The sequence below is a fragment of the Diospyros lotus genome, chromosome 7, assembly GCF_014633365.1.
Source record: "Diospyros lotus cultivar Yz01 chromosome 7, ASM1463336v1, whole genome shotgun sequence".
NCBI classification, from domain to species: domain Eukaryota; kingdom Viridiplantae; phylum Streptophyta; class Magnoliopsida; order Ericales; family Ebenaceae; genus Diospyros; species Diospyros lotus.
In genome coordinates this window covers 25,606,180-25,750,358 of record NC_068344.1, presented here as the reverse complement: position 1 = coordinate 25,750,358, position 144,179 = coordinate 25,606,180, and the positions used below count along the sequence as shown (strand labels likewise).

General features: G+C 33.2%; 3 protein-coding genes across 4 annotated transcripts; 2 read left to right on the top strand and 1 right to left on the bottom strand.

Annotated features, from left to right (window-relative positions):
* Nucleotides 1–14,844: 14,844 nt before the first annotated feature.
* LOC127805635 (cytochrome P450 716A75-like) lies at nt 14,845–18,226 on the bottom strand. The gene is made up of 3 exons (XM_052342385.1): nt 17,257–18,226; nt 15,397–15,584; nt 14,845–15,150 (listed from the first exon to the last, which is right to left on the bottom strand). Exons 1-3 carry the CDS (start codon nt 18,224–18,226, stop codon nt 14,845–14,847), a joined length of 1,464 nt encoding a protein of 487 aa, XP_052198345.1.
* Nucleotides 18,227–33,401: 15,175 nt separating this feature from the next.
* On the top strand, nt 33,402–34,316 carry LOC127805634 (uncharacterized). Its single transcript, XM_052342384.1, has one exon. It carries the CDS (start codon nt 33,402–33,404, stop codon nt 34,314–34,316), a length of 915 nt encoding a protein of 304 aa, XP_052198344.1.
* A 44,039-nt stretch (nt 34,317–78,355) lies between these two features.
* Nucleotides 78,356–132,994, top strand: LOC127806067 (E3 ubiquitin protein ligase DRIP1-like). 2 transcript variants are annotated; one of them, XM_052343060.1, is made up of 8 exons: nt 78,356–78,810; nt 78,930–79,027; nt 79,879–80,254; nt 88,414–88,544; nt 89,227–89,326; nt 132,400–132,513; nt 132,611–132,658; nt 132,921–132,994. In XM_052343060.1, exons 4-8 carry the CDS (start codon nt 88,478–88,480, stop codon nt 132,955–132,957), a joined length of 366 nt encoding a protein of 121 aa, XP_052199020.1. In that variant the 5' UTR covers nt 78,356–78,810; nt 78,930–79,027; nt 79,879–80,254; nt 88,414–88,477; the 3' UTR covers nt 132,958–132,994. The 2 variants fall into 2 exon arrangements, with proteins under 2 accessions (XP_052199020.1, XP_052199019.1); XM_052343059.1 differs by lacking the exons at nt 132,400–132,513; nt 132,611–132,658; nt 132,921–132,994 and adding exons at nt 90,296–90,409; nt 90,509–90,556; nt 90,659–91,008.
* The last annotated feature ends 11,185 nt before the right edge of the window (nt 132,995–144,179 follow it).

Below are 144,179 nucleotides of genomic sequence, written 5' to 3'. Positions count from 1 at the left end.
TTCTTGATTTGTGTGAAAGGTTATCTTTCAAATTAAAGGCATGTTTGGCAAGTTATCAAATTGATATTGAAAATCAAATTAAAATTAAAATTGAAATGTAAACTCGCGGCCTTGAAAAATCTACAAAGGTGTTTTTTTATTTAAGGCATTGTTTGGTTGCTTTTTCAATTTGATAAATATTTATTGTTATTAGTTAACAATAAAATAAAATAAATATTATTATTAGTTAATAATAAATACTTTATTGTGGCATTTGTTTTAAGGTTATTAGTTAACCATAAGTGGATGTGTCCATAACATACATTTTGTTTTGTATAAAATTGTTTAAAGAATTTGTTTGTCAAATTCTTATTTTGTCATTTTTTCTTTAATTCGTTTTTAAAAAAATGACACGAGTATGAACCCCAACAATCATCCGAACTACTGTCCAAAGAACCCAAGTTATGGAAATGAAAAAGTAGCTAGATGACTATCGGATGATGGAATGACAAAATATATGAGAGCATATCATCACTGTGTGTGACATGATGCAAGAATTTATATTTGCCGGTTGTAGGGGGTTATGGTTTGAAGAAGCATAGTATCCACTACAAAAAATCAACGTTTTAGTAACAAAAAATTTCGTCGCTAAAAAATTTAGCGACGGATTTAGTAACGGGTACCTTTCCGTCACTAAAAAGGGCGTCGCTGAAATTTAACGATGGGGTTAGCGACGAAAGTATTTTAGCGATGGGGGCTGTACCCATTGCTAATCAGCGACGGAATTAGCGACGGGGTTGACCCCATCGCTAAATTTTAAACTTTTTTTTTTTTTTTTTTAATTTTTTAGCTACAGGGTTGACCTCGTCACTAAATTTTAATTAATTAATTAATTTTTTTTATTTTTTAGCGACGGGATTGACCCCGTCGCTAAATTCAACCCCAAAATTCAAAATTCAATGCGCACCGAGCCCTAGCCACCCCTCATGTGAGCCACGTGGCCGCTCCTCTACTCGCCACGTGGCAGTGCTGGGATAATACTCTCAACAATTATCTTATGCTCTCAACCAGATTCGAACCCCCAACCTCTCGTGACCAAGTTTCATGTACGACCCAGCCGATTTAGAAGTCTCCATCACTAAAAAATAAAAAAAAATTAAATAAAAAATTAAAATTTTCTAAAAAATAAAATAAATTTAAATAAAAAAATTAAAATTTAGCGACGGGATCACTCCCGTCGCTAAAATCTAAAAAATAAATAAATAAAAAATTAAAATTTAGTGACGGGATCACTCCCGTGGCTAAAAAGTAAAAAAAAATTAAATAAAAAATTAAAATTTAGCGACGGGTCACCCTGTCGCTAAAATATTAAATAAAATTAAATAAAAAAATTAAAATTTATCGACGGGGCTCGTCACTAAAAAATAAAAAAATTAAATAAAAAAATTTAATTCCGGTCGCTAAAATATAAAAAAAATAAATAAAAAATTAAAATTTAGTGACGAGTATTCCGTCGCTAATTCCGTCTCCAAATTAAAAAAATATTTAAAAAAATTAGCGATGGAATAATTCCGTCTCTAAATTCTATCGTTAAATACGATTTTTCTTGTAGTGATCAATCTTTGCTTAACACGTTGTTACCACATGACAAGGAATTAATAGCTAGTATTTGGGAATATAGTCATCTAAGTTTTTGTAGAACATTATGTTTCTTTTTAACTACATATAGAAGAAGAAAAATTGTAATGGCTTTATATCCAAGTAGCTTACCAATTGATATTGTTAGTGATATTGCTCAAATGACTCCTAGAGTCATTTTCGATAATGTCATTCATGCAATTTCTCGTATGACTGCTAGAATTATTAAGTAATGTGTTACTCAATCCATGTATCTAGTTTATTTTGCTTTTGTAGCAAATTTCTAAACTAGGTGTTTATTATTTTTATTTTATGAAATGAATTATGTTAATTATTTAATCTTTATGATTAAATGTGCATGTCTTAATGTTAATTGTTTAATCTTTGTGATTAAGTATGCGTGCTCAACTATTAGTTATTTAATCTTAGTTATTTAATCTTTGTGATTAAATATGTTTTAATAATTCCTTATTAAGCAGAATTTAATATTCTCAAAATTTATTTTTGGGGTAAAGAAAAATAAAATTTTCAATAGTTGGACAATTGGAATATGGGTGATGATTGGGAACATAGTGAACTTTCGACCCTGTATCCAGTTGAATATTTATTGTTAATTTTATTTAATAAATGTGTGTAAGGCATGGTATTAATAAAATGAATCTTGTGTAAATTATCCTTGACAATGGCTTCTTCAAAGAATATAATTGTTGATTTGATAAGAGACAAAAAATTGAAAGGGAATAATGTCCCAAAGAAAGGCAAAGGTGCTTGTTCTGAAAAATCTGAGAGTCACCATAACAAGGGTAAAGGACCGGCTCACAATTCCTCCAAAAAGAAGAACATGGTGAATGTAAAGTGCTATAATTATGGCAAAAAGGGACACTTTGCACGTGACTGCGATGAACCAAATAAGGTACATGCCCTAAATGTATTTTTAAATGATATATATGTTTTTGAGTTTAGTACTCTTAACTGAATCTAATCATTCGTGGACTGTTGATTCAGGAGCCACGGACCATGTAGCAAGAGACGGAAGTTCCTTTGTGGAATATTGTTGAATACCACGTGGAACTAAGTAGATCTATGTGTGAAACAATACAAGAGTTGAAGTTAAAGACATTGGCACCTGCAAGTTGTGTATGCGTGGTGGTCAAACCTTATTTTTATATGATGTATTGTTTGCACCAGAAATTCGACAGAATCATGTTTTTGTACCTATTCTTCTTAATTATGGTTTTTCTATGTATTTCCATGACACGATGTTTGAACTATTTTTAAATTCAATGTATTATGGTTGTGGTAATTTGCAAAATGGTTTAATTGTACTTGATGTAGATTATGCTTCATGGAGCAAATTACAAAGTACCAATTTTTCCCTCATTACTTCTTTTAGAAATTCGCATGAATAAGAGAATATATGGCATGCAAGATTAGGCCATATAGGACAACATAGATTGGATAGATTGGCAAAAGAAGGCTTATTGGGACAAGTTGTACAAGTAAATCTACTAACTTGTGAAAGTTGTCTGGTAGGAAAAATGGCAGGAAAACCATTTGGCAAAGCGATTAGAACTGAATATCCATTGCATTTAATTCACTCCGACATATGTGGTTCAATGAATGTTAGGGCCAGACATAGAGGTGTTTATTTCATCACTTTCATTGATGACTAGACTCGTTTTGGCTTTGTCTATTTGATTTCTCACAAGTCAGAAGCTTTAGAGTGCTTCAAAAGATATTTGAGCTTAGTAGAAAATCAATTAGACTGAAAAGTTAAAGCATTAATAATTGATAGGGGTCGTGAGTATTTGTCTGAACAATTTAAATTGTTATGTGATGAAAAAGGAATTGAGAGACAATTGACCATTCCATATACTCCACAACAAAATGGTGTTGCGAAAATAAGAAATAGAACTCTTCTAGAAATGGTTAGGTTAATGATGGTTGGGGCAAAGTTGTCAATCACATATTGGGGTGATACATTATTAACAGTTGCCTATCTACTCAATTTAGTACCCTCCAAATCTATACCTTCTACCCCATATGTGTTATGGACTAGAAGGAAACCTGATCTAAGTCATTTGAGACCTTGGGGATGTGCAGCCTATGTTCATGATCCTTCTCACAAACATGGAAAGTTGGTTCCAAGAGGCAAAAAGAGTATATTTGTAAGATAGTCGGCATACTCAAAGGGATATGTTTTTATTGGTGATCAGGCAATCTGGGAGTGTTACCGAGTTTGAATCTCGAGATTCTTTTTTCTTAGAAAATGAGTTTCCTAGTAGGGGAGAGATAAATTAGAATTTGTTTCTTTATGAAATTGAGGATCATGATGATTCCATTGTTCAAAATCATCTAGTATATTTACTTGAAAATGTACCTAGGGAATTTGATCCAAGTGGGAGCAAGACGAGAGTTCCTAAATCTGTTTCACATGAACATCAAATTAGAAAAAGTAGTCGTGGACACATACCTCAACGTCGTTTCAATGTTGAAGGTGAAGCTTTTCTAATTGCCCCACAAGATAAGGAAGAACCTAATTCTATCGAAGAGGCTCTTTTTGGACCTGCTAAAAAAAAATGGCAAAAGGCAATGGAAGAAGAAATTGACTAAATGAAATCAAACCAAGTTTGGACATTGGTTGATCTTCCAAAGGATCGCAAGGCTATTGGAAATAAATGGGTTCTAAAAATCAAGCGTAAAGCTGATGGATCCATTGAGAGATATAAGACACGTCTAGTAGTCAAGGGATATACTCAATAGGAAGGAGTTGATTATGAAGAAACTTTTTCTCCTGTTGTAAGGTTTACCTTTGTACGCCTTATCCTAGCAATGGTGGCCAATTTAGATTTGGAATTACATTAAATGGATGTAAAAATAGCATTTCTAAATGGTGAACTGGATGAGGAAATTTATATGAAACAACCCAAAGGTTTCATAAAAGAGGGTCAAGAGCACAAAGTGTGTAGGCTCATGAGATCCATTTATGGATTGAAACAATCTTCCAGACAATGGTACTTAAGGTTTCATCAATCGATTATCTCATGTGATTTTCAAATGATTCATGAGGACCACTATGTGTATGTCAAAAGATCTAACGATAAGTTTGTAATCTTATCTCTTTATGTTGATGACATACTTTTGGCTGTGAATGATAAGAAGTATCTTTTAAGTATCAAAGAATGGTTATCCTCCAATTTCGAGATGAATGACTTAGGCGAAACAACATATATTCTTGGTGTTAAGATCAAGAGAGATCGTTCAAAGAAATTGTTAGCTCTTTCTTAGGAGCCATATATTTAAAAAATTCTTGAACGATTTCATATGCAAAATTGCAAACCTGTAGGTACTCCAATTGCTAAAGGCGAAGGCTTAACTAGAAAGATGTGTCCTAAAACTCTACAAGAAAATGAACAGATGGCTAGAGTTCCTTATTCTAATGCAGTGGGTAGTCTTATGTATGCTATGATGTGTACAAGATCAAATATTTGCTATGCAATTAGCATGGTAAGTAGATATCAGTCAAACCCAGGTCAACCCCATTGGAAAGTCGTAAAAAGGATAACGAGGTACCTGAATGGTACAATGGATTATTTCCTCTATTATCAAGGAAAAGATCTACACCTTGAAGGATATACTGATGCTAATTAGGGAGGAGATTTAGATGAAAGAAAATCTACCTCTGGATATGCTTTTCTACTTGGAAATGGAGCTATCTCTTGGAGTAGCAAGAAACAAACTTGTGTAGCTTTGTCTACAATGGAAGCTGAGTTTGTGGCATTATTAGTTGCAGTATAAGAAGCTGTTTGGTTGAAGAGATTTCTAAACCACTTGGGAATTGTGAATGATTTGTCGAATTCTGTTATTATGAATTGCGACAATTAAGTTGCAATAGCATTCACTAGGGATCCCAAATATCATTCGAAAACCAAACATATTGACACAAGATATAATTTTGTAAGAGATATTATTGCACAGAATGAGGTGCGCTTAGAGTATATCTTTATACACAAAATAATAGCAGATCCGTTCACAAAACCCATTCCAAGAGATTTATTCCAGAGTTATGTTAAATCTTTGGGAATGCGTAGATGTTAATTTTTTTTTTTTTTTTGTGAACATTGATATATAATATTTTTCCCAATTTATGTCAATTCATGATTCATTTTTATTAATGCCAATTGTGTTTAATACGCAAATTTATAATGCCTACACATATACACAATGCTTCTTGCATAATGCTAAGTGCAATGCTTCGTGCATATTGCTGGGTGCAATAATTAAAGGTATGTTGGACAGATTGTTGGTTTTCTCACATAAACAACCACATCTATGACTAAGTGGTGCATAGGTGAAAGACAAGTTTTAAGCATACCACAAAGGAAAGCTAATGAGAGCTCAAATTTAAAACAAAATCACCTTGATGAGTTATCAAGATGAGACTATAAAGGATAGTTAAAAGGTGAAGATTCGCTTCTCACCTTAACTGTCTGAGAATGCCAGGTGGGAGTTCTGCTTAATAGATATATGAAAAGTAGAGTTGTGAACTCAAGTTAGATACTGAGTGTATCTGAACTATCACATGTACGGTGTTTATATAAAATGAGACATATGCTCCACAGGAAAAGGAGAATAATACTGTAGCACGTGTTTCATATCATGTGTGTAAAGTTCGACCAAAACAGGGTAACAAAAGATATGGATCTCTTCTTTTAGTTGTGTGAGACCCTCGAAGTCACAAGGATCTCGTAAAATACCCTTTGACTTTTAACTATTTCTTGAAGTTATGATTTAGTGCAGCTATCTTGGAATGCTACCAAAGACCATGTATGATCTGGTCGGATGGAGCATATCTAGAAAAGCAATTGAATTATGATGGAAAGATTTTAGAAAGAAGGAAAGATCTATTCGGGTGTCACATTTGAGTGTATTCATAGGTCGACCAATTATAATCATCCGTTGAATTATAAATGTGAATACATAATTTATTGAAAAAGTGATAAATCAAATTGAGATCTAAATATGAATAAATATGACTTGATAGTTCTAGGGTATAACATACAGACTCTACTTGAATAACGGAGCTACTATATATACTTAACAGTTGTATAACAACGAGCTCTCGAAAAAAGAGTATGTTGGTTGCACGGTTCATTTGTTTATATGGAACTCACAGAGAAGTGAGAGTATATATATGGATATGTGAACCCATTATGTGCGAGTAGGAGATGAAGTAAATTCGGGTAGTACCTGGATAGATCCGCCCATCATGGGTTCTAGATCTAGCACCAAATCCAGATTCGGATCCAAATCCGAATCTAGACAATGGTTGCAGAAAGAAAAAAAATTGTAGAAAGAAAAAAAATTGCTACGGCCGTTGAATACCACTCCCTCCATTCATGGAGAAAGTGGGCAGATGGTTCATTTGTGTTTTATCTATTAGAATGGTAAAAGAAAAAATACACAAGGATCGAAAAAGATCTGTAAACAAAAAACCCTATGTGAACAAGGCTCTTAGACTGTAGATAAAAACAAGATTCACTGTGATCTCGTTTACACCAGTGATTCAACCGTTGATCCTATCTCCACTATGCAACTAGGTAAGTCTAGTTATATTTAATTATTTATTTGTTTCATTATATCCAACATGTTTAGAACACCAGACACTGCAATACTTCATACCATCTAATCGACCCAATCGACATTCAAGACTTCAAGTGTTAGAGCTAGGACACTTCAAACAAGCATGCCACCAATATCGACATCTATACCATCTACATCATCGAACCTGCTGTTCCCATCATCCGATTGACCATTTGCACTAACATGAACATCACCACCCTCTTTTGTTGTGCATGCTACCTACCTCAATTGGATTTATGGCATCCTTGTCTTCATCATTGGCTTCATCAAATTCATCCTATTTAAGGGGTCACCTGCCACATTAGGTACTCCTTTTTGTTGTACCATTCTCTTAACCACATAGTAAGTTTTATTAAGGCTACCGCTTGGTCTGTTAGATTCCTCGTGATATGTATAAGGTGAAGTCAACCTAACCCTATTTATTGGAGACAACGGATTGGATGACTTGGGTATACTTAGGTTGTCATTCTATCCCAGACATTGATTGGCCCAACATTATTACAGCCACTAGTGATGATGTGAGTAGGAGGTCATGTATTAGGTTGATCATTAGTCCACTGGATGCTAGTAGGAGCCTATACATTGTCAAGATTGACTTCCAACATTTGTCTAAGTGTTAAGAGTTAGTTGTTTAGGCTTTAGTGTTAAGCATACTTTTTAGACAAAATATAAGTGTACTTTATTTTTAGACAAAAATATATTTTTTTATATATTATTTTAAGTTTCTAAACATTCTTATTGATTGATGATAAATATATATTTAATCAATTAATATGATCATTAAAAAATTAAAAATATAATATAATAAATTCACCTTGGGCAAGGGCTTGAAATTAAAAATGAATTTTACAAAGTTGATTCCAGCCAAGGCATTATTATAGGGAAATGTTTACCCACAAACAAATTTGACAATCAACTCTTACAACAAACTAATATAACATACACAAATTTATAATAATTCTACCTAAATATATAATAGTCATATAAAAAATTAACAATAAATTTGTTCATATAAATATACTAATTATTACATACTATTATTAATTTTGAGTAAAATTATTATGAATTTATAAGTGTCATGCCAATTTATAAGAATTATTTGTCAAACTTATTTGTTTTATATTATTTTATGCCATTCTTTTCTTCCTCTTCTTCACTATTAGCAGGGCAGCGACATCAGCATAATAATGGAATGGCATTCTCAGCTGCTGGCATGGATCTTTGATGCTGTAGAGAAGGAGAAAATCGACGCAAATCCTCCAAGATAAACTACTATCAAGAGAAAATGAAGATCCAAATTGGCTTTTTTCTCAGCTTGAAAGAGGTTAAAGTTTCTATACGAGATTTTCTTACTTATCTACATTAATTCCATACTTGTTTTTTGCTTTCCTCATTTTAGGTTTCAAAATTGTTTGAGCTTAATGGGGTTGATTTTCTAGTTCTTGAGTTCGAGGCTTGGTTTATTAGAACTGGTGAAAAACAGGTACCTTCCACATTTTAACAATTTCAGATTAACTAATGATGTGTTAATCTGCCCTATCTAAATATGTTCTAGCCTAGTCATTGCGAGGGCAGTCTCCTCGGAGAAGTCCCCAAGAAGATTCTCGAGAGACTTACCCACCTTTGTACAGGTATCCATGCTTGGAATGCTTCCTCGAACAGGCCTAATCAAAAGCAAGACCAAAATAAAATAAAAATCAAAAAAGGAAAATGGGGAAGGACAGGGGCAGTTCCTACCCCTATAAATAGGGGCGGTGGCCTTGCCAGTGGGACCCTTTGGCCGCATGAGGAGGCGCAAACCCCTCGCGCAGATGCCCTTATCGTGCACGCCCCCGCACGACTTGGCCTGCCTCGTGTAGGAGTCCTCCGGGTGCCCTGTGAGCATGCTCGTGAGTCACACACCAATGTTGTTGAGTCTTTGACATCTAATAGCTCGATCAATAGAAAGAATACGAACCAAGAAGATTAAAATACAGAAAAGAAAAGAAACACAAACGCACTCAAGAACACATGATTTACGTGTTCATATTCCTTAATGGAATCCTACATCACAGCAGGGGTTGTCCTCTAGTCAATCCACTACAACAACCGACTTAATTACATAATACAAATACAAGAAAATTCTTTGTTCTCTCTAAAAACTCATCGAGTACAAGCTCATTCTCTAAGCACCCAACACTCAGAGCTCTCTTCCTCTCTCAATCCCAGTGTTTTACACTTAGAGAACAAGGATACACGATAGCTTTCTTAGACTTTCTTTCGTCGGCTCTATTCTTATTTATAGAAGTGATCCCATAACATCAAGGAGAAAAGTTAGTTACAGTTAGGTTAGTTGTTAGGAGATAGTAGTTGGAGTTTTAGTCTCCAATGGCTAATACCGATTTTATCCACTTAATAGACTAAATTTTTAAGTCACTAAATTGACAGGTGCCTTTTGTGCTCCACAGCCTTCCACACTTACAGCCGCATAGATGACTCTTCTGCGCAACCACCCTTTAGGGGCCCTTTTGCAGCCATGCGCCCATGTGGCCACTCTACCACACACTTTCCCGCAGCTACATGCCCACATGACCACTCTCTTGCACACTATTGCATACTGTCACACACTCGCACCTGGAAGACTCTTCCACACACCCACAAATCAACCATCCACACCCATGAGGCCACCTGTTGCACACCTATTGCATGCTTGTTGCACGTCCGTTGTACACCCTTCAGTCGATGCACCTGCATGACTCCTCATGCCAAGCTACATGCCTTGTCATGCTAAGTGTCGTGCCACGTGCTCTTCCTTCACAAGCACTAGCGTATGACCCTGTCGGGCATCCATGCAAGCATCCGATCAAGTCTTTAGTGACCTCCCAAGTTACCCGAAGATCCCCAAGATTTCACATCTCGTCGCCTCATAGTGATAAGGCTAGCCTTCAAAGGCTCTCCTTCCTTCTGGGGACCTTTCATGAGGATGAGAAAGTTTCTCACTTAGGTCCCTCTATGCATGCCTAACCTCGGGACAACCAAATGCACCAGGAGAGTCATGCACTCCATGCATCTGTGTGTCACGTGCTAATCACATGTCCCAGTTACAGCCAACCACTATTAATACCAATCGACCCATCGACTCCAAGAAAGTCATTCCGACCACAGAGCTTTTCTCTCTACCCTTCTGAACAAGTCACTCAAAGAGTCCACCTATATATCTCACTCATATTGCTCACCCGTTCACCTTATCTCACTACCATTGCGAACCTTGTTCGCGTGACACATTTGAGCATATTGCTTTCAACCACACATTTATTTCTTTATGACCCATACTAACTTAGGCAATGGAGGGATCGTGCGAGAGAAATCCCTGCGTGACTTCTGACTGTCTTCTATCTTGTAAACCACCTTGAAGACTCATCCGTGAACTCTATAGAAACCTTCTAGAAACCCATCCAAGGCACCCTGCCTCTATAGTGTTCTCTCCCTTTGCTCCATTGGATAGTAGGTCAAGCCCTCGACTGCAAATCTCCTCCTACGACTCCTTGCTCTTCCTTCTTACCTGGCCTTACCGACTATTTGTCGAGGTCTCCTACATACAAATTCAATTGTTGTAGTTTGGCAATAACACTATAGAAAAACCTTTAATTTTATCTTGGGTGAGGTATTGGGTTGCTTGGGCATTTGGCTAGTAGTGCCAAGATTTGTTTGTTAGTTGAATCGTTTAGTTACAATGGTAGATTCAGCTTCATTTTTATAAGGGATTTGAGAAGTTTTATTTGGATGTTTGAATAAAGCATGTTACAAAATTGGATCAAATACAAACCAATCAACCATACACGAACATAGAATTTAACGTGAAAAACTAAATCGAAAAAAATCACGGGTAGAAATAACAAAATATCACTAACCAAATATTGATAATACAAAAGTGATATTAGCACGCACACTCTGTGTCTTATTTCATGTAACCTGGGCACTTATTTATAGACCTAAAATCATCTATGGATGAATACAGGAAATCATATCCTATTCAGTAGATGATGTATAGAGATATTCCTCTAGATAAGATAAATCTCACATATATAAAATCAAATTTGATAATATCATAATCACAGTCAAATTCGAAATCATAGTCATCGTCAAATTAGGAAACCCACAGATAAACAAGGATTTTGATTCATAATTATCACAAAACACCAAACATGTTGGCTTTCAATACATATTTGTTTCAAACGTTCTAAGTTGGGTGAAGAGTTTTGTTAATGTAAATTCCAAATTCTCTTGATTGCATAGAAGAGGTGGTCTTTGTGGCCATTATTTTACGTCGGTTGGTACGTATTAGAAGTTTAAAAGAATTGCAAGTTGGAATATAATGTGTGTTAGTTTTGGTTACACACACTTATATTGTATAATAGATGATACATTTTGTAAGTTAGAATTAGATATGTTAAACGGGTTGAGTAGGCCCATGACTATAGAGGAAAAAATGAGTTGTGAACTCTTGAATTCTACAAGAAGACAACCATTATATTTGTAATGTAAAAGTTTTGTTTACTAGTATTTTAAATGTAAGGGTACTCATTCATTCCTAATACCAGCATGGGACTTGGCAATGCTAAAACGCCATCTCATGTTATACTTTAGCAAATATTTAACTTCAACTACTGCAATTGCAACCTAAGATGAGTTATGGAACTCATGCACATGTCCATTAATCTTTGCTCTCTCTCTCTCTCTCTCTCTCTCTCTCTCTCTCTCTCTCTCTCTCTCATACACACACAAATGGTGGTATATGCTGAAAAGCTCAAGACTCTTCACTGCTTTTATTTTTTTGTTAAAAGCATGTTTTCTATGCTACCAAACTTGACACTATTCTCAATGTAGTTGCAAGTGTATGGACTCATTGATATATGTTAGTCATTTCATACATGTCAAACCTAAATTTGAATCAATTTAAAAAGTGAAGCCTTACTTTTTAGAGATTTTATTGTTAGAATTTGAATTTGTAAATATTACAATTGCAACTTTATTTATTTAAGGACCATCGGACTGGTGAGTTTCATTGAGGCTTGATTCAGTCCATCCTTAGCAAGGCTAGTTATATAAAATAAATAAATAAAAAGTGCTTGAATATATTTTTTTACTAGATTTAAAAAAATTTTACTTGCATTTGTTGAATTAGAGGGCCATTTTTTTTATAGTTCAATTATTTTTCTACTTGATTATCAATTCCTTATTTGAACTTTTATATCTAAGTGAAATGACATGATTTGATATCTAGCTGAGGTGTCATTATTTCAATCTTCATATTCTTTGCATTGTCTATTAATGCCACGCTCTTCATCGATGAGTTGCGTGATCAACCATGAACCTTAAACAAACACTTGAGATTTGTGAAACCTAAAGATTCATCAAACTTATTATTAAAGGAAAATAAGCAATGTTTACAAATACCAAAACTAGAACAATATTCCACTAGAAATCCATAATATTCATATTATGAAAATAACCAAAACTAATCATTCTAATTGAGGCCACTTAAATTCTTTGGCATGAGTCCACATCTAATCTAATCATTCCTACTCACCTAAAAATGTTTGGGGGAGAAAGGGTGAACATAAAGTCTACTACAGGCTATTTCGCATGATAGATCATCAAAATAAAGAATTTCAATTCAAAGATTCACTAGTTTTTGGTAGACAAAATATCATCAATACTGTTATATCACATGATGCAAACAACAATTTTTCAGATATATAAATTGTCAATAAATGAAGGGAATCACAACAATATTCCATAATCAATTCAAAACTCATTAAATATCACAAGAATATATTCAAACCTTGGATTCATTCAATGTATAAGGGGATCAAATAATTGCCCTGAGATCTATCTAAAATACCTAATGGAGCTTTATTGAAATATATCACCATCTTCTCATGCTGATAAACTAAACTGACACTATATAGGTAGTCGAATTTTAATTACTAGAGTAACCTTTGAACTTGCCCAATGATTCATAATAGTTTAAAATAATATGTTAATATTTTCAAAATAGTTTGCTAAATCAATGGTCTCAAATTATTTTCAAATTAACAGTTAAAATCCATAATAGATTTAGTAATGTGTTAACAGAATTATATTTCACAAAAATGACAGATGGTATCCAAATAGTAGATATCAACTCTTTTTAAATATTTCAAATTTGATTAAAATAGGAAAGCGAAAAAGAGAAAATACCTTGGCCGGTTCAACCACGGTTCATTAAAAAATCGATTGATTTTTTATCTTGAACCGGACCAGTTCTTGATTCAACTAGTTAGATGGAGCGATTCAATCCCAGTTTTCAGAAAACCAATAGATTTTATCCATGTTGAGGTTAGTTTAGTACTTCATTCAACAAGTACATATATATTTATTTGAAGTGTGTAAGCACTCATTGTTATTTAATTTATTATAGATTTATTGTGGGCATTTTTTGTCACCTTTATGAAGTAATTAGTATTGCCTGTCACATTTGACAGAGTGTTTTTTATCATTATATTAAGAAACATTTATCAAGTGATTAGTATCGCATAGAAATTTGGGGTCATTTTTTGTCATTGTTAAAGCAAATATTACGCCGGGGCCTGTTGCCTGTTCTTTTTCTGTTTTATTTATTTTTTACTTTCTTTTACAATTTCCTTTACATGTAAAATAAACTAACTTGTGCGAATAATAGAATTCCCTTGCAATATTTGTATTTGAGAGTGCAACAATATTTTTTAGTCATTTTTTACCTTTTTAGGACCTTAGAGCTATTCGTATTTCCCCATGATGAATTTTTGTGTCACTGCCACAGTATATCCCAAGACCAAGACCAGCATAAACTCAAACCTAGGGCTATAATCGAACTGAATCGAGTTTTGGAAAGCTCAAGCTTGTCTCAATTATAAACGAGCATGTTCATTTATAATTGAGCTGAGTATCTTGTGGCTCACATTAAGTTCACGAGCCTTATCGAGTTTTAATTTTATTTAATAAAGTAAATAATAAATTAAACTAATGATAAATTTATTTAAGAATTTTAATATTTAGTATATAATTATATAAATTCATGAAGTATTATAACTTTTTTATACATATTTTTCAATAAAATTACTTAAAATATATGATTTTGTAATTATTCTAAATAAATATATAAAAAATTTAAAGTATATATTAAATTATTCATGAATTTTTATACGAGCTAACTCACGAACTTATAATCGAGCAACTCACGAGCCTTATCAAGCCGAGCTTTGCCTAGCTCAGGCTTGGCTCATTTATTGAATGAGCTTTGAAAAAGAGCTAAAACGAGCTTTCATCAAGTCGAGTCCCGAATAACTTACGAGCAGCTTAGCTCATTTACAGCCCTACCCAAACCCAATGACAGAGATAGCCTACGAAGATATCAGAACAAGGCATCGATCCACTGCCATGATTAGGCTTTATAACATGACTTTAGGTTTTACTAACATGTATAATTAAAGAGTTTAATCAAACATGACTACTTTAGCAATAATGATTGTCTGTGGTAGTACTCGCAAGCATTGATATAAATGTAAATGTGGAGCGCAACCGTTACTTCAAGCTTTTATAGGGAAAGAGTTGAATTGGAAGACCCTTCTCTGGGATAGGCATAGGATTGACAACAATCTTTTCATCTGGAATCAGTTTCTCCCATTTGAACCTCTTCACAAGATTGTGCATGAATACAAGTATTTCCAATCGAGCATATTCCTTTCCAGGACACATTCTAGGCCCTCCACCGAATGGCACGAATGTGTAAGGAGCAGGTCCAGAGCCCTCAAATCTGGAAGGATCAAATTTGTTTGGTTGGGAAAAATATTCAGGATTTTTATGGGTCGAATATGCACTCCAATAGACCTGCATAAACAGATGATGAAAAGAAGAAAGTTTAACCAATAATGGAACAAATCAAAGTGCCAATTACACTCTTAATTTCTACTATTGTCATGTACCCAAAACCGAAAGAGAAGTAAAAGTTGAGGTGAATGATGAAGAATCAAGAATGGGATGTTTTAAGAAACTAACTATAACTTGTGACCTTCAAAATAATTAATGAAGTGTGGCTAAATGGTCAATTCTTAATTAATATGTAAATTGACCAACCTTCCAACCCTTTGGAATGGAGAAGCCCTGGTACGTGAAATCAGCCAAGACGTCCCTGAAAGCTCCTTGCACCGGCGGTGCAAACCTTAACACTTCACACGCCACGTTCCATGAATACTTCATCTTTTGAATGTCATCCCAGTTCAATACTTCGCCTGCCCTTTTGGATTTCGCAATCTCCATTTGCTCTGCACACACACACACACCCATATAAAAGCATTTACCCTTAATTAATGATAGATTAATCTTATTTTTAGTGATAAAATAAATTCATCGGTTACTCAATTACCAAAAAAAAAAAAAGACATGGATCCACGTATTATGTGGCATTGTTTAAGATTTAAACATTTTGTCACCATTGAAGTACGCACCATGATGACTTTTGTTGAAAACCATCCTTCTTCTATTGTTAAAAAATGAAAAAAAAAAAAAAGGAAAAATAATATTTCTTCTATTTATCTGTTTTTACCTTGGCTGGAAATGTTGAGATAGGAAAGAGATGGTATGGCAATACATCATGCATGGTTAGGTATCAAATTCAGGCCGAATACATATTTTTGTTCTATGTATTTTCATGTTTTTTCGTTATTTAAATTATATATTTTTTAATCAATTGCACACCTTAGTTAGAGCATACAACAAACACGCACTAAAATGCTCAAATTATTCCTCACACATGTGCAAACAACCACCATCTCTGCTATAGCTTATTCTTTCAGTGGCTGGTGACGAAACAAGGGAGGTGTCTTCTGACAAGTATAAAGGATGGAGCAAAAGGCACAATCGATAGCTATGGTAGAAGGTGTAGAGATCAATCGTCAATATAGGAAGGCGGAAGGTGAAGAGGCAAAGGCGTTGGTAGTGGTAGAAGGTGAAGAGGTAGGCGGCAACAGTAGTAGAAGGTGAAAAGATGAAGGTATCGGCGATGGAAAAAGATGAAGAGATGAAGGTGTTGTGCGAAAATGCAAAGGCGTTAGCAATAGCGAAAGGTATAGAGGCTGTCAATCAGGGAAGACGAACCATCGATGCCTTAAATTTTCCTTTTCGCCTTCCACCTTCCTCGACCAACGATGGTCTCTGCACCTTTCGCTATAGTTATTGACCTACACCTTCTTCTCCATCCTTTGAACTTGTCGCTAGCCACCTCCCTTACCTTGTCGCCGAGTGCTTCTTATCCTACCATATTGCCCACTCAACCTCTTTGCCAATCGTCATCTCCACCACACCTTTTCTTCCATCCTTTCTATGGCTACTTCCCATGCCTCATCGTCAGCCACTGAAGGAAGAAGTTGTGGTGGAGATGATAATTATTTACATGCGTGTGAGGGGTAATTTAGGCTTTTCAACGTGCATTTGTTGCATGCTCTAATTAAGGTGTGCAATTGATTTGAAAATATATAATTCAATGATATAATTGAAACAACGAAAATTTCATATAATCACACAAAAAAATGTGAAAATACAAGAGATAAAAATATATATTTGGCCATGAGATTCATGTTAATTAATTAATTCTATTAAATAAACAAACTTAAGATTTGGGGCTAGGAAGCTCTCTTTGATTTTTCAACATGCTCTCCATGTATCTTTTTGTCAAGATTTCAATTTTCTAAAACTGTTCTCCATGCATTTTGGTTAAATAATAATAATAATAATAATAATAATAATAATAATAATAATAATAATAATAATAATAAAGTACGGCAACAGTCAAAATATATTTCCATAAATAAATATTTATTCTAATCAAATCGCAATAGAAAAAACTCACCAATATTTATTAATAATATTGATAGTAATTTGTTTTATTTATTTTTTGAATTTTTTTTTTTCTTATTAGATTAGAGCCGGAAAAGTTACCGTCGCGAACTGCTTGGTAGACGTCTGGCAAGTCGGCGAGGTAGAAGACAATGAAAGCGCAGGCAGAGCTTGCAGTGTCATGGCCGCCGACCAACAACCCCAGTATCTTATCCGCAATATCCATCTCCGCCATAAACTTCCCATCCTCGTCGGCGGCGAGCAGCATGTGTGACAGAATATCCTGCGTCGGCGACGCCTTCCCCTCCGCCAACTCCGTCTTCCTCTTCTTAATGATGCCCAGAAGCATCTGGTTCCTGATGAAGTCGGAAGCCTTGATCGCCCGCCGGAACGGCGTCCCCGGCAAGTCCACCGGGATCGACAACAAGCCCTCCGCCAATAGATTGAAACGCTCCAAGAACGTCTCGATGTCACCGGGATCTTCCATGCTCAGAAAAATCCGGCAGGCCAGCCAGAATGTGAAGCGCTTGGCGAGCGGGAAAACGACGACCTGGTCCGTCTTCTCCCAGTAGGCGGCGAAGTGGCGCTGCGCAATGGAGTCCATTACGCCGACGTAGCGCTGCAAGGCCTCCGGCTTGAAGAAACACGGGAGCATCTTTCGCATCTTGGCGGCCTCCACTTTGGACGAGGTCTGGTTCGAAGAGGGGAAGATTTTGTTGACCGAAGTCGGCCACCATGACTGGACGAGCTTGTTCTCGTTGGAGAAGAGGAACTTGTGAGCCAGGGCGCCGCAGAAGACGACGGTGGGCTCGCGCATGAGATTGGTCTTGAAGATGGAGGAAGAGTAGTTGGCGACGCGGTCGAAGATGAACTTTTCCGGGTGGCCGTTCCAGCCGGCGGCTAGGTACTGGAAGCTCTCGCCAATGACCGGGAGACCGGTTTTTCCAGGTGGCAGGTGGTTTCTGGGCGTCCTGGTGCTCTTGGTGGCGTTGTAAAGGGAGAGAGAAACGACGAGAAGAAGAAAGGAGAAAAGCACGTAGAGATACAACAATGGTAGCTGTTGAATATCCATTTTCGTTTTGGTTGCGGGCCTGCGGCAAAATTACTAGAAGTTGGAGTCACACTCTGCAAAGTCGATCTGGGTGAGATTTATGCACACACGCACGCACACACTAATCTGTAGTTTCAATGTATGTGTGCGTGTATGTATATATATATATATATATTCTATTCTACATCCCATTCTTATAAACATTGGTTGAACTAATATACAGTGCGTTAGAGTTAAATGTATAATAAAAAACATATATAAATGTTGAATTTTGTGTTAATTGTGAAGTATTTTTGGATGATTATTTTTTGTACGGTGAATAATAATCTCACTAATACTAAATATTACATAAAATGTCAAAATTCTATATTGAGATAACCCTTCTAAAACATTAGGTGCCTCTCGTTGTCTGTGAGGTGGCTTTAATTAATTGGGTGGCTCATGATGGCGTGGAAGTGGAAAATTAATTGAAACAAGTCATATGTCAACTAAATGACCAAAGCACAGGCATAATTAGGCATTGACACAAAAGTAATTATCTTGGATAAGCTTGGAATATTTACTATATATTACCATTGTCACATTAAATATATATATATATATATTGAGACTTCATGGAGTGTGTGTTTTGTATATATATGCTTAAAATATTAGCAAAAACTAACATGGTCATAAGCATACGTACGTAGTGCATACAGATACGCAGTTTCAAAATATGACGGGACGCATTACGCATTGTGGCAACACCCGACCATTCCCAAGGAGATAGGCTCACGCAGGCTGCCTCATTAATTACTTTCATACGCACAGTTACTAGGAAGTTGTTGGCACGCAGACAACACAAATTGGGATAACAAATCAGATTTACATTTAATAGCATTTAGATTTCCAAATAATTTTAAAGTTAGATTTTAAATTAGAATATTTTCAGCCTTTGTTTTGTGTTTTTATTTTCATTTTTTGTGTTTAATATAAAATTGATGTTCGTAATTGAGTGTAATATGTGCTTATTAAATTTAAAAGTAATAATTGTGAGTTCACTAAAATAGGCTAAATTATTAAAAAATTATCAAACTTTTAGATTTTTTTTTTAATTTTTACTAGAATATCAATATAACATCTCGGTAATTCAAGGACGAATAATAATTATTAACTTTATTTAAAGTGATTATTAAATATTTGTGACTTGAAGAAATTTAAAGAGATGAAGGTAAACTTAAAGTCAAGTGGTTGTGCATAGTGATGTGTGTATGTTGTCATGACAATGTATAAAAATGAGAAGCAAACAAACAGATAAAGGATAAGCAAATACAAGATTTACATGGTTCGATCACAATCTATAATTTACGTCCATGAGGAGAGACAAATAATTTTACTATGAAAAAAATGAAACAATACAATTTCTTGATTTCTCTCAAATCCAGAAATCCTGATTACACCCTTAATTCTTTTTCACCTCATCTCTAATTACATGAATGAGAATATATATATATATGGCGATTTGGGCCGCTCCATTCTACCACAACTCTCATAAAAAATTCATATTTGAATTTTGTCTCAAATTATTAGCTAGGGTCGGGTCAAATAACGGGTTTCATCCTGAAAATCAAGACATATTTCAATATATGTGCAAAGATATATATAGTATATAACATATAATAAATATATATTAATTAATACGGAATAAGTGGATAGAGAATATAATATATGTGAATGTAGTGGAAAGAGAAGAGAATTGACAGGGAGGCGGTGGAGTCGGCAGTCTTAGAGTGCATATAAAGTTGTAAGTGTGAATATAACATGAATTAATCTACTCTGCAACGAGGAATTGACAAAGAGAGTTATTAAAGGAAAAAAAAAATTAAAATACCCACGTTTACTTTATAAATTTATAAAGTGAGTCATTGTCAACTGTTCTCTCCTTTCTCTTTCCATGATCGCCAATATAACTATTACCTTGTTGTCATTGCCTCATCAATTGTCACTGCATTTTGAAAGATATAGCTATGATCAGCAAGGCGGGGTGATGAAGTGAATGCAACAGTGGAGGAGCCACATTTTGGCCAGTTGAGGCATTGGTCTTAGTTGATTTTTTTTATTTATTTTTATTTTATATATATATTATTATAGATAATTATAATTTTTATAATTTGGCCCAAATAATTCTTTCTTGGCTCCATCATTGGAAAGCAGCGACGATTACATCGGCGATCATGAAAAGAGAGGAAAAAACAGTAGACAATGATCCATTTTGTAAATTTACAAAATGAGCAAAAGTATTTTAATCTTTTTATCCTCTCATGACTCTCTATCAACCTCTAGCACGATCCATATAACATAAGGAGAAAATTGGAAGCAGCAACGGGGACGGATGGCGGCGGACTTGAGCCTCCATTTTATTTTATTTTTAGATGAAACTTCTTGCAAGGTCTTGCTTTCTTCTTCAGTGTGCGTGGAACGCACTGTAACGCCCCCTCCTTCTCTCTCTCTTACTCCCTCTCTCGTTTAATTGCAGAAGGCACGCTGGCCGTGCGATGCAGTGGGCTGGGCGACCCACTTCTCCTTCTTCCTTCCAATTTTCTTCTCCATTCCTCCTCTTATGTCCAGCCAACTAGTAATGGTACCCAAGGTACCCAAGTAATGGTATATATAATAATAATAATAATAATAATAATAATAATAGCAATAGAAGAGTTGTAAAGGAGAGGGCAGCAGCGTGAGGCAGCCGCGTGAGCTGTTCCGCGCGTTCGTTTCTTCTTTTTTGTAGGTACTAGGTAAGACTTTCGCTCCATCACCTTTCTTCCTCTTTTCATTTGGTCGGGAGACTCATTTTATTTATATAATTGTTTTTCATCCATTGTCACACGTACACTTAACTCATTGGAACACCACAAATATATATATATATAATGACGTAATATTATAGTCACGTTAAATATTAAATATTGAGACTTCATGGTCTGTGTTTATTGTGTATATATGCTTAAAATGTTAGCAAAAACTAACATAGGAAAGTGCTACTATTCTTAAACGTCATCATGAAGCATACGTAATACATACAAATTAATACGCAGTTTCAAAATATGACGGGACGCATAACGCAATGTGGCAACACCCGACCATTCCCAAGGAGATAGGCTCACGCAAGCAGCAAGCTACTCATTAATTACATTCATACGCACAGTTACTAGGAAGTTGTTGGCATGCAAACAACACAAGTTGTTAGCAAGCTGCCTCATTAATTACATTGAGTTTAATTTGTTTTAATTTTATAATAAGTAAATGTCTCTAAATTTCTTATAATTTGGGTCATTTACACAAAGATTCTTTGTGATTTAATAATTCCTTTAAAGTCTCTTAATTGTGATTTATTGTTTTTGCTCGATTATTATTTCTATTACTAATGATGGTAAATAAGCTCTAACAAATATAATTAATTAACTAGCTAATAGCATAAATTATATGAAGTATAATTGTAGAAAATTAAATAATCTAAAATTAAAGAAAAAATAATTACCTAATTTGAATGCTCATTATTTAGCTCATCAAATATTGTGAAAAAATTTATTTTATCATATATTTCAAAACTTTTTTATTACAAATTAATTTCAAGATTCTCTAACCTATTATTGATCGATATAAAGTAAAGAGAATTTCTACTTATAGTAGAAACTGTGTATTGTATGAGGTGTGCAATCTAGCTTTTAAATATTTATTTAAATAAATAAAATAAGAACAAATTAAATAATTTTCATATATATAATTAGAATAATTATGTCTTTAGTAAAATGAGAAATTATGTATTTATGCTAAATAAATGCTAATTATTGGGTATAACTAAAGTTAATTAAAAGTCCTAACTTTATGTAGTATATATATCAGATAAAAAATAAAAAAAATTGAATGTTAAGTAATCATGTCATTAGAAAAAAAATTATAAAATAAACTTTAAAACAACAACCATTGGATTTATTTTTTGTAATGTAAAATCACTGTTTTTAAATTAAAGATACATGTATATTCTCTTATGGTTCAATGTTAATTAATTAACTAACTAAATACAAATTAAATACAATTTCTTGAATATATTTCCTTTATATCCTCTCACAAATTGATCAATTAAGTAACCACATTTCCTTTTTCATCTTCAAATTTGAGATTATGTAAAAGATAAGGTTACTGAAGTTCAATTTTCAATTTTAAGTTTTAAATTTATTTTTAGTTTTTTGTTTTGATAGTTTATTTTTAAAAAATTGAAAAAGCGTTATGTTTATCATTCTGGAAAACTATTTTTCAAAACAAAATACTAGAAAACACGTTTAATTTAAAATTTAAAAAAAAATTATTTTATAATATTTTATTTAATAAATTTAATTATTTAATAAATTAAAACAGTTTAATACTAGTATATTATTAAGTAATATATACATTTTGAAGTTGGTAAATCTTACAATATTTTTTTCTTATTACAAAAATAAAATACAAACAAAAAATAAATTAACTTTAGCAAAAACAAATAAGAAATATAGAAATAAGAATTTGAAATAAACTCAATAAGAATGAGAAAATGTGAAAGATAAACAATAAACAAAAACTCGACAATAACCTATTTTATAACAAGAAGCATAAAAAATATTGGCATGATATTATTAAAAAAAAAAAACCACTAAAGCCAACTCCTAACTAGATCCACATTTCATTCCCTATTATATTATAAACAATTCACTATATATTTTTAACTTATCTCGAAAATTGTGCGTGCTTCAACCAAGCCTCATATTCTCTATTCTATTTCACTCACTATTTTATTTATTTATTTTAATAAATTTTAATTCTATTTATTTTATCTTATCTATAATTTTACACATACACAAAATTAATAATCAAATAAATAAATTAATAACTAGATACACAAAATAATCAGATACATGCATAATCAAAATAATTAAATACGCACATACACAAAATCAATAATTGAATATATAAATCAATAACTAAATACACAGTATCAATCATCCAATACATTGATAAATAAAAAGAATCAAAATCCCACAAACCCGCTTTTAAAAATTTGGTCTCCACTTTGTGGAGATTCCAATCCAAAATTCAAAGGAAACCCACGAAGCAATCATCGATTACGAAGCAACCCACATCACCACTATTGCTACTCGTGCTCGTCGCCATCGCCGCTGCCACTATTGCTTTTCCTCACCACCACTGCTCGTCGCCGCTACTATTGCTCTTCGCCACCGTCGCTGGTTCTTTTCCGACCGATTCAACTTGCCTTGAGTCTGGCCACCACTGGATCTGGTGGTCGTTGATGGCCGTTGAGGGGGGGAGAGATGGCCTCCACCGAATCGACTACGCTGTTGATAACCATTGTGTTCAACTATGCAAGATGGAGAAAAATAAAAAAAGAAAAGAAGGAAGAAGAGAAGCTCTCATAGAAGCTGGCTCATTTTCTGCATTTTGGATTTCCTTTACAAAATTTTTTCTTGTGTTTCGAAAATGCGTTTTTAAAGACAGCAAAGTAAACACATTTTGAGTGTTTTAGAAAACTAAAAACTGAAAATAGTTTGAAAATAACAAACAGAACGCAACCTTAAGATTTGGATAATAGAAATTGAAATCGAGCCAAAAGAAGAGTTTTAGTTACTAATTAAAGATCTACACCTTGAAATTATGTAGGAAGAAATCAAACCTCAACCTATTAATTACCAATAATCTTTTCACAAATAATAAAATGAATGTCAACCAAAATATGTTTAGTGCGAGCATGATAATTACTATATAAAAAAAAGGATTTTTTTTAAAAATAATTATAATTAATTCAACTTTAATTGTTAAATTAATTCCTTCTCCCTTGGTTGCTCTAGTAGATCTCTTAACCCATTTTTATTTGGTTAATCAAGTTCATACCATTGATTATTAGAGAGACTCACCCTTAATCCATTTACAAATGTCACCATTTATTATAAAATCATAATGAAGGGTGATAATCAACGTTTCAATGCGTCTAAACATGTTTAGATCAAAATTTGATGATATTATTAGTTTAATCTCTTTTTGAGTCATTTTTAGCAAAAAAAAATTAAAATAATACTAGTTTTTACATTATTTAAAAAATACTACTAGTTTCAAACTATTTAAGAGCATGCTACAAACTTGCCATGTCATGTGGGGAAGGACAATTAGGTGAGAAAAGCTCGCTACTCCCAATAGTGATTTTTCTTGCCCAATTGACCCAGTGTAGTAAGACACTAAGATTGAGCTTTTGTAACTCGTTACTCAAAATAGTGAGTTGAGTCTCACTACACTAAGTAGTGAGTTTTCACTAATCTTACTACAAAGAGTAACAAGATCACTTACACCAAAAAGACGGTGTCACTAGCTTGTTTAAAGTTGCAAGATTGAAGGTTGAATTCAATCTCAGTCTTGCATCTCTATGTCTTCCTAAGTAACGATTTACAACTTTAGTTTGGTTAAACTTGCTGGTGACTATACCCCCCCCCCCCCCCCCCCCCCCCCCCCTCCTCTGCCAGTGACTCTCACTATATCCACAACTAGATCGATGGGACAACCTTCTTACAATGATGACTAGAATGAAAAGGACAAGACAATAACTAGATGAACTGCAATTGCAATGTCACACTAGCTTCGTCATTGTTGTCGACCGACAACCACCATGGGCTCGGTATCAGCATCCTTTCAGGCGTGAGTCATTCCCTATTATCGGCACTGAAGTTAGCAGGTATCTTCGTGCCTATTTGCTTTACTAAAATTAGATTTAGGGTTTATAATTTGGGAAATTGAACTAGGGTTTGCAATTGGGTTTTTTGATTTAGGGATTGCAATTGGGGTTATTCGATATAGGTTTTGCAATTTGTGTATTGGTTTTAGGGCTGGGGTTAATTAAAGGATAGTTACTGCATTTTTGGGTTTCTTGATTTGGGATTGTTTGGTTTGGGGATTTGATTTATGGTTGTTTGATTATTTTGTAAATATGACATATAAATATAACATATTTATCATTATAAATATGACGTTTATAATTTTGTAAACTTTTATACGAGGTACCCATATACCATTGGTTGCAAGTATTTACTTTACATATGGTTTGGATAAGTATGGACTATTAATGATGTGCCCTAATATTAGATTTAAATGATATTTATTGGGCATAAAACATTTGATGTATCTTTGTATATAATTAATAGCAATTTTATCTTCATTTATTACTCTCTAATTCTAGTATGGATGAGTTTTTAGATTTCCTATAAAAGATCTTATTATTAAATTGTTAAGAATATGTTGACGAAATTCTTTGGTAACAAGATTTCTTAAATGTTCTTAATCCTTTAGATTTTTTAAATAAAGACTTTGATTAATCAATTATGGATTATCTTGTAAGTTTACTACTTTGATTAGTATATATTACTAATGATAAAGAGTGGTGAGTTATATACCACAAAACATGTGATGCTTATAATAAACTCATGAGTGGTTGTAAGTTACAACACACTAAACATGACGTTGATAACATATCACATGACAAAGTGGATAATGATTTTGTTAACAAGTTGCGATTGTGTAACTCAATCCTCTTATTTGAAATAATATATTTGTCTTATGTATTGGTGTATTTATAAGATTTATTAATGAACAGACTTATCCAATTACAAGGTGCGAAATGTTCATCGTGCGGTCTTGTAATCCTGGTACATGGAAACAAGTGCTTGTCGATAGGATCTATTGCCTTCATTATAATGAAGTAAACATCCTATGCGATTTTTTTATTAGTGTGATAAGAGAAGTCCTTAGCTAAGGCATGAATGATTGGAAAAGAGTTTTTTGATGTGCCGCCATCTAATCGCATTAATTAAGGTTAATCACATAATTACTAAGTTTGTGAGTTTATCACTCCATGACTTTGACACAGTCATGATATTATGATGGAAGGATTATATTACATAGTAATAATCAACTAAAATAGATTCACAATGAATATATTTCACTGCCACTTAGATTATCCTAATATGTTACTAAACGTCACTCAGGATTGTCAAAATGTCTTAAGAAGATGGAAATATTCTTAAGATAGGTTAAAGTGTAAGCTTGCAATCGAATCGAGCCGAGTTAATATTTGTTGAGCTCAAGCTCGGCTCACAAGCCAATTTCTGGGCTCGAGCTCGATTAATGTGAACTGAGCTCGAGCTCAGCTCGTCAAAATGTTGAGGAGCTGAGTTTGGGCTCGAAATTGATAGGAGCTTGAGCACCATGGCAAGCTCGAGCTCAAGATCGAGTTCACTAAAATCTGTTATTTTACTTAGACCTAATTTGCTATTTTGCTTTATTATATATATACATATATTATATTATGTTAAATGATTAAATTAATATATATAATAATTTTAAACATATTCAAATTAATTATATTATTATAATAATTTAAATCTTGATAACATTATGTTAAATAATATATTTATAAAATTATAAATAAATGTATTAATGTATTTGTAAACGATTTTGTTCACGAGCTATTTATGGACTTTTAATCAAGTATATTTATAAGTCCTCTGATCGAGTCTATTAATATTCACGAGCTTCTAATCAAACATGTTCCTGAACTTTATTGAATTTAAGTTTGGCTCGTTTACAAATCAAGTTTCAGAGTTAGGCTCAAGTTCATCTTATTTACCTTAATGAATGAACTTGAATGAGCTTTTATCAAGCCGAACATCGAGCAACTCATGAATATGGCTCGACTCATTTGTGATCCTATCGAAGTGTTTGATATCGGCATCAAAGGTGTTTGATGTTGTCTGATTGCTACTTGATAGTAAACTTAGAAAATCACACGCCAAAAATCAAAGCATCCAAAATCGAATATATGTCACTTGTAATGTTCTCGACGTCATTAATAGTTAATGGTAGGTCTTGTAAAGTCATTAAGAGTTAATAATGGGATCCATTAAAAGTTAATAGATCATATGCAATAAAAGAAGGATCATGCAACATGTAGGACCAAACTATTGACTCCATTCTTGAACTAGTTCACCATTTTTCTAAAATTTTGAAAACTATTGACTGCTTGATGAATATTATCAATAATTTTTAGTTCGACAAATCAAGTACAAAAGCTTTGGGAATTAGTGGATGGTCGACTAAAACCTGGCCACTTGTCACCATCTGAAGAAGCATGTTGTGAGAGTTGTTAGCTTTTAGTTGTTTCTCTTATTATACTGATGAGAAGAGATTAGAATGAAGGTTTGAGAAGATTAAGTTGATTTTTCATGGACTCTCAGCCATACTCTTGAGCTGCTACCTCTTCTTGCTACTTCTAGACTCTTGCTGGTTGTTTTTGCCCAATTATTGTTGAGCTTATTCACAAGACCGAAAAGAGAACAAAATGAGTGTTGGAACCTTGTTGTCTTCAATCTAGCACAAAGAAGGCTTCAAGGGATTTTGGAAGGCTTGCTTAGTGTGGATCAACTAGGCCCCCCATAGCTTGAGGAGGACGAGGTCTTCACGTAGAAATTATTTCTACACTTTCTCTGTATCTTCTAATCAAGTATGCATTGAACTATTCAATTTATTACTTGTGATGTAATAATACATTGCTTAAACATCCAAGCATCCTATGGTTTATGTTGAATTTCGCTGCGCTTTCATGAGATGAAAATTTTAAAAATACACACACATCCATATGAGTTCCCTAACAAGGGCAACCAACCCATTATAGTTCAATGTTACTGGAATGGGGAGTGGGCCATTTCTAAGGATAATTTCATGTACGATGGAGATAGTGTAAAGTTTAACATGGATCAGGGGGCTACATATGATGATGTCCTAGCTTTACTTTATGGTACAACAACAATTAACATTGATCAATACATCCAATTAGAGGCTAGGTTGATATGGTTAACATCTCTTGGGTTTTAGGATTAATGACACAACCCTAAGCAAGGCCATTCAATTGTCTTAGAAATTGAGGGTTAAACTTTATTAATATTCTAGACATGCAAACTTATCTCAGTGGATAGCTAGAAAGGGGTTTGGAATTTAAGAGCAAGTAGGAACTTATCTATTATGTGAAACACTGGTCAATTCATGATCATTATGCATATGTCATCATCCATTCAAGTACTAAATTATGTTCAAAGTGTAAATTGTTCAACAATTGCTCTTAGAGGTTACGAGCAAAATTTGTAGAGAAGAAAGACACGTGGGTGATCAACAATGTTGGAGGCCCTCACAATTGTTATAATGTTGCACTTAACGAAGATTATGAATAGTTAGATGCAACGTTCATAGCACATATAGTTAAGGGGTTCGGCCGAGAGACAATTGAAAATAAATGAAATTTTTTAAATAAATTTCACAAAATTCAAGCAAGCAAATTTTGTGGACAAATGCCCTCAACAATATTTTTCTCTTCCAAATAAAACTTTTAAGTCTAGGTTTATTTTAAACATAAATTTGAAATTTTGAATTGAATTTATAATTTAAACAATTTCATACCAAATACAATAATTGTACGTAAAATTCATTTATAAGTAAATTCCAAGTTTCAAATTCATTCATTCCAAACATAATTTCATTTGAAAAGGTAGTGCTCAATAGCAGGGAACATAGGCTCCGTGTTGTTAATAAAATCTATAAAAGGGCTAACATGTGTTGAAAAATTATGAACTGGGCATAAATGATTGGACTAAGGAGGGCCTAAAATAATTGGAAGAATGAACGTTGGCCTTATGGCCCAAAATATTTAAAAGAATACATACCAGGCTTAAATATTATAGTGCGTGAAGAGGATGATTATTAGGAAAGAAGTTAAATAGGGCTTGGGAATCAACCAAATAGTCTGACTGTGAGGGTGAAGCGTTGCACAAAAGTTTAAAGTCAAGGGCTGGAAGCAAATGAAAACTCTGGCATGCAACTGACTTTAAAAGCTAATCTTGGGGGGTTTAAGCGAAAGGGGAATTACGTAGGCATATGCCTACAGGATTCAAATTATATGAAGATATATTAATTTTGATAAAGATTTTAATTTATTTATATGTGCATAACACTCAAATATATATATATATATATATATAACTAGAGTGGACACAATGTTTGAGACCTACATCCGACAAATTAACAATCTCATCAGTAATCACAATCATAACATCTACAACTAAAAATGTCATTGGTGTAGAAACGACATCCAGTATAAACTCTTTGAGAATCCTAGGTTGATATAAGCTCTAAAATTATCCTAAGACTCAACCCAGGGTAACTTTTCATTACAGAATACGGAGCTTAAAGTTTCCTGTCATTCAAAGTCTAGTCAACACATAATCAATAACATCACAACCCCCATAAAAAAAAAAATAAGTTCTTTCAAAAAAAAATTATTGAACAAATTTACTCTTTTTGTAGTGATTAAGCTGGGTTAAATAAATTTATCTTTACGCTAAAGTCAATCACAACCAACACCAGAAGTTTCCACAAATGAAAGTAAACATTCTCATAACTATGACAAGGTAACATGAACTAATTTGCAAATTCAAAGTTCAAACCAAAAACATACCCAAACCAAAACACTAGGGATCACATTCTTGAGCATGAAAGCAAAATTTTTTCTTCACATAGAGGTACTTCCTGGATCAATCGATGAATCTGGTGCATCAACATCCCTACATGAAAATATATAGTCACATTGGTTACTATCTCATCCTTTTAAGAATGACAAAAATGGCAATGTAAACCATGTTCTAAGATGGTGCCATTAGGCATTTAGTTTTTTCCCAAAAAATGGATGTCAATTCTTCTGAAAGACAAGAAAGACAAGGGTCAAAGGTGGCATAAGCCCTTTTAAAAAACTTGATCTAACCATTTCTCCGTCTCGATTAGGCACTACTACTTAGAAATGTAAATTCAATGCTGTGTGCACACATATATATAAATATAAATATAAATGAGCTTACTTGGGATACATAGAGTGTTCAGTCAACTCAGTGTTACCATGTGCTTTCCTACAAGGAGATGGACAGAAATCTTCTTTTAAGCAAAGAGATCATAAGGTCTAAGAAACAAAAAAACAGTGTAGAACAAAAATTTCATGGTTTCCTTACTCTTCTTTGTGGGCAGCAAGTCCAGGCGAGAGAGATTGTGCTTTTTCCTTTGGCCCATTTCTAGAAGCCTGGCCTAAAATAGTTGCAATCAACCCTTGATAATTCTTATCGGGTCTGTAAAAGTTATGAAAGATAATTTCAACAAAGAATGTAATCCGCCATCATGGTTTCATTATTTTTTCTTTTTTAATTTTTCTGTTGAATCAATTTCATTCAAAGATAGCCATATAGATTAAAGAAGCTTTTCCCTCACAACTAAAACCAAAATCAATACAAACACAATGAAAAAGAACAAAAATAAGGAGAAGAAAAAGCCAACCACTAATAAGATATCATTCATTAACCTTCTATTAGAAGGTACTCAGAGAAGACTGAATATGGAGTATGGTGTGTTGAAAAGAAAGCACAAAGACAAGATGAGAATTAGGGAGGAAAACCATAATTAGAATCTGTGAGTAGGGATTTTAAGAACTTGTTATATAAGTTAGGGATGACAGATATTGGGTATTATAAGTCACCTTTATACATTGACAAATAAAAAAGACGGAGTGGTTGAATCATCTAGGTAGAAAAAGAACAACATGGAGAGCACGAGCAAGACACGTTAGAGATTCAAATACTTTCAAATTCTATAATACATGGGAGAATTTTGATGTCAGAATAATAGAATTAAGTTAATAGATAGCCTTGTAACAAGAAAATAGTAGCAACAACAAACTAGAATATAAGGTGTAGTTAAAAGAGAACTAAGAGAAAGTTTGAAGAGAAGGGAACTTATGTGAACCAAAAAGTTAGGAATCAATATCTAGTTGAAGGAGATGAAAAAAGCCTATGCAATGTTGCTTACAAAGTTATCTTAAAAATTCTTGCTAATAGGGTAAAGGTTCTTTTAGATTCATACTAATATCAGACAATATGGCAGCTGGATACCCTATTTTGGTTAGATACGCTAATTAGGTAGAGGTTTGTTATGCTTAAATATCATATTTTGCTATCATTTTTTTAAGTTCATATATGGTAGCTGGAATCATTATCAAGTTTCAATGAAAAACACACACACACACACACACACACACACACACACATTGTACAATAAATGTATAATATTTTGGAAGTTACCTTAGATATTCATCACTCGATAAAGCGCTCAAGTCTTCCTGACAAATCGGACATTCTTTCATTCCTTCTTGGACTTTCAGGTAGATGCACTCCTTGCAGACTACAAAGTGGAAAGGAATAATCAAACAAATCTAAAACACTACTATTCGTAGATAATGCAAATGTGAATGTAGGAAATCAACAAGATTAAAGGCTATATGAATATAACTATTGGTTTTGGGCATCTGATTAAGCAAATAGCATAGCATGAGAGTCTATATCATAAAGCACGACCTTCATGTTAGAAAGTAATATAGAAATCAAGATTTAAAAATCATCGTCATCGGAGAGATAGAAAATGATGAATATAGTTATGATAAGTTGATTCCTATTTTACTCCTTTGGACTAATGGACTAAATAAACATATACAAATTAAAAAAGGATAGACTTGCTAGCAACCAATATATTGAGTATATATCAAATAAACAAATAAAACATGGTTAAATATATAGATGAGTATCAACATAAAACTAGAGTGGGTGGGAGCTTACAACTATGGAGACATTGGTTGATGGTTGTTGCCTCCTTACAGGTGTTTTTACAAAGAGGGAACGCCATATATTGAAGGTTAAAACGAACTTTTCTATCAATTGATGACTCACTTTTTTTGTAACGACCCTAAAGTGGGTCTAGGAGTTTTATTACTTAATGTCAGTTTGATAGCATTTTAAATGTGGGTCTAAGTATTTTAATATTTATGATAAACTGCTTTGATGGCATAGAAATAGTTTTGGATTTTAAAATTTGATTTTATGGTTCATGTGATTGCGAAAATAAGTGTATGGGTTTAATTCTTAAAAATTGAGAAATAATATAATGGGTCACAATTAATTAGTTAACGAGTTCATGGGTTTATCAAGTGGGCTATATAATTGTTGGATCGGGCTTGAGCCCAATGATAAAGGAATTTAAATTTTTATGTGAATAAAGAAAAGAAGAATGAAAATGAGAATAAGTGTCAAATGTTATAAATGCCCTAGAAAGTTGTTTGTTATCAGAAAAAGTAAGCTTAAATGAGTTTTTTGAAGGTTGGCGTACAGAACTGGTGCCGCAGCCCCATTTTCTTCTGCGCACTGTGGTTGTTTCCATTTTTGTGCCGATTTGCATATCTCCCTTTGTTTCCCCCCACTGTTCCATTGCCTTCATCTTTTTCTCCATCCATTCTTCTTCGCCATCTTCTTCTTCTTTTCTCCCACTATCTATTCCTGACTGGAGCTTCAGCGGAGGAGTCTCATCAGCAAGTCATCAGGCAAGTTCCCTTCGTTCACTCTCTCTTCATTCCTGAAAGTTCTTCTTGCACTCCCACTTTATATTTTTCAGTGCAAGCTCCCTTGTTTATTTATTGTCTTGTATAAGTTCCCCTGTTAGTCTCTTCACCTTAGTCATTATCATATATATATGAACATCTATAATATATGTATATATATACGCTTGTTGCTGTGTATGGTTCTCTTTCTATTGGTGTTCATTGAGTCTTCATATTTGGGTATCTGTTGGAGTCTCATTATGGTCTCGAAATGGGGTTTGTTTTTGTTGAAAATATGACTTAGAAGCTGCTTTGAAGAAGTCAACATATCTGTTTTGATGATGTGGTTTGAAGAAATCAAATTACATGATAAGATTAGGTTTTTGATTTAGTCTTCAGCATTTTTAGGAACTTTTCTGTTATGCACGTGCAGCAGATTTGGCTGATTTTTTTATGTTTTTTTTGCTATAAAACAGTAACGATGTTGATCAAATTTTAATATAATAAAATTATTCCTTCTCCAATCTGTTCTCTGTTGCACATATGCTTTTTTTTTTATTCTTTCTCCATAAAAATACCAACAAAATGGTATCAGAGCGTATTTCTTGAGGGACCTGTGAGTTGAAAAAAAAAAATCACGAACACTCAAATTCAAGCCAACAATCTGCAAAGATGGAAGCAGAATCAAGTCACGGAATGCCGGCAGCACCGATATTTGATGGCGACAACTATCAGGTATGGGTTATTAAAATGAAAGTTCATCTCCAGGCACAAGATCTTTGGGAAGCAGTTGAGGAAAATTACGAAGTTGCTGATTTGCCAGCCAATCCAACAATGAATCAAATAAAGATTCACAAGGAGAGGAAGACAAGAAAGGCTAAAGCCATGGCCCACTTGTATGCTGTAGTGTCTCCTAATATTTTCACAAAAATCATGAACCTGTCTTCAGCAAAAGCCATTTGGGATCATCTCAAGGAAGAATATCAAGGCAATGAACGAGCAAAGAATATGCAAGTGTTAAACTTGATCAGGGAGTTTGAAATGCAAAGAATGAAGGAGTCAGAAACTGTGAAGGAGTACACTGACATGTTGCTTAGCCTTGCTAACAAAGTGAGATTGTTAGGTAAAGATTTTCTTGATCAAAGAATAATTGAAAAAATACTTGTTACACTTCCAGAGAGGTATGAAGCCACCATCTCTTCTCTAGAAAACGCTAAAGATTTGTCAAGCATTTCCTTGGCAGAGTTAGTTAATGCTTTACAGGCTCAAGAACAAAGAAGGCTTATAAGGGAAGGAGGAGTCGTCGAAGGAGCTTTACAGGCACAAGTAAGGCCCATCGGTGGAAAAAAAGTTAAGGATCACAACAAGAAGCTCACAAATGCTGAAAACAACAATAGTGGAAATTATCCACCTTGCTCATACTGCAAAAAAACAAATCATCCACAAAACAGGTGTTGGTGGAGGCTCGATGTAAAGTGTAACAAATGTGGTCAATTAGGTCACATCACAATTGTGTGCAGATCACAACAACAAGAAGGAGAAGCTAGAGCTGTTACTAGCCAACCGGAGGAGGAGGAGTTATTTTAACTCCCTCAAAATCATATTCATGCTTATGCCCCCTCAAAACCATATTCATGCCTATGCCAAAATTAAATTTAGTTGCAGCATCAAAGTCAAGGAGGAGTGTTGAAAATATGACTTAGAAGCTGCTTTGAAGAAGTCAACATATCTGTTTTGATGATGTGGTTTGAAGAAATCAAATTACATGATAAGATTAGGTTTTTGATTTAGTCTTCAGCATTTTTAGGAACTTTTCTGTTATGCACGTGCAGCAGATTTGGCTGATTTTTTTATGTTTTTTTTGCTATAAAACAGTAACGATGTTGATCAAATTTTAATATAATAAAATTATTCCTTCTCCAATCTGTTCTCTGTTGCACATATGCTTTTTTTTTTATTCTTTCTCCATAAAAATACCAACAGTTTTCACCCCAAGCTTTCTTCATGAATGGCATTTTATATAGCTAGTTGAGGATGAGAACCTCTGCTCGTTCTGTATAAAAAAAAAAAAAAAAGCAGTGTTAAATATATATATATATATGCGTGTATCATATCCGAATAAGCTCATTGTTCCAAATGCCTCTTATATACATATGTGTTGTGTCTGAATATAAAATGCTAAGTCACCATTCAAATGATTTCAGTGAGGTATTTGGACGTCTCGCACAAACAGCGAAAGCTCAACTAAAAATATATACTATTCGCCCATATATGAGACCTACTTATAAATACACATATACATACATGCGTAACGAGCTATTACCCCTCACTGATTTGAAAAGCTTATCCGAGCCATGCCCTGCTAGCCAATCCACCATATTCATGCTTAAACAGTCGTTCGAATGCCTCTGTTCTGTTCGGCAAAACCACCTATATATATATATCTATACACACGTATAGTTGCATTATGTTCTAGCGAGCTCTTCCCTCAAGCCTTGGCTGCGAGCTCGTTCCGAGCTCTTTCTGCTTGTCCTTTTCGTAAGCTCATTTCTAAAGCTCTTGACCACGAGCTCATGCCGCGCACCTGACCTCAAGCTCATGGCGTGAGCTCGCCCCGCAAGCTCTTGCTCAACTCCTTGACCGCGAGCTAGTTCAACGAACTCTTATTCACCTCATGACCTCGATCTCGTTCCGAGCTCTTCCCATAAGCCTTTGCTTGCGAGCTCTCTGCTCACACCCCATCCATTTACATTCCTTTAATGTTTGCATTTTCTTTAATTTATATTTTACCTTTCATTTACTTTAATACATAAATGTAAATAAAAAAGTACTCCCTATTTGGATTCAATAAAAATATCAAAAAAATCAAAATCTATAACAATAAAAAATAGAATTTTGGTTTTAGTACAAATTCAAGAATTTGCAATTTTACCACCCTCAAAATACATAGCTTCAATTTCTTGAAAAATTCATTAAAAATCATTCTTACAACAATGAATGTTAATTATCAAAATACCGAGAGTTAGTTTTTCAAAATGAAGGCATTTTCAAAAATATGTTCTAATTGGTCCTTTGCCTTAGAAAAATTTTAGGTTCATGTTTGACCAGGAATTTCGCGTGGTGTGGCCATTCTGATTGCATGGGGACTAATCATGAATTTGAGCTATGAGCATGAATGCAAGTAAATGCATACTATCACTGGTTAAACGAAATCACAATAATCATATGATGGGAAAAATAGTTATTAAAGTTATAATACTCCTCAGTTGGTGAATCGAGATTTAATACTAAATAGCATCTCTTAAAAATTATTCATGTGTTATAAATTACACCAAGCATTTATGTGTTATAAATTGCATCTTGAATGTGGTAAGTGTTATGAAGTAAGATATGTTGAATTTATCTGATGGTGGGAAAAATACCCAGTAAGTGATGTTGAAAGTATGAATATCGCGGAGATAAAAATTTAAATACATGTGGTTGGCAAATGCATATATGATGCATACATATACATGTTACATATATATATGTTTTGCGCACCTATTATTTTGAGCAGAGGGAGAAAATGTACCCTAGAGCACCTGACGCGGGATGAGGTGGCCATAGCCCGGCAGGTTGGCTCCGTATTTATTGTGAGGTTTATGGAACTTATGCACTTTTGCATGCATCGATTTATAGCTTGAGAGCCGGGAAAAAAGATATTGATAATGAAATGATGCACTATTGCATGTATTGATTGATCATGGCTTGCGAGCCTATGACAATTGATAATGACATTGAAATTTTATACATATTTGCATAGTGATACATGGTGACATGATATATTAAGTTGAACTAATAAGTTCATGAATTATGAATCTTGTATATAATTGTGGGGTCCTTGATTACTCTTCTTGGTGTCATCATGCTTTTGGATCCTATATATTATTCTTTATTCTCGAACTTGCTGAGTCTTATGGCTCACTTGATCTTCTTTGCCATTCCAGGTAAAGGTAGGACTATTATTGGGGGCGAGTCCAGTAGGACTACAGCCAGGGATAGTGGTGTACGGAGACGCATCCTAACTTCAAAGATCCTAGTTAGTGATTTGGTGAGGTTTATAGTGATGATGATTTGTTATGTTTATTGGCATTTGAGTCTCTCACATTTCTCAATTATTTACCCATTATCTTTGATTATTTGTTCACACCCTACTTTGTCTCCCACAGATCTCAATTATTTCACCCATCATCTTTAATTATTTTGTCACATTTCTTAATTATTTTCTACTAAATCTCACTCATAATCTTTAATTATTTCTCCACACCCTACTTTGTCTCCCACATTTCTCAATTATTTCACCCATTATCTTTAATTATTTTATCACATTTCTTAATTATTTTCCACTAAATCTCACACATAATCTTTAATTATTTCTCCACACCCTACTTTGTCTCCCACATTTCTCAATTATTTCACCCACTATCTTTAATTATTTTGTCACCTTAATTATTTTTTACTAAATCTTCTTTTAAATAGATTATTCTTTTATTTAGTTCATTAATTTTAAGCCCACTTACTTGGCCTTTTCTTTTTTTTCTTTTTTTTAACTTAGCCCACTAGCTCTAAGCCCATTCACTTAGCATTGTCCATTAACTCTAAATCCATTTACTTAACCTTTCTTCGTTCAACTTAGCCCACTAACTCTAAGCCCACTAGTTTTCTCAATTATAATCTCTAATTGATGTCAAAAATAACACCAAAAATTAATTATTATTATTATTATTATTCTCAAAATACTAAGATATTACAATCACTATCGACCGACTTTGTTATTTTGTGGCATATTGCATGAGATTACAGTGCATGGGACTAGGCTTACATTCATTGGGGGTTATGTTTTGTATGTATAGGGAAGTGTGCACATTGGCATAACCCGGTTAGCCTGTTGAGTGCCGACTTGGGTATGATAGGCGAGCATGTGTATTTAGAGCATTTTGCCAGTATGGGTTCCTACGTGGGCGTAGTATGGCCTGATGCTTGGCTTATGGGGGCTTTGCCATCACGTTAATGCTGCAAGAGCCATTGCATTTATCATCTGTTGCATTATATGATTACCGTTTGATTTGATATGTGGTTGTGGATTGTGGTATGGAGTTGACCTTTGATATCTATGAGTGTGAGCTGGGCTCCAGATAATTATGATTCGGGAACTCCGGTATGTGAGTGTGATGGAAGCCTTGGGCTCATGTGGATCATGTTGTGGGAGCCTCAGGCTCATGGGTTTATTGCCAACCAGTTCATGGTTGTGACAGGTTTGTATGTTGGGACTTGGGTGCCAGGATGTACAATTCTTATGTGGGCCCTAAGGACTATTATGTGCATTGTTATATTTATGTAGATTACTGAATTCTCTATTTCACAGTATAGTATGGCATGTTCATATGCTATATTGCACTTTGTGCGGGTGTATTCTGGGTGAGGGATGTATTCCTAGCTTTGTTATTGTTATTGCGAGGTGTACTCGGTTGTGGTTTATTTCTGGATTAATTTTGTCTAGCGAGGCCTATGTTGAGTATAATTATTTCTGGTTTTGGTCCGTCTTACTTGTTGTTAGTGGGATGCACTTTAGTGTGGGAGATCTATGCCTAGCCTTACCTATATTCTTTTGTTATGCTTGCTGAGCCTTGTGGCTCATCTTGTTTTACTATCATTCCAGGTGTGGAAGCCGTTGTTATGGCTAGGTCGTTAGGCATGTTAGTCGTAGATAGCTGTGTGTACAGGGCAATCCCAATTAAAAGATTCGTGAAGTGCGAGTTGTGATCAGGGCCTCAAAAGACGCAATTTATCAGATTTGATTCGTTGTTATGTGGTTATGTATGATTAAGCCCTGAGTGATTGTTCCATGTTCATTTTGCTTCCGCTGTGGTATTACTTTGGGGCAAAACCCAGCCGATGTACTTGGGAGGTTAGCTGAATTGTAATTAAAATTTAGGAAATTTTTGGATCGTCACAGATTTTATTTATTGGGATGAATTTCAATATATATATATATATTGTTTTTTCTTGCAATATAAAGCTAAGCTTGGACTAACAATTTGCTAATGTGTTGATACAAGACAGATATCAAAATTTCCAACTAGAAGAGAATGGAGAAGAAAGTTTTGAGTTGTAACATCATTGATTGGGCTAATTTGATACAAATAGCATAAAAAGTTTATTGGTTGTGGTTGATATTTAACATTGAAGTGTGTTTTGATTAACCTATTTTCTCATTCCTTAGTTTTGATTCTTGATTTACTATTTATTTTGTATGGACTTGATTGTTTACAGAATAGGTTAAAACACAATGACTTGTACTTCAAACCTTGTAATGTAGAATATGGAATTTTTGTTTCCAAGATTAGTAGATTTTACTTAAATCATAATATGACAATCTTTATCTTAAATTCGTGAACTTTTTTGACAATTCATACATCATGTAGTGTGTTTCATCTGATTCTTGAGTTACTTTCTAGAAATTTTCAATTCTTTGTTGATATCTTCATATATAATCAAACAGGGCAATTTTAATTGGTATTTTATGGCTACATTCAACTAAATTTGGGAAATCTAATTATTCATAGTGCTTTATAAGGAAAATATATAAATTTAGGTTTAGGGTAATGCTAAGGCAATGGTTAAGCTGCAATAAGTGTACCTTGTTTTCAAACAAGACAGATTTATTGTATCTTGTTTGCAAATTTCCAAACAATTCTTTTGATTGATGAAATGCTTTAAAATATGGTACCATCAACCAATAGAATTGTTTAGAGGTTGAAATAAGGTTAGCATTACCCATGACTTACAATAACTTTTTTCGCTCCAAGTTATTAGAGCTTTAGTCATGCATGATGAACTGATTGTGTTCGATTGTTTTGTTAGAATGTTTTTTCTAGTCTTAACTAGCATTGATGTGACTAAATTTGATGATGCTACATTCTTTCCTTTTTATTCCAAAACATAAACAAAATAAGCTAGTGCAAGAGCGAATGATTCCTTAATTCATGATTAGTTTTTGATGGCATAGTTTTTGTTTTCCGTCTTGATTGCTCCTATTTAGGACTAGAAACTAGTACAGAATATTCCCTTCCTGACATCAAGATTTTCAAACTTAATGGTACAGTCTCTTTGACAAAGTGTAAATAACTTTTGTTTTCTCGTTTCATGTTTGTTTCGTTTTATTTCCCTAAATTGGGATCTTCAAACTTAATGGAACAGTTTGAACTCATTTATAATTGTCTAAAGGGAATTTTTTATGGACATTAGAAGTGGTTAACATGTCCACGAAGAGTTCATATTATTGTTGGCGCGCAAAGATATTTTCAAATATTTAAACTCATTAATTTTGGAAACCTTCAATGGAAAACCGTCAAGATAGTTATATATATTGTTAAAGAACCTTTAGTGGTCTCCATAACTGCCAAAAAAGTTGTCCTATATGACAATTTTAATAGTTGCTAAGCATCTACATTCATTGGTACATGTTTTAGTGATCTACTTTAATTGTCAAAAATTTCAACTTGCAAAAATAAGCTTCCTTGGATGCTTTACACGTATTCACTTTGGTAACTCGCAATAAATACAAACTCGTATTTTCCTTGCATAATACTTACAAGTAGCTTTAAAAATTTAAAAACCCCTAAAGTAGGTAGATGAAGAGCTTTTCTCACTAGTCTTTATTTGGTATTATTTATTGACAATTAAATCTATTCATCACCCAAACAATGTTTACATGATAGATTTATATGTTGAACATTCTATCAAAATGTTGTGGCATCATATGTAATTCAGAATTTCATACTGTAAAGATGCAATGAGCCTTATCCTTCTCTGCTTTAATTATATTCTTTTTACTTCTTACCATCACACCATTTCATTGATGCTTTTCTTTTTTGTGCAAATAATACATATTGAATGCTTAAATATATTCTTCCAACTTTCTAGTTGTTTCTTGGTTGTGAGTTTGTCTAATGAAATTCCATTACCTCTTGTAGGCTTGAGTAAAACAAGTGAGTTAGCAATGAATAAAAAAGTTCGATTTGACCTTCGGTTCATAGCGTGCCCTCTTTGTAAGAACACTTGTAAGGAGGCAACAACCATCAACCAATGTCTCCACAGTTGTAAGCTCCCCACCACTCCAATTTTATGTTGATACTCATATATATGTGCAAACATGTCTAATTTGTTTATTTGATATCTACTCAATTTATTGGTTGCTAGCAAGGTCATTCTTTTTTTTTTTTATTTGTATATGTTGTTTCAGTCTATTAATCTGAAGGATTATAATAGGAATCAATATATCATGACTATCCCTCATCCACTCTCTCTTTGACAACAATGTTTCTTCTATCTTGTTGATTTCTATCTTACATTCTAACATCAACTGATGATCCTTGTTGATATTATGTGATTCAAAATGTTTTTTATCAGATTTCTAGCATGCTGTTACATGTTGCTGAGATGTATTTTATTATTCTTGTTTCATTTAAATATAAATGTCTCATTATATGCTGTTATATATATATATGTTGTTAATATATATCAGCTGCATGTTATTTGGGCTGTTGTGTTATATGGGCCGAGCCCATATTATTTTCGTGTTGCCTCGTGTGCTGCTGGCCGAGCCCATTCCTGTTTAGCCCATGATTGGCGTTGCTATAAAAGAGCAGCTCGATGCCCTAATTTCCAGAACTCTCTGATATTTGTCTTGTGCTCTCTCTCTGAAAACCCTAAGTCGGCGATTCTTGAAGCGAGACACTATTCGTGAATCCTTCGTTTTGATCTATGTTTCATTCGATTCTTTGGTTGCTTCCATGGTAAGATCTGACGGTAAGAACGGCTATTGCTTAAATCTCTATTTTTTTTTTTAAACGCTTGAGGCATGAGAGGTTGTAAACTGATACAATAGATCTTTGCCTTGATCGTGAGATCGGTATAGAACAGATCTATCTTGATCTTGTTATTTTCGTTTCTGTTTTTCAGTTATATTGCAATACTGTTTCTATTTTACTGTTCATGGTCTTGTAATCGTTTGTAAACTTGAGATCTAGTGGATTGACTAGAGGCGGAGCCTCTGCCATGAGTAGGATCTATTGATCAGAACACGTATATCGCTGTGTCTTGCATTTATACTTTTCTGTTTAAAGTTTTGGTTTACTGTGTATCGCGCTTAATCTGTGTTTGGCCGAGAAATCAGGTTATACAAAACCTACAAGTGGTATCAGAGCCACGAGGTTCTAAGATCCCGGTCAGACTGTCTCAGATCCGAAAGGTAAAATCTCAGATCTGGTAAGAACTTCAAAAACTTAGGGTTTTTTTCAAAATCTTTGTTCTGCATGCTTTAATTCAAGCTGTACTTTCTTGATCTTGAATAAGTAATCTATCATTTACTTTATTCTGTAACATTCTTTACCTTATATTCTTGTCTGAATTTGAAAATTCAAACTCTGGAAAAATTAAATTTCAAATTCTTATATTCAAAACTTAAATAAGATTTATATCCTATCTGTTCCTCATACCTGTTAGTTCCTCTTTCTACTTTATTCCTATCCATAAAATGGCTCCATCTAAGTATGAATTAGATAAGTTTGATGGTAGTGGTGATTTTTCGTTATGGAAAAAGAAAATGACTACAGTATTGGTTCAAAACCAGTGCTCTGAAGCACTGGATGAACCTTCTGCAGCTGAGAATGATAGAATAGAATCTCCACCTACTCCTGAAATGCGGAAAATGGATAGGTTAGCTTACAGTCTAATAATCCTAAATCTTTCCGATAAAGTCCTTAGACAAGTAAATAAGGAGAAGACTGCTTTAAAGGTGTGGAATAAGTTAGAATCTCTATATATGACTAAGTCTTTAACAAGTAAGATTTTGTTAAAAGGAAAACTGTTTGGTTTTAAAATGAATACTTCTAAAACTCTAGAAGAAAACCTAGATGACTTTAATGTCATTGTAATAGGTCTAGAAAACATAGATGAGTGTATCTCAGAAGAAAATCAAGCTGTAATTCTTCTAAATGCCTTGCCTGAATCATATAGAGATTTAAGGACTGCAATGCAGTATGGTAGAACTTCTTTATCCTTAGAGGATGTAGTGTCTGCCTTAAGATCTAGGGATCTTGAAGATGAGAAGAAAGACAAGAAAATAAATAGTGCAGAAGACTTAAATGTAAAGGGTAATTGGGAACAGAAATCTAAGAGCAAAGGCAAAGGGAATTCAAGGGGTAGGAGTAAAACAAGGTCAAATTCTAAATCAAGAGGAACAAGTAGAGGATCCTCAAAAACAAGAACCTGTTGGTATTGTAAGAAAGAGGGTCATATAAGAAAGAACTGCTATAAGAGAAAGAAAGATCTAGAAAATGAAAACCCAAGTAATCAGGATGCAGCAAATATTTCTGATGGATATGATAGTGCAGAAGGCCTAATTATAACAGAACATACCATAGATAATGAGTGGATTTTAGATTCAGGTTGCACTTTTCACATGACACCTAGGAAAGACTGGTTGCTCAACTTCCAGCATATAGAAGGTGGCAAAGTCCTAATGGGTAATAATCAATCCTGCAATGTAACCGGTTTAGGGTCAGTTAGGTTTAAAATGTGGGATGGAACATATAGGACTTTAGACAATGTGAGGTATGTGCCAAACCTTAGAAGAAATCTTATTGCTCTAAGTATGTTAGATTCTAATGGGGGGTCTTATAAGTCTGAAAATGGGGTCCTTAAGGTGTTTAAAGGATCCATGGTAGTTCTTAAGGGAATCTGCAAGCAAGGACTGTATGTCCTTCAAGGAGAGTCAATCTCTGGGTGTGCTGCAGTTTCATCTTCTGAAATAGATGACACTGTGTTGTGGCATAGGAGGCTAGGTCATATAGGAATGAAAGGTCTTCTAGAATTAAGTAAGCAAGGAATCTTAGATTCTAGGAAGATTGGAAACCTAGACTTATGTGAGACATGTGCCTTGGGCAAGTCTCACAGGTTGCAGTTTGCTTCTGCAACTCATAAGTCCAAAGATGTTCTAGAGTATGTTCATTCCGATCTTTAGGGATCTCCCCAAGTCCCTAGCTCCCTTTCAAGTGCCCAATATTTTCTTTCTTTTATAGATGACTATTCTAGGAAGGTTTGGGTCTATTTCCTTAAGTATAAGAGTGAAGCTTTTGCTAAATTTAAGGAATGGAAGACTTATGTAGAATTACAATCAGGCAAGAAAATAAAGACCCTTAGAACAGATAATGGCCTGGAATTCTGTAATCAAGAATTCTCTAATTACTGCACACAAGTAGGCATTGCAAGGCATAGAACATGCAGTGAAACACCTCAGCAAAATGGAGTTGTTGAACGCATGAATAGAACCATCCTAAACAAAGTTAGATGTTTTTTAAAGGACTCAAACTTGCCCAAGAAATTTTGGGCTGAAGCAGTTTCAACTGCTTGTTATCTCATAAACAGATCTCCTTCCTCCGCCATAGAATTTAGAACTCCTGAGCAGCTATGGAGTGGGAAAATCCCATCTCTTAACCATCTTAAACCTTTTGGATGTACAGCTTATGTCTATAAGAAAGAAGGGAAGTTAGACCCTAGAGCCAAGAAGGCTGTATTCTTGGGATACCCTCAAGGGGTAAAAGGATACAAATTATGGCTGATTGATGAAAAGAAAACTGTTATCAGCCAGGATGTAGTATTCAAAGAATCAGAATACTATACCCCAAATAAGGTGGAAAATGCTAAGGAAGATCAAGCTGATAAATTTCAACTTGAGGTGGAAAGAGATAAAATTAATGAGAATATAGTAGAGACTAACCACGATAGTCATCAAGAGTCTAGCTCACAAGATTTTACTGAAGCTGAAATAGAGAGTGAGGATAATGAAAACTCAGCAGAAACCATTCCAGAATTGGATGATTATGTCTTATCTAGGGATAGGATAAGAAGGGAAATTAAACCTCCTTCTAGGTATGCTCATGCTGATGTGATTGCCTATGCTCTTAACATTGGAGACTCAATAGAGCATGAAGAGCCTCTTAGTTATCAAGAAGCTTGTTCCAGTAAGTATAAAACTAACTGGTTAAAGGCAATGAAGGAAGAGATGGAATCTCTTCAAAAGAATAAAACCTGGATTCTTGTAAATAAACCTAAAGACCAAAAAGTTATAGGTTGTAAATCGATATTTAAAAGAAAACCAGGTATCCCAGGTGTAGAACCACCCAGATTTAAGGCTAGGGTAATTGCCAAGGGTTTCTCTCAAAGAGAAGGCATTGACTACCATGAAGTATTCTCACCTGTAGTGAAGCATACTTCTATAAGATTAGTTTTAGCCTTAGTAGCCTTAAATAATCTAGAGCTTGAGCAATTAGATGTTAAGACTGCTTTCCTTCATGGAAACCTAGAAGAGAAAATATATATGGACCAGCCTATAGGTTTCATAGAAAAAAGAAGGGAGAATAAGGTCTGCTTGTTACAAAAATCCTTATATGGTTTAAAGCAATCTCCTAGACAGTGGTATAGGAGATTTGATGAGTTTATGCTCAAAGAAAATTACACTAGGTGTAACTTTGACCACTGTGTCTATTATAAACAGCTTAAAGAAAAACTGTTTATATATCTCCTTATATATGTTGATGATATGCTTATTGTATGTAAAGAGAAGGGAGAAATAGATAGGTTGACTCAAGCATTAAAATCAGAATTTGAAATGAAAACTCTAGGAGTAGCCAGGCGTATCTTAGGGATAGATATCACTAGGGATAGAAAAAGGGGTATATTGGCCTTGTCCCAATCAGGCTATTTAAGGAAAGTAATAAGCCTCTTTGATATGGAAGGCTGCAAACCTATTTCAAACCCCATACCTCCTCATTTTAAGCTCCAAGCTGTAAAAGGAAACTTACCTAAAGAAGAAGCTGACTACATGAAGAAGGTTCCCTACTCTAATGCAGTGGGAAGCCTCATGTATGCCATGATAAGTACCAGGCCTGATATAGTCGATGGGGTTAGCCTAGTAAGTAGATTCATGTGCAATCCATCTAAGGAACATTGGTCAGCTGTTAAATGGGTCCTTAGGTATTTAAAGGGGTCGGTGAATAAGGGTTTAGTGTTTAAATCAAATGATGAAAATTCCAGCAGCATTAAGGGTTACTGTGATTCTGATTTTGCAGCTGATTTGGATAAGAGAAGATCCTTATCAGGATATGTTTTCACTTTGGGTGGAAATGTGATAAGTTGGAAAGCAAATCTCCAACACATAGTGGCATTATCAACCACTGAGGCCGAATATGTAGCATTAACAGAAGCTATGAAAGAAGCCATCTGGTTGCAGGGAATAGTTAGAGAATTAGGTTTAGGTAACCAAATTCCTAAAATTTATTGTGATTCCCAAAGTGCAATACATCTCTCAAAGAACAGTGCCTTCCATGAAAGAACCAAGCACATAGATGTGCGTCTTCATTTTGTTAGAGATATTATAGCTAAAGGTCAGGTAAAAATAGAAAAAATTTCTACCTTGATAAATCCTGCAGATATCCTAACTAAATCAGTTCCTGTAGTGAAGTTTGAGAAGGCTTTGGACTTGCTCAATATTCTTCCAACGTAGCTGTGGAAGATATGCAGGGGTCTCTAGTCATCATCCACTATTTTTTAATCCATTCTTGAATCAAGGTGGAATTTGTTGATATTATGTGATTCAAAATGTTTTTTATCAGATTTCTAGCATGCTGTTACATGTTGCTGAGATGTATTTTATTATTCTTGTTTCATTTAAATATAAATGTCTCATTATATGCTGTTATATATATATATATGTTGTTAATATATATCAGCTGCATGTTATTTGGGCTGTTGTGTTATATGGGCCGAGCCCATATTATTTCCGTGTTGCCTCGTGTGTTGCTGGCCGAGCCCATTCCTGTTTAGCCCATGATTGGCGTTGCTATAAAAGAGCAGCTCGATGACTTATTTCTAGAACTCTCTAATATTTGTCTTGTGCTCTCTCTCTAAAAACCCTAAGTCGGTGATTCTTGAAGCGAGACACTATTCGTGAATCCTTCGTTCTGATCTACGTTTCATTCGATTCTTTGGTTGCTTCCATGGTAAGATCTGACGGTAAGAACGGCTATTGCTTAAATCTCTATTTGTTTTTTAAACGCCTGAGGCGTGAGAGGTTGTAAACTGATAGAACAGATCTTTGCCTTGATCGTGAGATCGGTATAGAACAGATCTATCTTGATCTTGTTATTTTCGTTTCTGTTTTTCAGTTGTATTGCAATACTGTTTCTATTTTACTGTTCATGGTCTTGTAATCGTTTGTAAACTTGAGATCTAGTGGATTGACTAGAGGCGGAGCCTCTGCCGTGAGTAGGATCTATTGATCCGAACACGTATATCGCTGTGTCTTGCATTTATACTTTTCTGTTTAAAGTTTTGGTTTACTGTGTATCGCGCTTAATCTGTGTTTGGCCGAGAAATCAGGTTATACAAAACCTACAATGCTCATGCTATTTGCTTAATTGGATGCGTAGAACCGACAATTATATTCTTGTTGATTTCCTATATTAACATTCGCACTATCAGCGAAGAAGTAGAACTGTTATGTATTAGATTTGTTCGAATATTCGTTTATACTTTGTAGTCTGCAAGGAGTAAAAAATGCCCAGTTTGTGAGGTGGACTTGAGCTCTTTGTCACCTGATGAATATCTAAGGTAACTTCCATCATCTATTGTATAATGTGTGTATGTGTGTGTGTTTTTGTTGAAACTTTTCAATGATTCCAGCTACCATATATGAGCTTAGAAAAAATTGATATTAAAGTAGGATAATTAAACATAACAAACCTTTACCCAATTAACGTATCCAACCAGAACAGGGTCTCCAGTTGCCATATCGTCTGATATTGGTATGAGTTTAAAATATCCTTATGAGCAAGAATTTTTAAGATAACTTTGTTAGCAACATTGCATAGGCTTTTTTCATCTCTTTCAACTAGCTATTGATTCCAAACTTTTTTGTTCACATAAGGTCCTTTCTCTTCAAGCTTTCTCTTGGTTTTCTTTGAACTACAACTTGTACTTCTAGTCAGTTGATGCTACTATTCTCTTGTTATAAGGCTATCTATTAACTTAATTCTATTATTCTGACATCAAATTTCTCCTATGTATTGCAGAATTTAAAAGTACTTGAACCTTTAACCTCTCTTGCTCATGCTCTCCACATTGTTATTTTTCAGCATGATTTAACCACTCCGTCCTTTCTATTTATCAATCTATAAAAGCGACTTATAATACCCAATATCTGTCATCCCTAACTTCTATAACAACTTCTTCACACCCTTGCTAGTAGATTCTAAATATGATTTTCCTCCTTAATTCTCATCTTGTCTCTGTCCTTCCTTTCAACACACCATAATCCGTATTCAATCATCTCTAAGAAATACCTTGTTATAGAACGTTAATGAATTTTGTCTTATTAGTAGTTGATTTTTTCTTCTCCTTATTTTTGTTATTTTTCACTATGTTTGTTTTGATTTCAGTTGGCTGGGAAAAGTTTCTATAATCTGTTTGGTCGTCGTTAAAAAAAATTGATTCAACCGAAAAATGAAAAAAATAATAATAATCAAACTCTGATGGTGGACTACATTCTCCGTTAAAATCATCTTTTATAACTTTTACAGACCCGATGAGAATTATCGAGGGTTGATTGATTGCAACTATTTTAGGCCAAGCTTCTAAAACTGGAGAAAAGAAAAAAGCACAATCTCTCTCTCCTGGACATGCTGCTCACACAGAAGAGTAACGAAAGTATGAAAATTTTATTCTACACTGATTTTTTTCTTGTTTAAACCTTATGATCTCTTTGCTTAGAAGAAGATTTATGTCCATCTCCTTGTAGGAAAGCACATGGGAACCCTGAGTTGGCTGAACACTCTAATCACCCCAAGTAAGCTCATTTATATTTATATGTGTGTATACAACATTGAATTAAATTTCTAAGTATTAGTGCTTAGTTGAGACGGAGAAATGGCTAGATCAAGTCTTGTTAAGAGGGCGTTGTCTTTCTTATCTGTCACAAGAATCAACATCCATATTTTTGGGAAAAAATAAATGCCTAATGGTGTCATATCAGAACATGGTTCACGTTTGCGTTTGTGTCATTCTTAAAGAGACTAGATAGTAACTAATGTAACTGCTTGCATGCAGGGATGTTGATGCACCTGCATCATCAATTGATCAATGAAGTACCTCTATCTGGAGAAGTTCAATTTTTGCTTTCATGGTCAAGAATGCGATCCCTTGCGTTTGGGTTTGGGGTTTGGTTTGTAATTTGAACTTGCAAATTAGTTCATGTTACCTTGTCATAGTTATGAGAATGTTTACTTGCACTGTGGAAACTTCTAGTGTTGGTTGTGATTGACTTTCGTATGAAGCTAAATTTATTTAATTCCAACCGGCTTAATCACTACAAAAAGGGTAAATTTGTTTAATAATTTTTCTTTTTGAAATGACTTATTTATTTTTTATGGGGGTTGTGATGTTGTTGACTAGACTCAAATGATAGGATCTTGAAGCTCTGTATTGTGTAATAATGGTTAAACTTTGTTGAAAATGTAGGAGCGTGCACTCAAGTGGGAGTTGAATTGGATGTTTCAATTTTTTTTTTTGATTTGATAAAAATCTTATACAAAAACTATTTTAAGCCTTTTTATAATTTTTTTAAAGTAAAAGAGATATGTGTAGATAGAAAGAAAACGTTTGTACATGACACAAACCAAGGCATACGCTAGTGTATAAAATCACAAAAGTAAAAACACACTCAAGATCCTCACACGACTGGATCTAAACAACATTGTAGAAAAACAACGAAAGTACATGGAATAGAAAATAATGAACAGCTTCATATGAAGTTATCTCCACGGCCAAAGGTGCTCTAATGCACATCTTCTTGATCAACAAGAGAAGACCAAGAACAAATAACTAACCTAAAGGCAGCCACGGAAGAGCCACCAAACTAAAAATGTGTATAGAGTGAAAAACTAGAATTGGAGAAATATTCAAGTGTCACCTTAGTTACTGAAAGTAGTCAAAATATGAAAATCAAAAGTAAGAGAAATAAAAAAGGCAAGCACACAAATTTTAAAGTAGTTCGGCTCAACTCAACCTACTCTACCACCTTAGTTACTCACCAAGGAGTTTTAAAAATTCACTACTTAGTTCCATTTAAAGAAGTCGTCATTATCATCTATTACAGTAGTTTTTGCAAGGCTCAGTTATAACCTTTTCAAATCTAGAAAGGGCTAACATGTTTGTTTTTCAAATGGGCTCAGCAATAACTTTTTTTCCAAGCCTTTTACTAAGACAAAATACTAACCCATTGAATAGTTTGAGAAAAGAATATGGAGCAAAAGCTCACAAAACAAACAGTCCTTAAAAAAATATGAAAGAGATTAAGAGGGATTTAAGAATACAAATAGAGAGTACAAATAATAAACAATAAAAGCTCCCCACTTTCTCTAGGTATATATGAAAAACTTGAAGACAAAAGAACAACATACATTAAGGCTTTCAGCCCAACTTTTTTCTTTTTCTTTCTCCTTTTCTTTTTATTCTCCTCTATATGACCTTTTCATCAGACCAAACCCCTCTTCTATTTCGTGCATCCCTAGATAACTAACTAAATTTTAACCTAAACATTAAACATACACATTGTACATAACAACAAAATTGAAAATTAAAATAACAAACCAAATGGATTCTTCTTCACTTTCATTTACAGTGGACATTTATAAATTGAGTTTCAAAATTAGGCTCAAGTTCAGCTCATTTACCTTAATGAACGAACTCGAATGAGTTTTTATTAAGCCGAACATCAAGCAACTTGTGAATGTCTCAGCTCATTTGTGACCCTATCGAAGTATTCGATCAGCATCAAAGGTGTTTGATGTTATCTTATTACTACTTGGTAGTGAACTTAGAAAGCCACATACCAAAAAGCGAAGCATCTAAATTCGAATATATGTCACTTGTAATGTTCTTGACATCATTAATGGTTAATGGAAGGTCTTGTAAAGTCATTAAGAGTTAATGATTGGATCCATTAAGACTTAATGACTGCTCACAGATTCTAAAAATGGTTTTCCTCCCTAATTCTCATCTTGTCGTAATTTGTGCTTTCTTTTCAACACACCATACTCCATATTTAGTCTTCTCTAAGGAGTGCCTCCTAATAAAAGGTTAATGAATGATATCTTATTAGTGGTTGGCTTTTTCTTCTCCTTATTAAGCAATATGTCAATAGATGAGGCTAATCTATCGACAAATAGATTCAATTTCAACAATGAATTGACATATGAGAAGAATTTGTCAAAATTCAAAACCTATATCAATGATTGGTCAATAGATGAGAGGAATCTATCGATCGACAGAATAAAAATTTCCAAACAATCGACAGATACAACCAAATCAATCGACAAATAGCAATGAAAATACCAAAAACGAAGCAAAAAAGTGTGCAAGAAACCCAAACTCTTGCATACAACTTAACTTTAACAACAAACTCAACATTCCTTAAAAAACATAGAGTGAACCAAAACTACATTCAGATATTTAAGATGATTTTTCAGTATTTCAAGAAAATATATACGAGATACAAACAAACGAGTTAAAACCCTTTTTTATCAAAGAGATCGTAAATTCAAGGATCAAAAGTCAAAAAATGGACAATCAAGTGATACTACATCAAGGGAAGAATCAAGCTCTACAATTGTAAAGGAAAGGAGAAATATAATAGCTATCACAAGAATCAAAGAATAAGAGGATCTTTCTATACAAAAGAAGAAGAATAAGAACTTGCCTTGCTTGATAGAACCAAAGAAGAACTTGCTAAAAAATCTAGAATGCCACCACTTGAAGCTCCAAGCCAAGAAGGAAATGGAAGAAGTAGAAATGGAGAAGAAGAAGAAGAAGAAGAGAAATTGGGAGTCAAGAAGAAAAAGAGGAAGAAAAGAGAAAAAGTAAAGTATGGGGGTGGAATGGCTTGCACACCAAAACCACCTGCTTCCTCTCTCACTTTTTCATTTATTTGTCCTTTTATTATAGCCCACAAATACAAATAAACACACACACACACACCAACAACCCACTTCTCTCAATTAGGCCCTCACATTTTGACTTTTCCACATCCATTCCCTTGACTTTTCAACCATCATGCACTTTCAATTTTTCAACTATATCACAACACATCTCATTTGACTTGGACTTTTCAACTTGAAATGACTGACTTTTTCTTAGTCTTCACATTATGACCAATCCAATTCAACTCATTTGACTTTCTTCACTTAACTCATTTACTTTTCAATCCTCATTTAAATCCTTGCTTTAACAATTCCTTACATAATAATTAACTTTTATACTTATTTCATTTCTCATCGACTTTCCAACAACTTAAATTTCCATTGCCTTGACTTGCCAACTATCATATAAATTCACTTGCCTTTGACTATTTCCTACACATAAATTTCATTTATTTTAGGCTTCTCAAATAACACATTAAATATTTCTAACATATAGCTCAAGCAATACCAAAATATATCACATAATAATAATGATAAAATAATTTAGACCTGATAGCGGGTCGTTATAGAATATATCAAGATTGAGAATTCAAGGACTTATGTTTATCTCCTAAACATCAAGTATTCAATTTGAACATTCACATGTATTTGAAACACATTTTTTAACACTTCCAAATACATTTTTTTTTACTCGAGTAATGCTATTTTGATACTCGAGTAATTAATGTTTTAATTTAAGCTTAATTACTCTATGTATTACTCGATTAACACATGTTTGAACACTTAAGATATCATTTTAAGCCATTCAAACGTGTTTTAAGTATACTCTAAGCATCACAAGTCATTTGATTTCACTTGTATACTATGGACACTTAGGTTAATTCTTGAAAACCTAGAGTAACACATTAATGTTAATCTTATTGAAACTTATGTCCTATTGAAGTATAATTCTATTGAAGCTTATGTATTCCAAGTATTTGATAAATAACAGAGAAACTTTATTAAAGTTTTGCATTTTGATTCTCTTTATCAAAACATGTTCAAAATAAAACTCAACAAACTTTAATCTTGATGAAACGTCGTCGTCTTGGGTTCATCCTTGGGAAACTTTTAACACTTATATCAACGATTTGTCCAATTTATATACGAAGAAAAACAACATAAAAGGCTAAATGGACCTAGGATGCTCAAAGAGTTCATATCACGTCTTTTTTACATCAATGACATTTTTAGTTGTAGATGTTATGATTGTGATTAAAATGAAGTGATTGCTTATAGAATGTAGGTGCAGATACTGTGTCCACTCTCATTATATATATTAGAGTGCTATGCACATATAAATAAATTAAAATCTCGATCAAATTATATATTTTTATATTATTTGAATCCTCTTGTTATGCCTACCTCATTCTCCTTTGGCTTAAACCTTACAAAATTAGCTTTTAAAATCAGTTGCATGCTAGAATTTTCACTTGTTTCAAGCACTTGACTTTTCTTGTAGGGTAAGAATAGGTTATCGATGTTTAGTGGTTAGAATGCTTATTTTAAGATTGTTAGGTGAACGAATGTATCAATGTATCCTGATATTAAGAGACAATGGGGATTAAATTATCATGACGTGATACAAGTGGAGGAATTATATTAGTAGCCTATACTAGAATATTATATTTATTATTATTAAATTAAAAGTATTAGAAGCATTTGTATGTATTCTTATTAGGAGTATATATTATATTAAATTGTTGTAAAGAAAAAAAAGAAGGAGAAGTCTAATTTGAAAGTGGGTGGCCGAGCCTAGCTTTGCTTGGGAATAGATATAAATATAAATATATATTCTATATGAACTCCAAAAGAAAAGTGTAAGTGAAGCCTGTGAGTGTAAAGTGTATATATATATATAATGTGTCATGGTGGGCTATCTCCGTTCTTTTTCCTCCTCGCGCACATGCTGTCCACTTGGTATATAAAGGAATATAAGAGGTAAGGTATTGATATTTAACATAAATATGCATGGGATAAGTGAACTCCCTGGGCGTCCGATTTCTTTTCTTCTTTCTTCTTTCTTCTTCTTCCTCCACATTTCTATCTCTTCCATGTGTGGGAGCTTCCCACTTAGTATATGTATAATATTAAAACATAGCAGGAAATTCTGTCTGTTTGAGACACAGAGCATATTCGAGAGAGAGAAGATTATAAAATGTCTCATTGACTATTTTATTCATAGATCTCAGCTTTCTGTATTTAAAATTAAAAATAATATTTAATTACAAGAGTGCTATTGATTTATTGGTTTAACAATACAGCAATACTAACTAATCAACAATACTAACTGATCAATACAACAAACTAACTAATAATAGTAACATAAAAAAAACAACAATATAACATAAACAAAATACAAAAAATACAATATCAAACTTTCTTACTCCCCTCAAGATGGACCATGAGGATTGAAAACGACCATCTTGAACAGTAAAGAAAATAATTGAGTCACTGGGAGAGTCTTGGTAAATATATCAGCCAATTGTTGATGTGTTTGGATGGGAAAAAGTTTGATATGACTAGCAACAACTTTATCTCGAATAAAATGACAATCAAGCTTGATGTGCTTGGTCCGTTCATGAAATACCGAATTGTTAGCAATATGGTTATCACAAAAAAGCAAAGCGAGAGATGAAGGAGAAACCTGAAAGTCCACCAAAATCTAAGCTAAGTTCACTAGCAGTAGAAACTAAAACAAAATATTTAGCTTCAACTAAAGAATGGGACACTGTAGTTTGTTTCTTAGACTTCCGTGAGATCAAAGAATCACCAAGAAAAACACAATAGCCAGTAACTGATCGACGAGTGTCCAAGCATGAACCCCAATCAACATTCGAGAAAGCCCGAAACTGTAAAGAAGAGGAAGTTGGAAAAGATAATCCATGACCCAGAGTAGCTTTGAGGTATTGCAACAGATGATGGACAACATCAAGATGGGGCTTTCTAAGGTGAGACACAAATTGACTAAGTTTGTGAACTGCAAATGTAATATTAGGCCGAGAAATAGTTAGGTAAAACAATTGGCCGATGAGACGTCTATAAAGAGAAGAATCCTCAAGTGAATCACCCTCATGCAAACTAAACTTGAGATTAGGAACCATAGGTAGAGATATAGGTTTGCTATCAAGAAAACCCCTGTCTTCCAAGAGTTGCAAAGTGTAAGCACCCCCGCCCGGATATCCCCAACCACCTGGACTACCCGAACGGGAGCGCCTACGGGAGGAAAAAAGTAATAAACACAAGACAAAGACCTCCCCGGCATGCATAAGAAAAAAATAAGAACAGCTGATGCAAAACTCAAGACATGCATGCACTACGGGTACCCCGCTAACACAGCGGTCACAAGATAAATAAATAAACTCAAACTCCTGTGCCGGCATACACGAGACTCGAGGAAAGACCTGGCACAGTACGAAATGACAGAGTAAACCTTACTCAGACATCAGAGTTAACAGGGATTGACAGGATTGCCTGTACACCACACCGACTTTGCCGCTAAAGCTGACTCCCTTGCCATGGCCCACGCCGCCACTACCTGGAATGATGGATAGCAAGGTGAGTCGAGAGACTCAGCAAGCATAAGGAAGAAAAGGCTGAAGGCTACACAAAACCAAAAATCTCAACCCAGAATAAACCCCCAGGTACACACAAGTCATGAGACGCTACAACACAACAACACAATAGTATAACATAATAAAAGCACATACCGGTCCTTGGGGCCCACATAAGACACTTGGCACCCAAGTCCCATACCAACCTGTCGCTGCCCTGGACGGTAACAAATACCTCCAGCATCCTGTGCGCGCCATCCCGGGTCAGTACTCCCCCCACCCGTATCCCTGTCGATACTCCCGACAGTCGAGCCATAGGCTCCCTCGGATCGGTACTCCCGTCCGAGAACTAAATACTACCAATAGCCATGCAATGCACATAAAATACAATGGCGTAGTGAGCATCAACGTGATACAAGGCGCCCATACATCCAGGCATCAGGCCATGCTCCGCCCACATAGTAAACCACACGCCGTGCATATGCTCGCGCTGGATGCAACCTAACCAAACTAGAATGTCCATGTCCAAGCATACTCAATAAATGGATATCCCAATATGCATCCCGTACCCATGTGCATATCAAATCATGAACAGTAATACAATGTATCTAATCATGCAGTAAATCACATATCGGCAAAGCTTGTCAGCAGTGCGTGGCACCGGTCAACGGCCAGTGACTAGGAGTGTCCACCCGACGGTCCACATCAGGGCCGAACAATAGTCTACCCCAACGTCACCAACAATCGACCCCTGCCCTACTGCTTGATAACTCTAACCGAACCATAAATAAATCCGAGAAAAACTGTAAATAAACCCGATAAAATCATAAATAAACCCGCCCGTCTAGGAACCTAATTCCCAGGCTAGTTCGGGATCATTCCCAAAGGGAGTGGGGGCGGTACAAACCCCCCATAAGCTCACAACTAACAAAACTCCAGAAGTCTCGGATTTAATTAAATTAAAACAAATGAATAAGAATAACAAATAAGGTTAGGAACCGAATTAGAGTAAGGGAGATGATAAAACACATGAAATCACGGGGTCTTTCATGGGAATTAAAGATCAGGAAGAGAAGGTTAAGAGCTTTCCTGAAACCAGCGGATTCTGACCTCACTCGAGCTCCCGATGCAAATTAAATCATTTCCTAACAAATAACACAACCGGGACTCAATTTAATTAATTTTAATCGCATAAAATTTATGATTTAAACACATAATGCTTCTACTAATTTTTACCCATGTACCTGATCACTCCCTATGCCGACAAAATCCCAAAATCCTATTGTTTTTCATATTTTTCCTTTTCTTTTATTTTTCTTCTCCTTTTCTTCTTCTTCTTTTTCTTCTTCTTCTTCCACGCACTGCTCCTGCGCGCCTTCTTCTTCTTCTTCTTCTTCTTCTTCTTCTTCTTCTTCTTCTTCTCTCTTCTTCTTCTTCTTCTTCTTCTTTCTTTCTTCCCCATGCCGCCTCCCCTGCTTCAGCTGCGGCCATGGCCGCCGCACCAGCTCGCCACCACCAACCGTCGCTGCCTCCAACTTTGCTTCCCACGGCCGCGCGCCACCATTGCTGCTGCCTCGCTTCGCCGCTGCTGCTTGCATTGCCCTTGGCTGCAGTTTCTTCAAGCCGCAGCTGCTCCTCGTCGCTGCCATAGCCGAGCAAAGCTCGACCAGCCTCCCATGGCCGCCACCTCCTTCTCTCTCCCTCGTTCGATCTCTCTCTCTCTCATTCTCTCGGTCTCTTTTTCTCTTAATCTCTCACAAGCTCTCTCTCTCTCACTCTCTGTTTCTCTTCTTCACTCGGCTAGAAGCTTCAAGAAGCTTCAATGAGAGACAAAAACCTTAATTTCCTTTTGATGCACAGCACACGCGCACCACCTCTCAATTTAAAAAAATTAACTAATTTAATTAAATTAAATTAATTTCATTTAATTTATTATTATTATGGTTATATAATTATCCTTATTATTTTTGGGATATTACACAAAGTGTAATGTCTTTGGGAAAGAAAAATACCATTCTTAGATTGAGTAATTTCTAACCTAAGGAAATACTGCAAATGACCGAGATCTTTGATCAATTTAAACTGACTATGTAGAAATGTCTTGATAGAATTGATGGCAATCAAATTTGGACTGGTGATAATTATATCATCCACATAAATAAGAAGAGCCACAAAGGAAGAACCATTACCTTTGGTAAATAATGAATAATTAGTTTTGGACTACTGAAAACCAAATTGAACAATGGCATGAGAAAATTTTGAAAACCACTGCCAAGAAGCCTCTTTTAAACCATAGATGGACTTATATAATCAACATACCAATTTCTCCCCCTTAATGCCAGAAACCTGAGGTTTGTACCCAAGGGGTAAGTGCATGTAAACCTCTTAAAAAAGATCTCCATTTAAAAAGACATTAATAACGTCTAATTGGACAAGAACCCACTACTTCATAGCAATTAGAGCAAGTTAAACCTTTATTGTAATAAGTTTTGCAACAGGAGAATAAGTGTCTAAGAAATTCAGCCCTTCCTATTGAGTATACATTTTTGCCACTAAACGAGCCTTACACCTTTCTATGGAACCATTTGACTTAATTATACGTAATTTTGTAAACCCATTTGCACCCAATGGTATGTTTATCAGAAGGAAGAAAAGTGACTCTGTCTATGTGTTATTCAAATGCATGGCATCTAACTCAACTGCCATTGCATCTCTCCATTGAGGATATTGAACAGCCTGGTGATAGAATTAAAGATTAAAATTGGAAGAAACATTAAGAAATAATGAACTGTGAATAACAGAGAATTTTAAATAAGAAAGTGTTGTAAAAGATAAGAGGATGAAGTGGAAGGAAATGGTTTATGAGATAGTAAGTTGCAATGATAGTCACGAAGATAAGAAGGCGGTCTAATGTTTCTAGAGGTCTTGCGGATAAATACAGGAACAGAACCACCAGAATTAGAAATGGGGATGATAGACTAATTCTCAAGTAGGATGGACGAGGTATTCAAGGGAATAGATGAACAAGAAGGTAAGTCAGATAAAAGAACGGGAAAAACCATATCAAGAAAGGGATCTATGACTTCATTAGGAAAAGTAATAGAGTGAAAAGGAAAAATATGTTCATGAAACACCACATCTTTGGAAATGAAAATAGATTTGGTGTTAACACTACAAAAAAACTGGCATTTAGCGGCGGTTTTTTTTGCATTTAGCGGCGGTTTTTAACCGCCGCTAAGTGATTTAGCGGCGGTTTTCAAAACCGCCGCTGAACCAGCCGTCGTGGAGCATTTAGCGGCGGTTTTGACCAACCGCTGGAATAACCGCCGCTAAATCACTGATTTTGCGGCGGTTTTAAAACCGCCGCAAAATCAGTGATTTTGCGGCGGTTTTTTTAATTTTAGCGGCGGTTTTAAAAATCGCCGCTAAAATTAAAAAAAATTAAAATTTTTTATTTTAGCGGCGGTTTTTCAACCGCCGCAAAAATTAAAAAAATTAAAATTTAAAAAAAATAAAAAATTAAAAAAAAATTAAAATTTAAAATTTTAGCGGCGGTTTTAGAAACCGCCGCTAAAATTAAAAAAAATTAAAAATTTTTAATTTTAGCGGCGGTTTTTAAAACCGCCGCTAAAATTAAAATAAAATTAAAAATTTTACTCTCTCACCCGCCCGCGTCCACACGGTTGCCCACCCGCCCAGCCACGTGGCCGCATATCCGCGCGCCACGTGGCGAGGCTGGAAATTAAATTTCCAGCCTCCCCCTTCCCCAGTTTCGAACCCACAACCTCCCATATGCCATTGCATGCTTGAAACCGCCTGATCTACCAACTTCCCTTGTTATATAATTACATATATAAATTATATACCACTATTTTTCAGAATTATATTTTATATTTTTTAATATAGAAAGAAAAATATTAATTAATTTATCATTTTTTAAAAGAATAAAGGAATAAATTAAAAATAAATTAATTGAATTAAATTAATTTATTAAAAATAAAAAAATTATATATATTTTAAAATTATTAAAATTTTGTTAAATTTATTTTTATTTTTATTTTTTTAAATTAAATTTTTAACTAGTGGTGAACCCGCGTGATATGTGGGAGAGTTTAATTTAAAAATAAAAAAATAAATTTATTATTTTAAATAATTTTAACTAAATTGATAATTATAATTTTTTTAATCTTTAATCATATTGAAAAATTTAAGTTTACTTAATTATTCACTATTCAATATGCTAATGGAGAACACTTTTAATTCAATTTACTTATAAATTTTTTTTATTATATTATATTTATTTATAAATAAATATTATAAAATCTATAATATTTTCACTTAAAGACGTTCGTTATTTTCTATTTATTATATTATAATTATAAATATAAATTAAAACTCTTAAATATGAGTAAGAATAAGTTTTTTCAATAATAACAAAATTTAAAAAAAATGAATTTTGATTTCTTCCATAGTCTTAAAAATGTGATACCTTAAATATTAATTAGTATTGAAAAACTCTAATACTTGACAACCCTACTAATTGACATTTGGCAAAATACTTTATTTCACTATCATATTTTATTATTATATAAATATACATAGAATAAAGATATAAAAATAATATATTAAATAAATAGATACTTTTCTATGACTTAATTAATAGTTTAAGTTGTCTATTAATATTTCTCATAAAATTCATGCAAATTTAATAGAAAACAATTAGCATTGAAAAACTTGTATATTTAAAATTTATTATTAATTTTACATAATTAGTATATATTATTTCGAAACAATTGAAAGATTTAAATTATTAATGCAAATTACAAAATGTAAATTATTAATGTAATAAGTATTAAATGCAAGTTTTGGGGAAAAATTTTATTACTAGTTATCATTTCAAAGCAATTGAAAGATTTAAATTATTAATGCAAATTACAAAATACAAATTATTAATTCAATCAGTATTAATTTTAAATCATTAATGCAAGTTTTGGAGGAAAATTTCTTTTTTGAAGACTATCCTATTTTTATATATGTAAAGATGCAAATTACAAAATGTAAATTATTAATGCAATAAGTACTAAACGCAAATCATTAATTTGGGGGAAAATTTTATTACTATTTATTATTTCAAAACAATTGAAAATTTTAAATTATTAATGCAAATTACAAAATACAAATTATTAATGCAATAAGTATTACTTGTAAATCATTAATGCAAGTTTTGGGGGGAAATTTCTTTTTTGAAAACTATCCTTCTTTTATATATATAAAGATGCAAATTACAAAATGTAAATTATTAATGCAATAAATATTAAATGTAAATCATTAATGCAAATTTTGGGGGAAAATTTCTTTTTTGAAGACTATCCTACTTTTATATATATAAAGATGCAAATTACAAAATGTAAATTATTAATGCAATAAGTACTAAATGCAAATCATTAATTGGGGAGAAAATTTTATTACTATTTATTATTTCAAAACAATTGAAAATTTTAAATTATTAATGCAAATTACAAAATACAAATTATTAATGCAATAAGTATTATTTGTAAATCATTAATGCAAGTTTTGGGGGGAAATTTCTTTTTTGAAAACTATCCTTCTTTTATATATATAAAGATGCAAATTATAAAATGTAAATTATTAATGCAATAAGTATTATTTGTAAATCATTAATGCAAGTTTTGGGGGGAAATTTCTTTTTTGAAAACTATCCTTCTTTTATATATATAAAGATGTAAATTACAAAATGTAAATTATTAATGCAATAAGTATTAAATGTAAATCATTAATGCAAATTTTGGGGAGAAATTTCTTTTTTGAAGACTATCCTAGTTTTATATATATAAAGATGCAAATTACAAAATGTAAATTATCAATGCAATAAGTACTAAATGCAAATCATTAATTTGGGAGAAAATTTTATTACTATTTATTATTTCAAAACAATTGAAAATTTTAAATTATTAATGCAAATTACAAAATACAAATTATTAATGCAATAAGTATTATTTGTAAATCATTAATGCAAGTTTTGGGGGGAAATTTCTTTTTCGAAAACTATCATTCTTTTATATATATAAAGATGCAAATTACAAAATGTAAATTATTAATGCAATAAGTATTAAATGTAAATCATTAATGCAAATTTTGGGGAAAAATTTTATTACTCCTTATTATTTCAAAGCAATTGAAAATTTTAAATTATTAATGCAAATTATAAAATATAAATTATTAATACAATAAGTATTAATTGTAAATTATTAATGCAAGTTTTGGAGGGAAATTTCTTTTTTGAAAACTAAATTAAATATTTTAATGAATTTTGCGACGGTTTTGAAAAATCGCCGCAAATATTAATTTAATTTTAATTATAAATTATTTAATTATTTTTAAATTTAGCGGCGGTTTTTCAGAAACCGCTGCTAAATTAATTTTTTTAATGAATTTTGCGGCGGTTTTGAAAATCGCCGCAAATATTAATTTAATTTTAATTTTAAATTATTTAATAATTTTTGAATTTAGCGGCGGTTTTTCAGAAACCGCCGCAAAATTAATTTTTTTTAATGAATTTTGCGGCGGTTTTGAAAACCGCCGCAAATATTAATTTAATTTTAATTTTAAATTATTTAATAATTTTTGAATTTAGCGGCGGTTTTTCAGAAACCGCCGCTAAATTAAATTTTTTAATGAATTTTGCGGCGGTTTTGAAAACCGCCGCAAATATTAATTTAATTTTAATTTTAAATTACTTAATAATTTTTGAATTTAGCGGCGGTTTTTCAGAAACCGCCGCTAAATTAAATTTTATTTTTTAATTATTTAATTATTTTCTAAATTTAGCGGCGGTTTTTTGAAAACCGCCGCAAAATGTAAAAAAAAACCGCCGCTAAAATAGTATTTTGCGGCGGTTTGCAAACCGCCGCAAAATTTCATTTTTTGCGGCGGTTTTAGAAACCGCCGCTAAAAAACCGCCGCTAAAAATCAAATTTTTTGTAGTGTAATATCATACACTTTATGTAACGCCCTGCTTTCCCTAGCGCGTTATAACTTGGGGCAATTCTGGGACAATAATTTTTTTTTTTTCCTTTCAAACTTAAAGCTAAACCGCATCATTCCTCAAATCCGTCCTAGATCTTCCCATTTATTTATCTCGAAAGAGAATCATTATACACATCAAATGCGAAAGCAATGATCGAAACCTGATATCTTAACATTAATCATAAATAAATTCTTACATCTTCAACATTAACCCTGAACAAGGTTATACATCATCATTCCTCAAAACGTTCAGAATTTAAAATAGCATAACTTAAATACATAGACTACATAACATACATTTCATGCACCTTGCTAAGTACCATTTCATGCCTCATTCATCCTCGTATCTGCTACAATCTCCATCTGGAACGTTTGAATATTCCATGGACAAATCCCAAGTTAGATGATGAATCATCTAAGTAAGGGTACATCATGCTATATCATGTGTGTATGCAATGTCTTACTCATCGTAGGTGTCAACTACACTCCTCATGCTATCTACCATTCTTATGGCCACCTCTTTCGAAGCCGGGGTGTCTGGGGGCACCCTTGGTAGCGGTGCCAGTTCATACTCCCTATGGCCTCAATGCGCATGATCGATGATACCAACGTGTACATATGCATTTCATAGTCATGTCATGTATGCAGTCTACGTGATGATTACATCTCAGGGCATGTCAATATGATGAAAACATTCCCGAGGATCGGGTTTTTTAAACATAAATCACTTACAACCAAGCATTTTCTATAAAACTAACTTTAATTGGGAAGTACCACTTACCTTTTCAGCTTATCGAGCTATCTCGATGTTCGTGCCGTGCATCGCCTTGATTTGGGTGCCAACCTCAAAATTCGCACCAGCCACCTCAATTCAAGCCTCAAAGTATCATAATCATCATATTTATTTAAATAAACATTAAAACCCATTTTTTCCATAATTTCTTGCATTTTCTTTAATTTTCTCTCTATTTCTTCCTATTTTTCCTCAATAAATCCAAACTAAATATTTCTAAAATATTTTCTCAAATATTTCACTACAACAATTCATAAAATAATATTCTTGAATTTCTGAAATTTTCTAAGAAATTTTTATTTACCTTAACTTAGCTTCTCCGGCTTTCTCGATATGCGTGCTATAGTCTCGAAACGCGTGCCTGAACAATTTTCCTTGTCCAAAATCTTCGAAATATTAATAAATATCCAAACCCTATTTTTCATAATTTTTTCAAGAATTTTTCCAATTTTTTTTCTTTTTCTTTCTTTTCTTTTCTTTTTCTCCTCTACTATTCATCATCTTCTCTGCTCCTTCTTCATTGCACCAGCGCACAGCTCCATGCGCAAACCAGCCAGGCCGCCGCCTTGCTCAACAGCCTCCCGCCCCCACTACGGCCAGCATCGCCGTCGCCAGTTGCCACCGGCTCCACCGCGCACCGCCGCAGCCATCACGGCTGACGCCACCTACTGCTGCCCTGTTCGTCGAGCTTGCGGAAGCTTCCATGGCTGCCGCACAATAGCCTTGGTGCTGCTACCCTGGCCGATTTTGGCCATTCCCGCCATCACCGCTATTTACTATAGGCTCCATGGCGGCCTTCTCGCACTGCCCCTGCTTCGCATCGGCCAACTCGCTGCCATGGCCGCTACCCACCTCCCTTCCAGCTCTCTCTCTCTCTCTATCTCTCTCCCTTGCTTCTCTCGGATTGCCCAGCCCAAGCTCTCTCTCCCTTGCATCTCTTGGCCCTCGATCACTACCAATTTATAGGCAGCCATTGCGTGTATATATATATATATTATACATCATTAATTACATAATCCCTTAAATCTTGTTGCCATTCCTCAAATCCTGTTGCCATTTACTCCAATTTTGCACAAATCTCGGATGCAGAAGCATGGCTATGGCATTGCAGTGATATGGAATGAAGTTGTAGAGGCATGGCCTCACGCCCCCACACTGCTACGTGTATATATATATACACATCACATTTAATGCTTCAACCTTCTCAAATCTCATCGCATTTAATGCTTCAACCTTCTCAAATCTCTTCTCCTTACCCACTTCAGGTTTCCTCCTCAAATCTAGCTTCCAATCTTGGCCATTGAAGCTTCACAAAAGCTTAGCCACTCACGTGCACATATATATATATAATATCTATATATAACACTATGATGCAAGAGAAATCACATATTTACATCTTGAATTCCATCTCTATTTCACTTGGTTAATTCCCTTATTGCAACTATGCCTTTAAACATCGAAGTAATTTGCATTCTAATATCGAAAACGCAAAATTAATAACTTTAAAGTTACTTGATTTGATCATTTTGCCCTAGTGTTCTCACCGGGCTATCGATTGATCCCAAAACCACTGAAGGGTTGATCATTATGCAAAACTGGAGCCCCCCTAGGGTTCCATTGATTTTTCGGAAGTTTCTTACAATAATTCGGTCTTGCAGCCTAAATGGCAGCTGCATTTTAGCTGTACCGAAAATCATTCCCGATCTGATTTCTTTCGATACCATAAATCCTATCTCGAAACGCTCATCGAAACCATATTATTTTCCTTAGACAATTTCACTCTAAGGCATTCCCTACAATCGATTCGGTACTTATAACTGCTATTAAGCCAATTTTCGATATTCTAAACTCATCGAAATTACGTGACAACTTCATATTAACATGGGGTATTACACTTTATATCCCTTGACATTGGGAGGATATCCTATGAAAACACATGTTGTAGCTCAAGGAGAAAATTTTGTTCGACTAAAGGACAGTGTAGAAGCAAAACAAAGGCTGTCAAAGACCCTAAAAAATGAGTAATTCACATGGGAATGATATAATAACTGATAGGGCAAATTGTTTTGTAGAATAGGGGCAGGAGACCTATTCATCAAGAATGTAACAGTAAGAACACAGTCCCCCCAAAATTTTATAGGAATTCTAGATTGAAAAAATAATGCCCTAGCCACATTAAGGAAATGTTGGTATTTCCTTTCCACTACTTAGTTTTGTTCAAACCTTTCAACATATGAAAATTGATGAATGACACCTTTAGAAGCAAAATACTCAATAAATTGTAACTCTGGGGCATTATCAGATCTGAACTTTTTAATCACCTTATTAAACTGAGTTTTAACTAAAGAGAAGAACGTAGGAATAACGATCCTAGCCTCATATTTGTGTTTCATAAGGAATACACAAGTAAATCTAGTGCAATCATCAACTAAAGTGAGGAAATATCGATGCCTAGCATAAGTTGGTGTATGATAAGGACCCCAAGTATCACAATTTACAAGTTCAAAAGCACCTGAAGACATGTGATTAATTATTTGAAGCAAAAGAAAGCCTTCTGTTTAGCTAAAGGGCATATGAAACAAAAATCAAGTCCAACATTGCTATAATGCAATTCATCTTTTAGAGTATGCATTTTCTTAAAAGATAAATGCCCTAGCCTATTATGCCAAGTACTCTTCTCAATCACATGAGTAATAGTAAAGTTTTGAATACATCCCTTATTAGTCATCCTATCACTAGAAGCATCCTTGGTGGCATAAAAAACATATAAGCCATCAATCAAATCACCCTAGCTAATCATCTTCAAACTGTGAGTGTCCTGAATAATACAAGCATGAGAAGAGAAGTTGAGACTTAGACCATTTTTCCCAACCAATTCACTTATAGAGATTAGGTTGAACTTGAATTGAGGAACATATAAAACATTTTCTAGTATAATACGTGGGGTAAGCTTCATAGTGCCAATAAATCTACTGATAACCTAGTATGGTCAGGGAGGGAGATAGCAGTATTTCTAATAGGCCGCAGTTCAACAAATAAGGATCTGCTACAGTAAACATGGCTAATGGCTCCAGAATGCAATATCCAATAGTTAGGATTAAAGAACATACTCTCATATATAGAGAGACAAGTACCTGACACCTGATCAGTTGAAGTATCAGATTCTGTACTTGTTTTAGCCATTGTTAAGTGAGAACTCAACATATTCAGCAAGTGTTGATACTGTCCTGGGTTCAAAGACTACATAAACCCCTCAATGTCTTGAGAATTACCACTACTTAAATTAGAAACTTGACTAACAACAGTAGACTTAGCATTAGAATTCGTTTGCTTAAGATTATTTCATTGCTTAGGCTTGTACCCTGGGGGATATCCATGAAGTTGATAGCACTTGTCTACTGTGTATCCATTATACCCACAGTAAGTGCATACAGGCCTTTTCTGATATTTATTTTGGTTAGGTTTATTCACATTATGTTTATCGAAAAATGCAATGGCATCAGAACCATTTGACAAGACAGATTGATTGGATATACTATGTTGTCTATTAAAAAAAAATGCTCAAACAATTTGATTGATATTTTTGCCTTCAAAATTATAAAAGAGTAGGTTTTAATTGATCATTTAAAAAAATATTTTATTCATCGATATGGTATGAAATATTTCTTTATTTTTTTAATGTTTTATTATAAAAAAAAATAAAATTTGAATATACACTATGATTCAATGACTCATTTTTACATTTCTGACTCAAGGCCCCAAAATCTCAAGTACAGACCATGATAAGTGCTATAACGTGCTATGAGAATTAATTGGCAAGGATTGGTTCAAAGAAAACCAATTTAGAATTGGAATCTTAACATTAAATCACACATTCAAATAGCTGAACTTGTGGCCTGGGTAACCATTGTTTCCTTTTTTGTCATGACATGAAAGGAATATGCAAAGTGGAATGGCACAAAATGCCCCATTCGTTGTATGTTTTGAAATGATTTTTTTTATACAAGTTTGACACCTATTATTGAAAAGCAAAGAGAACTCATGTTTTTGGGCCTTATATAAGCTTCCCATCAAAATAAATGTCAGCCCAATTTGGATATAATTGTCAGTTTTGAGCATCCAAGTAAGCAAATAGCATGAGGATCCATATTGTAAGACATGCACTTGATGTTAGAATATTGTAAGATAGAAATCAACAAGAAAGAAGAAACATTGTTGTCAAAGAAAGAATGGATGAGGGATAGTCATGATATGTTGATTCCTATTATAATCCTTCAGATTAATAAACCAAAACAACATATACAAATAAAAAAAAGAATGACCTTGCTAGCAACCAATAAATTTAGTAGATATCAAATAAACAAATCAGATGTGGTTGCACATATATATGAGTAGATAAAACTAGAGTGGTGGGGAGCTTACAACTATGGAGACATTGGTTGATGGTTGTTGCCTCCTTTCAAGTGTTCTGACAAAGAGGGCACGCCATGAATCGAAGGTCAAAACGAACTTTTTTATTCATTGCTGACTCACTTGTTTTACTCGAGCCTACAAGAGGTAATGGAATTTCATTAAACAAACTCACAACCAAGAAACAACTAGAAAGTTGGAAGAATATATTTAAGCATTCAATATATGTATTATTTGCACAAAAAAGAAAAGCATCAATGAAATGGTGTGATAGTAAGAAGTAAAAAGAATATAATTAACGCAGAGAAGGATAAGGCTCATTGCATCTTTATAGTATGAAATTCTGAATTACATATGATGCCACAACATTTTGATAGAATGTTCAACATATAAATCTATAATGTAAACATGTTTTGCGTGATGAATAGATTTAACTGTCAATAAATAATACCAAATAAAGACCACTGAGAAAAGCTCTTCATCTACCAACTTTAGGTATTTTTAACTTTTTATAGCTACATGTAAGTATTATGCAAGGAAAATACGAGTTTGTATTTATTGCGAGTTACCAAAATGAATATGCTTAAAGCATGCAAGGAAGCTTTTTTTTGCAAGTTGAAATTTTCGACAATTAAACTAGATCACTAAAACATATACCAATGAATGTAGATGCTTAGAAACTATTAAAATTGTTATATAGGACAACTTTTTTGGCAGTTATGGAGACCATTAAAGGTTCTTCAACAGTATATATAACTATCTTGGCGGTTTGCCATTGAAGGTTTCCAAAATTAATGAGTTTAAACATTTGAAAATATCTTTGCACGCCAACAATAGTAAGGACTCTTCATGGACATGTTAACCACTGCTAATGTCCATAAAAAACGCCCTTTAGACAATTATAAATGAGTTCAAATTGTTCCATTAAGTTTGAAGATCCCAATTTAGTGAAATAAAATGAAACAAACATAAAACGAGAAAACAAAAGTTATTCACACTTTGTTGAAGAGACCATACCATTAAGTTTGAAAATCCTGATCTGGGGAAGGGAATATTCTATACTAGTTTCTAATCCTAAATAGGAGCAATCAAGACGGAAAACAAAAATTATGCCATCAAAAACTAACCATGAACTAAGGAATCATTCGCTCTTGCACTAGCTTATTTTGTTTGTGTTTTGGAAAAAAAGGAAAGAATGTAGCATCATCAAATTTAGTCACACCAATGCTAGTTAAGACTAGAAAAAAACATTCTAACAGAACAATCGAACACAATCAGTTAATCATGCATGATTAAAGCTCTAATAACTTGGAGCGAAAAAAGTAATTATAAATCATGGGTAATGCTAACCTTATTTTCAACCTCTAAACAATTCTCTTGGTTGATGGTATCATATTTGTAATACCCCATGTTCGTATGAAGTTGTCACGTAATTTCGATGAGTTTAGGATACCAAAAAAATTAATTTTATAGCATTTTCAAGTACTGAATCAACTACAGGGAGTGTCTTGGGGTACAATTATCTAAGGAAAATGATATGGTTTCGACGAGCATTCCGAAATAGGATTTACGGTATCAAAAGAAATCGAATCGAGAACAGTTTTCGGTACAGCTAAAATACAGCTATCATTTAGGCTAAAAAACTGAATCGTTGTAGGAGACTCCCGAAAAATCAACGGAACCCTAGGGAGGCTCCGGTTTTGCGTAAGGATCAACCCTTCAGTGGTTTTGGGATCAATCGATAGCCCGGTGAGGACGCAAAGGCAAAATCATCTATATTGAGTAAAATTTAAGTTATTAATTATGGATTTTTAGTATTGTAATGCAAATTAATTTGAGGATTAAGGGGATAATTATAATAAAAGAATTTTTCCTAATGATATTATGAGAAAATTAAAGATTAATATGCAATTTTTTATATTTATTATTGTAATATATAGTATATATATATATATATAAATGGATGTGCTGTGTGTGCATGTGATGGCAGCAACCCATTCCTCTGCAAATCCATATCTCTATCACCCCCCCATGCCCTACAACTCAAATCAACCACGCCCCCTGCAAGATTGAGTCACGTCTCCACTTGATTTGGGAGATTTTGCACGCAAGGAAGATTTTGCACGCAAGGTAGAGAAATGGGCAGAGGGTTGGCATTGGCTATAAATAGAGGAGAGTTTGAGAGGGTTGGATAGAGCAAGCAACAAAGAGTTGCAGAGAGAGAGAGAGAATGAGAGCCATGGCCGAGCGAAGCAGCAAGCATATCGGTGGCAGCGGGCAACTTTAAGCTGTTGATCGGCTAAGGGGTGGCTCGCGGTGGCGCGAGGAGGCTCAAGGGACGAGCATTAGTGGCCGAAGAAGCTCAAGACAGCCGCAGGCGGCCATGGCCGCGAGCTTCGCGGCTGGACGCAAGGAAGCTGCTGCGATGGCAGCTCGCGGGGGCGAGAGTGGCGCGGCCGGTGGAGGCATCAGCAGGCAGCGAGGAAGGCGACACCGGCAATGGCAGCAGGGGCTGGCGGTGGCGGGCAGCCATGCGCGAGTTGCAGGAAGCCGCGGGAAAAGAAGAAGAAAAAGAAGAAGAAGGAAGAGAAGAGAAGAGAAGAAGAAGAAGAAAAAGAAGAAGAGAAGGAAGAAGAAAAAGAGAAGAAGAAAAAAAGAAAGAAGGAAGAAGAAGAAGAAGAAGAAGTTGCAGGTGCAGGAGGCGGGAAGAGAAGGAAGAAGAAGAAGGGAGGAGAAAAGAAAAAGAAAAGAAAAGAAAAGAAGAAAGAAAAATTTGAAAAAAAAATAAAACAAAAATAGAGGAAATGTTAGGAAAATTCCAGAAAAATTATAGAAAATAGGGAATTATGTTTCGGTGATATCCCGGAGATTTTGGTGAGAAAAACAGTCTGGGCACACCTTTCAAGGATAGGGCACGCATATCGAGAAAATTCGAGATGCTAAGTTAAGGTGAGTAAAATTTCTTAGAAAATTCCATAAATTCAAGAATATTATTTTATGAATTATAGTAGTGAAATATTTGAGAAAATATTTTAGAAATATTTAATCTGGATTTAGGAAGAAATAGAGAGAAATTATAGAAAATGTCAGAAATTATGGAAAAATAGGTTTTAATGTTTATTTAAATAATTATGGTGATTAGGATATTTTGAGGCTGAAGTTGAAAAGACTGGTACAAATTTTGAGATTGGTACGCAAATCGAGATAAGGCACAGATATCGAGGTAGTCCGATAAGCTTGAAAAGGTAAGTGGTACTTTCTCGAAAATGTTTTCATCATATTGACATGCCCTGATATATGTATACATCATGTAGACTGCATACGTGACTATGAAATGCATAAATACACGTTGATATCATCGATCACAAGCATATGAGGCCGTAAGGAGTATGAACTGGCACCGCTACCTTACCAAGGGTGCACCCATACACCCCGGCTTCCAAAGAGGTGGCCGCTAAAATGGTAGGTAGCATGAGGGGTGCAGTTGACACCTACGATGAAAGACATTGCATACACTCATGACATAGCATTATGTACCCTTACTTGGATGGTTCATCATCTAACTTGGGTTCGCCTCTGGAACATTCAACGTTCCAATCGGGACTTGTAGAGATGATTCCGAGATTGGTGATATGTGGTGACGCGAGGCGTCAAGAAGCGAGTAAATGTACCATGTTATGTCGTAATATGAGTAGTTTAAGAATTATGTACATTGTATTTATTGTCAGACGTTTATGAATTAACTTTGTAATGAATGTCATGTCGAGTTATTATGAGCAGGTTCGATTCAGCTTCCGCTTTGTATTTATTTTCTAGTGTAGATATCTCGCACTAGATAAGGTCTTAGAGAATTTCGGGATAATGTAAAGAAAAATAAAAAAAATAGACCAAATTTCCTAAGGCATAACACGCCCTGAAGAAGTGGGCTGTTACAATATTTAAAAACATTTAATCAATCAAAAGAATTGTTTGGAAAATTGCAAACAAGATACAATAAATCCATCTTGTTTGAAAACAAGGTACACTTATTGCAGATTAACCATTGCCTAGCATTACCCTAAATCAATTTATCCTAAACCTAAATTTATATATTTTCCTTATAAACCACTATAAATAATCAGATTTCCCAAATTTAGTTGAATGTAGCCATAAAATACCAATTAAAATTGCCCTGTTTGATTATATATGAAGATATCAAAAAAGAATTGAAAATTTCTAGAAAGTAATTCAAGAATTGGATGAAACACACTACATGATGTATGAATTGTCAAAAACGTTCACGAAATTAAGATAAAGATTGTCATATTATGATTTAAGGAAAATCTACTAATCTTGGAAACAAAAATTCCATATTCTCCTTGTACATTACAAGGTTTGAAGTACAAGTCATTGTGTTCTTACCTGTTCTGTAAACAATCAAGTCGATACAAAATAAACAATAAATCAAGAATCAAAACTAAGGAATGAGAAAATAGGTTAATCAAAACACACTTCAATGTTAAATATAAACCACAACCAAGAAACTTTTTATGCTATTGGTATCAAATTAGCCCAATCAACGATGTTACCACTCAAAACTTTCTTCTCCATTCTCTTCTAGATGGAAATTTTGATATCTGCCTTGTATCAACACATTAGCAAATTGTTAGTCCAAGTTTAGCTTTATATTGAAAGAAAAACAATATATATATATATATATTGAAATTCATCTCAATAAATAAAATCACTTAAAATTACCCTAGGGCTAAAGCAAAAGGATGAAGATGAAAATGCACAAAATGGTACCAAAAATGTAGATCTTTAAATTTAGAGAGAGAGAGATGTAAAAGAAAGAAAAGAAAAACCTTTCAACTCGAAAGAACGACGAAGCAGAGCCCTAAAATTCAACTTTTGTCGAATACTCCTTATATATGCTAGATTTGGGAAATGAGAACGATGATATGGTAGAAAGGTAGCCCTAGTTTTGATAAGAAAATTTACTTCTTTGTGCTACCATACTTGACATTGGGCCGACATTTTTTTTTATGGAAAACTTATATAAGTCCCAAAAACATGAGTTCTCTTTGATTTTCAATAATAGTTTTTATATAAGTTTTTTTAAAAAAACTTGTATAAAAAAAATTCTTTCAAAACATACACTGAATGGGGCATTTTGTGCCATTCCACTTTACATATTCCTTGCATGTCATGACAAAAAGGAAAACAATGGTTACCCAGGTCAAAAGTCAAGCTAATTGAATGTGTGATTTAAAATGGGCCCTTGAATCGCAATGTACATTCAAAATTTATTTTTTTATAATAAAACATTAAAAAAATAAATAAATATTCATACCATAACAAAGAATAAAATAAAAAATTTTCAAAATAAACAATTAAAAACTACTCTTATTACAATTTTGAAGGGAAAAATATCAATCAAATTAACATAATCAAATTGTTTGAGCATTTTTTTTTTAATAGACAACAGAGTCTATCTATTCAATCTGTCACAACAAAAAAATTGATTTTTCGCAATAGTTTTTTTGCGGCGGTTTCTAAAATCGCCGCCAAATACATTTTTTTGTGGCCGTTTCTTTAACATTTAGCTACAGTTTTTCAAAATTGCCGAAAAATTCATTAAAAACTTAATTTTACCGCGATTTTCAAAAACTGCCGCTAAATCCAAAAAATAAATAAATAACTAAAAAATAAAATTCAATTTTGTGCGGCTAAATTCAAATAAAATTAAATAATTAAATAAAATTTAATTAATATTTGTGGCAATTTTGAAAAATCGTCACAAATATTTAAAAAATATTAAATAATTAAATAGAAATTAATTAAATTTAGCGGTGGTTTTAGAAACCATCGCTAAATTTTAAAAATAATTAAATAAAAATTAAATTAATATTTGCGATGGTTTTTCAAAACAGTCGCTAAATTTAAAAGTAATTAAAAAATTAAAAATAAAAATTCATTAAAAAATTTAATTTTAAAAAAATAAAAAAACATGTAGCAAAATTTTAATATAGAATAATCCATTAATTTTATTTTTAAAATCTTCATTTTATTTTTTAATCAATTAATTTATTTAATTTATTTAAAATTTATTCCATTATCCTTTTAAAAAATAATCCATTAATTTATGTTTTTTAATTTATATTAAAAAAATATAGAAGATAATTATGAAAAATAGGATTGGTTTAGTATATATATAATTTATATGCGCGAATAATTAATAAGGAGGCTTCACAGGTGTGTGGGCTCACGCCAGCGAGCAGCGGGGCACTCGGCCTTGCTTATGCAATAGTGCGGTAAATAGTGGTAGTTTTAAAACTGCCGCTAAAATTTAAAATTTTTGAATTTTTTGAAAATTCAATATTTTGTAATTTTTTTACGGCGGTTTCGAAATCGCCGCTAAATATTCTAAAACTGTCGCAAAAAATAGCATTTAGCGGCGGTTGTTCCAGCGGTTGCTGAAACCCGCCGCAAAATGCTTCGCAACGCCTAATATAGCGGCTGTTTTGAAAATCACCGCTAAATTACGTTAACTGCCGCAAAATGCAAAAAAAAAAAAAAAAATGCCGCTAAATGTTGATTTTTTTATAGTGTCTTGTCACATAGTATCTCTCAAAGGATCAACTATTGCGTGTGTGCGTGTCTTAGCCCACTGTCTGATCAACTAACACAACATTTTAATCTATTTATATATTATAATTAATCCCAACTTTTAGACAACACTAAATTAGTAGGATCAAAATACATATATATATATATACACACATACATATCCATATATATATATATATAAAACGAGTTTAGGGTTGAAGAGGAATCAAACTCAATTGGTTGTGGCATTATAAAAGGGATCATACTATTGGTACTCCATTGGCTACACAATGCATTGTAAATGATGAAAATACCTCTCGCATCTCATCGCCTCGTGCCGTCTCACCGTCTTGGGTGAGGGATATTTTAATCATTTGTTTCACTGCTTCACGTCGCCTCACCGCCTTACTTCATCATCTTGGGTAAGGGGTATTTTTGACATTTTAGCTTCATTATGTAGCTCATGGTGTAACCCATGATGTACCAATAACATTTTCTTTTCGAGAGAGAGAGAGATAAATATTAGGCATTCTACAAATTTTGGAGGAAGAGAGACTTTATATAAGGACAAAATTGTCACTTTAAAACAGGGACAAAATGGTCAATTTATCCTCAGATTTGTGGACCGCTTAAATTGACAGAATTTTTGGGCCCCGAGACAATCGCCTCTTGGGCCACACTGTAGGTCCAAGCTTGGCACTTATTAATATCCATTGCACCCTCAAATGTAAACCTCAGCAATTGGCCATATATGCGTGCCATTTTGGATCACTTTCAAAAGGAGTAATGCATAATAGCCAAACTCTTGTTAATTTCAAGTAATGTGTTAAATATTATCCAAAAATAAAATATCAAATTCTCCATCTAGATTACAATGTTTGGAGTACAAGTCATTGTAGATGAGGCTCTTTCATAAACAATCCCCGGCAGGAGGAGGATGAATAGGCGCAGCAATTGACTTAAGTCCAATTGCAAAACGGCAAGCCGCCAAGCATCATGGCAATCACCATTGCTCTCGAGAGATCACTCTTTCATAAATGCCATCAAAAACTAAGAAAAAGCCTCCATGCAATACCTCTTACCTCAAATGTAGCACTGTGAATCGGCTAAGCTTAAGGTGATATGGACCTAGGATATAATAAGTTTGTATTAGTCGAGTTATATTACCCTATAGAGCCTAAGAGAAGTATATTAGGTCAAATAATCGAACTTTTATAAGAAATTTTAAAAACATAAAATCTTAATGAATTAAAACAACATACGAAGCCTTCATCCCATTTTCTGGGGTTAGTAATATGAAGGTGAATCTGGTGCATTAGGCTCCTACATTGCAGGCTCTAGGGAAGGCCAATTGTACGCACTACATAGCCTATGCTTAAAACGCAAGCCAAGAAAATGTCACATTCTTTTATATTATGTCTTTCCAGAAAAAGTAACCTTAAATGTTCAACAAGGCAGATGGAGACTGGGGAATTTCAAGCATTGACAGTATACAATGCAAATTAGTGAATCTAAAGCCAATTAAGGAGCCATCCTAGAATCAGAAGTGCTTATTATCAACACTAAGCTAAAATGTAAGAATCCATTCTATCAAGGATCCAACTTTTCAAATCTTGATTTGCAACCTAAAATTTTGGAATCCTCACAGATTGTAGGTGATTAGTACTGGGAGAAAAGAAAATCAAAGTTATGGCACAAATTTTTTTTCTCAAGCATGCTTAGTTCATAGGCTTGAGCTTAATTCATTTACCTAAGAGCAACCTATGCTAATTTCTTCCCAAACCAACAACTCTGTCAAGTTGAAATTATATTATTCTTTATGTAGCTTGAGCAATGAATGCATCAAGAAATCTCAAATTGTCAGAATGCGAAAGGCGCCTACGAAATCATAGATGGGTATATATAATAGAGAAGTGGCTCATATTACGTTAGTACAACTAAAAAAATAATAATAAAAGATTAACATTTAAAAGGGTGGTGTTTGATAATTGTAGTTTGGTTTTTATATTTTTTAAAGCAAATTTTAATTATTAAAATAATAAAGTTGTTTTTATTCTATTATGTCTAGAGATCATATATTTAAATCAAGAAATATTTTTTTTATTTTTTAAAGCAAAATATATAAAAAAAATTGAAAAAAAATAAAAAACGATTTTAACCATTGTTAATTGGCAACACTGAGTTTGATATTACTTATATGATAAAGTATATAGATAAATAATTCGCACATTTGAGCATGAAAATAATCATTTTATACACTAATCCTCAGAATTAGCACTAAGTTGTATTATAACAATAACTAATATTGTTACTCTTAATATTAAAATTTTGAGATTGAATTTTGTGACCGTCAGTTACTTATTCAATATTTATATAGTGTCAATTATTATGGATTGTGATAATTTTCAAATGAATGAACCAAGTTTAGGTGAAGACATAAATGCACCCTTTTATTTTACCAAAAAAGTATGACACCTTGAACTTTTAAAACATCACATTAAACACAAATATTTTAAAAAATTAGAATTATTAAATATCTCAACAAATAATGAACAGGATAATGGTTGGAAGTGATATTCACACGACACACTTTTAGGATTTTTTTCTATTTTTCTATTCTTTTTTTATTTTTCTATTATTTTCTTGTACTCTAGAGTCTCCATCTCCAACCCCCCAACCCAATTATGCCGTCATTCTCTTCTTTGAACCCAACCCAACCCATCTTCGTCATCATTCTCCTCACTATCAATTTCTTGTACTGTGCAGAGTCTCCAATCCAATGCAGCATCATTTTCTTCTCCGAACCCAACTCGCTGTTGCCGTTCTCATACCAGAACATTGGACTAGTTAACATATACGATTGATTAATGCAGGTGGGTTTGTATATATATGTGGGTTTATATATCGATTGTAGGTATTTATGTATGTAGGTACTATTGCAGGTTTATATATATATATGTGGGTTATATATGTACTGTTACAGGTTTTTATATATATACGTGGGTTTATATATCGATTACACGATCAATTTCAAGTTTTTATATATTCGATTGTAGTTTATATATATACGTGTATGTATAAACCCATTACAATCTCTGTTACAATATCCAATCTATTTATATATATAGGTATTTGTTGCAATTTCCGATCTCTTGCAATCTCTGTGGCAAGTTTATATATATATATATATATATATATAAAACTAACGTTTAGCATCCCTATTGTAATCTCCGATCTATTTCTCTTATATAAATTAAAAGTTTTACTCATACAATAAAATGTGACATCCATACAATCTAGTAAACTAAAAAAATATCTTTTTTAAATTTTCTAAAAATAAATGCTATTACTTTTTAAAACATAAAATTTTAGTACATCTTTAATTATAAAATTAACATTAAAAAAATTCTAAAACTAAATATAACATTAGTTTTTTTATTTTATAATTATAAATTAAAAGATGTTTAATAGTTTTATCTTTTTTGGAGTAGAGGTGTCTAATGGAATGTTTTAAAAATTTAAAGTGTCATGAGACTTTTAGGAAAGTACATGGGTGTATATAATTTAATAATAAATTAAAAAATATATAATGGTTTCGCTATTTTTAAGTATAGGTGTCTAAATGTACCTTTTGATAAAGTACATTTAATTTTATTTAATAATTTAATAATAACTATTTTTGATAAAGTACATTTAATTTAATATTAACTTAAAATTATTTAATAATTTTATTTTTTTGAAGTATAGGTGTTTGATAGAACATTTTAAAAATTCAGAGTGCTTGCAAGACTTTTGATAAAATATAAAGGTGTATTTACACCTTCACTCAATCCAATAGCCATGCTTCATGCGGTCACTAACAAGTGTTTTCACTTACTTTTTTTTAAGTGTTTAATAGTTTATAATTTTTTAAACTATAAATTTGACTAATAAAATATTTTAAAAATTCAAAATCTCATAATATATATATTTTAAAATACAAGAATGTATTCATGCCTTCAGCCAGCCAAGTTTTGTATTGTTGACGGTTCAAGGTTTGCAATTGCAGCCCGTTTAAGTTTCGGTGCGGAAAGGGGAAGCCCTCTATCTCTCTCTCTCGCGAATACAATGCCTGGAAGTGGAAGCCCATCGGCTTCACTTCTTATCCTCCACCATCCCCGTCCTTTTTCTCAGACCGGTCGCCTCCTCTCCCGCCGCTCACCGCCGCCACAACCATTTCTCTCTCTTCTCTCCTTCACCGAAATCCTATGTTCCTTTCACTCGCTCCTTCAGCCTCACTGCTGTTGCCTCCCGTCGGCTGTCCACTGCCGCCGATTTTCAAGTAGTTTTAGATGCCACTCTTTTTCTCCTTCGCCTTCTTCTTCTTATCCGCAGCCGCATCAGCGGAGTCCCTTCCTCTGGATGAAAATAATGGGGGCGGGCCTTCTGGCCGTTCCGGAGCATTGCTTTCTTCGACGGTGGCACCGGACGCTACGCAGAAGGAGAAAATCGACGTGAATCCTCCGAAAGGAACCCGAGATTTTCAGCCAGAGGAGATGCGCATTCGAAATTGGCTTTTTCTCAATTTCAGAGAGGTTAAGTTGCTATATGGAATTTTTGGACTTATTTACTATGCTAGAATAGAAAATTACAAGTGTAAAATAAGTCCACATATTTGTTTCCAATCCTCCCTTTTTTCTCCCCCTCATTTCAGGTCTCGCAATTGTTTTTGGTTTTGAAGAGATTGATTTTCCGGTTCTTGAGTCCGAGGCTTTGTTTATTAGAAAAGCTGGCGAGGAGATAAGGGAACAGGTATGTTTAATATTGACAATTTGCTCAAGCTCTATAGTAAACCCTGTAATTTCGGCTTGAATGTGGTATTGGTTTGCGAAAAAATGAGCTTGGTTTGATTTTGTTAGTAAATGAATGCGAACTAGAAAGAAAAGTTGCAGCTCCTTTTAACTTGCTTTTGGCCCTATGTTTTCATGAATAAACAAGCCATGCAAACAACTTTTCTTATTATCTTCTACTTGAAAAGCTGCTTGATGGTTGGAGACATATATGTTTGCCTTGACATGCTAACTTAACGAATCGTTTGGTGCCCAGAGGCCTACTTAAATTGGAGAGGAAGTCTTTGTTTGAATCTATTAGGAATGAATTTTAAGAGATAGGGCATATCTGTAAATCCCCAAAATACTTTGGGTTGAAATTATCCTTATGTTGAAATGAAGTCCTTGGAGATATGAAAGGTTGAAATTATCCTTATTTAAGATTAATGTTACAATTGATTTTAGTTGTTCTATTTATTGTGTGACCATTGTTCATGGGTATCAATGTATTTGAGCTTGTATTTTGTTTCCTTTTGTGGTTAGCCTCTAGTGAACCACATTTCAAAACATAGGGTGTCATGAACTATTATTAATTTTCTCTTTTTTTTTTTTTTTTTGGATTTAGGAATTTCTTTACAAAGTGTTACATGCTCAAGAATGCAGTCCCTAGGTTTGTGGTTTTACAAAGTCTCCTCACATCTGTATTTGGGGTACTCCTGACTGGAGATTAATGCTATCTTGTCCTAATTATAAAAAGTTTACTTACTTTTAGAAACTTCTAGTGTTAGTTATGATGAACCTGAAAAAATGGTAAAATTATTTAAATCATACCAGCTTAATCAACAAGGAAGGTGCTATGACAAAATCAACTAAAAAACTGGCAAGAGGGAAAGTTGCAGCTCCTTCCTAGAGATCATGTGGCTGGGGGCAAATTGCATCAGTTTTCACTTTCAGGTCATGTTACTAATTGCAGTAAAGTTTTAACTAGTATACATTTTGTAGCTAATCCATTGTACTGATATGTTTTTTTAGGTAGAGGTTTGCTGCAATGGTGAAGTCTTAGTGAAGGGTTTGAAAGTGTTGACATTTGGTGGGATTTTGTATGTTGTACTCTATTTATCCCATGGTTAGCCAAGTTAAAGAGCTAGATGCTAAGAAATTTGTGATGGAGGTGACTGACCAGAGTACGAAGAATCATCAAGACCCTAAAGTACATACCCAGCATATTCACACTCTTATTATTTGCAATATGAACTTCTCAAAGATGTTTTAATTAATATATTTGAACTCTCTAGTGAAATCTGGAACTATAACTTAACCTATGGGTTACTCATGAACTTCATTATCACCTACGCATTATATTTGAAGTTTAACTTGTAATCCTATACTCCAGTTACCCAATTTCTTGGTTTTTGTTTGTCCTTTTACTGTAGATAAAATTTAATTTGCAATCATTGGACAAGGATGGTCGTTAGGGTGGTGGATTTGTCGATTTTTCATGATGGTGAATATATCACTATACCTTAGGGTTTATGGTTTATGATTTATCTTTCACAAAATAAATCTTTTATAAGATATTAGAATTCCATTGCACCAGATCTTGAGTGCTTATTAATTAGTTTAGGGGATTACATCTATACAAAATTGGATTTGGCATAACAATAAATAAAACAAGGTTTTTAGCCAATTATGGTTTATATTTCACAAAATAAACCTTTTATTGGATATCAGTATTCCATTGTACTAGATCTTGTAGTGCTTAATTTGTGGTTTACATTCATACAAAATTAGCCTTGTGATAACGATAATAGAACATGGTGCTTTGCCAATCATTAACAACACCTCTTGCTTTGGCTTTACATCATACTCATTGCTTTGACGACCATACTCACATATCTGCATATTTCACCATTGACCATACACTTTGTGTCATGTTGAACAAGAAAAACCCCATCCTTTGCTTGAACAACAGAGCGTGCTTACCTCAGATAGTGGCCAAAGGTGAAAGGAATGGAGTGGCTAAAAGGACCAATTAAAGGCCTCAAGTTTAGAATGCAGTCAAGTTTATCCAGTTGTCCTAAAGACAACAAGTTCTTCCTCAAGTCTTCCACAAGCCACACTTCTCAAACGATGCGAACTGTACTATCATAGAACTTCAACTTGCTAGTTCCAATACCGACAATCTTTAAGGCATGATCATCACAACTATACATAGATCTTTCAGAGACAAGTTCATAATGATGGAACTATTCTCTTCAAGAGGTCATGTGAAATGTAGCTCCAGAGTCAATGAACCATACATTAACAAATCTTTTTCTGTCTTCATAAGTTTTCGTTATTTCACAACATAGTGCATCATCTTCACGTGAGGTACATGCTACATTTCCTCGAGGACTAGAATTTTTCTTGTTCAAATTCTAGCAATCCTTCTTTAAGTGACCTTTCTTGCCACAGTGGTAGAACTTCAGGTTCTTCTTACTTCTGACTTTGACCTACCATGATTTTAACTCCCATTTGACTCACGTTCTGTTAATCTCCCTCTCACCACCATCAATGTCTTCACATGTTGCGAACTAACCAATCTGTTTTCTTTATTTTTGCTTTATTTTATTTTTCCATAATAGCAGTTGCAATATCATCAAATACTAGGATTTCCATTGTGGAAGAATTTGTCAGATTGATGATAAGTTGATCATATGAATCTAGTAGACTTTGAAGTAAAAGTTCAGCAAGTTCATTTATCTGTATTTTATAACCCCAAAGATGTGAGTTGAGAAAATAGAATATTCAAAGTGTTGTTGTACTCTGTCACTGAAGTAGATTCTGAAATTTGTAGAGTATACAATTTCCTCCTAACGAAATTTTTTTTGTGAAGCGTTTTGGCTTCGTACAATTTTGTAAGATGATCCCAAATATCATTCTTTGTTTTCTTCTCTTCTATGCTAGACAATATCTCATCTGCTAGTGCCAGATGAAGATTTGCAACAACATTCCCGTCCATCTCATTCCACTTGTCGTTATCTATGAAGTCCCTCGGCCTATCACTAATAGCCGCCAGGTAATTATCTTTTTTCAAGATAGCCTTCATCTTCAAATTTCATAGTGAGAAATTTCTCCCATTGAACTTTTCAATCTCAAATTTTTTCGCCATTGCTTTTATTACGAACTGCTTTGAGCACAAAATTAGCTTTCACTATTTCACATTAACAATAATCATACGTGTGAATAGTACCCTCATATACGTGAATAGTATCCAATATCTTCAAAAGAGTGGTTAATAATCTAACTTATTTTATGATGTGGAGGATCCACTTTTATAGTGGTAACCACAAAACATATAATAAGTAGATAAATAAATAACCCAAGTCAAGCTTTAATACCACTTGTTGTAAAAATAACATAAGATTAAAGCAGAGTCACAACTAATAATTTGAGAAAAATAGTAATGACAAAGAAAATTGGGCACACTTACGTGGAAAACCCCCAAACAAATCAAAATAAAAATCACAGACAAGGATAAAAAAAATTCACAATATAAAAATAATATAACTTACAACTTTTTCTCTAAATCACAAGAAGATAACAATAAGAATCTCTCTAAAATAGGAGAAAAACACTATGAATATTTCTAACTCTATTTTTTTCTCTCTGCAAATAAGATATTGGAATGCAATGCAATTGAGCTGGGGAGGCCTACTTATAGGTCTTTTCACGTGTTGGCATTGCGTAAAATTTTGGCTATTGCGATTGTTAGCTTCTTCCAGCTTCTTCTGTACCTACTAGCTTCTTTTTCTTCTTTGTCCTTTTGTTCAATTTCAATGTTGCATTGGCTTCTTTCAGCTTCTAGATTTTTCTTACATAGATGTCAAAGATGGTTGTCATTTTTTTATTTTAATAATTCCTTTAAAAATATAGGGTGAACTGAAATCTTATTTAGACTTTTTGACAAAATTCATTAAGTATTCCAAGAAAAATAATAAGATTAAACATGATAGAGTTGGCAAGAATCATAATATCAACTTATTCCAAAAAGAGAATTTTAGGAACAAAAATTCAAAAATGAAAGAAATAAATTTTCTCAAATGTAAAAGAGATTTAGGAACTTGTATACAAAAGAAAAATAACTATAAAAACTTGTCTACGAAAGGAACAAAGAGAACTTATCTTAGATACTTTTTCTTTTGATTCTTACTTGAAAATAACTCTTAAGATATTTGAAATAAACTTGGGAGATATCCAAAGTAGAAACGAAGGAGAAAAACATTATATAGAGAAATTAGGAAAGGGAAAGACGAACGCGCTTACACTGCTGTCTTTCTTTTATTGTAATAATAATATTATATAGGTTTTCGTCGGTGCTTTTTGCCTCTTTATTTCTTCTTCTCCTCTGGCAATGACTGTGTTCTTCTTCTCTGGGGGTTTTTTTTTTCAATTGTTTGCAGTTCTTCCTCATTCAGAGATCTGCAACTGAATATTTTTCTCAATTGCTTGTAGTTCTTCCTTGTTCGGAGATCTGCGATCAAATTCTTCTGGTAATTAATCGTGAATCTTGTGATTTCCTTTGTTCTATATCTTTCTACTCTTTCAAAATCTATTTGTCCATCTTTGATATATGGCGACTGAAGATTTGTCTTCTTCCTCATCAAGGCTCCATTTTGTCATTGATGATGGAACAAGTCCTTTTTTTTGTTGCACATTTTTGTATATTAGTTTTGATAATGAAAAACATATATTAGTTTAATCCCTAAGTCATGAGTCAAGGGTATGGTTTTCAACATATATCAGTTTCAATATCAAGTATTATTTTGTTCAAATGGAAACGAAAATAGTTTCATATGGAGATTTGCGAAACCAAGTATTATGATTTAAAAGAATCTCCTAAAGTGTTTTTCAAAACTAGCCTTGAAATCGTTAATCAAAATATTCTAAGGCAAAAGACCAACTAGAACATGTTTTTGAAAATGTGTTCATTTTGAAAAACTATCTCCCGGTATTTTGATATCTAATATCCATTAGTGATAAAATAATTTTTAATGAATTTTTCAATAAATAGGAAGTATATATTTTGGAGGTGGTAAAATCGCAAAATCTTAAGTTTATACTAAAACCCAAATTCTACTTTCTTATTATTATGAATTTGTATTTTCTAGACATTTTTATTGAATCCAAATAGGGGGTACTTTGTTATTTATATTTATGTATTAAAATAAATGGAAGGTAAAATATAAATAAAAGAAAATGTGGATATTTACATTTGAAAATATGTTGTGATGTATACATGCTGTGGATTGTGCTTTCAAGTATATGCTTCTGAAAATATGTCATGTTTCTATGAATGCTTCGAAACCCCTGTCAAAAGGTTTTCAATGATTTATGTGTATGCTATTTCGAAACATCTTTGCAATGCATGTATTTTCAAACCAGGTTTTGAACTATGTTTCGAAACCTATATGTCATGTTTTGAAACCTTATTTCCAGATAAGTATGTTTCGAAACATATACATATCATGTTTCAAAACCTCTGACATTCTGTCAGCAGATCATTTAAAAATCGAGATGCATTTGTTTTGCAATTTTTGTTTTTATCAAAATCATTTGTTTAATGCTTTCTCCATGTTCTAAGGATTCAAAATTCAAATTTGAATTGAAGATCATTATTAATCATAGTAGGCATAAGACCTTGTTTCCCACTCATTATTGTCTCTAAGTGCAAGTACAGCTGGAAATGCTGTATATTTCAAAACATGAGGAGTATGTTTTGAAACCTATGTAAAATTGTTATTTCGAAACCTGTATGCTATGTTTCAAAACCTACTATTTTGTCTTGTCTCTAACGGCTAAATTTTTATCTCTTGATATAAATAGCAGGTGTTTGAAGACAAGAATATGTAAGAACAAGAGAACACACACTAAAGACACATACACAAGTACAAGTGAGCTAAATCCTTCTTGACAAAGTTTTTAAAGAAGATCCATTCATTCATTCCTAGATGTGCAATGTAGTGTGAAAAAAGATAAGCAAACTGAAATCCGAAGTCTCATTCTTCTAAGCTCTCCTATCATCAAACCAAGAGGTTTGTGCAACCATTACTAAGGCATTTCATTGCTGTAACAGCCCGCCTTCTCGGGCGTGTTATGCCTTATGAAATTTGGTCTATATTTTTTTTTTTTATTTCTTTATCTCCAAAATTCCCTAAGACCTTATCTAGTGCTAGACGAGATGTTTACACTAAAAATAAATACAAAGCGGAAGCTGAATCGAACCTACTCATGGCAATGCATATAATAATAACTGGATATGGCATTCATTACAAAGTTAATACATAAGCGTTTGAAGATAAATACAATGCACATAGTTCTTAAACTATTCATATTACAACATAACATGGTACATTCACTTGCTTCTTGACGTCTCGCGTCACTACACATCTCCAATCTCAGTATCAGCACTGCAAGTCCCGACTGGAACGTTGAATGTTCCAGGGGCAAACCCAAGTTAGATGATAAACCATCTAAGTAAGGGTACATAATGTTATGTCATGTGTGTATGCAATGTCTTACCTCGTAGGTGTCAACTACACCCTCAGGCTACCTACCATTTTAGCAGCCCTCTCTATCGAAGCCGGAGTGTATGGGTGCACCCTTGGTAAGGCAGCGGTGTCAGTTCGTACTCCCTACGGCCTCATATGTGGGTGATCAATGACATCAACGTATATTTATGCATTTCGTAATCATGTAATGGATGTAGTCTACGTGTTGGTTACATATCATAACATGTCAATATGATGTAAGCATACTCGCAGGTAAACATTTATAACCCTACTAGATTCGAAACAGTACACAAACTGCTAAGTTACCTCGAAAGATGTGTCGACCTCGAAATCGTGCCGAGCGGCTATTTCTCAATCTTCTTGCCCTCAAGGGTTCCTAAAACATCAATTTATTTTTAGAATGTAATTTCACTATTTTTCCATAATTTCTATAATTTTTCTTTATTTCTAAGCCTTATTTCTCCAAAAATTGCATAAAAATTATTTAGACTTTCATAAAGCCTAATTTCTCTTCACTATAATTCCTTAACTAATATTTCTAAGTTTCTGGAATTTTCTTGGAATTTTCCATCCTAAATTCCTATTTTTCCCTTATTTCCATAATAACCAAATTCCTTAAATTAATAACTATTACATAATAATTATCTAGAATTTCATATTATTCAATTTCCCTTCTATAATATTTCTTAATTAATACTTCTATCATTCTGAAATTTTTCTTGGATTTTTCCAAATTAAAATCCTATATTTTTCTTTATTTCCATAATAGAAAAATCACTTAAATAATTAATAAAATTAGCATTTTTCAAAAAAAATTTCACAAAATAAGTCATAAACAACATTCCAGATTTAATAAAATTTTTGTAAAATTTTATTTTTTTTATTTTTATTTTTTTCTTATTTCTTTTCTTTTCCTTTCTTTTCTTTTCTTTTATTTTTTTTTCTTGTGGGCGCGTGGAAGGCACGCGCCTTCTTCCCACTCGCGGGCGCGTGCAGTCACACGTCCGATTGCAGTCGTCTTCTCCAGCGGCCATTTCGTCGCCGGTGATGCCTCGGCTGCTCCAAGCTTCGAAAGAAGCTTCCCTCCTCCTTAATTTCGACCTCCCGAACCCGATTATGGCCTTAAATTTTAGAAAAAAAACATAATAGGTACCTCGATTTTTCATTTGAAGGCTAGGCTTCGGTGAAGTCGCGATTTTCCGGCAACGCTTGTATCTCCCTCTTCACTGCTCCGTTGGCCACCCAATGCTCCAAAAACGTTGCCCACGAAGCAAGGACTAAAACCCTGCTCCCAAACCTCTCAAACACTGCCTCGAAAGCCCGATTTAAGCTTTGAAACTTTCGGATGATTTGCTTCACCGAACATGGCTATTTATAGCCCAAATTCGACGCGACTCGTCCTATCATGGACGGCCACGCATCCTAGAGGCCATTCCAGCGTCACTTCGGCCATTAATGCCCCCTACCCTGAGAATCAATTGCAGGTGCAGCCATGCTCTGGCCGCGTGCTGCTCTACAAAAATCCGGATTTTCTGGATTCTTTTTTTATACATATATATATTATATATACATATATACATACATACTAAATTATACACATACATATATATATCTATATACTTACATACATATATATACTAAATTGTATACATAGCAAGCTATATACCTATATACATACTAAATTATATATATATATATATACACATACAAAATCCTATTTAACCACTAAATAAAAATAATTATTTATCTTAAAATTCTATAGTTTATTTTTTTTCTTTTTTTTTTAGGGTCACATACTTATATTATTTCTGGTATTATCTTACCTTAATTAAGCCAAATTACATATCATATAAACATAATTTAATTAAACCAAATTATACTATTTATTTATAATGACTCAGGGTATTACAATTGCTATAAATTTATTGGGCTGTAAAAGATAACTTTTATTTATCTTGATTGATTGTTGTAAGGTTTGAGTTTAATCTAAAACTATTTGTGGTGTAAAGGTTTGAGTTGAGCCTAAAACTCATTGTGTCAAAGGTTCGAGTTTAGCCTTAAAACTCACTTGGTGTAAGGTTTGAGTTAAGCCCGTAAAAACTCACTTGGTGTAAGGTTTGAGTTAAGCCCATAAAAACTCACTTGGTGCTAGGTTTGAGTTGAACCTATAAAAACTCATTTTGTAAGGTTTAGGGTGAACCATGGTAAAACCCTTGTTGTGGTTGATCACTAGTAAAAAGTGATTGGGACTGAAAAATCCTTCAAGTGGGTAAACTTAAAGGTAGTGGACTAGGCGGGGTGCCGAACCACTATACATCTTGTGTGCAAGTGTTCTTTAGCTTTTACTTATCATTATTGCCTATTGCACATGCTTTCATAAATTTTGTTATCAAAGTCTAAAACAAAGTTTTCTTGAGCTTAATTGTATACGTACATACAAACATATCTTTGATACAAAAACACATTTGGTATACTCTTAATTATATAGATCATCTTTTACAAAGATCGTTATTTTGAAATATAAGGTAAAAGATTTCAAATCAAGCAAAACAGTTAAGTAGATTTTGAAACATACATTTCATATTTCGAAACTAGCAAAACAATGAGGCATATTTCGAAATATATATAGTAGGTTTCGAAACCTACTTAATAGAAAGGTTTATTTCGAAACATATAGCCTATATTTCGAAACGTAATATTCTTCCATCAATCAATGTTTTAAATTATAAAAAATTTATGTAAATCCCAATTCACCCCTTCTTGGGATATATTTTCCATCATTAGGAACCAACATTTTTTTCTTACATCACTCCGGCAGCCTTGGCCTAGTCCTGGTGTCTCAGCCTTTGACTGGAGATAACTACGCTTCTTGGAGCTAAGCAATGTGGATCGCACTATTGATAAAGAATAAGCTGGGGTTTGCAAATGGTTCAATTTCTCAACCATCAGGTGATACTTTTCTTCTCAATGCTTGGATCAGAAATAACAATATGATGATTTATTGGATATTGAACTCCATTTCTAATTAAGGAGATATCTGCAAGTTTAATTTTCTCTAATTCTGCTCTTGATAAATAGACTGATCTAAAGGATTGATTTCAACAAAGTAATGCACCTTAAATTTTCTAGCTTAGGAAAGAATTAATGAATTTGAATTAGTGACAATTATCTATCACTGCATATTTCACAAAACATATATATATGTTGAATTCATCTCAATAAATAAAATCACTTAAAAGTACCCTAGGGCTAAAGCAAAAGGATGAAGACGAAAATGCACCAAATGGTACCAAAAAGGTAGATCTTTAAATTTAGAGAGAGAGAGAGATGTAAAAGAAAGAAAAGAAAAACCTTTTCAACTCAAAAGAATGGCGGAACAGAGCCCTAAAATTCAACTTTCGTTGAATACTACTCCTTGTATATAGATATTTGGGAAATGAGAACTATGATATGGTAGAAAGGTAGCCCTAGTTTTGGTAATAAAAATTACTTACTTCTTTTGTACTACCATACTTGACACTGCTTATTGCCTTTTATTCTTGTTGATTTCCTATATTAACATTCGCACTATCAGTGAAGAAGTAGAACAGTATGTATTAGATTTGTTTGAATATTCGTTTATACTTTATAGTCTGCAAGGAGTGCATCTACCTAAAAGTCAAAGAAGGAATGAAAAAATGCCCAGTTTGTCAGGTGGACTTGAGCTCTTTGTCACCTGATGAATATCGAAGGTAACTTCCATCTTCTATTGTATAATGTGTGTATGTGTGTGTGTTTTTGTTGAAACTTTCCAATGATTCCAGCTACCATATATGAACTTAGAAAAAATTTATATCAAAATAGGATAATTAAACATAACGACCCTTTGCCCAATTAACGTATCCAACGAGAACAGGGTCTCCAGTTTCCATATCGTCTGATATTGGTATGAGTTTAAAACAACCTTATTAGCACTAATTTTTAAGATAACTTTGTTAGCAACATTGCATAGGCTTTTTTCATCTCCTTCAACTAGATATTGATTCCAAACTTTTTGGTTCACATAAGGTCCTTTCTCTTAAAGCTTTCTCTTGGTTTTCTTTGAACTACAACTTGTACTTCTAGTCTGTTGATGCTACTATTCTCTTGCTATAAGGCTATCTATTAACTTAATTCTATTATCCTGACATCAAATTTCTCCTATGTAATGCAGAATTTAAAAGTACTTGAACCTTTAACCTCTCTTGCTCATGCTCTCCACACTGTTCTTTTGCGGCCTAGATGATTCAACCACTCCGCCTTTTTTACTTATCAATCTATAAAAGCGACTTATAATACCCAATATCTGTCATCCCTAACTTGTATAACAACTTCTTCAAACCCTTGCAAGTAGATTCTAAATATGATTTTCCTCCCTAATTCTCATCTTGTCTCTGTGCTTCCTTTCAACACACCATAATTCGTATTCAATCATCTCTAAGGAATACCTTGTTATAGAAGGTTAATGAATTCTGTCTTATTAGTGGTTGATTTTTTCTTCTCATTATTTTTGTTATTTTTCACTATGTTTGTTTTGATTTCATTTATGGCTGGGAAAAGTTTCTATAATCTGTTTGGTTGTCGTTAAAAAAAATTGATTCAACCGAAAAATGAAAAAAAAAAATCTAACTCTGATGGTGGACTACATTCTCCGCTGAAATCATCTTTTATAACTTTTACAGACCCGACGAGAATTATCGAGGGTTGATTGCAACTATTTTAGGCCAAGCTTCTAAAACTGGAGAAAAGAAAAAAACACAATGTCTCTCGCCTGGACATGCTGCTCACACAGAAGAGTAAGGAAAGCATGAAAAATTTATTCTACACTGATTTTGTGTTGTTTAAACCTTACGATCTCTTTGCTTAGAAGAAGATTTATGTCCATCTCCTTGTAGGAAAGCACATGGGAACCCTGAGTTGGCTGAACACTCTATTCACCCCAAGTAAGCTCATTTATATTTATATGTGTGTGTATACAACATTGAATCAAATTTCTAAGTAGTAGTGCTTAGTTAAGAAGGCGTCGTCTTTCTTATCTGTCACAGGAATCAACATCCATATTTTGGGGGAAAAATAAATGCCTAATGGTGTCATATCAGAACATGGTTCACGTTGGCAGTTGTGTCATTCTTAAAGAGACTAGATAGTAACTAATGTGACTACTTGCAAGCAGGGATGTTGATGCACCAGCATCATCAATTGATCAATGAAGTACCTCTATGTGGAGAAGTTCAATTTTTGCTTTCATGCTCAAGAATGCGATCCCTTGCGTTTGGGTTTGGGTTTCGTTTTTGGTTTGAAATTTGAACTTGCAAATTAGTTCATGTTACCTTGTCATAGTTATGAGAATGTTTACTTGCATTGTGGAAACTTCTAGTGTTGGTTGTGATTGACTTTGGCAGGAAGCTAAATTTATTTAATTCCAACCGGCTAATCACTACAAAAAGGGTAAATTTGTTTAATAATTTTTCTTTTCAAAATGACTTATTTATTTGTTGACTATGTGTTGACCAGACTCGAATGATAGGAACTTGAAGTTCTGTATTGTGTAATAATGGTTAAACTTTGTTGAAAAATGTAGGAGCGTGCACCCAAGAGGGGTTGAATTGGATGTTTTAAATTTTTTTTCGATTTGATAAATATCTTATTCAAAAACTATTTTAAGCCTTTTTATAACTTTTTTTTAAGTAAAATAGATATGCATAGATAGAAAGAAAACGTTTATACAAAACACAAACCAAGGCATATCCTAGTGTATAAAATCACAGAAGTGAAAGCACACTCAAGATCCACAAACAACTAGATATATATAAACAACATTGTAGAAAAACATTGAAGATACGTGAAATAGAAAATAATGAACAACTCCAGATGAAGTTATCTCCAAGGCCAAAGACACTCTAATGCACATCTTCTTGATTAACAAGAAGACCAAGAACAAATAGCTAACCTAAAGGCAGCCACGGAAGAGCCACCAAACTAATAATGTGTATAGAGTGAAAAACTAGGACTAGAGAAATATTCAAGTGGCCAAGTGAACTGAAAGTACTCAAAATATGAAAATCAAAAGTAAGAGAAATAAAAAAAGACAAGCACACAAATTTTAAAGTAGTTCGGCTCAATTCGGCCTACTCTACTACCTTAGCTACTCACTATGAAGTTTTAAGAATTCAATACTTAGTTCCATTTAAAGAAGCGGGCATTATCATTTATTACAATAGCATTTTCAAGGCTCTGTTATAACATTTTCAAATCTAGAAAGGGCTAACATGTTTGTTTTTCAAATGGGCTTAGTGATAATCCTTTTTCTAAGCTTTTTACTAAGACAAAATACTAACCCATACAATAGTTTGAGAAAAGAATATGGAGCAAAAGCTCACAAAACAAACCGTCCTTAAGAGAATATGAAAGAGATTAAGAGGGATTTAAGAATACAAATAGAGAGTACAAATAATAAATAATAAAAGCTCTCCACTTTCTCCAAGTATATATGAAAAACTTGAAGAAAGAATAACAACATAGATTAAGGCTTTCAACCCAACTTTTTTTTTTCTTTTTCTATTATATATTCTCCTCAATAGGACCATTCCATCGGACCAAAACCCCTTTCTATTTCATGCATCCCTAGTAACTAACCAAATTTTAACCTAAACATTAAACATACATGTTGTACATAACAACAAAATTGAAAATTAAAATAAAAAAAACAAATGGTGGTCCTTCTTCACTTTCATTTATAGTGAACATTTATAAATCAAGTTTCAAAATTAGGCTCAAGCTCAGCTCATTTACCTTAACGAACGAACTCCAATGAGTTTTTATCGAGCTGAACATCAAGCAACTCGTGAATGGCTCGGCTCATTTGTGACCCTATTGAAGTGTTCAATCAGCATAAAAGGTGTTTGATGTTATCTTATTGCTACTTGGTAGTGAAGTTAGAAAGTCACACACCGAAAAATGAAGCATCCAAAATTGAATATATGTCACTTGTAATGTTCTTGACATTATTAATGGTTGATGGTAGGTCTTGTAAAGTCATTAAGAGTTAATGACTGGATCCATTAAGAGTTAATGACTGCTCACAGATTCTAAATATGGTTTTCCTCCCTAATTCTCATCTTGTCTTAATTTGTGCTTTCTTTTCAACGCACCATACTCCATATCCAGTATTCTCTAAGGAGTGCCTCCTAATAGAAGGTTAATGAATGATATCTTATTAGTGGTTGGCTTTTTCTTCTCCTTATTAAGCAATCTATTGATAGATAAGGCCAATCTGTTGACAAACATATCCAATTTAGCAATCGTTTGACAGATGAGAAGAATTTATCGACATTCAGAACCTATATCAATGATTAGTCGATAAATGAGAGGAATCTATCAATCGACATAATACAAATTTTCAAAAAGTCGACAAATACAAGCAAATCAGTCAACAAATAAGAATGAAAATGCTGAGAACGAAACAAAAATGTGTGCAAGAAATCCAAACTCTTGCATAAAACTTAACTCTAGCAACAAACTCAACATTTCTTAAAAAATATGGAGTGAACCAAAACTACATTCGAATATTTAAGACGATTTTTCAAGATTTCAAGAAAATCTATACGAGATACAAACAAACGGGATAAAACCCTTTTTTATCAAAGAGATCAAAAATTCAAGGATCAAAAGTCCAAAAATGGACAATCAAGTGATACTACGTCAAGAGAAGAATCAAGCTTTGCAATTGTAAAGGAAAGGAGAAATATAATAACTATCACAATAATCAAAGAATAAGAGGATCTCGCTATACAAAAGAAGAAGAATAGGAATTTTCCTTGCTTGATAGAACCAAAGAAGAACTTGCTGAAAAATCTAGAATCCCACCACTTGAAAAACTCCAAGCCAAGAAGGAAATGGAAGAAGAAGAAGAAGAAGAAGAGAAATCGGGAGTCATGAAGAAAAAGAAGAAGAAAGGAGAAAAAAATGAAGTATGAGAGGTGGAGTGGCTTGCACGCCAAGCCCACCTACTCCTCCTCTCTGTTTTTCATTTATTTATCCTTTTATTATAGCCCACAAATACAAATAAATACACACACATACACACCGGCAAACGCACTTCTCTCAATTACGCCCTCACATTTTGACTTTTCCACATCCATTCCCTTGACTTTTCAACCATCATGCACTTTTGATTTTTTCAACCATGTCACAACACATCTCATTTGACTTTGTCTTTTCAACTTCAAATGATTTTGACTTTTTCTTAGTCTTCGCATTTTGACCAATCCAATTCAACTCATTAGACGATCTTCACTTAACTCATTTACTTTTCAATCCTCACTTAAATTTTTAATTTAACAATTCCTTACATAACAATTAACTTTTATACTCATTTCCTTTCTCATTGACTTTTCAACAACTTAAATTTTCATTGCCTTGACTTGCCAACTATCATATAAATTCACTTGCCTTTAACCATTTCCTACACATAAATATTTTCATTTATTTTAGGCTTCTCAATAACACATTAAATATTTCTAACATATAGCTCAAGCAAAACCAAAATATATCACATAATAATAATGACAAAATAATTTAGACCTGATAGCTGGTCGTTATAGAATATATCAAGATTGAGAACTCATGGACTTATGTTTATCTCCTAAACATCAACTATATTCAATTTGAACATTCACATGTATTTGAAACACATTTTTTTAACACTTCCAAATACATTTTTTTTACTCAAGTAATGCAATTTTGATACTCAAGTAATGTTTTAACTTAAGCTTAATTACTCTATGTGTTACTCAATTAATACATGTTTGAACACTTAAGATATCATTTTAAGCCATTCAAACATGTTTTAAGTATACTCTTAAGCGCCACAAGTCATTTGATTTCACTTGTATACTATTATTGACACTTAGGTTAATTCTTGAAAACCTAGAGTAACACATTAATGTTAATCTTATTGAAACCTATGTCCTAATGAAATATAATCCTATTGAAGCTTATGTATTCCAAGTATTTGATAGATAACAAAGAAACTTTATTGAAGTTTTGCATTTTGATTCTCTTTATCAAAATATCCTCAAAATAAAACTCAAGAAACTTTAATCTTGATGAAACGTCGTCTTGGGTTCATCCTTGGAAGAATTTTAACACTTATATCAACGATTGTCCAGTTTACGAGAAAAACAACATAAAAGTCAAAATGGACCTGGGATGCTCAAAGATTTATCACATCTTTTTTACACCAATGACATTTTTAGTTGTAGACGTTATGATTGTGATTAAAATGATGTGATTGCTTATAGGATGTTGGTGCATATACTGTGTGTCCACTCTCATTATATATATTAGAGTGCTATGCACATATAAATAAATTAAAATCTCGATCAAAATTATATATTTTATATTTTTTGAATCCTCTTGTTATGCCCACCTCATTCTCCTTTGGCTTAAATCTCACAAAATTAGCTTTTAAAATCAGTTGCATGCTAGAATTTTCACTTGTTTCAAGCACTTGACATTTCTTGTAACGACCCAGTAAAAGGTAAGAATACGTTATCAATGTTCATATAATTAGTGGCCAGAATGCTTATTTTAAGATTGTTAGGTGAACGAATGTATTCCGATATTAAGAGACAATGGGGATTAAGTTATTATGACGTGATACAAGTGGAGGAATTATATTAGTAGCCTATACTAGAATATTATATTTATTATTATTAAATTAAAAGTATTAGAAGCATTTGTATGTATTCTTATTAGGAGTATATATTATATTAAATTGTTGTAAAGAAAAAAAGAAGGCGAAGGCTAATTTGAAAGTGGGTGGAGGCTGTGAGTGTAAAGTGTATATATATAATGTGTCATGGTGGGCTATCTCCGTTCATTTTCCTCCTCGTGCACATGCTGTCCACTTGGTATATAAAGGAATATAAGAGGTAAGGTATTGATATTTAACATAAATATGCATGGGATAAGTGAACGGGTTAATGTATGATAGGTATATTAATTATATAATATATTTAGCAAAAAATTGAGAAGGAGAAGGAAGCTGGTAGAAATTTCTGGGATGCATGAGCTGCCCACTTGATGCATAAATAGAATATGTATAAAATGGGGACATTGGAATAAGAGATGAGGTAGCTGCCGAGTGTATACATAATATATATATATATATGTGTGTGTATCATATAGAGATGGCAAAATGAGCCTGGCCCGACGGGCTCGCCAGTTGGGGCCCGGCCCGGGACCGGGCTAGGGCCAGCATTTTGCTGGCTCATTTAAGGCCGGGCCAATTTGGCCCGGCCCGCTTGGCCCGCTAATCGGCCACAAACCCCCCCTCAGCCTCGCCTCTCGCCCTTACCCTCTGCCTCGCCCTCGCCCTTACCTCGCCCTCGCCCTCTGTCTCGCCCTCTGCCTCGCCTGCGCCCCTCGCTCGCCCTCTGTCTCACCCTCGCCCGCGCCCCTCGCTCGCCCTCTGTCTCGCCCTTGCCCTCTCCCTCGCCCTCGCCCTCGCCCGCGCCCCTCGCTCTCGCCCTCGCCCTCGCCCTCGCCCTCGCCCTCGCCCTCCCCCTCGCCCTCGCCCGCGCCCCTCGCTCTCGCCCTCGCCCTCGCCCTCGCCCTCGCCCGCGCCCCTCGCTCTCGCCCTCACCCCTCAGTCGCCCATGCTCGTCCTCTGTCGCCCGCGCCCCTCGCTTCAGTCTCGCCCCTCGCCCTCTCTCGCTCACCCCTCCTGCCTCTGTTGCCTAGCTAAAGTCTAAAAGTAAGTTAAGTTTTGTGTTAATTATTTGCCTAGCTAAAGTCTAAAGGTAAGTTAAGTTTTGTGTTAATTATTTGCCTAGCTAAAGCCTAAAGTTTTGTGTTAATTATTTAAAATGAATTGTTTTAATTATTTATAGTGTGGATTCTTCTGTTAGAAACTTAGAATGGATGGTGATGATCAAATTTCGAGAGGAATCCCTAGTAATATTAATGAGGAATCCATATCACAATCACAATCAAAAAAGCCTAAGATTTTAACCTCTGATGTGTGGAACCATTTTGTGAAAATTCGTGTTGGTAGTGATGGCAAACCAAGGTGTAAATGCAAGGGGTGTGGTAAAGAATATTCATGTCCATCTAAATCAGGAACCTCTCATTTAAGTTGTCATATTCCTAAATGTATGATGATTTCTAAGTATAATGATGCGGGAGATATGCTTATTGATTACGAAGGGAAGTTGAAGAGAAAAAAATTTGACCCTAAAGTAAATCATGAACTTATTGCTCAGATGATTATTTCATATGGTGCTCCCTTTAATATGGTTGAGTGGAAGGGATTTAGAAATTACCAAAAATTTCTGAATGAACATTGTAAGTTCATTTGTAGAAATACTGCTAAAGCAGATGTCTTGAGAACATATGAAATAGAGAAAGAGAAGTTAAAATAACAATTAGCCCAAATTCCTGGTAGAGTTTGTTTGACTTCTGATGTTTGGACTGCATGCACTAATCATGGATTTATTTCTCTTACTATTCATTATATTGATGGCAATTGGAAGTTGAATAGTAAGATATTATCATTTGCTCATATGAAGCCACCACATAGTGGACATGAATTATCATTGAAGGTGTTGGAATTTTTAAAGGATTGGGGATTGGAGAAAAAAAAAATTTCCCTCACTTTGGACAATGCCACTTCAAATGACAACATGCAAAATATATTGAAAGAACATTTAAATTTGTCGAATACTTTGTTGCTTAATGGAGAGTTCTTTCACATTAGATGTTGTGCTCATATACTGAACCTTATTGTTCAAGATGGTTTGAAGGTAGCTAGTGAGGCATTGCATAAAATAAGACAAAGTGTTCATTATGTGAGGGGTTCAGAAGCTAGGATGAGACAATTTTATCAATGTATTAAGCAAGTTAGTGGAATTGATACAGGAATTGGGTTGAGACCGGATGCTGTCACTAGATGGAACTCCACCTACATAATGCTTGAGAGTGCACTCAAGTATCGTCGTGCATTTCATAGTTTAAACTTATGTGATAAAAATTATAGGTGGTGCCCATCAAGTGATGAGTGGACAAGAGAGGAGATAATTTGTGAATTCTTATAGCCATTTTATACTATCACTAATTTGATTTCTGGATCCTCTTACCCTACATCTAATTTGTATTTTGGGAAAATTTAGAGGATAGAGTGTCTCTTGACATCCAACTTGGAAAATGATGATGAGTTGATTGCAAGTATGAGTGAAAGGATGAAAGAAAAATTTGATAAGTATTGGAGTGATTATAGAGTGGTTCTTTCATTTGGGGTGATTCTTGATCCAACCAAGAAGTTTAACTTTTTGAGGTACACTTATTCAAAGCCCAATCCTTATAACTATCAAGAGAAGTTCGAAAGGGTGAAGACGGCTTTGTATAGGCTTTATGGTGAATATGTTAACAATGGTTTATCAAGTTCAAGTTCAATGCCTTGCTCAAATGTTAGTGGATCACAAATTTCCATTGGAGGTGAACAAGCAAAGAAGTCAAAAAATATATATGATGTAAGTCTATATTTTTTTAAAAAACTTGTTCATATATAATTGATATAAATATTTGGTTGACTATTTTTTTGATTATTTGATAGGATTTTGAAGCATTTGATTGCCAAGTTTCTAACGATGCCGGAAAATCCCAACTTGATCTTTATTTGGAAGAGCCAAGGATTCCAATATCGGGAGCATTTGATGTCTTGGCATATTGGAGAGAGCGAGCTAATAGAGGGAAAATTATTGCAAAGATGGCTTGTGATATATTGAGTATTCCGATAACAACCGTAGCATCGGAGTCCGCTTTTAGCATTGGATCTCGTATTTTGAACAAGTATAGAAGTTGTTTGCATGATGAAACAGTTCAAGCTCTCTTGTGCACACGGAGTTGGTTGCATGGTTTTGGAGGTAATTTTTTTTAAACTTTCTAATATCTAGGATTTAACATAACATTAAACATTTCTCTTATATGATAAATAATTAACATATGTAATTTTTTATTATAGATGATGAGGAGGAGGAGGAGTCAAGCATTGATGATATAAGACTTTCTAAACAAGACTCAAATGTTGTTGTTGATGAAGAGGATAAAGATTAGAGGCATAATTTTTAATTATTTTTTTTCTTATTTGTAATTTGGCCTCCAGAAATGGCTCTTTGAGCAGGTTGTTTTTCTTCATCTGGAATTTGTATGCTCATGTAGTAGTAATTTTAATTGCTTCTCTGGTTAGATAGTTGAATGTTTTGTGATTGGATTGCTTTACCAGTTTACTGCCACATACCACTTTCTTTGATACAATGTGTAACCTTGCAGCATTTTAGTTGCAGTGGCTGTCATTTTCTTATTTAATTTAATTTTAATTGTTTTAAATATCTGTAAAATTATTTGTCTATTTTGTAACTTCTGATATAATACATTACAACTTTGAGAATGGCAGGTGTAAGGGAATTGGCCTGCAACTAAAGAATGAAGTAGGTAAACGGAAGTGGGCCACGTAGTCAAAGTGGGCTAAATGGCCAAAAATGGTATCAAACAAAAAAAAAAAAATAGGTGGGCCCGTGTAGGGCCAGCAATCTGCTGGCCCATTTTTAAGCGGGTTGATTTGGCCCGACCCGGCCCGTTTGCCATCTCTAGTATCATATGAATATTTTATGAATAAATATTTGTTAAATGACTATTTTATTAATATATATATTATATATATGAATATTTTATTAATAAAAAAGCAAGGCAAGGAGAAGAAGGAGAAACTTGAAAGTCCACCAAAATCTAAGTAAGCTAAGTAAGTTCACGAGCAGTAGAAACTAAAGCACGATATTCAGCTTCAGCTAAAGAATGAGACATTGTAGTTTGTTTCTTAGACTTCCATGAGACTAAAGAATTACCAAGAAAAACACAATAGCCAATAACTAATCGGCGAGTGTCCAAGCATGAATGTTGGAAAAGATAATCCCAATCAGCATCCGAGAAAGCCCGAAGCTGTAAAGAAGAGAAAGTTGGAAAAGATAATCCCTAACCCAGAGTAGCTTTGAGGTATTGCAACAGATGATGGACAGCATCAAGATGGGGCTTTCTAGGGTGAGACACAAATTGACTAAGTTTATGAACTGCAAAAGTAATATCAGGCCGAGAAATAGTTAGGTAAAGCAATTGGCTGATGAGACATCTATAAATAGAAGAATCCTCAAGTAAATCACCTTCATGCAAACTTAACTTGAGATTAGGAACCATAGGTAGAGATGTAGGTTTGCTAGCAAGAAAACCCCTATCTTCCAAGAGTTGCAAAGTGTAATGTCTTTGGGAAAGAAAAATAACATTCTTAGATTGAGCAATTTCTAACCCGAGGAAATACTGCAAACGATCGAGAGTTTTTAATTTAAATTGACTATGTAGAAACGTCTTGATAGAATTGATGGAAATCAAATTTGGATCGGTGATAATTATATCATCCACATAAACAAGAAGAGCCACAAAAGAAAAACCATTACCTTTGGTAAACAAGGAATAATCAACAATGGATTGCTAAAAAGCAAATTGAACAAAGGCATGAGAAAATTTTGAAAACCGCTTCCAAGAAGCCTCTTTTAAAAAATAGATGGACTTATATAATAGACATACCAATTTCTCCCCCTTATTACCAGAAACCTAAGGTTTATACCCAATAGGTAAGTCCATGTAAACCTCCTCAAAAAGATCTCCATTTAAAAAGGCATTATTGACGTCTAATTGAACAAGAACCCACTACTTCATAGCAGCTAGAGCAAGTTAAACCTTTACTGTAACAAGTTTTGCAACAAGAGAATAAGTGTCTAAGAAATCCAGCCCTTCCTATTGAGTATACCTCTTTGCCACTAAACGAGCCTTATGCCTTTTTATGGAACCATTTGACTTAATTATACTTAATTTTGTAAATGCATTTGCACCCAATGGTATGTTTATCAGAAGGAAGAGAAGTGACAGTCCATGTGTTATTCAAATGCATGGAATCTAACTCAACTGCCATTACATCTCTCTATTGTGGATATTGAATAGCCTGGTGATAGAATTAAAGCTTAAAATTGGAAGAAACATTAAGAAGGAATGAGCTGTGACCAACGAACAATTTTAAATAAGAAAGAAAATGTTGTAAAGGATAAGAGGATGAATGGAAGGAAATGGTTTATGAGATAATATGTTGCAATGATAGTCACGAAGATAAGAATGCGGTCTAATGTGTTTTAGAGGTCCTGCAAATAGATACAGGAATAGAACCAGCAGAATTAGAAATGGGGATGATAAACTGATTCCTAAGTAGGATGGACAAGGTATTCAAGGGAATAGATGAAAAAAAAGATAAATCAGATAAAAGAACAGGCAAAACCATACTAGGAAAGGGATCTATGACTTCATTAGGAGAAGTGATAGAGTGAAAAGGAAAAATATGTTCATGAAACACCACATCTCTAGAAACGAAAACAAATTTGGTGTTAATATCATACACTTTATATCCCTTGACACCTGGAGGATATCCTATGAAAACACATATTGTAGCTAGAGGAGAAAATTTTGTTCTACGAGAGGATAGTGTAGAAGCAAAACGAAGGCTACCAAAGACCCTAAAAAATGAGTGATTCACATGGGAATCATACAATAACTGATAGGGCGAATTATTTTGTAGAATAGGGGCAGAAGTCCTATTCATCAAGAATGTAGCAGTAAGAACACAATCCCCAAAAAACTTTATAGGAATTTTGGATTGAAAAAATAATGCCCTAGCCATATTAAGGAGATGTTAGTGTTTTCTTTCCATTATTGAGTTTTGTTCAGACCTTTCAACATAAGAAAACTAATGAATGACACCTTTAGAAGCAAAATACTCAATAAATTGTAATTCTGGGGCATTATCATATTTGAACTTTTTAATCACCTTATTAAAATGAGTTCAACTAAAGAGAAGAACTTAAGAGTAATGATCCTAGACTCAGATTTGTATTTTATAAGGAAGACCCAAGTAAATCTACTGTAATCATCAACTAAAGTGAGAAAATATCGATGCCCAGCATAAGTTGGCGTATGATAGGGACCCCAAGTATCACAATGCACAAGGTCAAAAGCACATGAAGACATGTGATCAATTATTTGAAACAAAAGAAAGCATCTTTTGTTTAGCTAAGGGGCATATAGAACAAAACAAAAATCAAGTCCAACATTGCTATAATGCAATTGATCTTTTAGAGTATCCATTTTCTTAAAAGATAAATGCCCAAACCTATTATGCCAAGTACTCTTATCAATCACATGAGAAATAGTAAAGTTTTGAATACATCCCTTATTAGTCATCCTATCACTAGAAGCATCCTTGGTGGTATCAAAAACATATAAGCCATAAATCAAATCACCCTTACCAATCATCTTCAAACTGTGAGTGTTCTGAATAATACAAGCATGAGAAGAGAAGTTGAGACTTAGGCCATTTTTCCAAACCAATTCACTTATAGAGATTCGGTTGAACTTGAATTGAGGAACATACAGAACATTTTCCAGTATAATATGTGGGGTAAGCTTCACAGTGCCAATAAAATCTACTGATAACCTAGTATGACTAGGGAGGGAGATAGTAGTATTTCTAATAGGCCGTAGTTCAACAAATAAGGATTTGCTACAATAAACATGGCTAGTGGCTCCAGAATCCAATATCCAATACTTAGGATTAAACAACATACTCTCATATATAGAGAGACAAGTACATGACACCTGATCAATTGAAGTATCAGATTATGTACTTGTTTTAGCCATTGTTAGGTGAGAACTCAACATATTCAACAAGTGTTGATACTGTCCTAGGTTCAAAGACTGCATAAACCCCTCAATGTCTTGAGAATTACCACTACTTAAATAAAAAACTTGACTAACAACAACAAACTTAGCATTAGAATTTGTATGGTTAGGATTATTTCGTTACTTAGGCTTGTACCCTAGGGGATATCCATGAAGTTTATAGCACTTGTCTACTGTGTATCCATTATACCCACAGCAAGTGCATACAGGCCTTTTTTGAGATTTATTTTGGTTAGGCTTACTCATATTACACTTATCAGAAATTGCAATGGGATCAAAACAATTTGACAAGACAGATTGAATGGATAGACTATGTTGTCTATTAAAAAAAAATGCTCGAACAATTTGATTATGTTAATTTGATTGATATTTTTGCCTTCAAAATTGAAAAAATAATAGTTTTTAATTGATCATTTTGAAAAAAAAATTATTTTATTCTTTGATATGGTATGAATATTTATTTATTTTTTTAATATTTTAGTATAAGAAAATAAAATTTGAATATACACTACGATTCAAGGGCTCATTTTTACATTTTTTACACAAGGCCCCAAAATCTCAGGTACGACCCATGATAAGTGCTATAACGTACTATGAGAATTAATTGGCAAGGATTGGTTCAATGAAAACCAATTTAGAATGGAATCTTAACATTAAATCACATATTCAATTAGCTTAACTTGTGACCTGGGTAACCATTGTCTCCCGTTTTGTCATGACACGAAAGGAAAATGCAAAGTGGAATGGCATAAAATGCCCCATTCATTGTATGTTTTGATAGAATTTTTTTTATACAAGTTTGACACCTATTTTTTAAAATCAAATAGAACTCATGTTTTTGGGCCTTATATGAGTTTTCCATCAAAACAAATGTCAGCCCAATGTCAAGTATGGTAGTACAAAAGAAGTAAGTAATTTTTCTTACCAAAACTAGGGTTACCTTTCTACCATATCATAGTACTTATTCCCCAAATCTCTATGTACAAGGAGTAGTATTCAACGAAAGTTGAATTTTAGGGCTATGCTCTGTCATTCTTTTGAGTTGAAAAGGTTTTTCTTTTCTTTGTTTTACATCTCTCTCTCTCCGTCTTCATCCTTTTCCTTCCCTAGGGTAATTTTAAGTGATTTTATTTATTGAGATGAATTTCAATATATATATATTGTTTTTTCTTTCCATATAAAGCTAAACTTAGACTGACAATTTCTTAATGTGTTGATACAAGGCAGATATTAGAATTTCCAACTAGAAGAGAATGGAGAAGAAAGTTTTGAGCGGTAACATCTTTAATTGGGCTAATTTGATACCAACAGCATAATAAAGGGATTAAAAGTTTCTTGGTTGTGGTTGATATTTAACATTGAAGTGTGTTTTGATTAACCTATTTTATCATTCCTTTGTACCACCACATGTACATTTCCCACACAAGCACCTTGGCTTATAGTTACTAAGTTCCTCCTAGAGAGTCTTAAGTTTTGTGAAATATGCAATCACAGATAATTGTCCCTGATTCAAATTCATCAATTCTTTCCTAAGCTATAAAATTTGAGGTTCATTCCTTTGTTGAAATCTTTCCTTTAGATCAATCCATATATCATGAGCAAAATTAGAGAAAATTAAACTTGCAGATATCTCCTTAAAAACGGAGTTCAATATTCAAGAAATCATTATATTGTTATTTCTGATCCAAGCATTAAGAAGAAGAGTATCACCTGATGGTTGAGAAATTGAACCATTTACAAACCCCGGCTTATTTTTTATCGATAATGCAATCCACATTGCTCGGCTCCAAGAAGCGTAGTTATCTCCTGTCAAAGGCTAAGACACCAGGACTAGGCCAGGGCTGCTGGAGTGATGTAAGAAATAGGGACTTGTTTTGTCATCAATGGCAAAATTGAGCCTTGATGGGGAAGAAGACAGATTTTCTGTCTCCATATATCAAAGATGGATGAACAGATTTTAAAAAAGAATAGAAAGATATAAAACAAAGGAAATCACAAGATTCACGATTACCAGAAGTATTCGATCGCAAATCTCCGAACAAGGAAGAACTACAAGCAATCAAGAAAAATATTCAGTTGCAGATCTCCGAACGAGGAAGAACTGCAAAAAATAGAAAAAAACAAACCCCCAGAAAAGAAGAGCGTAGTTGTTGTTGGAGAAGAAGAAGAAACAAAGAGGCGGAAAGCACCGATGAAAACCCTAGGCTTCAAAATTACTCTAATACCATGTTTGAGACAGAGAGCATATGAGAGAGAGAAGATTATAAAATGCCTCATTGATTATTTTATTCATGGGTCTCAACTTTAAATACCTAGAACTAAAAACATCTAATTACAAAAGTGCCATTGGTTTATTGGTTTAACTAATCAACAATACTAATTAATCAATACAACAAACTAACTAGTAACAGTAATATAAAAAAAAAAGGATAACAGAAACAAAATACAAAAAATACAACATCAAACTTTGTTACTGTCTAACAAAAGGAAGAAGAGACAGCAGCGTGAGCCTCCCTTGGCGTGCATTATATTAAAAGAATGATTGGTTGATTAATTTAATATTAAAGAGGAGTGGTTATGGCAAACATGGAAGCAAACATGGAATTGGAGAATTGGTGCATATACATAAATATATGATGTGATATGTAATATATAGTAAAAAAAAGATGTAGGTTATAGGCATCTGTTTGAAAATTTTTATATATTGTGTAAATTTAAATTTTTATTAATAATTAATAAATTCATTATTAAAAAATTAATAATATTTTAATAAGATATTAGTTAAAAGAATTATTTTTATTATGTGATTAATTTTTATATAATATTATCTGTATAATAATTACACATATTATAGTAAAAAAATTAATAAAGTAAAAAAATATTCAATTAAAAAAATAAAGAAATTAATAACGGAAGGCGACTATAGGTGTCAAAAGGGCCGGCCCGGTCTGGCCCGAGTCGGCCCACGGGCTTTTTAAACGGGCCGGGCTTGCCCTTTTACTAAAAGGGTCGGGCCGGGCCCGAGCCCTTTTGCCATGGATAGAGCCCGGCCCGACCCACGGCCCCCCTACAAAGGGGCCGGACCGGGCCGGGCCCTTAGCCCACAGGGCCTAGCGGGTCGGGCCTGGTGGGCCCGGCTTTTTTTCTTTTTTTAAAATAATTTTTTTAAAAAATAATACATATAATATATACATATATAAATATCAAAATAATACATATATAAAAATTAATTTTTTTCTTTTAAAAATATTTTCTATCTTAATTCTTAAGTTTTAAATATTATTTCATTATTTTATATTTCAAAATTCTATATGCCTTATAATTTTTCTTGTGAATTGATATGAAAAATAATGTATATATAAAAAGGAGAATGTTTATTTATAATTTAAATATATAAAAAATTTAACTTTAAAATTTTAAATAAATTGATGGTTATTATTTATATGTATTGCAAAATTAAATTTTTTAATATCCAATATCAATAATTACTAAAGAATAACAAAATTAAAAAAAAAATGAGTAAGGGCCTTACTGGCCCATAAAGGCCTCATGGGCCCGACCCATAAGGGCCCATAAGGGCCACGAGCCGGGCCCTTAGACGGGCCGGGCCGTGGGCCCAATTTCTTTGGCCCAGCCCGGCCCCCCAATGGGGGCCGGGCTCGTCCTGGCCCGTTTGAACAGTAACGGGCCAGGCCAAAGCCCGGCCCATCACGGGCTGGGCCGGGCAGCCCGCGGGCCACCCGGCCCTTTTGACACCTCTAAAGGTGACTATGGAAGGTAATTGATTGAGGGAGGGGCATTCACGTGATTACATATATTACATAATATATAATATTATAAAAAAAAAAAGAAGAAAACCAGGTGGCGCTGTCTCCTCCACTATCCGTTATATAATAAATATATAAATATATTAATATATATTATAATATATTTAATATAAAATAAAGAAGGAGGCAGTTGGGAGCTATGTTACACGGAAACACCTCATAGGTGACGTTTTCTCGTTTTCGAAACGTTTCGGAAACGTTTCTAATTCCCATTTCGCACCCTATTTATATCTATTTTTTTAGAAAAACGTCCATTTTCACGTTTCCGTTTCCGTTTCTGTGCAATATAGGTTGGGAGAGCCGCTTCCTCCACTTTCACTCTTCTCTCTCTCATTTATTTATTAAATATAATATCTTCAACTTTGGATCTAATCATGAAATTGATGATGATTTAAAAAAAAAAAAAGAGAGAGAGAGATGTATAAGAAAAGAGAAATCTTTTAAATTTGAAAAAAATGACAAAGAAAAAAGTCATAAATTCGTTAACTTACGCAGAATACTGCATCGAGAATGGCAAAGCAAAGCCCTTATTATGCAAATGGTATCAAATTAGCCTAATCAATGATATTATCACTCAAAACTTGTTTCTTCATTCTTTTTGAATTGGAAGTTCTGATACCTTTCTCCTATCAACATAATCAACAAATTGCCAATCCAAGTTTAGCTTTAGATAGTAAGAAAAAGCTATATACGTCTTGAAATTCATCTCAATAAATGAAATCACTTAAAATCACCATAGGACTAAAGCAAATGGATAAAGAAGAAAATGCACGAAATGGTACAAACAAGGTATATCTTCAACTTTGGATCTAATCTTGGAATCCACGATGATTTTGAAAAGGAAGAGAGAGAGATGTATAAGAAAAGAAAATCCATTTAAACCCAAAAAAAGAATGGCAAAGAAAAAAGCACTAAAATTCTTTAACTTGCCCAGAATACTGCACCAAGAAAGACAGAGCGAAGCCCTTATTATGCTATTGGTAGAAAATTATCCTAATCAATGATGTTACCACTCAAAACTTACTTCTTCATTCTTTTCCAATTGGAAATTCTGATATCTGCTTCCTATCAACACAATCAACAAATTGCCAATCCAAGTTTAGCTTTAGATAGTATGAAAAAGCTATATACATCTTGAAATTCATCTCAATAAATGAAATCACTTAAAATTACCGTAAGGCTAAAGCAAAAGGATAAAGAAGAAAATGCACGAAATGGTACAAACAAGGTATATCTTCAACTTTGGATCTAATCTTGGAATCCGTGATGATTTTGAAAAAGAAGAGAGAGAGAGATGTATAAGAAAAGAGAAACCTTTTAAACCTAAAAAGAATGACAAAGAGAAAAGCCCTAAAATTCTTTTACTGACGCAGACACCATGAATGATAGAGCAAAGCTTTTACTATGCTGAAAACTTGCTTCTTCATTCTTTTCAAATTGGAAGTTATGATATCTGCAGCCTATCAACACAATCAACAAATTGTCAGCCCAAGTTTAGCTTTAGATAGTAAGAAAATGCTATATACGTATTGAAATTCATCTCAACAAATGAAATCACTTAAAATCACCCTAGAGCTAAAGCAAAAGGATAAAGAAGAAAATACACAAAATGGTACAAACAAGGTATATCTTCAACTTTGGATCTAATCTTGGAATCCACGATGATTTTGAAAAAGAAGAGAGAGAGAGAGAGAGAGAGAGAGAGAGAGAGAGAAACCTTTTAAACTCAAAAAGAATGGCAAAGAAAAAAGCCCTAAAATTCTTCAACTTGCCCAGGATACTGCCCGAAGAATGACAGAGCAAAGTCCTTATTATGCTATTGGTATAAAATTAGCCTAATCAATGATGTTACCGCTCAAAACTTGTTTCTTCATTCTTTTTGAATTGGAAGTTTGATATCTGCCTCCTATCAAGACAATCAACAAATTGCCAATCCAAGTTTAGCTTTAGATAGTAAGATAAAGCTATATACGTCTTGAAATTCATCTCAATAAATGAAATCACTTAAAATCACCATAAGGCTAAAGCAAATGGATAAAGAAGAAAATGCACGAAATGGTACAAACAAGGTATATCTTCAACTTTGGATCTAATCTTGGAATCCAAGATGATTTTGAAAAGGAAGAGAGAGAGAGAGAGAGAGAGAGAGAAAGAGAGAGATGTATAAGAAAAGAAAATCTATTTAAAACCAAAAAAGAATGGCAAAGAAAAAAGCACTAAAATTCTTTAACTTGCCCAGAATACTGCACCAAGAAAGACAGAGCAAAGCCTTTATTATGCTATTGGTAGAAAATTAGCCTAATCAATGATGTTACCGCTCAAAACTTGCTTCTTCATTCTTTTCCAATTGGAAATTCTGATATCTACTTCCTATCAACACAATCAACAAATTGCCACTCCAAGTTTAGCTTTAGATAGTATGAAAAAGCTATATACATCTTGAAATTCATCTCAATAAATCAAATCACTTAAAATTACCCTAAGGCTAAAGCAAAAGGATAAAGAAGAAAATGCACGAAATGGTACAAACAAGGTATATCTTCAACTTTGGATCTAATCTTGGAATCCACAATGATTTTGAGAAAGAAGAGAGAGAGAGAGAGAGAGAGAGAGAGAGAGAGAGAGAGAGATGTATAAGAAAAGAGAAACCTTTTAAACCTAAAAAGAATGACAAAGAGAAAAGCCCTAAAATTCTTTAACTAACGCAGACACCATGAATGATAGAGCAAAGCTTTTACTATGCCATTGGTATCAAATTAGTCTAATAAATGATGTTACTACTGAAAACATGCTTCTTCATTATTTTCAAATTGGAAGTTTTGATATCTGCAACCTATCGACACAATCAACAAATTGTCAGCCCAAGTTTAGCTTTAGATAGTAAGAAAATGCTATTTACGTATTGAAATTCATCTCAACAAATGAAATCACTTAAAATCACCCTAGGGCTAAAGCAAAAGGATAAAGAAGAAAATGCACGAAATGGTACAAACAAGGTATATCTTCAACTTTGTATCTAATCTTGGAATCCACGATGATTTTGAAAGAGAAAAGAGAGAGAGAGAGAGAGAGAGAGAGAGAGATGTATGAGAAAAGAGAAACCTTTTAAACTCAAAAATAATGGCAAAGGAAAAAGCCCTAAAATTCTTTAACTTGCCCAGAATACTGCCCCAAGAATGACAGAGCAAAGTCCTTATTATGCTATTGGTATAAAATTAGCCTAATCAACGATGTTACTGCTCAACTTACTTCTTCATTTTTTCAATTGGAAATTCTGATATCTACCTCCTATCAACACAATCAACAAATTGCCAATCCAGGTTTAGCTTTAGATAGTATGAAAAAGATCTATACGTCTTGAAATTCATCTCAATAAATGAAATCACTTAAAATTACCCTAAGGCTATAAAGGAAAAGGATAAAGAAGAAAATGCACGAAATGGTACAAACAAGGTGTTGAGCCAACTTACTCATATTAATTAAGTTTTGATGATTAACAAAAAGAGAATTTTTAATATACAAATTATAATATTTTTGGTGATTAACAAAAAAAAGTATTTTTTTTAAATATATTAATTGTAGTATGGAATTATTTTTTATTAATTTATAAAATATTTTTTTCATAGCATATGTATTACCAAAAATATTATTTTTTAGTAAAAATATTTTAAAATTAATTTATAAAATATTTTCATAGCATATGCATTATTAAAAATATTATTTTCTATTAAAACTTTTTTTAAAATATATTTTAGATTAATTTATATAATATTTTTATAGCATATGTAACTCAAAAAGGATTTTAACAACTAGGTGCACCCCTCCCATGGTTTGATCCCACAACCTCAAACTAGCCAAGCCTTCCCTTACAGGCTGATGTACAAATCCTTTTGATTATTTGAGTGCACTTATTAATTTTAAGTTATACTAAGTTTTACTACTATAACGATCAGGTTTTTTACCTTTGAAAAAGTGTCCAAAATTAAATAGCTATAAATAACCCTCTCCCCCCCCCCCCCCCAAACTCATTTTTTGAGTATCCAAGTGCTTCCATTGCGTATCCAAAGCACCCGAAAGTTCTCAAACGCTCTCAAGCAAAGCATTCAAGCAATCCAAGACTCTCGAAATATTATTGCACATCCACCGAAGAGCCACAAGACAAGAGGAGAAAAGTTTTTCAAGTCTTTTACAACAAATATGAACTTCTCCATTTGAGGTTACAAATTTATTTATTTATATATTTAAAAATTATTGTCTTATATAATTTGTTCTTAATTACTTATTTGTGTTCAAGTGTGGACAAATTATTCGTAACATTTAAATTACCATTATGGATTGTATAGATTTCTTAGAACCATTAAAATCTAGGTGAATCTAATTCCAAGGTAAGTTAGGAAGAAAACCTTAATGTAGTGATTGGCTAGAACCCGTTGTAATTTAGGTGTGTATCAAGTTTTCAAGGCAAGTTAGTACGTGGAAATCTTGATGAAATTATTTTGGTGGAACCTCAATAGTGGTTAGACCTTGAGAGAGTGGACTAGGTGTGTATAAAGACACTGAACCACTATAAATTGTGTTGTGCCTTATTGTATTTTTTTTTTTTTTTTTTGTTATATCTTGTGGCATATATTTATTATTAATCTTAAATATAATTTATTATATTTATCATATATATTTTTTAATAAAATTATTAATCAAGAATATTTATTAAAAGTAAAAAAAAATTAATCACTCAATTCACCCCCTTATGGAGTGGCCATACCCTAAAGGACCAACATAAGGTATATCTTCAACTTTGGATCTAATCTAGGAATCGACGATGATTTTGAAAAAGAAAAGAGAGAGAGAGAAAGAGATGCATAAGAAAAGAGAAACCTTTTAAACCTAAAAAGAATGACAAAGAGAAAAGCCATAAAATTCTTTAACTGATGCAGAATACTGCACCATGAATTATAGAGCAAAGCTTTTACTATGCTATTGGTATCAAATTAGCCTAATAAATGATGTTACTACTAAAAACTTGCTTCTTCATTCTTTTCAACATTGGAAGTTCTGATGAATGCTGCCTATTGACACAATCAACAAATTGTCAATCTAAGTTTAGCTTTAGATAGTAAGAAAATGCTATATACGTCTTGAAATTCATCTCAACAAATGAAATCACTTAAAATCACCCTAGGGCTAAAGCAAAAGGATAAAGAAGAAAATGCACGAAATGGTACAAACAAGGTATATCTTCAACATTGGATCTAATCTTGGAATCCACGGTGATTTTGAAAAAGAAGAGAGAGAGAGAGAGAAAGTGAGATGTATAAGAAAAGAAAATCCTTTAAAACCCAAAAAAGAATGGCATAGAAAAAAACCCTAATCATTAACTTGCCAAGAATACTACACCAAGAATGACATAGCAAAGTCTTTATTATGCTATTGGTATAAAATTAACTTAATCAATGATGTTACCGCTCAAAACTTGCTTCTTCATTCTTTTCCAATTGGCAATTCTGATATTTGCCTCCTATCAACACAATCAACAAATTGCCAATCCAAGTTTAGCTTTAGATAGTAAGAAAAAGCTATATATGTCTTCAAATTCATCTCAATAAATGAAATCACTTAAAATCACCATGAGAGAGAGAGAGAGAGAGAGAGAGAGAGAGAGAGAGAGAGAGAGAGATGTATAAGAAAAGGGAAACCTTTTAAACCCAAAAAGAATGGAAAAGAAAAAAGCCCTAAAATTCTTTAACTTGCCCAGAATATTGCCCCAAAAATGACAGAGCAAAGTCCTTATTATGCTATTGGTATAAAATTAGCCTAATCAATGATGTTATCGCACAAAACTTGCTTCTTCAATATTTTTCAATTGGAAATTCTAATATCTGCCTCCTATCAACACATTATACTGCACCATGAATAACAGAGCAAAGCCTTTATTATGCTATTGGTATCAAATTAGCCTAATAAATGATGTTACTACTCAAAACTTGCTTCCTCATTCTTTTCCAATTGGAAGTTCTAATATCTGCCTTCCTATCAGCACAATCAACAAATTAAAAGCCATATATGTATTGAAATTCATCTCAACAAAAGAAATCACTTAAAATCACCCAAGGGCTAAAGCAAAAGGATAAAGAAGAAAAAGTACAAAATGATACAAACAAGGTATATCTTCGACTTTGGACCTAATCTTGGATTAGACGATGATTTTGAGAAAGAGAGAGAGAGAGAGAGAGAGAGAGAGAGAGAGAAATGTATAAGAAAGAAAAGAAAAACTTTTAAACCCTAAAAGAATGACAAAGAGAAAAGCCCTAAAATTCTTTTAACTTACGCAGAATATTGCACCAAGAATCACGATAAAAAATTCAGCATTTAGTGATAGAAAATTCCGTCATTAAATGTTAAATTTCCATCGCTAAAATTTTTAGCGACAGATTTAGTGACGGACAGGTTCCGTCACTAAAATTGGCATTGCTAAATTTTAGTGACGGATTAATTTTAGCTATGGAATTACCGATGGAATTCTGTCGCTGAATTTAGTAACGAAATATATTTCGTCGCTGATTAGCGATAGAATTCTACCGCCAGTAACTAATCAGCGATAGAATTCTACCGCCAGTAACTAATCAGCAACAGAATAGTTCCATCGCTGAATTTAGTGCACTCGCAAAATGAAACATCATGGCCTTCCTGCACGCGCGCCCCCTCCTCCTTCCTTTACGCCACGTGGCAATGTAGGAATATTACTCCCAGCTATTATCTCAAGCTCTCTACCGAATTCGAACCCCTAACCTCTTATGACCAAGTTCCGCGTGCCAGCCAGCCGATCAAGAAGTCTCATTTTTTATTGATGTATAAAATATATTTATAATATTCTCTTCCAAACTTTTCTAAACTATATTTACAGTTCAAAATTTCTCAAACTTATTTAATGATATTAATTTTAAAATTAATGTTAATAGAGGAAAATGAATATTAATTTTAATTTTATTTCATTATTAATTCAAATAAAAGTTTATAAATTATTTTTTTTATTTTTCTTTTAAACTAATCCTAAATCACATCATTCCTCGAATCTGTCCCAGAATTCCCATTCATTTATCTTGAAAGAGAATTATCATACACATCAAATGCCGGAACAAGAATCGAACCTGATATCTTAACATTAATTGAAATTCTTACAACATCGTACCTCAACATAACTTAATACAAAGAATAAGTTCTCAACATTAACCCTAAATAGGATTATACATCATCATTCCTTAAAACGTTTAGAATTCAAAGTAGCAGAACTTAAATACATGGGCTATATAATATACATTTCATTCCCCATGCACTCTACTAAGTGCCATTTCATGTCTCATTTATTCTCGTATTTGCTACAATCTCCATCTGAAATGTTTGAATATTCCAGAGATAAAGCCCAAGTCAGATGATGACTCATCTAAGTAAGGGTACAGAAAACATATTTCGTGCATGAATGCAATGTCTTACTCATCGTAAGGGTAAACTGCACCCTTCATGCTACTCACCATTTTTGCAGCCACCTCTTTCGAAGCCGAGGTCTATGGGTGCACCCTTGATAAAGCAGTTGTACCAGTTCGTACTCCTTATGGCCACAATGGGCGTGATCAATGATATCAACGTTTTTTTATGCATTTCATAGTCATGTCAGCCCAAGTCAGATGATGAATCATCTAAGTAAGAGTACAGAAAACATATTTTGTGCATGAATGCAATGTCTTACTCATCGTAAGGGTTAACTGCACCCTTCATGCTACTCACCATCACTACAAAAAAATCAGCATTTAGCGGCGGTTTTTTTTGCATTTAGCGGCGGTTTTGAAAACCGCCGCTAAGTCAGCCGTCGCGAAGCGTTTAGCGGCGATTTTTTGCAACCGCTGGAATAACCGCCGTTAATTTTAAATTTTGCGGTGGTTTACCGCGGCTAAATAAGTGATTTAGTGGTGGTTTCTATAATATTTAGAGGCGGTTTTGAAACCGCCACTAAAATTAAAATTTTATTTTTTTAATTTTTTTTAAAATTTTATTTTTAAAAATTAAAAAAAATATTTAATTTTAGCGGTGGTTTCAAAACCGCCGCAAAAATTAATAAAAAATTAATTTTTTTAATTTTAGCGACGGTTTCAAAACCGCTGCTAAAATTAATAAAAAAATTTAATTTTTTAATTTTAGGACGGTTTCAAAACCGCCGCAAAAATTAATAAAAAAATTTAATTTTTTAATTACCTGCGCGAGCCAGCCCAGCCCGCGCTTGGCCGCTCGACCCGCGCCCGCCCGACCGCTCTACCTGAGCCCGCGAGCCCTGCCCTCGCCCAACCCTTGCATGCCACGTGGCCATCTGTGTGCTCTCCACGTGGCGATGCTAGAAATTAAATCCCAGCACCTTCCATCTCCCCAAGTTTCGAACCCAGAACCCTCAATGTGCACACGCGCACGCGAACCACTTGATCTGCGAAACACTCCTTAACATATGTGGACATATATATATTATATACATTAGCAAAATTATATTTTATATATTTTAAAAACAAATATATAAAAGAATAATAGAATAAATTAAAAATAGATTTTTAATTTATTACAAATCTATATTAAAATTTCATAATTCTGAAAATAAGTTTCTAACAACTAATTTTATATTTATTAAAATAAGTTTATTTAAATTTCAGAATTATATTTTAGAATTATATTTATAAATAGATTTTTAACATTTAATAAGTTTATATATAAATAAATTTCAGAATTATATTTATTAAAATTTCAGAATTATATTTTATATTTTTTAATATATATTAAAAACATTTATTAATTGATTATTTTTTAAAAGAATAATAGAATAAATTAAAAATAAATTAATAGAGTTAAATTAAATAAATTATCAAAAAATATTAAATTAGATTTTTTTAAATTAGATTTTTAATTAATTTTTCTATTAATTTAAATGCAATTTTAAATTTCTTTTTAAGATTTTATATTTAATTTTATTAATTTAGTTTTTAATTATTTTCTTAAGCTAAATTTAATTTTTTTAATGAAAATAATGAATTTTAATATTTAAGATTTTTATTTAATTTTAATTATATGATAATTATAAATATAAATTAAAACTCTTAAATATGAGTAAGAATAAGTTTTTTCAATAATAACAAAATTTTAAAAAAATTAATTTTGATTTCTTCCATAGTCTTAAAAATGTGATACCTTAAATATTAATTAGTATTGAAAAATCATAGCATTTGACTACCTTAAATAATTTTTTATGAATTTGTTAAGACACATTTTTAAAACTATAGTATAATTATTAAAGTAATAAATAATTAATTAATCACTACCTTTAATTTAATGCAAGTTTTTTAGGGAAAAAATTCATCATTGATTGACACTTGGCAAAATACTTTATTTGACTATCATATTTTAATATTATATAAATATACATAGAATAAAGATATAAAAATAATATTTTAAATAAATGAATACTTTTCTATTACTTAATTAATAGTTTAAGTTGTCTATTAATATTTCTCATAAAACTCATGCAAATTTAATACAAAACAATTAGCATTGAAAAACTCGTATATTTAAAATTTATTATTAATTTTACAATAATTAGTACATATTATTTCAAAACAATTGAAAGATTTAAATTATTAATGTAAATTACAAAATGTAAATTATTAATGCGATAAGTAGTAAACGCAAATCATTAATGCAAGTTTTGGGAGAAAATTTTATTACTACTTATTATTTCAAAGTAATTGAAAATTTTAAATTATTAATGCAAATTACAAAATATAAATTATTAATACAATAAGTATTAATTGCAAATCATTGATTAATGCAAGTTTGGGAGGAAATTTCTTTTTTCAAAACTATCCTACTTTTATATATATAAAGATGCAAATTACAAAATATAAATTATTAATGCAACAAGTACTAAATGCAAATCATTAATGCAAGTTTTGGGAAAAAAATTTATTACTACTTATTACTTCAAAGCAATTGAAAATTTTAAATTATTAATGCAAATTACAAAATATAAATTATTAATACAATAAGTATTAATTACAAATTATTAATTAATGCAAGTTTTAGGAGGAAATTTCTTTTTTCAAGACTATCCTACTTTTATATATATAAATATGCAAATTACAAAATATAAATTATTAATGCAATAAGTACTAAATTCAAATCATTAATGCAAGTTTCGGGAGAAAATTTTATTATTACTTATTACTTCAAAGCAATTGAAAATTTTAAATTATTAATGCAAACTACAAAATGTAAATTATTAATATAATAAGTATTAATTGCAAATCAATAATTAATGCAAGTTTTAGGAGGAAATTTCTTTTTTCAAAACTATCCTACTTTTATATATATAAAGATGCAAATTACAAAATATAAATTATTAATGCAATAAGTACTAAATGTAAATCATTAATGCAAGTTTTGGGAGAAAATTTTATTACTATTTATTACTTCAAAGCAATTGAAAATTTTAAATTATTAATGCAAATTACAAAATATAAATTATTAATACAATAAGTATTAATTGCAAATCATTAATTAATGCAAGTTTTAGGAGGAAATTTCCTTTTTCAAGACTATCCTACTTTTATATATATAAAGATTTTATAATTAATTTAAATTAAAATTTTAATTTCTTTTTAAGATTTTATATTTTTTTATTAATTTAATTCAATTTAATTTTAATTTTGAATTATTTAATTATTTTTAAATTTAGCGGCGGTTAAAAACCGCTGCTAAATTAAAATTTTAAATGAATTTTGCGACGATTTTTAAAAATCACCGTTAAATTAAATTATTTAATGAATTTATAATTTAATTTTAATTTTAAATTATTTAATTATTTTTGAATTTAGTGGCAGTTTTTCAAAACCGCGCTAAATTAAAATTTTTAATGAATTTTGCGGCAATTTTTAAAAATCGTCGTTAAATTAAATTATTTAATGAATTTATAATTTAATTTTATTTTTAAATTATTTAATTATTTTTGAATTTAGCGGCGATTTTTCAAAATCGCCGTTAAATTAAATTTTTTTATGAATTTTGCGGCGATTTTCAAAACCGTCGCAGATATTAATTTAATTTTAATTATAAATTATTTAATTATTTTTTAATTTAGCGGCGGTTTCTCAAAAATCGCCGCTAAATTAAATTTTTTAATGAATTTTGCGACGGTTTCGAAAACCGCTGCAAATATTAATTTAATTTTAAATTTTAAATTAGTTAATTATTTTTAATTTAGCGGAGATTTCTAAAAAATCGTTGCTAAATTTAATTTTATTTTTTAATTATTTAATTATTTTCTAAATTTAACGACGGATTTTTAAAAACCGCTGCAAAATTGAATGTTTTAATGAATTTTGCGACGGTTATTCAAAACCGCCGCAAAATGTTAAAAAAATCGCCGCTAAAATAGTATTTTGCGGCAGTTTTAGAAACAGCCGCAAAAAAATCGCTGCTAAAAATCAATTTTTTTGTAGTGCATTTTTGCAGCCACCTCTTTCGAAGCTGAGGTGTATGGGTGCACCCTTGGTAAAACAGCTGTACCAGTTCGTACTCCTTACGGCCACAATGCGCGTGATCAATCATATCAACGTTTTTTTATGCATTTCATAGTCATGTCATGCATGCATGCAGTCTACGTGATGGATACATATCAGAGCATGTCAAAATGATGAAAGCATCCCCAAGGATCGAGGTTTGAAACATAAATCACTTACAAACCAAGCATTTTTCATAAAGCCAAATTTAGTTAGGAAGTACCACTTACCTTCTCAATCTTATCGAGCTACCTCGATATTCGTGCATGTTTCAAAAATTGTGCATCACCTCGATTTGTGTCCCAACCTCAAAATTGGCACAAGTCACTTCAACTTAAGCCTCAAAACATCCTAATCACCATAATTATTTAAATAAGCATCCAAAACCTATTTTTCATAATTTCTTGCATTTCATTATTTTTCTCTCTATTTTTCCTATTTTTCCTCAATAAATCCAAACTAAATATTTCTAAAATATTTCACTGCGACAATTCATAAAATAATATTCTTGAATTTCTAGAATTTTCTAAGAAATTTTATACACCTTAACTTAGCATCTCTGGCTTTCTCGGTATGCGTGTCATATCCTCGAAAAGCGTGCCCAAACCATTGTTCTTGCCAAAATCTTCATAAAATTACTAAATCCCCAAATCCTATTTTTCAGGATTTTTCTAGCATTTTTTTCTATTTTTTTCTCCATTTTTTCTTTCTTTTTCTTTTTCTTTTTCTTTTATTTCTTTTCTTTTTTTTTTCCTTTTCTCTTTCTCCTATTCATGTTCTTCCTCCCTCCTTCCTCCTGCAACTCACACATGTTTCTTCTTCTCTCTTTTTCTTTTTCTTTTTTTCATTCTTTTATTTTTCTTTCTTCTATTCTTCTTTTTCTTCTTCCTTTTTTCTTCTTCTTCCTTCTTCTTCTCTTTCCCTTCTTTCCTTGCTTCTTCTCGCACGACCTGGGCGCTTGGCTGCCATCGCCTAGCCGCTGCTCCGCCTACCACACCAGCTCCGCCTGCTTGGGCCTTCGCTCGTCGCCACCGGCCACCCTCGGTCGCCGCCCGCGTTTCTTCCTCGTCGTGATCAGCCTCCCCTGCATCGCTTGCTGATGCGCTTAGCTACTGGCCTAGCTTCGGCCATTTTCGACTTGCAATTGCGGCTCATTTTGGCCGTCTCCGATCAATCTCGAGGCTGCCCCCAGCTCGTGTGCAGCCTGCCATCACTGCTCAATCCGCCGGGCTTCTCAACTCCGCTCGAGCTTGCGGCCATGGCCGCTTGGAGCTTGCAGCTATGGTCGCTTGCGGCTACAGCGAGCACCAGCAAGCCATCTCCCGCACTCTCTGATCTCTCTCTCTCTCTCTCTCTCTCTCTCTCTCTCTCTCTCTCTCTCGTTCTCCTCTTGATGCTTCTCCCAATCGGCTAAAGCCTCCTCTAATTTATAGGCAAGCTGCTGGTTGCTTTCCACGGAATCCATATATATGTATATATATTTTACATCACATTAATTACTAAATCCCTCAAATTTTCAGACGCTACCTACTCCATACCTCTTACAGATTTCTTTCCTCAATTCATGCTGCCACAATCTCCCCATTTTGCAGCCGAAATCTCGACCATTAAAGCTTCATAGAAGCTGACCATGGCCGCTCACGTGCACACACATATGACTATATATATATAATTAGATATTACATTATAATAGAAAAATTACACATTTAAATCTCAAATTTCATCTCTAATTCATTTGGACTATTCTCTAATTGCAATTACACCCTTAATCCTCAAATTAATTTTGCATCCCAATACCAAAAACACAAAATTAATAACTTTAAAGTTACTTGAAAATGACGATTTCGTCCCAGTGTCCTCATCGAGCCATCATTTAATCCTGAAACCACTGAAAAGTTAATCTTTACACAAAACTGGAGCCACCCTAGGGTTCCATTGACTTCCCGGAAGTCCTATACGACGATCCAATTTTACAGCCTAAATGGCAGCTGTATTTTAGCTGTACCGAAAATCGTTCCCAATTCGATTTCTTTCGATACCATAAATCTTATCTCGGAACGCTCATCGAGACCATATCATTTTCCTTAGATAATTTCACTCCGAGACACTTCTTGCAGTCGATTCGGTACTTATAACTACTATCAAACCAATTCTTCGGTATTCTAAACCTATCAAAATTACGTGGCAAACTTATGTTGAGACGGGGTCTTACATTCTCCCCTCCTTACAAAAATTTTGTTCTCGAAATTTGCCACATGTCCTAAATCTCAAAATTAGAACTCTTGGGCTTACCACACTTATCAATCCCTAGACAATCCACTTGTCAACCACACATTCCTTTCAGATTTCTCTTTCAAAGCCACTAACCACATAACTTGGTCCTTGGGCCATGAGTCTCCACTCGAGCTCCTATCTAAGTCCATACTCACATCATCATAATGAGCCTGCAACTCTCATATCCACATCATCAATTTTTAATTTGTTTTTCACTAAGTCATCCAATCGATATCCTTAACCACGACACTTCTCTAATTTCTTGAACTAATCAATCATGCTTTGATAATCTTCCAACCTTAGCACAAAAGTCCTTGATCTCAATACATCTTGACTTTTATCAAATCGATCCTCAAAGAAATATTTTTGTCATCAACTATTTCACGTACCCTTGGATCCTATCACAAGTATATGTCATCACATATCCTCGAAACTAGTTATGCCTCACCTTAGGTCATCTCAAACTTAGTCATCGCTTAATCTTTACTTGTGCTAATCTATTCGAGATTTCTATTGTTTCCTCATTCTTGTAGGTATTCATCACCCAATGTAATTTCAAGTTTCTGCCAATTGACCACAATCATGTCATGTAACTATTTTCTCAAGAAATCTTTATTAATAGATTATATCTGTCTCCAAAACTTCTTTTCGTAACCTAACCTTTAATATCAATCGAAATCTAATGTTGTCTTCCAAATCTAGCAATACTAATATCCTTGCATCGCTTGCTCTTTTGTTACTTGGTCGCCAAACTAATACCTATTCATCCATATACCCATAACTTAAATAACTCCTCGCACTTTTCGAAGTGATCCTCAAATAACATTTTATATCATCAGATTATTTATTTGATCCTCAAATTTGCTTGAATTAATCCTCAAGTAATAACGTTCCATTTTAATCATGCTCGATCCTTAAGGTACCATCTTATGCTAATCATATTTTATCATAAAGAAATCATCTAATTACTTTCCTCGCATCTGACCATCGGCTCTTTTGACTTCCAGTCAACTGTAGCACAAGTTCACTTGCCAACTTGCAATCTCTAGACTTGCTCCCTGACTCTAAAGTCTAATCGTCTTGATAATAGTGCTATCAACTTTATTCGTACTATTCTAGCCTCTTAGTTTACACATAGCTCAACATCCAACATTCTCAAGCCATCATTGGTAAATTCAGACTCATCTTTAAGAAATAGTCCCAATAAATTTTTCGGAAATACGTCCTAGCATTTCTCTTGCTTACTACTTTTCACTGACCACATGCGCTTGGACCACATATCCACAGGTTCATCATTTTTATTTTTATTTTTATACTTACTGACATCATTTTAATCATCATCTAGCTACACATCCTCGATTTGGCCACCAGGGCTTATCTTAGACTAATCGTCTAGCCATACGAGAGTTTCATTCTCCAAAATTGAAAATTTCGAGTTTCTAATCGATATAGGCCTGCAGCTCTTCTATTACGACCCGTTATCCTGGCACATTTGACATCACTTGATCCTCTCAATCATGTCAAAGATTCACACAATTTTTGAGACGTCAATCCATAGCTACACTACCAGCTAGAACAGGCAGGTACTTACATCACTGATGGTACTCTAATCCTCGCTAGATTTTTTTTTTAAAAAAAAAAAACTCTAAAATTTCATCACAAATCCTTAGATCCCCAATCAATTCTTTCAAGAAATTCCTCAAGAATCTCCAACCGATTTATCTCCAAAAATCTTGAATCAGGTCACGATATCTAGTTCCAATCATCTTCTATTTCCCTACAACTATTACTCTCAATCCACCATTCATCATGGTGCTTCTAAGTTCTCCTCGTCGGGTTGACCTCCAACAACTTTACCTGATTTCGCAAGTCTATTTGGCACACTGAGCCGTAGTCACAACCTCTGTTGACTAGGTCTCCTTATCATTTCTTTATAGTTGATACGACCTATCAAGCAACTCTTTCATTTTTTGATACCCGAACTCTACTTTGAACTGAGTTTTCCATCTCACAACTCTTCGTCAAGGTTTTGGACTAGCCATGCTCCATTACCTGAAATCTCATTTATCAAGAATCCACTGACTCTCGTATTCTGTTCTTCGGATCTAGTTAACTATCAGCACACGACCCTTAAATTAGTTCTCCCTAGGCACTACACTTACTGTCAGCTAGTACCCAAGCTGCTACCATCCATCCAATCACATAGGCTTATCCCTACATCATTCGTCGATTCTCACATGGCCGGTGATTACGTCACCACATAGGTAGCACCTACAATGCTCACAAGCATCTATTTCACATGTTGGGTAGCTTTTCCTTTGGGCCACCCAAAACACGACCATCTCATGATCCCATTGCCATACTAGATATCGAGGTGTTTTACTTCTCGAGTCTCGTATTGTTCGTCGTATCACCCTCTCCCAAGATGACTGTGAACTTCGATGCAATTCTTTAAATAGGGCACTTAGTCCATATTCAATTCATTTCATTTCGGGTTGATTCCCTAGGCTTCCGGCCTCGATCAATCACCTCATCAATTGGCGCAACTCATATGTCATCATTTGGCCATCTTCGGCCTCTTGCTTGACCTAACCCATTGGATCCCTGATATTTACATCTCATTTCTGAGACACTAAATGATCCTCGAAAATACTTATCATTTGATCCTAACTCTTTAGCTAAGCCATGTCTTATCAAACTAATCATCCATGATTCGATTATCCTCGATAACCACAAGTATCCTATCTTTCATTGTAAGGATTTTGACTAATGACCTCAAATCAACAGCCTCTAAATCTCTCGGATCCGTAATCATGGTTGCCGAGTCAACCTTACATTCAAATCGGATCCTAACTTCAATAGCTAGATCAGTCTGCTTGTACTAGCCCCTATCAAGCTTTTATTATTCACCAAGAATAATAACCGTATACTTGGAATAGTGTTTGTACATGAATAGTACATCAAATAAGTTCTCAAGAAAGAGAGGTGGGTCACAAATGGACACACTTAAATACCAAGTCTTTCTTTAGCCAGAACTTTCCTAGACATGCACTTCCACTACACAACACTTAAATCCAATAACCTTTAAGCCTTCAACCGACAATCCTCAAATCTCCAAATATGGATTTCGTCTTACGAACCATTAGTCTCTTTCCCCTAAGCCTCCACTTGGGGTTCCTACTAATTAGTTCTCTCAATATCCAATCCTCTTAAGTCTCCAAATTACTATTCTCTAATCTCCAAATAGGGTTTAACTCTGATATCAACTACATTAGAGTCACTTAAGTTTTCCATTAAACTTAAGCTCTGATACCAACTATAACGCCCCGCTTTTCCGAGCGCGTCATAAATTGGGACAATAATATTTTTTCTTTTTCTTTCAAACTAATCCTAAATCACATCATTCCTCAAATCCGTTCCAGAATTCCCATTCATTTATCTCGAAAGAGAATTATCATGCACATCAAATGCGGGAGCAAGGATAGAACCTAATATCTTAACATTAATTGAAATTCTTACTATATCGTACCTCAACATAACTTAATACAAAGCATAAGTTCTCAACATTAACCCTAAATAGGATTATACATCATCATTCCTTAAAACGTTTAGAATTCAAAGTAACAGAACTTAAATACATGGGCTACATAACATATATTTCATTCCTCGTGCACTCTGTTAAGTGCCATTTCATGCCTCATTTATCCTCGTATCTGCTACAATCTCCATCTGGAACGTTTGAATATTCTAGGGATAAAACCCAAGTTAGATGATGAATCATCTAAGTAAGGGTACAGAAAACATATTTCGTGCATGAATGTAATGTCTTACTCATCGTAAGGGTCAACTGCATCCTTCATGCTACTCACCATTTTTGCGGCCACCTCTTTTGAAGCCAGGGTGTATGGGTGCACCCTTAGTAAAACAACTGTGCCAGTTCATACTCCTTGCGGCCATAATGCGCGTGATTAATGATATCAACATTTTTTTATGCATTTCATAGTCATGTCATGCATGCAGTCTACGTGATGGATACATATCAAAGCATGTCAAAATGATGAAAGCATCCCCGAGGATCGAGGTTTGAAACATAAATCACCTACAAACCAAGCATTTTCCATAAAACTAAATTTAGTTGCGAAGTACCACTTACCTTCTCAAATTTATCGGGCTACCTCGATATTTGCGCCCATCTCGAAAATTGTGCATCACCTCGATTTGCGTGCCAACCTCAAAATTCTCACAAGTCACTTCAACTTAAGCCTCAAAACATCCTAATCACCATAATTATTTAAATAAGCATTCAAAACCTATTTTCCATAATTTCTTGCATTTCGTTATTTTTCTCTCTATTTTTCCTCATTAAATCCAAACTAAATATTTCTAAAATATTTTCTCAAATATTTCACTACGAAAATTCATAAAATAATATTCTTGAATTTCTAAAATTTTCTAGGAAATTTTACTCACGTTAGCTCAGCATCTCTGGCTTCCTTGGTATGCGTGTCATATCCTCGAAACGCGTGCCCAAACCATTTTTCTTGCCAAAATCTTCGAAAAATTACTAAATCCCCAAATCCTATTTTTCAGGAATTTTCTAGTATTTGTTTCTATTTTTTTCTCCATTTTTTCCTTCTTTTTCTTTTTCTTTTTCTTTCTTTTCTTTTCTTTTCTTTCTTTTCTTTTTTTTTCTTTTCTCTTTCTCCTATTCATCTTCTTCCTCCCTCCTTCCTCCTGCAACTCATTCATGCTTCTTCGTCTCTCTTTTTCTTTTTTTTTCATTCTTTTTTTTTTCTTTCTTCTTTTCTTCTTTTTCTTCTTCCTTTTTTCTTCTTCTTCTTCTTCCTCATTCTTCTCCTTCCCTTCTTCCCCTACTTCTTCTCACGCTACCTGCACGCATGGCTGCCATCGTCTAGCCACTGCTCCGCCTGCCGCACCAGCTCCACCTGCTTGGGCCTTCGCTTGCCGCCATCGGCCACCCTCGGTCGTCGCCCGCATCGCCTCCTCGCCGCAATCGGCCTCCCCTGCATCGCTTGCTGCCGCGCCTAGCTGCTGGCCTGGCTTCGTCCATTTCTAACTTGCGATTCGACTCATTTTGGCCACCTCCGGCCAATCTCGAGGCTACCCCCAGCCCGCTCGCAGCCTGCCATCGCTACTCAACTCGCCGGCCTCCTCTGCTCCGCTCGAGCTTGCGGCCATGGCTGCTTGGAGCTTGCGGCTACAACGAGCACCAGCAAGCCATCTCCCGCACTCTCTCTCTCTCTCTCTCTCTCTCTCGTTCTCCTCTTGATGCTTCTCCCAATCAGCCAAAGCCTCCTCTAATTTATAGGCAAGCTACTGGTTGCTTTCCACGGAATCCATATATATGTATATATATTTTACATCACATTAATTACTAAATTCCTCAAATTTTCAGACGCTACCTACTCCATACCTCTTACAGATTTCTTTCCTCAATTCATGCTGCCACAATCTCCCCATTTTGCAGCTGAAATCTCGACCATTAAAGCTTCACAGAAGCTGACCATGGCCGCTCATGCGCACACGCATATGACTATATATATATATATAATTAGATATTACATTATAATAGAAAAATTACACATTTAAATCTCAAATTTCATCTCTAATTCATTTGGACAATTCTCTAATTGCAATTGCGCCCTTAATCCTCAAATTAATTTTGCATCCCAATATCGAAAACACAAAATTAATAACTTTAAAGTTACTTGAAAATGACGATTTCGCCCCAGTGTCCTCACTGGGCCATCATTTAATCTCGAAACCACTGAAAAGTTAATCTTTACGCAAAACTGAAGCCACCCTAGGGTTCCATTGACTTCCCGGAAGTCCTATACGACGATTCAATTTTACAGCCTAAATGGCAGCTGTATTTTAGCTGTACCGAAAATCGTTCCCAATTCGATTTCTTTCGATACCATAAATCTTATCTGGGAACACTCATCAAGACCATATCATTTTCCTTAGATAATTTCACTCTGAGACACTCCTTGCAGTCGATTTGATACTTATAACTGCTATCAAACCAATTCTTCGGTATTCTAAACCTATCGAAATTAAGTGGCAACCTTATGCCGAGATGGGGTCTTATAGATCCTGTCACTAAATTTTACATTTTTATTTTTTAGTGACGCGTATGACCCTGTTGCTAAATTTTAATTATTTTTTTATTTTTTAGTAACTAGTTTTTCGTTGCTAAATTAAAAAATATTTAAAAATATTAGCTTCGAAATTTCTGTCTCTTTCCGTCGCCAATTAACGACAGAATAATTCCGTCTCTAAATTCCGTTGCAAAAACTATTTTTCTCGTAGTGAATGCCAAAGAATAAAGCCCTATAATTCTTTAACTTACGCAGAATACTTCACCTCATATATCAAGAATTGAGAAATGAGAACGATGATATGGTCTAAACTCAATAAAAGAAAGATGCCTTGATTTTATTAAGAAAATTTACTTACTCCTTTTGTGCTTTCCATGCATGACCTTACGCCAACATTTCTTTTGAAGGAAAACTTATATAAGGCAAAAAAAATGAGTTACCTTTGATCTTCAATAATAGGTGTTAAACTTGTTTTAAAAAAAAAAAAATCTTTCAAAACTTACAATGAATGGAGTATTTTGTGCCAATCCAATGAATGGAGGACCCCTAGCTTGCTCTAGTATAAATAAAGCCCACTAGTGTTTAAAGTTTCATGATGTGGTTACCCTAGATGTGAAAAATGGAGCAACAAAAGCTTGGCATTATCGATTAACGAGTCCATTCTAATTCATTATAGCCTTTATCTATAATCATATCGAGCACCATGTAACTTAGCTTCTTACCATAAGTCTTATTCTTTCGGTCTTGAACATTAATGATCATTCATTAGTCCAGTGTAACAAAACATTGAGGGTACGATTCAGGTAAGCATTACTATGGAACTAATCTAACTGAATTGGATCTAATGAAATAAGATCTTGATCTCAATAATGAATAGGATTTCGAAGGGCTAGAAAGAATCAATGTGATAGTGAAGGCATCGTTCATCCTCTAAGAGAAGGTTGATGCAAAGGTTTGAATCGAAGATCTTCACGAGACAACCCATGATTCTCAACAATCAAGTATGGTGCTTGAAGACCCTGCCGCATTCTACACTTGAGCCCTTCAATTGGCCCTTTTAGCCACTCCATTCCTTTCTTCTTTGGCCACTATCTGAGGTAAGCAAGATTTGTTGTTCAAGCAAAGGATGGGGTTTTTCTTATTCAACATGACACAGAGTGTATGGTCAATGGTGAAATATGCAGAGATGTGAGTATGGTCGTCAAAGCAATGAGTATGATGTAAAGCCAAAGCAAGAGGTGTTGTTAATGATTGGCTAAGCACCATGTTCTATTATCATTATCACAAGGTTAATTTTGTATGAATGTAAACCGCAAACCTATCACAATGCTCAACTTTAAACTCGTTATATATACATATATATATGGATATGTATGTGTGTGTGTATATATATATGTTGATGCTATTGATTTAGTGTTACCTAAAAGTTGGGATTAATTACAATACATAAATAGATTAAAATGTTGTATTAGTTGATCAGACAGTGGGCTAAGACACACACACACGCAATAACTGATCCTTTGAGATATATTGTGTGACAAGACAAATTGAATGGATAGACTATGTTGTCTATTAAATAAAATGCTCAAACAATTTGATTATGTTAATTTGATTGATATTTTTGTCTTCAAAATTGTAAGAAGAATAGTTTTTAATTGATCATTTTGAAATTTTTTTATTTTATTCTTTGATATGGTATGAATATTTATTTATTTTTTTAATGTTTTATTATAAAAAAATAAAATAAAATTTGAATGTACACTACGATTCAAAGGCCCATTTTTACATTTTTGACTCAAGGCCTCAAAATCTCAAGTACGGCCCATGATAAGTGCTATAACGTGATATGAGAATTAATTGGCAAGGATTGATTCAATGAAAACCAATTTGGAATGGAATCTTAACATTAAATCACACATTCAATTAGCTTAACTTGTGACTTGGGTAACCATTGTTTCCCATTTTGTCATGACATGAAAGGAATATGCAAATCATAATATGGCACAAAATGCCCCATTCATTGTATGTTTTGAAAGGATTTTTTTTTATACAAGTTTGACACCTATTATTGAAAATCAAAGAAAAATCATGTTTTTGGGCCTTATATAAGTTTTCCGTCAAAAAAAATGTCGGCCCAATGTCAAGTATGGTAGTACAAAAGAAGTAAATTTTCATACCAAACCTAGGGCTACCTTCCTACCATATCATCGTTCTCATTTCCCAAATCTCTATATACAAGGAGTAGTATTTGACGAAAGTTGAATTTTAGGGCTCTGCTTCGTCATTCTTTCGAGTTGAAAAGGTTTTTTTTTTCTTTCTTTTACATCTCTCTCTCTCTCTCTCTCTCTCTTGCTCTAAATTTAAAGATCTACCTTTTTGGTACCATTTCGTGCATTTTCGTCTTCATCCTTTTGCTTTAGTCCTAGGGTAATTTTAAGTGATTTTATCTATTGAGATGAATTTCAATATATATATATATTGTTTTTTTCTTGCAATATAAGTCAAACTTGGACTGACAATTTGCTGATGTGCTGATACAAGGCAGATATCAGAATTTCCAACTAGAAGACAATGGAGAAGAAAGTTTTGAGCGGTAACATCATTGATTGGGTTAATTTGATACCAACAACATAATAAGGGGATTACAAGTTTCTTGGTTGTGGTTGATATTTAACATTGAAGTGTGTTTTGATTAACCTATTTTCTCTTTCCTTAGTTTCAATTCTTGATTTATTGTTTATTTTGTATGGACTTGATTGTTTACAGAACAGGTTAGAACACAATGACTTGTACTTCAAACCTTGTAATGTACAAGGAGAATATGGAATTCTTGTTTCCAAGATTAGTAGATTTTACTTAAATCATAATATGACAATCTTTATCTTAAATTTGTGAAGTTTTTTGACAATTCATACATCATGTAGTGTGTTTCATCAGATTCTTGAGTTACTTTCTAGAAATTTTCAATTCTTTGTTGATATCTTCATATATAATCAAACAGGGCAATATTAATTGGTATTTTATGGCTACATTCAACTAAATTTGGGAAATCTAATTATTTATAGTGGTTTATATGGAAAATATATAAATTTAGGTTTAGGATAAATTGATTTAGGGTAATGCTAAGGCAATGGTTAAGTTGCAATAAGTGTACCTTGTTTTCAAACAAGATGGATTTATTGTATTTTGTTTGCAATTTTCCAAACAATTCTTTTGATTGATTAAATGTTTTAAAATATGATACCATCAACCAATAGAATTGTTTAAAGGTTGAAAATAAGGTTAGCATTACACATGATTTATAATAACTTTTTTGCTCCACGTTATTAGAGCTTTAGTCATGCATGATTAATAGATTGTGTTCAATTGTTCTGTTAAAATGTTTTTTCTAGTCTTAACTAGCATTGGTGTGACTAAATTTGATGATGCTACATTCTTTCCTTTTTATTCAAAAACACAAACAAAATAAGCTAGTGCAAGAGCGAATGATTCCTTAATTCATGGTTAGTTTTTGATGGCATAATTTTCATTTTTCGTCCTGATTGCTCCTATTCAGGACTAGAAACTAGTACAAAATAATTCCTTCCCCAAATTAGGATTTTCAAACTTAATGGTCTAGTCTCTTCGACAAAGTGTAAATAACTTTTGTTCTCTCATTTCATGTTTGTTTCGTTTTATTTCCCTAAATTGAGATCTTTAAACTTAATGGAACAGTTTGAACTCATTTATAATTGTCTAAAGGGCATTTTTTATGGACATTAGCAGCGGTTAACATGTCCCTGAAGAGTCCTTATTATTGTTGGCGCACAAAGACATTTACAAATGTTTAAACTCATTAATTTCGAAAACCTTCAATGACAAATCGCCAAGATAGTTATATATACTGTTGAAGAACCTTTAGTGGTCTCCATAACTGCCAAAAAAGTTGTCCTATATGATAATTTTAATAGTTGCTAAGCATCTACATTCATGGGTATATGTTTTAGTGATCTAGTTTAATTGTCAAAAATTTCAACTTGCAAAAATAAGCTTCCTTGCATGCTTTACGTGTATTCATTTTGTTAACTCGCAATAAATACAAACTCATATTTTCCTTGCATAATACTTCCATGTAGCTAATTTACAAAGTTAAAAACGCCTAAAGTAGGTAGATGAAGAGCTTTTCTCACTAGTATTTATTTGGTATTATTTATTGACAGTTAAATTTATTCATCACGCAAAACATGTTTACATGATAGATTTATATGTTGAACATTCTATCCTAATGTAGTGGCATCATATGTAATTCAGAATTTCATACTATAAAGATGCAATGAGCCTTATCCTTCTCTACTTTAATTATATTCTTTTTACTTCTTACCATCACACCATTTCATTGATGCTTTTCTTTTTGTGCAAATAATACATATTGAATGTTTAAATATATTCTTCCAACTTTCTACTTGTTTCTTGGTTGTGAGTTGGTCTAATGAAATTCCATTACCTCTTGTAGGCTCAAGTAAAACAAGTGAGTCACCAATGAATAAAAAAGTTCATTTTGACCTTCGGTTCATGGCATGCCCTCTTTGTAAGAACACTTGTAAGGAGGCAACAACCATCAACCAATGTCTCCATAGTTGTAAGCTCCCCACCACTCCAGTTTTATGTTGATATTCTTTTATATGTGCAACCATGTCTGATTTGTTTATTTGATATCTACTCATTTTATTGGTTGCTAGCAAGGTCATTCTTTTTTTTATTTGTACATGTTGTTACGGTCTATTAATCTGAAGGATTTTAATAGGAATCAACATATCATGACTATCCCTCATCCACTCTCTCTTTCACAACAATGTTTCTTCTATCTTGTTGATTTCTATCTTACATTCTAACATCAAGTGCATGTCTTACAATATGGATCATCATGCTATTTGCTTAATTGGATGCTCAAAACCGACAATTATAATCGTATTGCCCTTTATTCTTGTTGATTTCCTATATTAACATTTGAACTATCCGCGAAGAAGTAGAACAGTTATGTATTAGATTTGTTTGAATATTCGTTTATACTTTGTAGTCTGCAAGGAGTGCATCTACCTAAAAGTCCAAGAAGGAATGAAAAAATGCCCAGTTTGTCAGGTGGACTTGAGCTCTTTGTCACCTGATGAATATCTAAGGTAACTTCCATCATCTATTGTATAATGTGTGTATGTGTGTGTTTTTGTTGAAACTTTCCAATGATTCCAGCTACCATATATGAACTTAGAAAAAATTGATATCAAAACAGGATAATTAAACATAACAAACCTTTACCCAATTAATGTATCCAACCAGAACAGGGTCTCCAGTTGCCATATCGTCTGATATTGGTATGAGTTTAAAATAACTTTTTAAGATAACAAACCTTATTAGCAAGAATTTTTAAGATAACTTTGTTAGCAACATTACATAGGCTTTTTTCATCTCCTTCAACTAGCTATTGATTCCAAACTTTTTGGTTCAGATAAGGTCCTTTCTCTTCAAGCTTTCTCTTGGTTTTCTTTGAACTACAACTTGTACTTCTAGTCTGTTGATGCTACTATTCTCTTGTTATAAGGCTATCTATTAACCAATTCTATTATTCTGACATCAAATTTCTCCTATGTATTGCAGAATTTAAAAGTACTTGAACCTTTAACCTCTCTTGCTCGTGCTCTCCACATTGTTCTTTTTCGGCCTAGATGATTCAACCACTCCGTCTTTTTTATTTATCAATCCATAAAAGCGACTTATAATACCCAATATCTGTCATCCCTAACTTGTATAACTTCTTCAAACCCTTGCTAGTAGATTCTAAATATGATTTTGCTCCCTAATTCTCATCTTGTCTTTGTGCTTCCTTTCAACACACCATAATCCGTATTCAATCATCTCTAAGGAATACCTCGTTATAGAAGGTTAATGAATTCTGTCTTATTAGTGGTTGATTTTTTCTTCTCCTTATTTTTGTTATTTTTCACTCTGTTTGTTTTGATTTCAGTTATGGCTGGGAAAAGTTTCTATAATCTGTCTGGTCGTCGTTAAAAAAAATTTGATTCAACCGAAAAATGAAAAAAAAAAAATTAATCAAACTATGATGGTGGACTACATTCTCCGTTGAAATCGTTTTTTATAATTTTTACAGACCCGACGAGAATTATCGAGGGTTGATTGCAACTATTTTAGGCCAAGCTTCTAAAACTGGAGAAAAGAAAAAAGCACAATCTCTCTCGCATGGACATGCTGCTCACACAGAAGAGTAAGGAAAGGATGAAAATTTTATTCTACACTGATTTTTTGTTTTTAAAATTATGATCTCTTTGCTTAGAAGAAGATTTATGTCCATCTCCTTGTAGGAAAGCACATGGGAACTCTGAGTTGGCTGAACACTCTATTCAACCCAAGTAAGCTCATTTATATTTATATGTGTGTATATACAACATTGAATTAAATTTCTAAGTAGTCGTGCTTAGCTGAGACGGAGAAATGGCTAGATCAAGTTTTGTTAAGAGGGCGTTGTCTTTCTTATCTGTCACAAGAATCAACATCCATATTTTGGGGGAAAAATAAATGCCTAATGGTGTCGTATCAGAACATGGTTCACGTTGGCATTTGTGTCATTCTTAAAGAGACTAGATAGTAACTAATGTGACTACTTGCATGCAGGGATGTTGATGCACCAGCATCATCGATTGATGAATGAAGTGCCTCCATGTGAAGAAGATCAATTTTTGCTTTCATGCTCAAGAATGCGATCCCTTGCGTTTGGGTTTGGGTTCGTTTTTTTGTTTGAAATTTGAACTTGCAAATTAGTTCATGTTACCTTGTCATAGTTATGAGAATGTTTACTTGCATTTGTGGAAACTTCTAGTGTTGGTTGTGATTGACTTTGGAATGAAGCTAAATTTATTTAATTCCAACCGGCTTAATCACTACAAAAGGGTAAATTTGTTTAATAATTTTTCTTTTTGAAATGGGTTATTTATTTTTTATGAGGGTTGTGATGTTGACTATGTATTGATTAAACTTGAATGATAGGAACCTAAAGCTCTGTATTGTGTAATAATGGTTAAAATTTGTTGAAAAATGTAAAAGCGTGCAACTAAGAGGGTGTTGAATTGGATGTTTCGAAAAAAAAATCGATTTGATGAAAATCTTATACAAAAACTATGATTTTTCAACCATATCGACAACACATCTCATTTAACTTGAACTTTTCAACTTCAAATGACTTTTTCTTAGTCTTCGCATTGTGACCAATCCAATTCATCAACTCATTAGACTTTTCTCACTTAACTCATTTACTTTTCAATCCTTGGTTAAATCTTGCTTTAACAAATCCTTACATAACAATTAGCTTTTATACTTATTTTCTTTCTCATTGACTTTTCAACAACTTAAATTTCCATTGTCTTGACTTGCCAACTATCATATAAACTCACTTGCCTTTAACTATTCCCTACACATAAATTTCATTTATTTTAACCTTCTCAATAACACATTGATATTTCTAACATATAGCTCAAGCAATACCAAAATACAGCACATAATAATAATGACAAAGTAATTTAGACCTGATAGCGGGTTGTTACAAAATATATCAAGATTGAGAACTCAAGGACTTATGTTTATCTCCTAAACATCAAGTATTCAATTTGAACATTCACATGTATTCGAAACACATTTTTTTTTTTACTCGAGTAATGTTATTTTGATACTCGAGTAATGTTTTAATTAACCTTATTATATGTGTTACTCGATTAACATATGTTTGAACACTTAAGATATCATTTTAAGCCATTCAAATGTGTTTTAAGTATACTCTAAGCGCCACAAGTCATTTGATTTCATTTGTATAATATGGACACTTAGGTTAATTCTTGAAAACATAGAGTAACACATTAATGTTAATCTTATTGAAACCTATGTCCTATTGAAGTATAATCCTATTGAATCTTATGTATTCTAAGTATTTGATAGATAAATTAAAGTTTTGCATTTAGATTCTCTTTATCAAAACATCCTCAAAATAAAACTCAACAAACTTTAATCTTGATGAAAAGTCGATTCTCTTTATTCCTAGGATGCTCAAAGATTTCATATCACGTCTATTTTACACCAATGACATTTTTAGTTATAGATGTTATGATTGTGATTAAAATTATGTGATTGCTTATAGGATGTAGATGTAGATACTGTATGTCCACTCTCATTATATATATTAGAGTGCTATACACATAAATAAATTAAAATCTCGATCAAAATTATATATTTTTATATTATTTGAATCCTCTTGTTATGCCTACCTCATTCTCCTTTGGCTTAAACCTCACAAAATTAGCTTTTAAAGAGTGTGTGTGTGTGTGTATCTATATATAATGTGTCATGGTGGGCTATCTCCGTTCTTTTTCCTCCTCGCGCACATGCTGTCCACTTGGTATATAAAGGAATATAAGAGGTAAGGTTATATGAATATTTTATTAATAAATATTTTTTTTTAAAGTAAAAGAGATATGTATAGATAGAAAGAAAATATTTGTATAGAACACAAACAAAGGCATACGCAAGTGTATAAAATCACAAAAGTGAAAACGTACTCAAGATCCACACACGACTGTATCTAAACAACATTGTAGAAAAATAACAGAGGCACATGGAATAGAAAATAATGAACAGCTCCAAATGAAGTTATCTCCACAACCAAAGGTGCTCTAATGCACATCTTCTTGATCAACAAGAAGACCAAGAACAAATAGCTAACCTAAAGGCAGCCACGGAAGAGCCACCAAACTAAAAATGTGTATAGAGTGAAAAACTAGGACTGGAGAAGTATTAAAGTGTCACCAAGTGGCCAAGTTAATTGAAAGTACTCAAAATATGAAAATCAAAAGTAAGAGAAATAAAAAAAGACAAGCACACAAATTTTAAAGTAGTTCAGCTCAACTCAACCTACTCTACCACCTTAGTTACTCACCAAGGAGTTTTAAAAATTCACTACTTAGTTCCATTTAAAGAAGCAGTCATTATCATCTATTACACTAGCTTTTGCAAGGCTCAATTATAACCTTTTCAAATCTAGAAAGGGCTAACAAGTTTGTTTTTCAAATGGGCTCAGCAATAACCTTTTTTCCAAGCCTTTTACTAAGACAAAATACTAACCCATTGAATAGTTTGAGAAAAGAATATGGAGCAAAAGCTCACAAAACAAACAGTCCTTAAAAGAATATGAAAGAGATTAATTAAGAGGGATTTAAGAATACAAATAGAGAGTACAAATAATAAACAATAAAAGCTCCCCACTTTCTCTAGGTATATATGAAAAACTTGAAGACAAAAGAACAACGTACATTAAGGCTTTCAGCCCAACTTTTTTTCTTTTTCTTTCTCTTTTTCTTTTATTCTCCTCAATAGGACCTTTTCATCAGACCAAAACCCTCTTCTATTTCATGCATCCTTAGATAACTAACTAAATTTTAACCTAAACATTAAACATACATGTTGTACATAACAACAAAATTGAAAATTAAAATAACAAACCAAATGGATTCTTCTTCACTTTCATTTACCGTGGACATTTATAAATTGAGTTTCAAAATTAGGCTCAACTTCAGCTTATTTACCTTAACAAACAAACTCGAATGAGTTTTTATTGAGCCGAACATCAAGCAACTCGTGAATGGCTCGGCTCATTTGTGACCCTATCGAAGTGTTCGATCAGCATCAAAGGTGTTTGATGTTATCTTATTACTACTTGATAGTGAACTTAGAAAGTCACACACCAAAAAGTGAAACATCCAAATTCGAATATATGTCACTTGTAATGTTCTTGAAATCATTAATGGTTAATGGTAGGTCTTGTAAAGTTATTAAGAGTTAATGATTGGATCCATGAAGACTCAATGACTGCTCACAGATTCTAAAAATGGTTTTCCTCCCTAATTCTCATCTTGTCTTAATTTGTGCTTTCTTTTCAACACACCATATTCCATATTCAGTCTTCTTTAAGAGTGCCTCCTAATAAAAGGTTAATGAATGATATCTTATTAGTGGTTGGCTTTTTCTTCTCCTTATTAAGCAATCTGTCGATAAATGAGGCTAATCTATCGACAAATAGATTCAATTTCAACAATCGATTGACATATGAGAAGAATTTGTCGAAATTCAGAACCTATATCAATGATTGGTCGACATATGAGAGGAATCTATCGATCGATAGAATAAAAATTTCCAAACAATTGACAGATACAACCAAATCAATCGACAAATAGTAATGAAAATGCTAAGAACAAAGCAAAAATGTGTGCAAGAAACTCAAACTCTTGCATACAACTTAACTCTAACAACAAACTCAACATTCTTTAAAATACATAGAGTGAACCAAAACTACATTCGAATATTTAAGATGATTTTTCAGTATTTCAATAATATATATATGAGATACAAACAAACGGGTTAAAACCCTTTTTTATCAAAGTGATCGTAAATTGAAGGATCAAAAGTCCAAAAATGGACAATCAAGTGATACTACATCAAGGGAAGAATCAAGCTCTGCAATTGTAAAGGAAAGGAGAAATATAATAGCTATCACAAGAATCAAAGAATAAGAGGATCTTGCTATACAAAAGAAGAAGAATAGGAACTTACCTTGCTTGATAGAACCAAAGAAGAACTTGCTAAAAAATCTAGAATGCCACCACTTGAAGCTCCAAGCCAAGAAGGAAATGGAAGAAGAAGAAGAGAAATCGAGAGTCAAGAAGAAAAAGATGAAGAAAAGAGAAAAAGTGAAGTATGGGGGTTGAATGGCTTGCACGCTAAGCCCACCTGCTCCCCTCTCTCTTTATCATTTATTTGTCCTTTTATTATAGCCCACAAATACAAGTAAATACACACACACACACACCAACAACCCACTTCTCTCAATTAGGCTCTCACATTTTGACTTTTCCACATCCATTCCCTTGACTTTTCAACCATCATGCACTTTTAATTTTTCAACTATATCACAACATATCTCATTTGACTTGCTTTTCAACTTGAAATGACTTTGACTTTTTCTTAGTCTTTGCATTATGACCAATCCAATTCAACTCATTTGACTTTCTTCACTTAACTCATTTACTTTTCAATCCTCATTTAAATCTTTGCTTTAACAATTCCTTACATAATAATTAACTCTTATACTTATTTCATTTCTCATTGACTTCCCAACAACTTAAATTTCCATTGCCTTGACTTGTCAACTATCATATAAATTCACTTGCCTTTGACTATTTCCTACACATAAATTTCATTTATTTTAGGCTTCTCAATAACACATTAAATATTTCTAACACATAGCTCAAGCAATACCAAAATATATCATATAATAATAATGATAAAATAATTTAGACTTGATAGCGGGTTGTTACAGAATATATCAAGATTGAGAATTCAAGGACTTATGTTTATCTCCTAAACATCAAGTATTCAATTTGAACATTCACATGTATTTGAAACACATTTTTTAACACTTCTAAATACATTTTTGTTTACTCGAGTAATGCTATTTTGATACTCAAGTAATGTTTTAATTTAAGCTTACTCTATGTATTACTCGATTAACACATGTTTCAACACTTAAGATATCATTTTAAGCCATTCAAACGTGTTTTGAGTATACTCTAAGAGCCACAAGTCATTTGATTTCACTTGTATACTATGGACACTTAGGTTAATTCTTGAAAACCTAGAGTAACACATTAATGTTAATCTTATTGAAACTTATGTCCTATTGAAGTATAATTCTATTGAAGCTTATGTATTCCAAGTATTTGATAGATAAGAAACTTTATTAAAGTTTTGCATTTTGATTCTCTTTATCAAAACATGCTCAAAATAAAACTCAACAAACTTAAATCTTGATGAAACGTCGTCTTGGGTTCATCCTTGGGAGAATTTTAACACTTATATCAACAATTTGTCCAATTTACGAAGAAAAACAACATAAAAGGCTAAATAGACCTAGGATGCTCAAAGATTTCATGTCACGTCTTTTTTACATCAATGACATTTTTAGTTGTAGATGTTATGATTGAGATTAAAATGAAGTGATTGCTTATCGAATGTAGGTGCAGATATTGTGTCCACTCTCATTATATATATTAGAGTGCTATGCACATATAAATAAATTAAAATCTCGATCAAAATTATATATTTTTATATTATTTGAATCCTCTTGGTATGCCTGCCTCATTCTCCTTTGGCTTAAACATCACAAAATTAGCTTTTAAAATCAGTTGCATGCTAGAATTTTCACTTGTTACAAGCACTTAACTTTTCCTGTAACGACCTGACAAAGGGTAAGAATACGTTATCGATGTTTAGTGGTTAGAATGCTTATTTTAAGATTGTTAGGTGAACGAATGTATCAATGTATCCTGATATTAAGAGACAATGGGGATTAAATTATCATGACGTGATACAAGTGGAGGAATTATATTAGTAGCCTATACTAGAATATTATATTTATTATTATTAAATTAAAAGTATTAGAAGCATTTGTATGTATTCTTATTAGGAGTATATATTATATTAAATTGTTGTAAAGAAAAAAAAGAAGGTGAAGTCTAATTTGAAAGTGGGTGGCCGAGCCTAGCTTTGCTTGGGAATAGATATAAATATAAATATATATTCTCTATGAACTCCAAAAGAAAAGTGTAAGTGGAGCCTGTGAGTGTAAAGTGTATATATATATATAATGTGTCATGGTGGGCTATCTCCGTTCTTTTTCCTCCTCGCGCACATGCTGTCCACTTGGTATATAAAGGAATATAAGAGGTAAGGTATTGATATTTAACATAAATATGCATGGGATAAGTGAACTCCCTGGGCGTCCGATTTCTTTTCTTCTTCTTCTTCTTCTTCTTCTTCTTCTTCCTCCACATTTCTATCTCTTCCATGTGTGGGAGCGTCCCACTTAGTATATGTATAATATTAAAACATAGCAGGAAATTCTGTCTGTTTGAGACACAGAGCATATTCGGGAGAGAGAAGATTATAAAATGTCTCATTGACTATTTTATTCAGAGATCTCAGCTTTCTGTATTTAAAATTAAAAATAATATCTAATTACAAGAGTGCTATTGATTTATTGGTTTAACAATACAGCAGTACTAACTAATCAACAATACTAACTGATCAATACAACAAACTAACTAATAACAGTAACATAAAAAAAACAACAATATAACATAAACAAAATACAAAAAATACAATATCAAACTTTCTTACTCCCCTCAAGATGGACCATGAGGACTGAAAACGACCATCTTGAACAGTAAAGAAAATAATTGAGCCACTGGGAGAGTCTTGGTAAATATATCAGCCAATTGTTGATGTGTTTGGATGGGAAAAAGTTTGATATGACTAGCAACAACTTTATCTCAAATAAAATGACAATCAGGCTCGATGTGCTTGGTCCGTTCATGAAATACCGAATTGTTGGCAATATGCATAGCAGTTTGGTTATCACAAAAAAGCAAAGCAGGAGAAACCTGAAAGTCCACCAAAATCTAAGTAAGCTAAATAAGTTCACTAGCAGTTGAAGCAAAAGCACGATATTCAGCTTCAGCTAAAAAACGAGACACTGGAGTTTGTTTCTTAGACTTCCATGAGACCAAATAATCACTAGGAAAAACACAATAGCCAGCAACTGATCAGCGAGTGTCCAAGCATGAACCCCAATCAGCATCCGAGAAAACCCGAAGTTATAAAGAATAGGAAGTTGGAAAAGATAATCCCTAACCCAGAGTAGTTTTGAGGTATTGCAACAGATGATGGACAACATCAAGATGGGGCTTTCTAGGGTGAGACACATTAACTAAGTTTGCGAACTGCAAAAGTAATATCAGGCCGAGAAATAGTTAGGTAAAGCAATTGGCTGATGAGACGTCTATAAAGAGAAGAATCCTCAAGTAAATCACCCTCATGCAAACTCAACTTGAGATTAGGAACCATAAGTAGAGATGTAGGTTTGCTAGCAAGAAAACCCCTATCTTCTAAGAGTTGCAAAGTGTAATGTCTTTGGGAAAGAAAAATACCATTCTTAGGTTGAGCAATTTCTAACCCAAGGAAATATCGCAAACAACCGAGATCTTTCAATTTAAATTGACTATGTAGAAATGTCTTGATAGAATTGATGGCAATTAAATTTGGACCGGTGATAATTATATCATCCACATAAACAAAAAGAGCCACAAAAGAAAAACCACTACCTTTGGTAAACAAGGAATAATCAGCTTTGGATTGTTGAAACCAAATTGAACACTACAAGAAAATTAGTGTTTAGCGACGGAATTTAGTGATGGAACTATTCCATCACTAAATAGCGATGAAATTTTCGTCTCTAATTTTTTTAAATTTTTTTTAATTTAGCGATGGAAAATCCGTCACTAAATTTAGCGACAGAATCAACGACAAACAAATCGTCGCTAAAAAATAAAAGAAAATTAAAAAAAATTAAATTTAGCGACGGGACATACCCGTGGCTAAAAAATAAAAGAAAATAAAAAATAAATTTTAAGAAAATCAAATTTAGCGACAAGTGATATCACCCGTCGCTAAAAAATAAAATAAAAATAAAAAAAAATTAAATTTAGCGAAGAGGACAGACCCGTCGCTAAAAAATAAGAGAGAAAAAAAATCAAATTAAAATTAAAATTTAGCGACAGGGTAAACCCGTCTCTAAAAAATAAAAGAAAATAAAAAAAATTAAATTTAGCGACCGGGTATACCCGTCGCTAAAAAATAATTAAAAAATAAAAAACAAATTTAGCGATGGGGCCGAACCCGTCGCTAAAAAGAAAAGAAAATAAAAAAATTAAATTTAGCGACAAGGCATACCCGTCGCTAAAAAATAAAAGAAAATAAAAACAAATTTGAAAAAATCAAATTTAGCTAGGGGGTAAACCCGTCGCTAAAAAATAAAAGAAAATAAAAATAAATAAATTTAGTGACGGGGATATGCCCATCGCTAAAAAATAATTAAAAAAATAAAAAAAATTAAATTTAGCGAAGGGGCTGAACCCATCGGTAAAAATAAAAGAAAATAAAAAAATTAAAATTAAAATTTAGCAAAGGGCCAAACCCGTCGCAAAAAAATAAAAAAAGTTAAAAATTTAATTAAAAACTTTACATTTAAACATAACATAATTCTTTAATGCTAATATAATAATTAATAAAGTTTCCCTTTACTAACATTAATATTAAAAATAATATCATTAAATAAGTTTGAGAAATTTTGTTGTATAAATATAATTCTAAAAATATATGAAAGAGAATACTATAAATATATTTTATATACATCAATAAACAAGAAGACTTTCAGATTGATAGCTCGTGTGCGAAACTTGATCATGAGAGGGTTGGGGGTTCGAATCCAGTAAAAAATCTGCGATAATAGCTAGGAGTAATATTCCAGCGTTGCCATGTGGCGAGCAGATCTGTTAAAAAAGAATCAAAAATATAAATTTAATTAAAAAATAACAACGAGAATGCATCCGTCACAAAAATAGAAAAATAATATAAATTTAAAATACAAAACTTTGGCGATGGGAACGCATCTGTCGCAAAACTTTGATAGTTCGATTCGAATGTGCAACACTTTTAATTATTGCTGAGATTAATATCTCAGCGCTGCCAGGTATGCGACGCGCTCAAGAGGGGAGGGTAGGACCTGGCAAGCGTTCAATTTTGGGGCATCCACTGAATTTAGCGAAAGAATTCGTCGCTAAAAAAATAACAAACTTTAACAATAGAATAAATATGTCACAAGAAAAAAAGAAAATAAAATAAAATAACTTGTAATTTCAAAACATAATTTTTACACTTTACAAAATGTGTAAAAATTTGAAAACAAATTATAAAATATGAAATTCAAACTTTAATTTCACATTTTAGTAATTAAATTTATATTGTTGATGCAATTTATTTAAATATACATTTTTAATTGTGATAACTGATATATTACGTTATTTTGATTATATCTATTTACTTGTATTTATCTTCTTCTCTTTTTACACATTAAAGTAAAGTGGTTGAATTAAATTAAAAATACATATATAAAAATAAATTTAACTTAAAAATATAAATAAATAAGTGTAATTAAAAAACAAAAAATTAAAATGACTGTACAAAAAAACGTAATAGTACATAAATTAAAATCTAAATGTGTCCTATATACACATACTTTTTTGAAAGATATTGATCTTCATTATTGAATAATATGTTATCCTTTAGCAAATACCTTTTTTTTTAAATGAATAATATGCAGATAAAATAAAAATAATAACCCCAATATTTAAATGATACGTACGTTTCACTTGTTTTAAATTTCATCATTAACTATATAATGTCATGCTATATAATTCAGCAATTTAGTAATGTTGCTGAAATTAATGTTTAACAAAATATTAATAAAAATTTAATGTGAAATTTATAAAATATTTAAATTAAATTTAAAATTTGTTTTGAAAATACAATATTTCTCAATTGATTGAAGGATTACAAAATAAACATATAATAATGAATGCAACAATAGTAATTGAAAAATTGTCTCAATTTAAAGCATTAGAGATAAAATATAGGAACTCGTAAGTTAGAACACTTGAACACTTGTAATAAATGTTTTCTAATCCCATAATTAATTAATGCCGCAGCATCTAAGTATTTACAGTTGACAGTTGAACTACTAAAGACAGTTGAGCTACATTAATGCACTTGGAATAAATAATTACCCTTTAGTATTTTATTTCTATTATTTTTTTCCTTAGTTTTTTTATCTTTTATACTTATTTTTTTAATTAATGTGAAGTCGTAAAATCAAATATCTATAAAAGAACTATATTAATTTTATTAGTTAAAAAAATAAATTAATTTTTAAAAATTTATTTTTCATCGACTAACAATCACTCAACACTAATTCTCCATCTGAGATGGGCGACTGTCCGTCGCAAATGATTGTTGATTTTAGTTTCCTTTCAAAATACTTATCATTTTTAGTTTACAAAATATATGTAATTTTTAATTTAAATTAATTAGTAAAATTATATTTATTTATAACATAAATATTATTAATCATTTAAAAAATAAAAAATACATTTTTATCTCTTCTTCTACAATTAATAATAAATTTACAAATTCTTAAAAAATATTGTATTTATTTTTTGGTCATTATTCTTTAAATAATTGTAATTGATTTATTTTTATTAATTTTTTTCATTTTTCTTCTCTCTTGATTGTAAAATATTTTTTTCTTGATTAGTTTAATGTTGTAAAATTAAATAAATATAAATTAATTATATTTTAAAATATATATTTATTTTTAAATTTATATATTAATTTAAAATAATATATTAATTTAAAGTAATTAATTAATATATATTAAATATTTTTTAATATATTTAACATAAATGGGGCACAGTGCACTGTGCCCCCTCTGCCCTGAGTTCCCTATAGCCAACGACGAGCACTGCCCACCCCTTCTCCCTTTAAAGCTCCTCCCTCCCCCTCCCCCTTCCCTTCGGTTCTCACATCTCTTCTCTCCCTTTACTCTTAATTTGGTTTCCTCTTCTTTATCTCTTCTCTATTCCTTATTGTCTCACTCTCACTCTCACTGATAGTAATTTTATTTTAATGTGATTTACATTCGAAGCTGATCAAGATTTGAAGATATTTTTTATTTTTAGTTGTTAATTATTTAAATTTTAAATTACTGTATTAAATGTTTGTTACATAATAGGTACTATTTGATTAATTGTTAACTTGTAAATAGTTGTTAATGTTAATATTTCTGTTAATGTTATTAATATTAATATTTTTGTTAACTGTTTACACAATATGCACTATTTGATTAATTGTTAAATTGTAAATAGTTGTTAATGTTAGTAT

What these genes read in the sequence shown, in the direction of transcription:
- LOC127806067 (XM_052343059.1), top strand. Translation starts at nt 88,478, where the DNA reads ATGTGGATCGCACTATTGATAAAGAATAAGCTGGGGTTTGCAAATGGT. An exon ending in TCACCTGATGAATATCGAAG is followed by an intron (nt 89,327 to 90,295) that starts GTAACTTCCATC and finishes TAACTTTTACAG; the next exon opens with ACCCGACGAGAATTATCGAG. An exon ending in CATGCTGCTCACACAGAAGA is followed by an intron (nt 90,410 to 90,508) that starts GTAAGGAAAGCA and finishes ATCTCCTTGTAG; the next exon opens with GAAAGCACATGGGAACCCTG.
- LOC127805634 (XM_052342384.1), top strand. Translation starts at nt 33,402, where the DNA reads ATGGAAGCAGAATCAAGTCACGGAATGCCGGCAGCACCGATATTTGAT.
- LOC127805635 (XM_052342385.1), bottom strand. Translation starts at nt 18,226, where the DNA reads ATGGATATTCAACAGCTACCATTGTTGTATCTCTACGTGCTTTTCTCC. An exon ending in CTACCAAGCAGTTCGCGACG is followed by an intron (nt 15,585 to 17,256) that starts GTAACTTTTCCG and finishes GTGTGTGTGCAG; the next exon opens with AGCAAATGGAGATTGCGAAA. An exon ending in CCATTCCAAAGGGTTGGAAG is followed by an intron (nt 15,151 to 15,396) that starts GTTGGTCAATTT and finishes CTGTTTATGCAG; the next exon opens with GTCTATTGGAGTGCATATTC.